The sequence below is a fragment of the Coffea eugenioides genome, chromosome 3 (genome assembly GCF_003713205.1).
Source record: "Coffea eugenioides isolate CCC68of chromosome 3, Ceug_1.0, whole genome shotgun sequence".
Taxonomy (NCBI): domain Eukaryota; kingdom Viridiplantae; phylum Streptophyta; class Magnoliopsida; order Gentianales; family Rubiaceae; genus Coffea; species Coffea eugenioides.
In genome coordinates, this window is record NC_040037.1 from 42,277,301 (window position 1) to 42,421,479 (window position 144,179).

Sequence of the window (144,179 nt, forward strand, 5' to 3'; positions counted from 1 at the left end):
TCTATGCAAAAAACAAACAGAAGTCGGTCATCTGCGGTTATCTACCACATCTTGATGGCAAATAAAAGTACCTAAATATCTCGGAACTCAAATACATACTTGGTTATCTGTAACTATCTAACATTAACTCTTCAAGGCAAGTAAAATTACTTAGCATATAGGAAATAGGATACACATAACCAATGTATGTTGACTACGACTTGTATGCAAGACATGCAGGCTGGATGTATAACATACTGAGAAATAGGAACTGAACTACAGGGACATTACTGGCATATTCAAAAGATTCTATGATAGAAACCTGCAGTTAACAAACATCCTACCAAAAAGAAATTTAGCGGGAGAAGTTCAGATTATCTTTTAGGGATCTATCATTCAGACGAGCCGAAGACACGTGTTTCCTATCCAGTAAAAATGGAGAATAATATTTGGAGGGCATGATATGTAGAGAAGGGGGGGGGGGGGTGACACATTGTTCCTTCATCAGCTGCACATGGATATTATCAATTGTAGCTCCTTCCTTTACTCTAATGCTAAGAGCTGAACAAGTACTCAAAATGCTAGGAAATACATTGAGCAACCCCATGCATGACTTAAATCAGGAACAGGACAACTCTATGCTTTCCACTACAAAATTGGATGTTTAAAATTTTGGTTGTCTTATATTGTTATCCGTAGATTCAGCAGACAATTAGTTATGACTGTGTGTGATAAACAACTAATGCATAATCATAGCATTAACTTGGCACTACCCATCCTACAAATCCAATTCTTATCAACCTGCATAAGTGAATTATTAATTTCAACCACCAGTATACTTAATGAACACCACAATGATTAAAGGCAGGAAAGGTAAGATTGAATTCATAATGTAACCAGAATACACCCAACAAAACTGTGTTGGCATACAAGTAGATTTTAGCATTTACTTTCAATCCTGATTCTCATATGAAGATACTCAAGATCAGTATGAAACCAGCTTAGAGAAAATCTCACTTACCATGCCTGCTAAATAACATCATCCAGCAGTATAATCCACTTACAAAAAAATGAAAGTGCAATGATACTTAAAAAGATTTCGAATACAAATGGATGATTACTCATATCCTGCCCGTGACAGATGCATAAACCACACACAGGCAAAGCTGATGCAACAAATTAGTCCACAGATTAAGAAAAGTAGAATGTTCAGATGAGTAATTGAAAAATAAGGTAAAGACCAACCTTAACTTGTTCTTGGAGAAATCTGATGTAATCCATTGCATCTAGAAGGACAGACGCTGTATCAGTCTGCAGGGTAAGAAAAATAGGCTATATAAATTTTGAGATCTTTTAACAGAACTTATGCAAGGTAAAATAAAATCCAATAATGTCTTCTCCAAGATAAAATATATGTTTGAACTTCTTTGACTTCAGTTCTATCCACTTTCAGTGTCCATTTTAAGATTTTATCAATGGCAAGAAATGAAAATTTAGCCACGGAAATTTTTCACCAAACATATGATACATAACATAAATGTTCTGATGGTAAATAATCATGTCCTATTAAATATACTGTTGTCAAAGCACACCTTCCCGTAAGGTGAGACCAGCTGTTGAAGTGCAGTAATCTTTTCACCCACCTTCTCTTTCTTTTCCTAGCCCATCAAAGAAAGCATAAATTAGAGTGGGCATCTGAGAACATTTTAAACAAGCAATTCAACTAGAACTTGAAATTTCCATTCAATGGGCAAGTTACCTACAAGGACAAGGTAAATGTATTCAGACTATAAGATCAACTCCAATCAACTTCAACAACCTAATAAGACCACATATTATCTAGAAGTGCTCAGTAATTTCTAGACTGACTACAAGTATGGTTCCTCACCTGTGCTAGTCATCTTCTCTATGAAACTAACTACTAGTTCAAAATAGAGAAACAAGTTAAACTATGCATGCTTTTCCCGTGTACGAGCACATGCACACATGTATGCAGTGTTTACAACTTATACATAGAAGAGGAAGGCAGATGAAAGATGAACCTTGGAAAGAACAGAAATATCAGCCTTATGTCGCTTTGGTGTCAAAGATGCAAGACTGCTTTGATCCAAGGAGACGGGGCATCTTTTGTGTTCCATCATCATTACTCCTTCAGATTTTGCTCCCTAATCACAAAAGGCAAAGAATATTAGCAGGGAAAGTTAAAATGAAAAGGAATACATACATGTATCTGACCAAAACAAGTCCCACTATGTAACTACAAAGGCAAATTCTAAGCCCATAAGAAACTTTCCCAACTCTAGACTGTTGAATAAAACTCAAAACCAAATTTAGTATCATTGAGACTGTCCTGTCCACAAGTTCCATTTCTTCCCATCCTATGTGAAACAAGTCCCAAGCAGAAACTACTAAAATACATATAAGGCACCTTGATAATCAATTATAGTGCTATTGCCTCCACAACTCAGGAAGCCAATACATTACTAAATTATGTACCTTCTGCAAGTTTTGGTCAGATAACCCCAAAGCAGAGTGAAATAACATAAGCAATACAATCAACTGATTCCCAGAGCAAATCAATAATTAGATCCCCCATAAATTCAAAGATAACTCAGAGCTTTCAAAGAGGCCTACATCAAAGTCTGAAAACACAAGGATTAAATCTAAGAACAACTTTCCTCATCCAAAGGTGCCTTATGCAGATTTTGCTTAAATAATAAAAAAGAAATGTCAAAATAACACGTTAAGTCCAATCTAATCATATGATTCTCATCTAATTATTCCCTCCCTGCTCATTTGCCATGTTTATGCTTTCGTCTTTACTTTCCTCATTTGATAGGCAAAGAGGAGAGAGTAGAGTGGGAACTGGAAAGAAAATGTGCAATTAGATTCCGCTGTGTGCTCAAAACTGTCAAGTATACAGGTTGCAAACATTAATTGATTGTAGAACTTATCTGCCATAAGAAAACGTGTTGACAAATTGACTTATGGCTCAATTATTTTAAGGAACATTCTAGGTAGATAGAGTCGTACAATATGGACAAGCAAAGAGTCACCATGCAACCTCATGACAATTCTACAATCATATTTTACTATATGCAAAACAGGAACCAGCAAGCATCATCACTATAAATAACCATTAGATTATTAAATCAAAGCAAGCATGTACTTAGTTTGGTCAAACAACCGTGCTGATCTACAGAAAACAAAAGTTGCACACCTAAAACGTATTTTATCAAGTAAATACAAGAAGATTACATACCAATGTAGGCTCGCAAGCAGACAAAACCTCCCTCAATTAATTACTACTACTAATATTTTACATGAGTAGACAATTAACTCCAAGAAAGCCCAATAAAATACTAATAATTTTCTTCAGTTCACATAATTCAAAAGATTGCTTCTGAACCATGAACAACTGAAAACACACCATATATTAGATTCTCCGGTAGGGATGCAGTATAAAATTCTTAATCAGAAAACGCCAAACCACCAAAATGGTTCCTATTCCTTTTCTCAATCAAGAACCTTTCTCTGCTTTTGGTCGATTAGAACCATAATTTGTTCAAATTTTTTGGCTAATCAACTAAACAAAAATATATTATCTAGATGATACTAGTAGTGTACTATACGATCTTCTTCTAGCCGAGTCTATAATGACTCCGTAATCTGTTTAGTTCCTTTATTTAATGTGATCAAGGACAACTGAACTAAAACAAACAAATAAACTTTTGTGGGCCCAAATTCAGTATTCTTTAACTCTTATGACTGCATAAATGCAACCATTTCCGTGTGCAATCTTCTTTATGCCTTTAATAAATACCCTCTCATAGTAATCACTTAATACCAACAGATAACTTCTTAATCTATGCATTCATACATACATTAAATAACAGCGCTGACTCAAAAACATCTTAAAGTTCACAAATAACCAAAAAACAATATAGCAAAACCATCAAATAAAAAATAAAAAACTCTTCCAAAACATAAAAGTAAATCAAAATCCCATCTAAAGAAAAAGGCTACCTCGATAGCAAACTCTGCATTACAAATTTACAATTGGTCTCAAAAACCTCAACTTTTCTGGAAATTCTTCAAAACCCACTTCAGAAATTCACTTAAATCAAAGCCTAAACACAGCATAAACTTTCCATCTCTCAGTATTTCAATCAAAATTTCATCCAACTTAAAAAATCAATAAAATCATCAAGCAAAAAGTCACCACAAACAGAAATTCTGGGATTTTAGTTTAAAGAAGTTACCTTGACATCAAACTCTGCATTACAGTGGCGATCAAAAGCCTCAGCTTTACTGGAATTTCTTCCGAACCCACTTCAGAACTTCACTAAAATCAAAGGCTAGAAACAGAGCAATCTTTATCCACCTCTTTTTCTTTCCCCTTTTTTCTAGAAAACGTATTTCACTGCTTTTCTTGGATTAAAGGGTCTTCGGGATTTGTGCTAGTAGTAACAAAAACAAGCTATCAAGCTGACACTGGCAGTAAAGAAACAACCAAAAAAGAGAGAGAGAAACAAAGAAAGAAAGGAAAAAGGGATCTTCTTTTTACTTTCTTGTCAAAGAAAACTCTTCTGTTTGCAGCAGTCAGCAGAACAAAAATAAGCTTAAAAGCATGGAAGAACACTAGAAAGGAATGAAGGGAGGAAGGAGGGAAGGAGAAGAAGTGGAGTTTGAAAGGGGGTTTTATAGAGGAGAAATTATGCAAGGTGATTTAATGGAAGAGAGGGGAAAAAAATGAAATTGATTGGGAAAAACATAGAAAAAGAAAAATACTATATATTATTTGACAGCTAATATACAACCACTCAAAATGGGAGTGGTTAGCTGAGGTCACCACCTAGTCTTTCTTTTAAACTGTGGTTGAAAATGACAAGAAGTGATGTAACTATGTAAGGGCCAAGGACTAAGGCTGGCTTGGCTTTACATTTTATTTCTTTTTTATTTGGATTCTTTTTGTCAAAAGTCTAATTTTTTATTAAGGTTTTTATGTATAATAGTTAGAATATGATTTTCAAGATTATTCATTGGCTTTTGAGGATGTTTTGGATGATTTCACTTTTTGCTTTTGACTAGAAAAGTTAATGGAAAAAAAAAAGTAACGTAACTTAAAGTTCTTACTATTTTGTTACTTAAAAAGAAGGTTCCACTAAATTCACAATTCAAGATGACTAATGATGTTTGTGAGATAAAAAATTAATTAAAAAGATAAAAATTAGTTGGAACAAATAATAAGAAAAAGTTTTCTGTAATCACATTTATAAATGCACGGTCATGGTGGAGAAATTTTAGAAAATAATCGGTTACCATAATTTGCAAAAAAAAATAATAATCAAATATTACTTAATTTGGATCATAAATATAATTTTCAACTAATTTTTAATCTCATTTACATTACATTACAAAAAGTGTTAGAGTATTTCTCTAAATAATTTTTTTTTCAAATAATCTCCTATCCAAATATATCCATTGCTCTCTTATAAAAATCGTACAACATAAAAAATGAATAAATAGATAGATAGATCAATGAATATTACCATATCAGTTAGTTAAAAGAACACCAGAAAACAGAAAGAAAGAACCAAAGAAGAATAAGAAGAAATAAACTTCACATCTCAAGCTGACTAAATAGGGTATTTAGTGGTAGATTCATGGTAGAAGCGTGGTGTTAATTAACATTTTTGGATGAGGAGCAATGGAAAATTCTAAAATTAGCGTAGCAAACAAATTTTCTTACACTTTTTTTTTTAAGGTAACAATATTTTTCTCTTACTGTCCAACCCAATCCTCCCCTTCCACACTAGGACTGCAAACGAGTCGAGTCGAGTCGAGTTTTGAGCTAATCGAGCCGAGTCTCGACTAAATTTTACCAAGCTCGAGCTCGAGCTCGAGTTCGACGAGTCGGCAATTTTCAAGCTCGAGCTCGACTCGAATCAAGTCGAGCCGAGCTCGAGCTCGAGCTCGAAAAAAGTAAAAAATAATTATTTTATTTTTTAAAAAATAAATAAAATAATATTTTTTTCTTAATAAATAATAAAATATTAAGGATATATACGTAATTTTACTATGAAAATAAAAAATAAAAAAATATATATAATATACGTAATTTTATTATTAAATAAAAAAATATATATAAAAAAAAAAATATATATATATATATATATATATATACTCAAGCTCACGAGCTAACGAGCTTAATATTCTGAACTCGTGTTCGAGCTCGAGTTTGACTCGAGCCGCTCGCGAGCGGCTCGATTCGTTTGCAGCCCTATTCCACACACGCATATAAAAAAAATCCGAAAAAATACTTCTTCAAATCTAAATGAACATAATTGGTAAGTAGAAACACACAAAGATTTAATTACATTGCTAACGCATTCCATCGCCACAAAAAAAAACATGTAATTCACCTCCTTGTGTTCAAAATTCAAATTACAAAATAATTAATTACATTGTTAATATTTTCTAGAGCGTATTTGCAAATTTCTAGCATTGTGTTTGGATATTTAAAAAAATACTGTAATATTTTTTTTTAATATGATGTATATAAGATAAAAAAGTGATTGAGAAAATGAAAAAAATCGTTAAAAAATATTTTTGTAATGTAAACAAATAAAATTTGAAAAATAAACGCTATCCAAACACATATACTCGTATCCACGAGTTTCAATTATATGCTACTTGTGCACCTAAATGGAAAACGATCTATTTGTTAAATTGAAGTCTATTAATGGTCTCAAGAGCTTCATTACATTTGTCACTTTTTTTTTTTAATATCTAGAAGTGATTGTTGTCTTAAAATTTTTTAGCACTTGCATCAAGTCAAATTCAACATGCTTTTCTGATCTATTGTTATATTCTAGGTACGGTGCCCTAATTAATATTAATCAAATTCGGGTAATGTCACAGTTCCTAGTCGCTTTGCTTTTGCCTAGTTTTATTCTCATTGAAACAGCTTGGAAGTGGTACCACTTACCCATTTCAAGACATTTCATCAAGTTTGAGCAAGCAGGGGATCAAATGCAAATCGATCAGGTTCACCCATTTTGGCAATGTATTTGCAGTTTTTGTCTATATATTTTCTTTCAATGCAAGAGGGTTTTCTGTTACAGAAAAAGAGATAATTATAGTTAACTATTCTGAAATGCTGTCGTTTGGATTGCGAATTTCACAGAAAAATTCTCTCGACATATTTTTCAATTATTTTTTTATTCCACATACATCACACATTATAGTACTATATTTTTCTATTAAAAAACCCTAAAAACTTGCAATTCAAACAAAAGTTATCATACAAAATTTTGAATATGGTGTAATGTAAATTTATGATAGTGCTACAAGGTCTAAACATAGTGTTAAAAATGTTACATGTTATTTAAACCTCATATTTTGCTCAAATTTAAATTTTGAGCCATTTTGAGACATGGAAAAGACATGCCCCATTAATATGACTTATTCTATAACCTAAGTTTCTATTTAAATATATGATTAATTTTTTATATACTGACAGTGTAATAATTTTTTATACTAGCAAGTTTGGATGTATGTCACATATGCATGATTTGAATTTCAAAATTGAATTCATGTTATGTAACATAATCTAAACCAACTAGTATAAAAAAAATATACACTGACAAGATATAAAAAAAAATTATCCTTAAATGTATTACCCCATTATTAAATGAAAGACTTTCTTTTGAAATAAGAGAAATAAAATTCTCTTTAAAAAAAAAAACCACCAAAGCTTGGAGCCTATCTATTTATCATTGTCTGTAGCTCCAATTTCTACTTCTAGGTAGTTAGTAACTAGTCTTTTTTTTCTTTCAAAACGATAAGTTGTATTGGTTATATCAAAAGTATATACAATCTAACTTCTTTTTTTTTTGTCAGGGATGTCCGGATCAATCCTTACGGAACCTGACTAATCCCCTGCAACCCGGGAGAGGAGGCCTTACTCCACACCGAGCACGTTAATAGCGGGACTCGAACACTGAACAAGCCAAAAAGATTGCCATACCCTAAGGAGGGGAAGCGGACCGCTCGAGTTATCTTGTGGGGGCAGAAGACCAGCCACGTAAAGTGACAAGTTTGTGGGAGGCAAGAGTTCAACCCTGCCTCTAGCATCACCAAAGAGGGTGATGACCACTGGACCAATGATCGGTGGCATATACAATCTAACCAATGGCTCAAAAACACTTTACAATTTGTGCATCGTAGCACAATGAAACCGGTAACCGGTAGACCTACTCATCTTAGTCATGGTCCATGATTGCGAGTTTTTGTAGTAGAATTTTCCGACACAGTTTTGAATTATTGTTTTTCCTCACATATATCATCCTGCTGTCACGTATTTCTCTACAAAAATTCCAAAAACTTGTTTGACGGTTCTAAATCACTTGTTTGAAATATGCTCTTCCTTTTTCCCCTTTTTCTTTATCAATCTCCTTTCGGAGAAAAGCTTTTGCAATTATCTACGTTGGTTTGTTCTTGGCGCCAAATCACTGTCAGAGTAGTTTCAGTATTCAGGTATGATGTGGGCCCCATTGGGTCCCACATCGGCCACCCCAACATCTTCTTCTTCATCCTCAGACTCTCTCTTCACTCACTAAGATGTATCCCGAACTCGATTTTTAACTCGCAGTTTTACACTCGCCAAATCAGAACCGTTGATGCAGCAAATATACCACCACCGAACACGTGTACGCTGGTTTCATCGGGGTAGGTTTGGAATTTCAGTGCAAAAAGAGATTTTATTAGATGTGGGACCAACAACAACTGCGGCCGTGCGTAAAAGTCCACCGGAGGGGATTTTAGTCCATGGCGTAGGACCCACGCGCTTTGATCTTGTCTGTTAGTTCTGAACTGTCCGTAGAGTACTGACACAGGATTGTACACGTAAACATTGTCCATTTTTGACATGACATAATAATGTTTTGGATTAATTTCACTTTAGTGCTGGAAAGTATTCCAAAGTCTCAATTTGGTTACTCAAACTGAAGTATTCCAAAGTATTTGGCCCTCTGAAAGTCCTAAAACGCAAACCTCTTTATTTTTTTTTCCCTTCTCAATTTTTGTTGATAATTTTTCCTTTTCAATGATAAGAAGCTTGGATCCAGTCCACGAAGATGGCTGATTTCTCTACTTGGTCCCTAAAAATGATAAAATCTCAAATTGGTACTTCAGATTAATAATCCAGTACAATTTGGTCCCTAGAACCAAATTGAGACTTTTTCAAATTTACGTGGAATTGTGATTTTAGAATTTTATCGATGATTACATATGATTAGCACCTTTTTTTTCATATCTTGTATTTTTTTTACAAGAAAGAAAAGGTGGAATCCTTCAAAAATTACACCACCAATGTTTAGTTTAATTTAGTAGGCTAAGCGGTTTTAATTGGAAAAGCATTGGACCAAAATTGAGTAACCTAGATAACCAATTGGTTCGATCATTTGCTACTTATTACAGTTTGAGGGACCAAATTGAAAAATCAGGCTACTAACTCAATGGAAGCAAGATCTTCTAGTCAAACTTTTTTTTTTCTTTTTGTCTAACGACAATAATCTACATTACTCCTATCCTACCTACAAGGGAGTGGGAGTCCAACTAGATTTGAACGAGAGTTAGGTGGTGAATCGCCAGACCAAAGGATAGTTTCAAAAACCTTCTTTGATGTTTCTCCTAATATCACTTAGCACCATTGAAATTTTTAAAATTTCACTCACCTCCCTTATCTGCTTGACAATGTTAGATATCCCTTTTAACGGTCACAAGTTGACGACATTACCATTGCATTCTTAATAATTATTTAACCAAAAATTCCAAAAAAAAAAAGAGAATTTGTAACCCAAAAAATAACCAAATGATCACCCAATATTAGTCCATATTTCTACGTATCTAGGTGGTGTTGAATTAGCAAAAGGGGTGATTAAGTTAAATTTAGTAACATCAATCACTTAAAAAGATTTTGGTAAATAATTTGCACCTTAAAAAATTTTGCAGGACGATTTTAAGTATTTGAAGCAATATTTTTTAGGACATATGTCTTAATACATGATGTAACTCAAGTTTACTTGAAATTAAAAATATTTTTTATACATATGGTTTGCATGTAAAGCCTATTTACAAAAAGAAATTTATAAATAAGCTAGTATTAATGGATTAATCAAAAATTGATCTCATGATAACATATCAAAAAATTGCCTATGCTTTTTTTTTTTCAATGAAAACACCATAGGTAATTTTTAGATATTTTCAACTTTGCTTTCTGGCTTTATTTTAATTTTTTACTATTGATGCAAGTTTTATAAATAAGATAACATAAGGGTGGTCTTTGAAGTAGAAATTTATCTCTCTTCCTTTTCTCCCAAAGGAGCTAAAATATTACAAAAATATCAATTCAAGAGAGGTAAATGACATTTTAGAAACTTTACAAGTACCAAATAATATTACAAGAAACCTCGAGGGAGGTTTATGAAATTATCCCCATGAATGATCGTCTTGTGCAATCTCCAAGAAGGTAACCATCAAGATGGTCAATTTTATTAGGTTCCCCGGATCTCTTTCGAAAGAAAAAGTGAAATATGAATAACAACATTTGGAACTTAACAGAAACAAATGGTCCCACGTGAGTCGGTTTCTGTCTACGGAAATCAAATATTAAATGCAAGAGAAGGGGAAAGGTTGCAGTTGGCAAGTCTTCTTCTTCTTTGAGTGTATACTTTGACCAGAGAGAGCAAATAACTTGCCTTAGATTCTGACAAGAAATAAGGCTAGCGGAAATCGTGCCACAATGCATGGATATTGGATTTTAATGTCTAATCAAAAATTGACTTATAAAGCTTGGACGATCAAGTCATTAGGCCTTAAGTAATATTTACAGCCTGATTACGTATTGGTTAATGATCAAGGTAAATATCTCAAAAAATTAGGGTAAAGGTAGACATCTCAAGAAACTTTGCACCATTTGGATTGAAGGAAAGGGGGAAAAAAAAGGGAGAAAGGGGAGGCTTCTAGTGGAGAAGAAAAGAAAAGAAAAGAGAGTAAAGGATATCAGAGTCCATCCATGTTATTTGGTTTACGAAAGTAAAGCAAAGACACTATCACGTGTTAATTACATTTTTTATCTATAATTTAAAGAGTAAATCTTATATACACTGACAGTGTATACATTATTACCGTCAGATTTATGATATATGTGCAAAAATTGAATTTCAAATTCAAATTTTACATAGTTGTTATTCATCCAATATTGACAGTGTATATACTATCAGTGTAGAAAAAATTAATCCTAATTTAAAAGTCCAATTTGTAAACATAAAATAGATTTTTTAGAAAAAATTAAAAATTTTCATTAATTTTGGTTTTCTTTCCCTCTGTTTCCACCTAATTCTTTTTTATGGAAAGCAGACTGAAAAAATTAAACCTCATTTATTTCTTCCCTTCCTATCATTTTCTATCCCTCTTCAAAAAATAATCCAAATATGAAAAGAAAAACTTATTCCTCCATTTCCTTTTCTTGCCTTTCCCTCTCATTCCCTCAAAACAATCAGTGCCTTAATCTACATCTTACCATACGTTAGTTTGTCCAGACTATATTTTAATATTCGTCCTATCACTATCTATCGATTAATTTACAGTATTATGAAGTTATAATTTGTTTGTATTACTTTCAATGCTATGATTTCTTTATAATCTAAGATAAACAAATTTATCATGTCACGACAAATAATATTCATGATTCGTTGGAAACTAATGAGTATAATAAGATATCTCTACACAAACTTTAAAAAGGTATTTTTCGATACACAGACTTGTCAATGTCAAGGTAGAGATGTAATCGAACCGAACTGCTCGCGAGCTACGGTCAAAAACTTGACTCGAACTCGGGTTGACCGAGTTCGAGTCGAGTTCGAGCGCCTCGATAAGCTAAACGAGTCGAGTTCGAGCATCCAGAAGCATTGCTCGAAGTCTCGTCGAGTCTTATCGAGTTTTTTAATTTTAATTATTTAATATATTATTATTATTATAAAATTACCCTTATAACCAAAAGAGTTGTTGAATTTACGAAATGTTTCAAGTCATATAAAAATTTTTAAAGGGCAATAATGTCTTTCGCACAAAAATTGTCAAGAAAATGAAAATTTATAACTCGAACTAGATAAGGCTCGTATTAACTCGAGCTCGAGTTCTGCGAGCAAACATCGAGCTCGAGCTCGAGCACTCTTCTTGCATGTCGAGTCGAGCTCGAGTATGGCGACTCGATTACATCCCTATGTCAAGGTCCTTCTAAAAATTGTTTAAGAACTTGATTTGTCCATTACGTGATAGATTAATACCACAAAGACTTTGCATTGAGTAGAGTATAAGAATGAGTTTCTGTTTTTGTTGTATAAAAATTAGATCAGTTGTCTTCTTGGTGAATTATTATTTGAGAGGGACAGAGGATACAAAGCCGAAATTTCCTTCTTTTACTAAAGAATATATATATATATATATATATTCCTATACAAATAATATTTGTTTCTAGAGAAGGAACAAATATTCCCCAAATAAATATATAATTAACAGTTGTAAAACACTACAGGATATTTTAATTCGTGCAAATAGATGAGTTAAAAACCTCTATGTTATATTTGTGTTTGCAGCTTTTTGGGTAGGGAAAAAAATTGTTTCTTAAGCAGAGAAAAATTAATGATGCCATATTAGTAAAAGTTAATTCAATATAGTTTGTCTTTATTTTATATTGTCTACAATCAGAATATTTATTTTACTTTTAGCTTTTGACTTTTTCATTTGTTGACTTGAAGTTCTTTCTGCTGTGAAGTTATTTGTTGAAATAGATATGAAAATCAAATATTTACAATATTTGAAAGTTTTTATTGAAAAATATTATTTCAATGTGATGTATATGAACTAAAAAATAAAAAAATAATAGCAAAAAAAGACCCATTATGTTTTTTAAAAAAATGCAATAAGTAACTTCTAAATTTTCGTTTTAATTCTCCATAAACAGGAGGGTTTGCACAATTTCCCTTTTGGAAAGCTTTTGCTGATTGTTGTAGTAAGAAATGAAATAAAAGAAGGAAATTATTTTTCCTCCAAAAACACCTTTTATTTGGATGTTTTCTCTTTTTTTTTTTCAAATAGATTATATTCGTTTTGTAATTTTCCCACCTAGTCTGACCAAAGGATTTATCACAAGCTTTGAAATTGTAAAATGCTACATTCATTTCACAAGAAGCTTAATTACAAAATACAAAGCATCAATCCAGTTTGACATAAAAGAATTAAATACTATATAAATTTGAAAATTAAGACACATTTCTCTCTCTCTCTCTTTTTTTTTTTTTTTGTCTGTTTCTTTTGGTCAATAACTTAATTCCATATTAGTTAACGTCTATGGCGGATGGAGTCATTGTCATGCTTCATCAGCCTAAGAGAAAGTTCACGTAGGTTTCCTGAGACACAATTATATCCCATTCGTAAATGTCAATTGTTCTAAAAGCTTTTAGGAAAGAAAACAAACCTACTTCCTTTCGTTCTTTTCTGCGTCTTTATGATATGATAACACCACTTCACCTATAATTTCTATTGTAGACAACGCCTTAATGACACAAAGGAAAAAAATACTTATCATGCTGCACTAAACTAGGATTAGCACAAGTAGCACGACAATTACTGATTTCTGAAACATGACAATCTCTTGTGACTATTGATCGACTGTGGATTAACGCGTTTTATGTTAGACAAAAGAACTTTTGGACAGAGGATTATTTGGAGAAAAAAATATTTTTTTTTTGGAGAAACATCATAACACTGTACCACTTTTGTAATGTGATGTCTCTGAAATAAACGAGTGGCCGGAAAGTTGAAAAAGCAGATTGAAAAGCGTTGCTTTGTTTGGATTGTGATTTTCTGCAAAAAAAATCTTTTATGTTTTTCATAAATATGTTTCTCAATTACATTTTTATCTCACATATATAAAATCGCTACGGTAATATAGTTTTACAAAAACTTCCAAAAATAGCATCCAAAGGGAATTTGTGTTATCGTTGCACTTAAAACAAAAATTGAATTTTAATGACTCTGAATTATAGTATATGCATAATAGAAGATTCCTAGGCAAACAACTTCTTCCAATCTAACCTTAGATCTCGGAAATTAAGTGGCGTATTTGACTAACATTTTCGTAGCTGGTTGGGGTCCAAACTCTGAAACCCTTCAAAAATTTCAACTTTCATTGTGTGTAATTTAAGGAACTAATTATACATCTTCACTTCATCATTGTCTATACATGGAATAGATTAAATATATATTTAGCTGAGATTGTAATCTGCTCATGGAAATTGTTTTTTTTTTTTTTGGTCAAAGTAGAATGAAAGGGGAATTATTTCCTTGTACAAGATTTGTACCTAGTGCCTCTACCATTATTAATTAAAAGGGGAGTGGGATTAGGGGCTCTAATAGTATTGGATGGATAAAATTTTTGCATATTGTTAGTTTAATATGTACATGTATTGTATTAGTATATACATTTATAGTTTCAGCGTTTACATTATATCGTACAATTGAGACAGGTGATTCTAGAAGTCCGGGTTCTTTCAGCTATGTTTTAACCAGAGGAATGTTTCGGCGTGTGCAGGAGGGAGTTTTGGAATTGAAGTTCTTGGATTCCCTTGTACCTCATATCAACTGTCTTTTTGTTAAATTGTCGATTTACCACAAAACATTTTAGGACAGAAAAAGACTGGAAAAATTGAAAGAAGACTGAGAGGCTAAAAGGCTTGTTTGATGGAGAGACTTATACTGCAGAGAAGAGAGAGCAATTCGCTGAACTAATGCGTTAATTCTTTTTTTTTTTTTTGGGGCATACCAAGATTGTTTTGAGTGCGTACAGCTATTGTCGCGCTCACTCTTGAACTTAGAAATAAGACTAAAATATAGAACAATTTTGATATTTTTTTAACAAAGAACAATAAAAATAGAGAGAGAGAGAGAGAGAGGCCAATGTTTTGAAACTGAATTGCATCCGATCAAACTGCAAATCGGCCATGCTTTTGATCTGATTCAATTGTTAACCTAAAATTCAATTGAACTGATAAATAACTGGTTGAACTAATAAAAATCAAAAGGTTCAATTGAATTTCACTAATTTTTTTATTTTCTAAAACAAATATTTTAATTTTATTCAAATGTTTTTAGTACTAAAATAAATAAAAAATTTATTAAACCTTTGAACTGAAGTTGAACCGATTAAACTGATTGAACCACAAATCAGAAGCTCTTCCAATTCACTTTTTGGTTGAACAGTTGTATGATTGTTCTATTTTCTTACATAATCTCTCATGTCATCATATAACTTTGTTATAGGCAAAAATTTTATTTGCTCATACTCATTCAATGTATAAATACAACTTGACATGTAAGTGTATTCAATATATTGAAAGAAGTACAATAATTATACACAACCATACCAAATCATAAAAGAACAATAAAAGAAAGGGACCAAAATGGGAATTTGGTAAAGAGGTGATGGATGATCGATGGGTCCACTGTTAGCATAGGAAAGTGTTTTACCAAAATTAGGAATCGTTACCTGACGTTGGATTCCAGGTCTTTCCAAAATAAGAGAACTACTTTCGAGAGTTCAGTTGTGAAAGAGAAAAGTTAAGGTGTGGGGTTCAAGCACTTCACTACACTGGTAAATTTTGGTCACAAGTTTAATGTTCATTTTGTTAGTGTACAAAATTTTTTACTACCAGGTTTAGATCACATCACATAATATGATTTTCAATTTGAAATTCAAATCATATACATATGACATATATTCATAACTATTAGTATAAAATCATTTAACTTTTAAGGCAAAAGATGAATTAGCTTTTTTTAGATAAGAAAAAGACGAGTTAGCTTAATTAAATAAGTAATATGCAATTAATTCACATAAAAATCGAAAATTAAGCGTACATAACACATCAAAAACCAAACAAATTCGAAACATATGGGGGAAAAGCTATTGAATAGCATTCTCAACCCACACGATTGCATTTCTTAAGAATTAAAGAAGAAGCAAATGAAGAAAAGAAATAAAATTAACAAAAAAAATCCTATCTCCCATGTAGGGCTCACTTGAACTTGAAAGGGAAAAGTTAATTAGCGCTTCATTAAACCAAAAAAAAAACTAAAGGCTAATTAAGCTAATAATTGAGTTTTCTACTATAGTATAGACATAATTTGAAACTTCTAAAATAAATTTATGGGGTCAATTTGAAAAATTTAGAAAACCAGGTGATACAATAAAATCAAGAGAAAGTGGAGGGACTAAGTTGAAATCTCTGAAAATCTATTTCTTCTTCATTTGACAGAACCTGCTTTGCTCGACAATGAAGAATGGTTGATCATTGTTGCTAAAGGGGGTCATGATGATAGGACTGTTCAAGAAAGTGATGAACCTGAAGTTGGAGGGATGATGAGGAAGCCTTGTGTGTTCATAATAGGGATGATGATAATTTTCAGCAGCAGGAAAAAGTTTCTTTATGATCCAAGAATCACAAGAGGAAAAACTGTAATCAAAGCAAATACCAAGAAAGATAGATAGCACAAGGACCTAATGAACTCAGCATTCACATTTACATTTGCTTCTGAGATCAAAAGATCAGAAAGCTTGAAGAGATGATTCAATGGTAGCTTTATAGCTACATTATTTACAAGAATTGCTAATTAAAAATAGCAACTTCTGATATAAATGCAACTCATAGGATCACAAAGAAGATGATACAGAAAAGATGGCTCGCTTGCTGGGAATATTAGCAGATAAATGAACTCTTCTTGGAAACTGCAGAAACTGATTGAGCTTCCATGATCTGATACCTAAACCTGATGAAAGTAGTGTATCAATGGCACAAGGCTGATGAAGAGTTTATAGTTGCAAATAACTTGTGCAATTATCTGAAGCCAACGTATATACAAATTAGACTCGTCCAAGATTTTCTACATTCAGGAAAATGAAGCACTCAATCTCAAGTTGCATAACCAACTAATTCAAGGGAGAATTCGATGCAAAGTATGCACCAGAGTTTGATTTGTCAAGGCCCTGAAGATTTCTAAGAAAGGAAAATGCATGTATGAAAATTATGTAAAAATGAAAAAAGACAAAGCATGTTATAAAACTTGATTTCCAAGCTGTTTCACTTCAAAGAGCTAAATCTTAACTCTTGGATAAAAATGGTAATGATACCACCATTTCATTTTCAAATCTTACACATCATCACATGAATAATCAAAATTCTCAGAATTTCGGTCATAACAATCAAAGTTAGAAGCTGCACCTCTCAAGCTAGATCAACTCAAACAGACAATTAACAAGAAGTAAGAGAATCGCCTACTCTAGAAAGCCATATCTATATGGAGGTTGTATTGCCGTCACCTTCATAACATCCGGTCTAGGCACCAAGATACACCCTTAAAAACAGAAATAAAACCCTTAAAATTGAAACACTAAGATTTTAAAGGGGATAAAGCATGCGAAGGTTAAGCTGGATTTAGTTGCATTTTTCCCCCTAAAATCTGAATAAATTTACTGGCACAAATATACACCTTGCACCAGCCACTAGACTGAACTCGTCACCCCAGACAAAGAAACTTTGTCATTCTTTGAAACCCACAGTCACGCACCCATGGTACTTTTCCTACTCTATTGCAAGAACCTGATCAGACTAGCTATACATAAGCAATGACACAAGTCCATCTTTGACAATAGTACCAATTATAGTTTTTTGTAATTACTTTGTCAATTTACCAAGCAAAAGAAAGAAACTAAGATATCATTGCACAGACAAAAGGTGAAATGCCGAAAAGTGTCAACAAACCTGCCTCCTCCTTCGACATTGTGCAATGTACCATGAGCAGGCCATCACGTAACAAGGAAGGAGAAAACCAGCAAGCTGAAGGAGTAAAATTTGGTACTGAAATTTAAAAAGCAAATGAGTCCATAGATCTAAACAATTAATTAGAGAAGAAAACCGGTTGCACTACACAAAGTATACACAGCAGATGTTCTATTACATGTGTTAAGGAATTATTTGTATGACAGATCTCCACTGATAGGTCTACATATCATTGACATGTACTAGAAGTGTAACTAGTTCTTTCCTACAATTTAATTTCTCTAGGGAAGCAAAAACATATGTATCCAAACACAGGTAAACACTGAAGCAAGTTTTTGATACCACAAACCCATTAAGAGAGAGGTGATAGGAACATTACAACCAAATTTGGCATCTCTTTACCAACTATATTTCTTTCCCAAACTTGTTTTTCCGTTTAACAGGCCAATGCACTCCAACAAACACAACCATATACAACTTGCACATACTCGATAGAAGGTAGAAGACTCTTGGACCATCCCAAAATCCCTTGTCACCAGCAATGTATGTCTTATCAGCAAGAGAAGCATAACCTGCAAGTTGGAAAACCCACTAGTCCAATGACAGATGCAGAGCAGATACTGAAATTCGAAATGTTAGATTTCATTCAGCTTACCACAATAACCACTGAGTGGAAACAGGCGAGGGTGCTACTATTTGTACTAGTGTAATACTCATAGTCAGACTGAAGGAATTGCTGTTCAGCTGCCGCAAAAGCCAGAAAATGAGGATCCTGAAGATTAAAGTTTGAACCCCATGCTTCCCTGAAGAAATGATAAGCAATAGATGTGATCATATCAAATCCATAATCCACCACAAGATAAGACTAAACAGATTCTATCTCCACAAAAGAAGTAGGAAGCAGAACCTCTATGAGAGTTATCTGACTATATCCACAAAGAAAGCAGGAAGCAGACTTTCGAGGCATAATCTACAACCACATTAATCTCACAGCGTTTAGAGAACCTGATAAAATAGGATTAGTGACCTAGTGACAGTTAGCTCTATGTGAGGCTCCTAAATTGCTGCTTCAACTTTGAGCCTTCAGGCACATTAGGAGATTTCATTTAACCACAAAACCAAAAGTAAAAAATTCAATCAACTGCCTAAATCCTGTAGTTTGACACAGTATTCTGCAAAAACACATCCTAAAGACGGAATTTCCAAATTCTGTGCTATAAATAAACACTGTTGTATCAAATTGACCATAACTGATGCTCTGTACACAAAAGAAGCATGTGCCAAGGTAGAATTAATCATCAACAAGTTCAAAACTTGCTTGATTCTTACCTTCCATGGCTTCCATCAAATAATAAATATCAACTCAGTATAATACCAGACTGATGAGGGATTTTTTTTTTTTTTACCTTCCCACCCCTCCCCACACCCTTCCCACCACCAACTGTTAGGCATAGGATTCGAACCCTGATTTGACAGCGGGGAAGACCCTAAGAATCTAGATTAATGCTACTCGATTAAAAAACATTTTTATTGTCTTCCACATCACAGATTAATGCTGAAAAACAAGTTTTGCATAAATGAAAATTGAAACTATTGCATTGTATGCAATTGAGCAGAGTATTGCGGCTCTAGCACCCAGATGTAACAAGTAGTGATCAAATTAGATATAACTCCTATATTGCTGTGCTTCAGTACCTCTATGGACTTCTCATATCTACAGATAAAAGACTATATGAACAATTTGAGCAAAGAAAATAAGATGGTCTCAAGAGCAATGCTAAGAGCAGCTGCTACTCATCTTTACAATCCACGGTCGCTTTTTTTCCTCCACTCCAAGCCATAACACAAGCTTTCTGATGCAAATTAAACCCTTTGGAACATCAAGAGGGCAAAGTGTATTTTCTCCATCATGCCATATTAGGAAAACTATTAAATAAATTACAGATCCAGAACCACTATAGAATTTATAACATTTCTCAAGGCCAAGGGTATAATTGAGACCTTTATTTCTAGCATGGTTTTGTAGAATAGCTATCCTAGAAGGATGTTTCAAAGCTGAAAAATTAAGATTTAAATCATATGTATCACAGTCACTCATTCAGTTTACATTTAGGAATTCCACCAATCAGTAGGCAAGATAGACTAGAAGTTACCTGATATCAATTGCCACAACATCAGCATGTTTTGGTGGACTGATATAATCTGGCGAAAACATCTGCACAAAGAGAATCAAGTAAGCACTTTAAATGAAGCATAAAAATATTTATGCATTCCAAACCAAGAGAAGGAAAGGAGCTGACCTGATTACAGATTTCACATCTGATATCACCTTTCTTGTTGCACCATCTCTGAATGCACTTCCTGTGAGCAAACTATGCTCCAGAAAAATATTGAGGCAATCTATTTCAGTTTATCTTTTACAGGGTCTTCAGAAAGTAATCATCTAAGGAAGAAAATGAAAAGAAAGTCCGTTTGAAATGACACAAACTTTCATTAGTAAGACTACATTTTTTATAAAGGTCCCTAATGCTTAAATAGCAAAAACCAGGACAAAAAGCACAAAAAATCTGCCACTTCAACAATGTACACTCAACTTTCAGCACCCATCCAGCAATTTGAATTGAATACATTTTTTATTTTATTTTATTTTGGTAATCAAATCCAATGCCAATATCAGTTATCCAGAATGAGCTTTATGTAATATTTTCAATGATTTCATGAAACAGGTTTCAGACACAACCATAAGCCCCTTTAGAATGAAAATTCTCTATCTCTAACCATAAACCAAGGAAAAGAGAAAAAGTAGGAGATATTGAAATCCAATGTGTTATCCGGACATAAAAATAAGCAACAGATGCAAAAGATCATAATTACTAAGCACATGTTAGCCCAAAGTCTACCAACATACAAAGAAATAATTCACGGATATCACATAGATACCTTTACAAGAGTATATAGTATAAATGCACTTTGTATGTGAATGGTTCAATCCAGCATCAATAAACGCATGAAATAAATAAATGAAGATAGATTTGCAGCAAAACCACTTAGTCATTGAGGAGTTCCAAGATATAACAGAACCAAAGATACCACATTCCAACCACTACCTACCCCTCCCTCCACCACTTAATCCTCCAAAAAAGGGAAAAAAAAACACCATAAAAATATAATCTTGACCTAAAACTACTTCCAAATTTAAAGTGAAATAATAATCCTTGACACAATGGTAGAACACAAGGAAAATGGGGCCAAGGAGACAAATTTTTGACACAAAAAATGTAATCTGTAACAAATGCTACAAGCATAGAACAAATTAAAGAGAGAAAAGTCCAGAAAAAAGTAAATCACCTTGAGGGTGCCAGTACAAGCACAAGGAGATTCCATATCTTGTTCTTCATCTTCTTCTTGACAAATTCTGCACTCCCTCAAGAAACCATCTTTTTCATTTCCAAATTCACCATTACTTTTTTCACTTTCTTGGGTCTTTAAACCCTCCATTACTCCATTAATATCTTGTACTCTTTCACTATTAGAAACCTCATTTACAGGGGAATCAAAGCAAGCTGCTGCAGCAGATGATGCTGATGATGAAGCTATTAATCTATCAACACAAATCATGAATTCTTCCACCATTTCTATCCCTCATTTTTCTTCTCTTTCCTTCTGCCCTTCCTCTAGTAATTAAAGAGGTTGACCTGAGGATACAATGCAAAATCCAAACAAGGCCATGGTTAGGATGGAGAAACCGGTACTAGTGGAGAGTATTGGATAGTATATTAGTTGGGGTAGTTCCCTTTGCATTCTCTTTTTCGTTTTTCCTTTTGGGCTTTTAGCGGGGATTAAGGGAGTAAAAGGCAGCTGTAGTCAAGTAGTGGACCAAGTGGGGCGGAAATTACGAAATGGTGAACTGGGGTGAGGTGAAAAGACCAAATTGACATTGGTTGGTGGATGAATTACTTGGAGAATCCAAGAATTATCTTCTGTCACTATGGTATAAGGACAGCTGATCAGGGCAGGGAGGGAAAAAATGGTGCTCCTATTCTATAATCAAGATATGTCATCTTGCAACTTGCAACGTGGTAAGGGAAGAGGCAAGACCACAAAAAAATTGAGTAAAATTGAGTTCATCCAACCAATAGGGATTTGTTTGATCAAAGATCGATTTTGAGATTGTGCTGATTGAGTTGAAAACTAGTTTTAGCATATCAAATAGTTTGATTGGTTCCAACTCGAATCTTTATACATGAGTGAGACGAAATTGTATTTCACTTATTATCTATATCTATATCTATACGATATTTGAAATGCTTATATCTATAGTATATATGAAGGGAGGGTAGAGGCTGACGAAATTGTATTTTACTTATTATCTATATCTATATCTATGCTATATATAAAGGGAGAAGAGAGGGTTTGGTATAAATATTTTATGTCACTTTATGTACTTCTCTTTTTGTCCTTATAAAAATTAATTTTACATTAATTTTCCAAACACATGTTGTCAAGATAATTACATATAAGCATTTCTTAATTTACTATTCAAAAATATATTTTTTTTCAATGTAACCACCCCTGAGTAGTAAGTACCTTTATAATAATCATTTTGTCAAAATAATTAGGAAGATTAAAATTTTCTTTAGCAATAAAATATATATGTCAAATTTATTCACTATAAATATTATGCATTTCTTTATCGCACACATATCGAGTATGTGTTTATCACTAGTATCAATTGTGTTTATCACAAATATATAAGTCATCTTTCAAATGCGCACGCACAAATTTATAAGTCCCAGAAACTTTCTCCATTTAATTTCACTGTTTAAAAACCAAAAATGCTAATTAGACGTTCAATACTTGTTTATTATTTTATTTATTTATTTTTGATGGCCAAATTGTGGTGGTGCTAAATCCTAAAAGTACTTGGGCACGCCATCCCTGTCACAAGAGTAGGGGCGGGAACGGTTGCAGGAAGCAACGGTTGTTGAAGGTTCATGGCCAAGATTTGATAAAAACAAATTATAAGGTCCAAATTATATTTTATACATCATTTTTTACACTATATGTTAGGTTATTATTAAGTAGGTTGATAATGAGTTTTAATTAAATGAGTTATAACACAATCTGCAACTAATATCTTAGAATATAGCCCCCAAAAAAAATGCACAAATACAGTTCTGATAGTGTTGGTTTCTATATCTATGCCTACCATGTTAACTATGGATGGCAGGCCAACAACATTTAAAAAAAAAAAATTAAAGTGTTGTTGTGCTGAGTTAGCATGACAGCAAGTGGAACCCCTTCTTCATTGATATCTGGATTTCTTTAATTTTGAACAATGGGCTGTTGATGATATGGGGGATAATGTGCTTGGCAATCATGTCCCCGCTCAACCCACTATGGTTATTGATGTTGCTCACATGGAGACATGTATGTTCATTGGCAAGTGTGACAAAAACTTTCACATTTTATGGAAACTGTGCATAATTGCTCAAAGCTGCTATTGCACAGAGGTATGTAGTTGTGGACCCTACATTAGACATACCAAACTATTGGAGTGTTCTCGTGGACTTAGAACTCCCTACCCTCCTTTTATGAAGCACAACTTCATTGCTCGCTTTACATGTTCTTTGGTCTCAAATAGCTACCCCAACTCCAACTCCGTCATGCATTCATTCCACAACTTAAGCTTTTCAATGTCTCCTGCATCTAGAGGGTTACACTATAACGCAGCATCAATACCAACTTCATAATGCAATCGTGGTGCTATATCAGTTGTTTAAATTGGACTAGGACCCATGTGTTGGCGGGTCGTAGTTGGAATGCTTGGGTAAGCTTCCTAGTTAGATGCATCAAAATAGTGGTCATCATCACTACAATCATCAACATCTGCTTCTGATTCAGAGTCCATATTAACATCTACAAACTCAACATCAGTAGATGGAAGGGGGTCAAACAATGTAGCAGCTTCCATATCTGAAGCATGAGCCTCAAGTGTTGACTTGTGCATTGCCGCCCAACTACTGCTACTTGGACAGTCCATATCCATTCGGTGGCCATTGCGTCTCGTCGTCCTCTCCAAACCAGTTGGACATCTCCAAGCCACTAGTGCCTTGATCAAAGATGCGGGCTTCCAATTTGCAGCATTTGAGTATCATTTTGTCTCAAACCTAAGAGCTCTTCCATCTCCACATAGATTTCGATGGCATGTCCACTACCAACTTTCAAGAAGTACATTCTAACAACTCCATTATTGTCCACCAAAGGCATCCACCAAACATACGATGTTGGAGGCAATGCTAGAATATCAAACTAATCTTGTGGCTATTCTGGTCTAAACCCATAATATTGTATATTCTGTCTACCAACTCATCAAACCATTTCTGTAAGCAACAAAACCTTTTTGGGCATAGGTGAGTCATATAACATTGACCCTCTAACATATATAATTGGGAAAATCGTCCAAAACGTTTCTCACATTTTGTAAAGTAACTTTTTTCGTCCCTCACTTTTAAAAGTGTAATTTTATGTCACTTACATATTCACATCGGTCAAATTTAGTCCCTAACTAGGTTTCCGATCATTTTTTGGCCGGAATCCATCACGTGCAAGCACGTGATCATTTTTGAAGGGTAAATTTGTCAAATTATATTTTACATAATCTAATCTATAGTTCTCCACATTTTATAAAACAAATTTTTTCGTCCCTCACATTTTATAAAATGATTTTTTCATCTCTCACATTTCACAAAATAAATTTCTCCATCTCTCACATTTCAAAAAATGAATATTTCCATCCCTCACTAATTATGTGTGTGAGGGAAACCCTAAAAAAAAAAAGTTTGTGAATACATTTTGTTTAAACACATGTATATGTCTATTTAATTTTGCTTAATAATACGAATAGCATAAATATATGTATGTGTCTATTTGATTTCACTTAATAATACGAATACCATATATTATACATGATCATTTGATTTCATCTGGTATTAGCTAGTAAAAAATCTTGCATTCATTGTCAAGTTGGCAAAAAAAGCTATTTTCGGTCAAAATACAATAAGAATATGCAAATTAAGGTTCTATTGGTAAATACTAGTCATAATCATACAAAAAGAGAAGATAGCCCACAAGTTGGGCCCAATTACATACATGTGCTTATACTATTATTATTAAACAAAATCAAATAGACATATACATGTGTTTAAAAAAAATGTATTCACACACATAATTAGTGAGAAATGAAAAATTCATTTTTTGAAATGTGAGGGATGGAGAAATTCATTTTGTGAAATGTGAGGGATGAAAAAATTTGTTTTATAAAATGTGGAGGACTATAGATCAGATTATGTAAAATATAATTTAACAAATTTACCCTTCAAAAATGATCACGTGCCTTGCACATGATGGATTCCGGCCAAAAAATGATCGGAAACCTAGTTAGGGACTAAATTTGACCGATGTGAATATGTAAGGTACATAAAATTACACTTTTAAAAGTGAGGGACGAAAAAAGTTATTTTACAAAATGTCAGGGACGTTTTGGACGATTTTCCCTATATAATTTTTCCTCTCTAATAAAGTTGAATCACCAGGGAATTATCACTCGACATTTTCCACCTAATATAAATGGACATTTTCCACCTAATATAAATGGTAGAGGTGACAATTTGTCCCAAATCCCAATGGGTTACCCATGCCCATACGGACTTTGGGTGGGATGAGTACTGAAATTTGATATTGGGTTTAAAATGGGACAAATCCCAATTGTACCCATTAATTGATGGGAAATCTTGGGAAATACTTGGGTACCCATTGGGCTCAAATAGCAAGGGCTCCGTTTGGATTAGTTATTTTTGGGGGGTGTTTTTGAAATATTTTATTGTAGTAGTGTATATGAAAAATTTTTACTATAAATTTTTTTTTTTGAAATATTTGATATACTAATATGGATGGGATATTTTTTGAATTATTGCATATTACTGTAATATTGTATTTGAAAAACTTATTTTTTGAAAAAATAGCCAATCCAAACGGAGTCTTAGATTCAAAAATTATCTTTAACAATTTTTATAGTCATACCAACGAATATAATCTAGTAGTCTTCCTAGTCATTATCCACAAGAATTTTCAGCATTTCAGTCAATTTAGACCTGTCATCCTTGGACAATGATGAAGATAAATATTCAACACCCTAAATACATTGACCATCTTGATATATGTTGGAATATGGTTGTATATCTATTTTTTCCTTTATTTGTTAATCCAATTTTTGGTGGGAATCTTGAGTATAAAGCACTTGCATGTTTATTTAATAAAACTAAAAGAAATTTAATAAATCAAAAATATTAAATTTATATAAAAAATAAAAAATGAATTAAAGGAAAAAAAATGTAGAAAATAGATTTGGGTATTGGGCGGGATCAATCTAAACCCATCCCAAAGTGATCCCGCCCAAGTTAGTCCCAAAACACATATGGGTAAGGTTGGGCTCAAACCCATATGACTCGGTTCCATCTCAAACCCAATCAAATCCCGCCCATCCCGCCCATTTTGCCACCTCTAATAAATGGGCATTAATGATATGTTAAAACTACATTAATTGCACATTCTTAAGTGGTTAATTACATTAATGACATGTATTTAAATTATTAGATACGTTAACTACACATAATTAAGTATTATTAACTAGATTAATTAGTTACAGATTCTTGAACTATTAACTACATTGATTACAACCATAAAATAAACCTAATTAATTAGTTTATTCATTTTAAAACTACATCTATTTACTCCTACATTAATTTGTTCTTACTCCTGTATTCCACATTCTACCAAGTCAATACCTATACTAATTACATGTATTTGAATTATTAACTACGTTAATTATTTCACTTATTAAAATTATTACACCTAATTACTTATCTTAATAACAAGTCAAGACTACATTAATTACACCTAAATTAATTTATTCATAATCCCGATTTAGCCCATTAAATTAGTGACTAAATAATCTAAGTAGTCTAACTAATCGAACTAATCACATAGCCCATTAATTTACATGATTGGACTAACTAAATTAGTGTAGTATAAATCAATATTAAATAAATAACATAATAATATAAACTAAATTTTTTGTCTACAACCAGTTTTACAATAGATAAATAAGACAATAATTTGATAATATAATATAACAACACAAAAAAATAAAATGGCTATTTCCTTCAAATAAACGATTAATAAATAAACAATAATTAAAGGAATAAGAAATAAATAAGTATTCAATAAAGTATCTATCTTAAATAAAGTTCATATAAACAACAATTAAAAGAATAAACATGATCATCGGATCAAACGGGTGCACTACACATTCACCTGAATGTTTTGAAGCAAATCCACATTTTAAAGTGGCAATTGGTGGGGGGCAAGGTTTGAACCCTTGTCTCCCGCCCCACCAAGCCAAACCTTGCCCGCCCCACCAAGCCTTAAAGGCTTGATGGTGGCCACTAGGCCGAAGGCTAGTGGTTAAGCATCTAGCTTTTCTCAGAGGAGAAGGATTTTAGAGAGAGAAAGTGTGTGTGAGAAAATGGAATGCTTAGAAAGAGAGAGACAGATGAAAAGGAAATGGTGCGGATGATTTTTGCTTTGGAAGTCTGCTTTAATAGAAGAGGATTTGACCTTGTTGATCCTGCCGTTGATCTCAATAGCTAGATCAACCATGGTCTTTTTTTTTCCCCCAAAAAATCCAAGTACGTTAGGGTTCAAACTTAAAAAAAAAAAAGAAAGAAAAGAATATGTTGTTTCACAAAAAGCCGCTAGGGTTGTACTTAAAAAAAAAAAAAAAAACACTCCTAGTGCTATGTGCTGATTCAGTATGACAGCTCTTTCATTTAAAAAAAAAATTACTTTTGGCCTACCGTGCATAGTTAGCATGGTATGTATAGATATAGAAACCATCTTTATCAAGCCCGTATTTGTGTGATTTTTTTGACCTATATTATAAGGAATTACTCTCAATCCACCCAATTGTTGAATGGATTAACTTTGGAGTTGAGTCTAGTTAGGTCAACTCAAACCTATAGATTAAACTATGACCCAAGATTTATACAATATATAAAGGTAGAACATCATTATGTCGTGTAAATTTATCACTTTTTAAATTTTATAATCTTCCCTTAATGACAAGGGTAAATTTGTCCCATTCTATTAGAAAAAAAAATTCCCCACAATAAGTAGAGAGCTATGCAAATGAGCAGTAGTTATTTGTTGAAATTATCCATTTTTTACATTAACTCCCAACTCCCGTTTAATCTGCTCAACTTCTATCATCTTTCTGTATAATTATCTAACATTATAAAAGAATTTGACCCATGCAAAAATATTATAAAGAGATAACTTTGATAAATATATATATTTTTATTAACTGCACACATGTTAGGGTGTGCTTTGAGCACTAGTATTTTATAATGTAGTTCTAAACATTTACTCTTTTGTATCTATTACACACATTTGCATACATTTTTACCTAGAAAAATACTAGTAAACTATTTTTTTTCCACATTTTCTCTCACACAGAAACAAGTAAACTATATATACATTTTTTTTTACATACTTTCACATGGAAATATACTTGCACTCGTACATTTTCACACTCACACACATACATTGATACACATTCCACACACACACACACACTCTCTCTCACATACACATTCCATTATCTCTCTCTCTCTCGCTCATGCATTTCATTAAACTTGGGTCAATGTGTTATTTTCATTAGAAGAATAATGAGGTATATTTGATTATTTGGCCACCATAGGACTGGTTTCCAATCAAGTAAGATTTGTGCCTTATTGGTCTACAATAACTGAGACTATTCTAAAATATCATATGGGAATATTATAACCTTTCTTTAAATTGTTTAAATGTAAATGCTTGCAAAGAATTTTTTTTTTTTTGAAAAAATTGGAGTGGAAATCCAATCAATTGAAAAAGTGTAGGAAATAACTCACTTAGAATAAATAAATAAATCCATGGAGTAGATAAGGTAGCTTGACAGTTGGGACAAGAAATCAGCGGAAACAAAGAGGCAAAAAAATGAAGTTGCAAGACAAGGGAGGCAGCAATCATTTTTGTTTCTGGTCAGTTTTGTTTCTTCAACTCTGACCAGAAACAAAACTACGGGTATTAATACTTGGGCTAGTGGATACCCAATTTAAAAATCTAAACCGTCTAAAAATGATTTAAAATATTTTTTTACTCAATCCAACAGAAATCCAACACCCTTCTAACTCAACTAACTCAACTGACCCAATCCAACCTGTCAAATTACTGGCTGGGTTTAATAAGTATTTGGGTCTCGGATATTTTTGCCGGCTGTACAATTGTGTGAAATGGATAATTTATCCCTCATTTAGAAAACATAATATATTACTTATATTGATTTAACTTGATTGCGCTTGTTTGAACTTGATTAAATTTGATTATAATTAAACTGGAGCTTGAGTGAGCTAATAAGCATGGAGCTCGAGTATTTTTGTTTTGTTTACATCTCCAAGGAAAAAATTACTTTGAAGGCACTGTTGTAACGGTTATCAAAGATAATTGTCCACTATTATCAATTAATTAGATATGACCATGTTTATCCATATTTTATGGTTTAAATCCACAGTCAACATGCACATACTGTTTCATTTGAACATTACATGAATTTGCCACAATGAAAAAATAGACAAGTTGTTTGTGATAATTTATAACTTTTTTTGATAATGTGATGCATCATTTGAAATAATTAAACTGATAGTTGTTCTAACTGTAGATCTGATGGTATGATGACAATTTGTTGTAGTAAAAGGCAAGTTCATGTTTGGTTTGGTGAACAGCTTAAAGTTGTTTGGTAGAATGGGGTCCAATTAAGTAATCTTTTCTACGATTTGTTATGTGCATTCACACAATGATTACATTTTATGGACATATAATTACATATTTGGTACACAAATTATTACAAATTATGAATAGCATGATGAGATTCTGTAGAAGTATAATGTGAGTAACATGTAATTGAGTTGATTATAACCAATGATTAATTGCAATTTGCACTTTCAAATAATAACTGATGTACATTTTGCCTCTTAAAATACTTTCTGCTATCAATCTATAGTACATTGTTCAAATAAAAAATTCAATAAATTTGTTTAACTATTTTTGCATTGAAAAATTAGTACCCATTGTTAAATACAAATATAGTTACTAACTAACTCATATTTCTAGAGTTTTCTATCTTGTATTTAATGTATTCTACCATCCACTAACCACATATATTTACAACATCTACCGACTATCACAATCACTATATTCATCATATCTTACCATACATATATAAGACACTTCATGTACTTGTAGACACACATAATTTTATCTAATATGACATTCTCTTCATTTCCTCCTCTCCATTCTATCACTTTCTATTCTACACTTTATCATGGTATCAGAGCTCCAACTTGGGACCTGATTTATAACTTTTCTTTGGCTTTCTTTTTGTCATAAATTTTGATCTAATACAACAATCATCTCAGTGCCTCTCACACCCAGTTAGCTCTAAGACATCATTCAATCAAGCGCTACGTCATTAATGGGTCAGCACTTTATCCTAATGGCATCTAATCCTGATTTCGATATCTCTCATCCTACTACCATTGTTTTAGATGGTGCTAATTATGGATCATGGATGCCCGCAAGGAGAAGCTTTCTTAAAGGTCACAAACTGTGACGAGTCATCACAGGAAAGCATGTCAAGCTTACTCAAGAAAAGGAAGAATCTTCTGATAAATATGTTGATGGATTGGAAGAATGAGATAGTATCAATCACAAAATCATCTCTTGGCTAATCAATACTTCTACTCCCTCTATTGGTGCCCTTTTGCATAGTTTGATACTGCAAAAGAAGCTTGGAATTTTTTGGCAAAAAGGTATACCACAGCCAATTTGGCTCATCAGTATCAACTTGCCACTAAAATACAACTATTTCGTCAAGAGCTAGGTCAGCCCATTGACTCTTTCCACCTTCAAATGAATGGTTTTTGGGAGTAGTTAGTTGTCTCTGAACCTGAATGGTGATGTCCTAAAGATGCGGAACTTTTTAACAAATATAGAGACAACATGAGATTAGTTCAATTTCTAATGGCTTTATGTTATGACTATGAGCCTACACGAGCAAATCTTTTACATTGTCATCCATTGCCTACATTTCGATCACCATTAGTTGAATTGATCTCAGAAGAAACTCGTCTTCAAAGCATGAATCCTACAACTACTGAAATTGTTATGGAATCTGCTTTAAAATCACAAGCCCAACAATTTAAAGGAGAAAAATCCCAAAAATCTAAGAGATAGAGTAACTACTGCAAATTATGGGGACACATAATAGATAAGTGCCATGCCAACCAATTTTACGTCGAGATGTGTACAAATCTATGATAGTTGTCCAATCAAATGAAACTTTTGATCCAAGTATTTCCGCATCCCATGAACTATTGACTACTGCAGACTTAGAGGCTGTCATCAACCAACTTCAATCTCGTCGAGCAGTTGCCTTTTCATCTATTCTTTTTGCCATACTAGGTAGTTCATCTTGATTCATAGATTTTAGTTGCTTTAATCATATAATACCTAACACTACATTTTTTATGTCCAAAATACCACTCTTTTATCCATCTCTTATTCATACTGGTAATAGTTCATCATTAGAAGTCAGTCATATAAGCACTGTTTCTACTCCTGACTTTACCATCGAAGATACTTACTTTATTTTTAATTTATCATTTAATTTATTATATGTTGGTTAATTATGTGACATTGATCTAAATTTAAAAATTTTAAAATATGGTTGTCTAATTCAGGATCTACAAACTGGCATGCAAGTTGGGATAGGCCTTAAAGTAGGTCAGTTGTTTGAATTAATTTCTTTGAATCTTTCAAGTAGCACAAGTGCTACTGTTCTAAATAGTCATCCTACATCTTTACAATTATAGCATTCTCATTTAGGTCATGCGTCTATCTCTCGATCTATGAATTAATGTCTCGTGGTCTTTTAAAGGGCATTTTGAGGTGGAACTTGAGCTTTTTTGACATGGATTTGATTGGAGGAATAAACTTTATCATAAAATCAGATGCAGGAGAATGTGTGAAAATTTCTAACTCTTTATCATCTCCTCCATTCTTGTTTTCCTTCACTTCTTCGGAATTTGAAAAAGATCGAGATGGAGTGACAGTTTCCTTTTGAGCACTGAACATTTGGTTAAGTTGAGTTGGTGATTCATATATATTTTCTCTAATTTCAAATTCTTCTCCTTCTAATCTTTCTTCTTCCTCTGATTCTTTCTTATGTTCTAATGTTGAATTTTCTTCTGCCTTTTCTTCTCCTTCTCCTGATTATTCGTCTTGCCTTTTTTCTGATTTTTCTTTTTCTGATTGTGTTGATGGAGGAGGATAATGGGTCACTGGCTTTTTTGATTCCATGTTCTGAAGAGAGAGAGAGAGAGAGAGAGAGAGAGAGAGAGAGAGAGGTAGAAGAAGGGTTTGTTGTTAATTATTTTTGAGAGAGAAGACAAGAAGATAATTAAAAAGAAAAGATCTGATGAGTGCCGCAAACGCCAAGTAGCTTTACATCGAGATGGGTACAAACCTGTGTCAACTGGCCAATCAAATGGAACTTCTGATCCAAGTACCACCACACCCATGTACTATTGACTACTGCAGATTTAGAGACTGTCTTCAACCAAATTCTATCTTGTCGAGAGGTTGTTTTTTCATCTGTTCTTTCTGCCACACTAGATAGTTCATCTTGACTAATAGATTCTGGTTGCTTTAATCATATGACACATAACACTACATTTTTTATGTCCAAAATATCATTTTCTTATCCACCACTTGTTCATACTACTAATAACTAGTAATTAGAAGCCAGTCATATAGGCACTGTTTCTATCCTTGACTTTACCATCAATAATACTTATTTTATTCCTAATTTATTATTTAATCTACTATCTATTGATCAATTATGTAATCTTGATCTAAATTTAAAAATTTCAAAATATGGCTAACTAATCTAGAATTTACAGACTGACAAGCAGAATGAGACACACTGTAACGTGAGTCGGTTGTTTGAATTAATTTCTTTGAATCTTTCAATTATCGCAAGTGCTACCATTCTAAGTAGCCATCCTACATCTTTATAATTATGGCATTCTCATTTAGGTCATGCGTCTCTCTCTAATATCCACGAATTAATATTTCGTGGTCTCTTGAATGGCATTTTAAGGTGAAACTTGAGCCTTTTGATGTGGATTTGATTGGAAGAATAAACTTTATCATAAAATCAGATACAGGAGAATGTGTAGAAATTTCTAACTCTTCATCATCTCCTCTTTTCTTATCTTCTTTCTATTCTCCGAAATTTGAGGAATATTGAAATGAAGTGACGATTTTCTTTTGAGTACTGAACATTTGGTTAAGTAGAGTTGGTGATTCATATATGTTTTCTCCAACTTTAAATTCTTCTCCTTCTAATCTTTTTTCTTCCTCTAATTTTTTCTTATGTTCTGATGTTGATTTTTCTTCTGACTCTTCTTCTTCTTCTCCTGATTCTTCATCTTGTTATTTTTCTGATTCTTTTTCTTCTGATTGTGTTGATGAGGAGGATAATGGGTTATTGGCCTTTTGAATTTCATGGTCTGGAAAAAGAGAGAGAGGAAGAAGAAGAGTTTGTTGTTGGTTATTTCTGAGGGAGAAGACAAAAAGACGATTAGTAAGAGAAGATCTGATGAGGATTGCAAATGCCAAACAACTCTACGTCGAGGTAGGTACAAACCTGTGACAGTTGGCCAATCAAATGAAATTTCTGATCCAAGTACCACTACACCCTATGCATTATTGATTGCTGCAGACTTAGAAACTGTCATCAATCAAGTTCTATCTCGTCAAGATATTGCCTTTTCATATGCTCTTTTTGTCAAACTAGGCAGTTCATTTTGGTTCATAAATTCTGGTTGCTTTAATCTTATGACGCCTAACACTACTTTTTTATGTTCAAAATATCACTTTCTTATTCACCTTTTGTTCATATTGCTAATGAATCATCATTAGAAGTTAGTCATACGGGCATTATTTCTACCTTGATGTCACCATCGAAAATACTTACTTTGTTTCTAATTTATCATTCAATTTATTATCTGTTGGTCAATTATGTGATCATGATCTAAATTTAAAATTTTCAAAATATAGCCGTCTAATTCAGGACCTACAGACTGGCAAGTAGGTTGGGACAAACCATAAAGTGGGTCGGTTGTTTGATTTAATTTTTTTGAATCTTTGTGCTACAGTAAGTGCTGCTATTCTAAGTAGTCATCCTACATTTTTAAAATTATGGTATTCTCATTTAGGTCATGTATCTATCTCTCGTATCCATGAATTAATGTCTCGTGGTATCTTGAATGGCGTTTTAAGGTGCAACTTGAGCTTTTTGACGTGAATTTGACTGGAAGAATAAGCTTTATCATAAAATCAGATATAGAAAAATATGTGAAAATTTCTAACTCTTCATCATCTCCTCCTTTCTTATCTTCCTTCTATTCTCCGAAATTTGAGAAATATTGAAATGGAGTGACAGTTTTTTTTAGGACTGAACATTTGTTTAAGTTGAGTTGGTGATTCATATATGTTTTCTCCAATTTCAAATTTCTCTCCTTCTGATCTTTCTTCTTCCTCTAATTCTTTCTTATGTTCTAATGTTGATTCTTCTTCTAACCCTTCTTCTCTTTCTCCTGATTTTTCATCTTGTCCTTTTCCAGATTGTTCTTCTTCTGATAGGATAATGGGTTATTGACTTTTTGGATTTCATGGTTTGAAAAGAGAGAGATAGAGATAGAGAGAGAGAGAGAGGAAGAAGAAAGGTTTGTTGTAGTTATTTCTGAGGAAAAAAATAAAAAGATGATTGAAAATAGAAAATCTGATGAGTGCCGCAAATGCCAAGCAACTTTACATCGAGATGGGTACAAACCTGTGGCAGTTGGCCAATCAAATAGAACTTCTGATCCAAACACCACCTCACCCCATTCACTATTGACTGCTGCAGACTTAAAAATTGTTTTCAACTAAATTCTATCTTGTCGAGAGGTTGCCTTTTCATCTGTTCTTTCTGCCGCACTAGACAGTTTATCTTGACTTATAGATTCTAGTTACTTTAATCATATGACACCGAACACTATATATTTTATGTAAAAAATATCACTTTCTTATCTGTATCTTGTTCATACTGCTAATGATTCGTTATTAGAAATTAGTTATATGGGCACTATTTCTATCTTGACGTTACTATCAAAGATACTTTTAATTTATTATCTGTTGGTCAATTATGTGATCTTGATCTGAATTTAAAATTTTTAAAATATGACTGTCTAATCCAGGATCTACAGACTGGCAAGTAAGTTGGGACAGGCCATAAAGTGGGTCGGTTGTTTGAGTTAATTTTCTTTGAATCATCCTGCTACATCAAGTGCTGCTGTTCTAAATGGTCATCCTACATCTTTACAATTATGGCATTTTCATTTAGGTCATGTGTCTATCTCTCCTACCTATGAATTAATGTCTCGTGGCCTTTTAAAGGGTGTTTTCAGGTGGAACTTGAGCCTTTTGACGTGAATTTGATTGAAGGAATAAACTTTATCATAAAATCAGATACAGGAAAATATGTGAAAATTTCTGACTCTTCATCATCTCCTCTTTGTCTTCCTTCTCTTCTCTGAAATCTGAGTAAGATTAAGATGGAGTAACGGTTCCTTTTGAGTACTGAACATTTGGTTAAGTTGAATTGGTGATTCATATATGTTTTTTCCAACTTCAAATTCTTCTACTTTTGATCTTTCTTTTTCGTCTAATTCTTTCTTATGTTCTGATGTTGATTCTTATTTTGACCCTTTTTCTCCTTCTCCTAATTTTTCATCTTATCATTTTTCTGGTTCTTTTTCTTCTAATTGTGTTGATAGAGGAGGATAATGAGTTATTGACTTTTTAGATTTCATGATCTAAAAGGAGATAGAGAGAGAGAGAGAGAGGAAGAAGAAGGGTTTGTTGTTGATTATTTATGAGGAAGAAGACAATAAAACAATTTGAAAGAGAAGATCTGATGAGCGTCGCAAACACCAAACAAATTTACGTGGAGATGGGTACAACCTATGGCAAGTGTCTAATCAAATGGAACCTCTGATCCAAATACCACTGCACCCCATGCACCATTGACTGCTACAGATTTAGTGGTTGTCTTCAATCAAGTTCTATCTCGTCAAGATGTTGTCTCTTCATCTATTCTTTTTGCCATATCAAGTAGTTTATCTTGGCTCATAGATTCTAGTTGTTTCAATCACATGACACTTAATACTATATTTTTTACGTCCAAAATACCATATTCTCATCCACCACTAATTCATACTGCTAATGGTTCGTTATTAGAAACCAGTCATATGGTGTTTCTATCCCTGATTTTATCATCGAAAATATTTACTTTGGTTCTAATTTATCATTTAATTTATTGTCTGTTGGCCAATTATGTGATCTTTATCTAAGTTTAAAATTTTGAAAATAATCTAATTCAAGATCTACAGACTGGCAAGCAGGTTAGGACAGGTCGTAAAGTAGATCGGTTGTTTAAGTTAATTTTTTTGAATATTTTTTGTACCACAAATGCTGCTGTTCTAAATAGTCATCCTAAATCTCTACAATTACGATATTCTCGTTTAGGTCATGTGTCTATCTCCCGTATCCATGAATTAATGTCTTGTGATCTTTTAAAGGGCGTTTTAAGGTGAAAGTTGAGCCTTTTGATGTGATTTTGATTGGAGGAATAAATTTTATCATAAATTCAGATACAAGAGAATGTGTGAAAATTTCTAACTCTTCATCATCTTCTCTTTCCTTGTTTTCGTTCTCTTGTCTGGAATCTGAGAATGATTGAGATGGAGTGACGGTTTCCTTTTGAGCACTGAACATTTGGTTAAGTTGAGTTGGTGATTCATATATATTTTCTCCAATTTCAAATTCTTCTCCTTCTGATCTTTCTTCTTCCTTTGATTCTTTCATATGTTCAGATGTTGATTCTTCTTCTGGCCCTTTTGCTCATTCTCCCGATTCTTCATCTTGTTCTTTTTCTGATTCTTTTTTTTTTTGATAGTGAGGATAATGAGTTATTAACTTTTTGAATTCCATAGTCTGAGAGAGAGAGAGAGAGAGAGAGAGAGAGAGAGAGAGAGAGAAGAAGGGTTTGTTGTGGTTATTTCTAAAGAAGAAAACAAAAAGACGAAGAAGAGATTTGATGAGTGTCGAAAATGCCAAGCAATTTTACGTCGAGATGGGTAGAAACCTGTGGCAACTGGCCAATCAAATGAAATTTCTGATCCAAATACCACTACACTCCATGTACTATTGACTACTGCAGATTTAGAGACTGCCTTCAACCAAATTCTTTCTCGTAGAGGTGTTGCTTTTTTATCTGTTCTTTCTGTCACACTAGATAGTTCATATTGACTAATAGATTCTGGTTGCTTTAATCATATGACACCTAACACTACATTTTTTATGTCCAAAATATTATTTTCTTATCCACCTCTTACTCATACTGCTAATGATTCGTTATTAGAAACTAGTCATAAGGGTACTATTTCTACTATTGACATTACCATCGATGATACTTGTTTTGTTCCTAATTTATCATTTAATTTATTATCTGTTAGTCAATTATGTAATCTTGATCTAAGTTTAAAATTTTTAAAATATGGCTGTCTAATCCAAGATCTACAGACTGACAAGTAGGTTGGGACAGATCATAAAGTGGATCGATTGTTTGAGTTAATTTCTTTGAATCATCTTGTTACAGCAAGTGCTGCTGTTCTAAGTAGTCATCCTAAATCTTTATAACTATGGCATTCTCGTTTAAATCATGCGTCTATCTCTTGTATCTATGAATTAATGTCTCATGGTCTTTTAAAGGGCGTTTTAAGGTAGAACTTGAGTCTTTTGACGTGGATTTGGTTGGATAAATAAATTTTATCAAAAAATCAGATGCAGGAAATGTGTGAAAATTTCTAACTCTTTATCATCTCTTTCTTCCTTGTCTTCCTTGTCTTCTTCAGAATCTGAGGAAGATTGAGATGGAGCGACGGTTTCCTTTTGAACACTGAACATTTGGTTAAGTTGAATTGGTGATTCATATATGTTTTTTTTAATTTCAAATTCTTCTCCTTTTGATCTTTCTTCTTTTTTTGATTCTCTCTTATGTTCTGATATTGATTCTTCTTCTGACCCTTCTTCTCCTTCTCCTGATTCTTCATCTTATCATTTTTCTGATTCTTTTTCTTCTGATTATATTGATAGAGGAGGATAATGAGTTATTGACTTTTTGGACTCCATGATCTAGAGAGAGAGAGAGAGAGAGAGAGGAAGAAGAAGAAGAGTCTGTTGTTGATTATTTTTAAAGAAGAATACGAGAAGACAATTAGAAAGAGAAGATCTGATGAGTGCCGTAAACACCAAACAGATTTACGTGGAGATGGTTACAACTTGTAGCAGGTGTCTAATCAAATGAAACCTCTGATCCAAGTACCACTGCACCCCATGCACCATTGACTGCTACAGATTTAGTGGTTGTCATCAACCAAGTTCTATCTCGTCGAGAGGTTGTCTTTTCATCTGTTCTTATTGCCATAATATGTAGTTTATCTTGACTCATAGATTCTAGTTGTTTCAATCATATGATACCTAACACTACATTTTTTACATCCAAAATACCACATTCTCATCCACCACTTGTTCATACTGCTAATGACTCGTTATTAGAAACCAGTCATATGGGCACTGTTTCTACCCTTGATTTTACCATCAAAAATACTTTCTTTGTTCCTAATTTATCATTTAATCTATTGTCTGTTGGTTAATTATGTGATCTTTATCTAAATTTAAAATTTTTAAACTATGGCTGTCTAATTCAGGATCTACAAATTGGCAAGTAGGTTGGGAGTTTTAGGACAAATCGTAAAGTGAGTCGGTTGTTTGAATTAATTTCTTTGAATCTTCTTGCTATCGCAAGTGCTGCTTTTCTAAGTAATCATCCTACATCTTTACAATTATGGCATTTTCATTTAGATCATGCATCTATCTCTTGTATCTGTGAACTAATGTCTCGTGGTCTTTTAGGTCCTATACAAGATGAGTGTTTTGATTGTATTTCGTGTCAATTAGGAAAACAACATGCATTGCCTTTTAATTTAAATGAATCCAATTCTTCTAAACCTTTTGATATTATTCATTTTAATATATGGGGACCGCTCCTACCCCTACTTTGGGGGAATTTCGATATTTTGTTATATTTGTTGACGACTATTCCTATTTTACCTAGATTTATTTAATGGAATGGAGGTCTTAGTTCTTGCGCATTTATCAAGAATTTTGAAAGATGATTCGCATTCATTTTTCACATACAATAAAAATTTTTCGTTCTAATAATGCTACAGAATACACAGACTTCTCATTTATTACCACTCTTAATGAGGTTGGTACTGTTTCTCAAAGGTCTTGTCCAGGTATATCTCAACAAAATAGTCTTGCTGAAAGAAAACATCATCATATCTTAGACACTATACAGACACTATTAATCTCTACTAATTTCCTTGAGCCCTTCTGGAGAGAAGCTGCCCTCACAACCGGCTATATCATAATTCGAGTCCCTTCTCTAACCGTTTAGAATCAGTCTCCTTATAGCATATATATGGCACACGTCCAGATTATCAAGCTCTTAAGTTTTTGGTTGTGCTTTTTTTATTTTACTTCAACCAGATGAATGAACAAAACTTGAACCTCGATTCCGACTCTATTGTGTTTTAGGTTATGGGATTCAACACAAAGGGTACAGATGTTATGATCCTATAGCTAAACGTCTTAGAGTCTCTCGTCATGTTCTATTTTGGAAACATAAATCTTTTTCAAGTATGTCTACATTTCATGTCTCATTTAATTCTCCACATTTTTTTACAAATAATCTTATAGATCTATTTCCAGAAGAAAAGTCATCTGATGCAGGTCTTGACAACTCATCTGCCGACCCTCCTAATGACCTTTCTAATCATGCTAATCGAGCTATAGATTCTGTAAAATCTTTATCATCACCACTTTTTCCTTCCTCTCCTTATTGGTCAACTAAAGTAAGAGTTGTTCTATCTTATTTAAAAGATTACTATTGTTATCCTACCCTTGCTGCCCCATATGAGCCTCAAATATATCGAGAGGCTTGTTCTAATCCTATTTGGCAGAAAGCAAGGGCTGAGGAATTGCAAACTCTCACTTAAACATATACATGGGAATTGGTTGATATACCTCTAAGAAAGTCTGTAGTTGGATACAAATGGGTGTACAAAATCAATACTCGTTTTCATGGCTTTGCCGAATGCTACAAAGCTCGTTTGGTTGTCAAAGGATTCACCCAAGAATATGGGATTGATTATGAAGAAACTTTTTCTCCAATGACCCGTATCACATCTATAAGATCCTTGCTTGCTGTTGTTGCTATTCGTTAATGGGATATTTTTCAAATAGATGTCAAAAGTGCTCTTCTAAATGGTGATCTTTCTTAAGAAGTATACATGTCTCCTCCTCCTAGTTATGATCATCCTCTAAACAAAGTTTGTTGTCTAAAGAAAGCACTGTATGGTCTTAAACAGGCTCCTCGAGCCTGGTATTCAAAATTTAGCGGCACCCTTGAAAAACTTGACTTTTCTAGCAGCTCATATGATTCAGCATTATTCATCAAAAAATCTTCATATGGGATTATTCTACTTCTTCTCTATGTGGATGATATGCTGATCACTAGTGATGACAAAGTAGAAATTGAAACCTTAAAGGAATTCCTTAGTACACAATTTGAGATGAAGAATTTGGGGATAGTCTTATACTTTTTTGGTCTTAAGATCTCCAAGTCCTTTACGTGCTACTATGTATCCTAAACCAAGTATGCATCAGATCTTTTCTTTCGTGCCTGTATAACAGATTCCAAAACTATTGACCCTCCACTTGAAACTAATATCAAGTTACGTCTAAATTATGGAGAACTTCTAAGTGACCCTACTTGGGATCGTCAGTTAGTCGGGAGTCTAGTCTACTTAACTATCACTCAACCAGATATGGCTTATGCTGTACACTTGGTGAGCCAATTCTTGTCAATTCCACGTTCCATTCACTATGCTGTAGTTCTTCAAACCTTGTGCTATGTGAAAGGAACCATCTATCATGTATTGCATTTTTCCTCATCTTCTACTCTAGAGTTATGAGCATATTCTGATGCTGATTCAGTTGGTGATCCTACTGGCTATCGTTCTACAACAAGTTACTATTTCTTTCTTAGAGATTCCCTTATATCTTGGCAAAGCAAGAAGCAATCAGTTGTTTCTCGATCTAGCTTAGAGTCATTGTATCGTGCTCTTGCTGATACTACTGCTGAGCTTCTATGATTGCACTGGCTCTTTCATGACATGGGTGTTCCATTCTCTATCAGTACTCCTATCTATTGTGATAATAAGAGTGCTGTCCAAATTGCTTATAATGACGTCTTCCATAAAAGGATGAAACACATAGAGATTGATTGTCATTTCGTTCGGCACCATCTCATGCAACAAACACTTTCTCTGGTACTTGTGGTGCCTGCAGACCAAATTGTGGATCTTTTCACAAAATCCCATTCACCAGGATAGTTTCATATTCTTGTTTCCAAACTCAAGTTGGTTTCCACTTTACCACTTTGAGTTTAAGGGGGGGATTTTAAATGTAAATATAGCTGCTAACTAACTCATATTTCTAGAGTTTTCTATCTTGTATTTAGTGTATTCTATCATCCACTAACCACATGTATTTACAACATCTACCAACTATCATATCCATTACATTTATCATATCTTACCATATCTATATGAGGCACCTTATATACTTGTAGACACACACAATTTTATCTAATACAACATTCTTTTCATTTCCTTTTTTCTCTACTCTATCACTCTCTACTCTCCTTTTTATCACTCATAATTTACACTTTTTAACCATAACACATACACTAGTTAAATTCATTAAAAATTCCTCTAATAATTCATTGAATGTCAATATTTTAAGTAATGTACTACATATTGAAAGTATAAGAAATTTAAATACTATTAACTGATAGTTGAGAGTGTAAACTAAAAAGAGTAGTAGTTGAGGAGTGCAAATTTCAATTAACCTTAGTTTTTAGTTGCATCAACCACTAAATTGGAATATCAAAGAAAGGTGACTATTGGCATTGGTAACAATTATAAAAGAAAAAATTGTTCAAAATGTCTTTCATATTTTGTTAAATGAATTTTTTTGTCATTCATTTTTAAAATATTAACTTTTCGTCCTTTACAAATTCAAGTTAGCAAAATTTGATTCCAACCTAAGTTTTCAACTGCTTTTTAGCTTAAATCACTACATGATCCACATATAGTCATTTTTTATGCCAAAATATCGAATCCCATTTTTTTTTGGTGCCAATAATGAATATTGATTAGATCCAATTCTACTTTTTAAGGGGAAAATGAATGTAATTGGGGTCAAATTCTACTTTTTTTAGGGACAAAAATAAATATAGATTTGGTTATTTGTTTAATTAAAAATAGAATCTAATTTTTTTGCCCATTAAAAAATGATCATGTGTAAAAAGTGGTCAAAAATCTATGTTGGGACCACATTTTACTGACCCGATTTTGTAAAGGATGTAAGGTTACTATTTAAAACTAAAAGATGAAAAAATCTATCTAATAAAATGTAAGAGATATTTTGAACGATGTTTTCATTATAAAAAAAAAGGATATACACATTCGGGCAAAGTATAGGTGGATGGAAGAAAGAATATAGTTAAATTAGGCCAGAGAAGATACAACATATCGTAGTTGACTGAAAAATCTCAGATTCTAGCTTTTATTTTATTTCAGTAGAAAATCCCAAATTTGGTTTCGTTATCCAAAATGAAAAATAAAGAGCAAAAATAAACTCTTGAAGTTTGCAAAAATAAATTTATGTAGCTCCAGGGATATCAATTTTCTTTAATATTATTTTGCTTGCATCATAAATACATATTTCAATTACTTTTTTTATCTTCTCAACCACCTTTTAATTTTATACATCACATCAAAAAAAAATATTATAGTAATTATTCTAAATAATATTTTAAAGAATCTCCTATCCAAATGTGACACTTGTATCCCTGAACACCTCAGTTCCAATTGATTATAGTTTATCGAGCTAGGTTGGAAGATTTATTTTTCGGTCAAGGTCTAACTCATTTCAAAATACGTGTTTGGAAAGGTAATTATTTGAAATATTATTTGGAATAATTTCTATAACACTTTTTATGATGTGATTTATGTGAGATAAAAAAAATGATTGGAAAGATAAAATGTGTGTTGAAAATTATGTTTGTGATGCAAGCAAATAGTTTGGAGGCAAATAATGGCTATCCAAACACATTTGGGCCCAGCTTTCTTGTGTGCAGGCTGTGTGATACTTCCATTTTCAAGGTTTGGCATATTATACTTGGATTGCCATTTATAGAAGTATCGTTTGGAAACTTATACATAAGAAAAGTATCCATATTCAGAAATATATTCAAAAAGTAGAGCAGTATAATTTGAAGAAATTGCAAGGAATGCTTTGCAGCATTGGCTGTCTGAGGAAAACAAACAAATGTGGCTGTTTAAGTTGTATCTTGATTTCTTTGAACTATATTAAATTAATTAAAGTAGAAAACAAGGAGTATGATTTTTAAATGGTACTCCAAATCTAGGTTTAGAATGTTTTTAGACATGCTTGGATTGAACAATATTTAGATGACTTTCTTGACAATTAAATTCATTTACTAAACACTAATTAATTTGTTGAATGAGTTATTAGATTTTTTTGTTAAAGAATAAGATTCAATTTTAAAAAAAGTGAGACTTGATAAAAACATTACTTGATCTGATAATTATGACTGAAAGATGAACCAAACTATTCGATACTCGAATCAAGCTCTGCTTGGTAAAAGGTCATTTGAATTTGGTTCGCCAATCAGTTAAATCAAATTTGAATAGCATTTTTTTATATTCAATAACATTTAAATTTGATAAAAAGCTTGTTCAAACTCTATTCCGCAAATAAATAAGTTAAGTTTGAACAAGATTTCAAACTCTTTAAAATAATCGAACAAATTTAAACACTAGAGTATTCGATTTGATTAGGTTCATTTATACCCCTGCTAACAATGTAGAGTTTATTCCTCTTGTTGTTTAAATTACATTCTTGTTCTTTTGTTGTCCTTCTAATTGATTTGTCTATTGCTTTGTTTCTATTTCTACCAAGATATACAATTAATTAGGTCCTGCCAATATCCTATAAAAAATGTTTTGTATGTTTATTGAACGAGATTGATAGCAATAAAACACTTCAAACAATTATTGAATCTCGAGAGGATCATTATTTAATGAATTAATAAAAAGATAATTTTACTTACGAAGTGTAACACACGTACTCTTGCACTAGTAATTTTAGGATATACAACTCATAAGTAAAATGGTGCATAATTTTCGAACAGTAAAAATTCCCTGTCTTTTTTTTAAACTGCTCCCACTTCTCACCATCTTCCGTTTGTTTAATATGTACATGTGTAGAAGTTGAAACTATCTGTTGTTTTACCATATTCTACTTGTAACTGGGCTTTAGCCTGCAGATTGTTATTCTATAAGTGTCCTACACATGATCTCTGTAGTTTTTTTTTGGATATCTATAGTTATTAGGCACGATGTGTAAATTGTTGACAAGAGTTAAAAAAATTGACCATTTGGTGTGATGTATAATTTGTTGACGAAAGTATCATTTCAGGAGTCAAAACATAAGATATTATGAAATTTAAAAAAAAAGAGGAACAGCCACGAGCCTATGTGTCCTTATGAAGACAATTATAAACCCTTTTTTGAGCATCAAACTCCTATAATTAATGTCTAAGCGTGGCATACTTTCTTAACACAAAGGTAAGAAAAGAATCTGAACCATTTACCAAGAAAATCTCCGGCTTTCCCCGTTGGATCCTTAGCAGTTTCGAGTAAATCTTATATATACTGATAATGTATATACTATTATGATTAAATATATGACACATATACAAAATTTGAGTTTTAAATTTAAATTCAAATTAGATGTCATGCATTCAATGGTAAAAATATATATACGGTTAGTATATAAAAAATTAATTCTGATAGTTTCTATATGGCTCTATTTCTTTGCTTATGTAAGTAAGTAAATCCTGTCATCCACTTTTCTTGGTAAGAGATCCATTAATGGGATTTTGTCTATCCTCTTCAAAAGGTGATGCGAAAACAACTTGTATGCAACGAAAAAGTAGAAAGGTGGCTATAAGAACGTGATTATGTGAACTTCTTCTTAATTTCTGATGAGGTTCAATATTTTTGTTTTTTCTCGAAAATTATATGCTTCCTTAAAAGAAAAATGAATTGAATCCAGTAGTTCTGTCTAGCATAGGCAAAAGGGTAACAAGAGACAAGTACTAGATTGAAGAAAGGCCAAACCATACATATAGTATGTGCATTTCTTCAAGCTCATTTTCCTAGCACCAAAGGCTGTAGGTTATTATCATATTTCTACAGGCCAAGGCATACATGCCAGACTCGTACACAACAATGTTCAAAATCATTTAGATAACTTAGATAAATCGGCCAAATCTGGTGACAATTTCAATCACCTTAGATAAGAATTCTGTGGACGAAAGTTTGCACTTTGAAACACCAGAAACAATATTTTCAACTGTCTAAAAATTACCTTAAACAGGAAATTAACAAATCAAAATTGTGAATCGTTCTATTTCATCTTTACTCAAACCCAGTGACGGAGCCAGGATTTTTTTGTTGGGGGGGCCAAAATTTTTTCCTAATAAAATTATTTTAATATATTATGTTCAAAATAATTTTCTTCTATTTAAATATATGACATCTAATAATATCAAATATTAAATTTAATTATAAAGATATATCTATTCATAAATATGTGGTACAATCATAACAAAAATTAACAAAAAAAAACCTTTGATTAAATATCTTATAACATTACAAACCATCCAATTTGCACATCATGAAAAAATGCTCTCCAATATGTCACCTATGCAATAGATATATATATAACCATGTAATATAAATGTAACTATTTTCAATTGAAAAAGATAAAAATTATATTAACATACTTTGAAATTTCAACATCTTTTCTTAGAAGTAAATTGAGCTCTACGTTCTTTCATAGAACTAAATTCATCTATGATTGAATCACTGCTAAATTTTTCAGCAACTTCCTTTTCTATATACACAGTTAAACAATCATTCAAGAAATTATCTTCCATCTTGTTTCGGAGCTTTGTCTTGATTATTTTCATAATTGAAAATGCCCGCTCTGTAGTTGCAGTTGATACAGGAAGAGTAAGAACAAGTCTAATCAATCTGTCAATAAGAGGATACATCACTGATTTTCTTGTCTTCACCAAGCCTTGACATAACTCATGAATACCAGATAATTCTTGCAATTCAGGATGATTTGGAATGTCAAGCTCAAAATGTTGAAGTTCTATTCTTAGACGTACTAGTTCTTGCTCCATAAAATCATTCGGATAGAACTTCTCTGCAAGTTTACAAATATCATCAATCTTGAACAGCATAAATCCATTTCTAGGATCTAAAGCAGTGCTCAAAACAAGCAATTCCACGGTATGATCATTAAACCTGCTATGTAACTCTTGCAATTGATAATCAATTGTTGCAATAAATATATCCACTCGATAATAATGCTCCACACTAATCTCATCATGATGACCACGAGATCTACCACGTCTTGCAATATATTGAGCATTCATATCCGGGATATCAATTTGATGTTGCTCACAAAATAATTTAACTTTCACCAAGAAATCATTCCATCCCGAATCTCGAAAATTCTTCAGTAGCTTTGTTGTGCTTGAGACAAGATGCATTCCATTCAAAATATCTTGAGATTTACGTTGCAATGCCATACAAAGATGATGAGTGATTTCCATAATGTCTTTCATAAGATGCAATGTGAAAACAAATCCAAAGGATAACAACTGATTCAAAGCAAAATTAGCATCTCCACGTTGAGAGTATGAACCTCCATCTGCTGCAATGTTACTTAAAACCACACAAGTAGCATTGAACATTTTCAGTAAACTAGAAATAGAATCCAAATGAGAACCCCAACGAGTATCTCCAGCTCGTTTTAAAGTGCCAATTTGATTAAGCCCCCTTCCAGTTTCAAGTTCACCATTAGCAATCTTAGTAGCAATTTCAATTGCTTGAGCCTCCTTTAATTAATCATTACGTTTGCTAGATGCAGTAACAATGTTGATAATGAAAACTAAATTGGAGAAGAATTGGTGAACAGAAGCTACTTCTCTAGAAGCTACAACTAAAGCAAGTTGAAGCCTATGGGCCAAACAATGAATGTAATAGGCATATGGACATTCATGGCAAATTAAAGCTTGCAAGCCATTCCATTCACCTCTCATATTACTAGCTCCATCATACCCTTGTCCACGGATGTTATGAATGGCCAAATTATGTTGAGAGAGAGTAGAAAAAATAGCTTCCTTCAAAGTTAAAGCCATAGTATCACGGACATGAATAACACCAAAAAACCGTTCACAAATGCATCCTTCCTTATCTACATATCTCAAAACAAGAGCCATTTGCTCTCTTTTGGACTCATCACGAGCTTCATCAACTATAATGCAAAATTTTGAATTTCCAATCTCTTGGCAAATTTCTTTTCTAACCTTATTGGAAAATATATAAAGAATCTCCTTTTGAATTTCAGGAGATGTATAGGAGGCATTGGATGGAGCATTTTCTTGAACAACACTTGCAACCTATCCATTAATAGAGCATAATTATAATTTTATAAAGATAATAACTAAATGGAAGCATATTATGAATTAAAAAGATTTCTTTCAAGCATGCATATTATATAAATTCAAGAAAGAATGCAAAGCTGGAAGAAAATCACTCTTACCTTATCATTATAAGAAGCCAACAACTTAATAAGTTGATGAAAGTTTCCACGATTAAGAGATTTTTCACTCTCATCTCGTCCTCGAAAGGCACAACCTTGAAATGCAAGCCATCGAACTACATCAATTGAAACTTGAAGCCTTAATCGATTAATCTCAACTTGCTCAAAACTTTGTTTCTCAATGAAAGTTCCAATGTGTTGAGAAGCATTCATCAAATCATTGCAGGCTTTTACAGCAATTCTGTGAAATGAGTTAGGATTTTTCCCCACATGTCGTAAGAAAGCACAATTATCTCCATTATTGACCTTCTTCCAATTCTTAAAGCCACCAAGAACAAATGCACTTAATTCAACTCGTCCATTCGGCTTACTAAATAGATAGCATGAAAGACAAAAAGTAGCATCAATTGATGGAGAATATTCAAGCCAAGATGGAAACAATTCAAACCAAGAGCTACAAAAATGACGAGCATGTTTCTTTGAACCACTTGAAGGGTAATTTTCATGCTTAACTTGATATGGCCCCCAATTGATATAAGCTCGACGAATTTCATCTTGTTGATTAAGAGGATAGCTCCATATAGGTGGACGTTTTCCGGGATCACGCTCCAAAGAAGCAATATCAATCTTTTCAAGTTCAACTCTTTGAATTTTTTTGGGAGGTTCAACAACCAAACTCTCACTAAGAATAAATGATGGAGTAGCATCACTCTCCTTGTGCTTTTGATCTTCAATAATTTTTCTTTTAAAAAATGCATCAATTGTTGTTGACTTAACCATGGAGAATAAATTTCAAACCTGAATTTAATTCACACTTCATAAGTTATATACAACTCTAGCAAATTATCATAATAAATTATACGTATGCCAAATTAATATTATATATGCATTATATTAGTATTTCTTTGAACCACAAATAGAGTATGGAACCACAATTTTAAATGATACACACTTATTAAACAATAAAATACTTTATACATGTCAAATTATATTTCTTGAGAAAAATATACTACCAATATAGTATAATATCACAATTTTGATACTAGAAATGTATTTTACAGGAGCATAAGATAATTGGAAAGAGGAAAAGATTAAATTTCATAATAAATTAATTATAAAAGGAAAAGGTTTAGTACAGGCACCAGAGAATGGAGCCAGCCACTTCACTTCAAGTTATTGGATTCTACTTTCTAGCACCAAGTGACCAAGCCACGGAAGCCACCAATGACCAAACGGTCCAAACCAATCATGGTGTGAATCACCCTTGAATTTTGATGAATCTTCTTTGAATCTTTGTTGTATTCTTCTCCAGACTCCAGTTCTCCTGTCTTCTTGCTCTTTTCACTTTACTTTTGTGTCTACCCACAATCAAGTGCCACCGTGAAAGAAAGAAAGAAATGAAAAGTCACCCTCTGACCCACACTTCCTTTTTGATCCGCATATCAGAAAAGTGGGCAAATAGCTTCCTTTGTAAGCTTTTCTTAGAATACTAAAGATAAAATAATTTTTTTTAAATCTTTTATCCATTGGGCTAAGTTATATATAGTTGTATATGGGCCAATAAAATAATTATTTTTGTTTTAGCCCATTAACAATTATGAATTGGGTCATGATATAAACTCTCATAATATAAACTAAAATTGTAAAAATTTAGGGGGGGCCAATTTTATTTTACACACAAATTTACATATTATGAATTAAAATTTTCAAAACTTAGGGGGGGCCATGGCCCCCCTCTGCCCCCCCTTGGCTCCGTCATTGCGTCAAACCATCTATCATCTAGTATTAAGGTGCTACCATAGCACCTTCCATGCTGACGTTCCCTCCTAGTTTGGCCTGGCACTACGTATTGCTCATAGTCGGCTTTATCATTTTGGGTAAGCCTGTCAATCGGGCCTAATGAGCCGGGCTTTGATGAGCTCAAGCTCAACTCAATTAATTTGAAACATTTTCGGGCTTTGGGCTATGAGTTTCGGGTTCATAAATGTGAAATTCATATTCAACTCACATAATATTCGGATTGTGAGCCTTAATCGGGTTTAGCCCAAGCTCACTTATTACTCCTTAATTTTCTTCATATAATTACTATAACTATTAAGTTGTAAAACTAATTTAACATTTACAAAACTATAATATTAAAACTAAACATGAACAAATAATAGTTCTTAAAAAGTATATAAACCAAAATTTTTTCAACAATATTTATATTTAATTCGTTCAAAATGCATGAAAAATAGTAATAAAACATGCGATCATAAGCCAATACATCTTTAAAAGTTGAAACTTTTTTTATAATCTTGTGATTTAAATCCAAATTTGCTTGATGATTTTTGTGTTTGTAGACCAAAAAGAAATTAACCAATATTATGCCAATACAAAAATTTACTCAACTAATAAGAAAAGTTAGAGATTTAGTTATGCATTACTAATATTGGCTCTCAAGAAAGCTCATGAAAGAGTCTTTAGATATATTTTTGTGTTTTGTAATTTATATTTATGTTTAGTATTTAGTAATAATATATTTGGATATATAATTATACATAATATCAAAATATAAATATTATATATATAGGTAATTAAAGGGCCGAGCCTATATCGGGTTTGAGCCTAATAAGGCCCAAGCTTGGCTCATATTTAATTTGGGCCTAATTTTTAGGCTCAAGCTCAGATCGGCTCACTAAATGATCGGGCTCATCGGGCTTTCTGTCGGGTCGAACGAGCCGAGCTCGGGCTGGCCCAGCCCCATTGACAGTCCTAATTTTGGGTTACTTAATTGGGTTTTGACAAGCCCAATCCTGAATAAGGGAAAAGACCGATTTGACGGGTAAAAATCTATCACATATGTGACTCATTTCAGCCATTTTTAAAATATATTTCGAATCGAGATTAGGTTACTTGAAAAATCATACACATATAGACTATATAAATGTTCACATATATATAATATATAAGTAACACATAAAAATTTTAACTGTTATTCTATAGACTTCATTTTTTTGGGGTTTGTAGACCAATGTTTTACTTATTTACTCTAAATTATTAAGATAATTAAAAGATTAGTGGTTTAAGATAAATCTAATTATTAACAAACCACAATTATTTCATACAATTTTATTAATTTCGACAATAGTCGTCATAAACATCTGAACTATTTAGTTCAGGTCAGCAAACTTGGCTAGTAAAATTGGCGAAATTGTACCAAGTGATAAATACCATATACAAACAAGAAACGCCACACTATAGGTGTAGTATACATATTTTCTCCTTTTCAGTAAGAAATTTATATTTTCTTCGAACTCAGCCTTTGGTGTTAGGAACTTGAGTTTCCCACATGTTCTCCAAACTCATATTCCTAGCACCAAAGGCTCCAGGTTACTATCATATTTCTGTAGGCCAGGACACGCATGCCAGAGTTCATACATTTGAATGACATGAACCACAATAATGTTCAAAATCAATGAGAAACTCAACGGTATGATGTATAATCTGTTGATAAAAGAATCATTTTTGGATTTAAAACTTAAGATTATTCTATGAAATTAAATAATCAGCCACGAGTCTAGGTGTCCTTAGCAAGACATTTTAAATACCTGTTTTGAGCATCACACTCCTATAATTAATGTCTAAGCGTAACATACTTTATTAGCACAAAAGGAAGAGAAGAATCTCAACCATTTACCAAGAAAATTTCAGGTTTTCCAATTGGATGCTTCCTAGTTTCTATATGGGTCTATTTCTTGCTTATGTAAGTACAAATCTCCGATTTTCTTAGTATGAATTCCATTCATGAGATTTTGTCTATTTCTCTTCTCAAAGTAAATGATTTGAAAACAACATATGTGCAACGAAAAAATAAAAAGGTTTTCATCTTCCATATCTTAGATGCTGTAAGAATGCCATCATGTGAACTTTTCTTAATTCCGAATGAGGTCCAATATTTGGGTCTTTTCCAAATTAATCAAGTTCCATGTTTCACTCTAGTGGACTGGTTTTCTTAGATAATCATTTGAATCGTATCTTTGGAAAATTATATGCTTCCGTAAAAGAAACATTAAATTAATGAATCTAGCAGTTTTGGTCAGTATGGCCAAAAGGGTATGAAGAGACAAATATCTATTAAAGAAAGTGTTAGTTGTGGTATCCGAAAATTGACCAAAAAGATTCTTGACAATCTCGAAAGGCAAATAACAAAGCACAAATAAATGAAACAAGAATACAAGAATTTATGTAGTTCGATCAAATTGATTTACGTCTACAAGGAGAGGAGTAGAATTTCACTATGAAAAAGAGAGTACAAAAGCCTTTAAAAAGTGTTTCCAAGCCCAAGAACACCTAAAGCTAAAATATAAGAGAGTCAAAAATAATTTTACTAACAAAAAGGTTTAATTACCCAAAGGTCCAAATAGCTCACTAATACTCTCTTAGTTTGGTGCCCTTAATCTCATGAAAGGTCCATTCTATTTATAGCTAACTAAGGGAAATGTTTTTTTTTTGTACAAAAACAATGTGGAACAAAGTCATACTTAACAAATCTCCATCTTAGCATGTCCCCAATATTGACAATTTCAAATCTATTCCACCTTCTCCAAATAAACTTCAATGGACCCTAAATCACGAACAATGAACACCAACGAAATCCAAACATTGCTTGAACTTGTAAATTGGAAGAGTTTTCGTGAACATTGCTTGAGCTCTGTTTGGATTGTAAATTATTTGAGATATTTTTACTGTAGCACTTTTTATGATGTGATGTATGTGAGATAAAAAGGTAATTGGGAAGATAAAAAGGTGTGTTGGAAATTGTAATGGTGATGTAAGCAAATAAATTTTGGCAAATAATCCTCTATCCAAATAAACCATAGATTTTCTTTGGTATTGAGTTTTTGAGCGGGGACTTTTTTCTGAGCAATAGTATCTCGAATGAAGTGAAATTTTGTATCAATGTGTTTCATCCTCTCATGATACATGACGGGATTTTAATACAAGTACAAGTTTAAATCCAATTTATACCCGTTTTGACTGCAAGTATACAGGTCAACTAGTAGTTTAGGGCATATATCGGGTCGATCCCACGAGAAAGATTGGGCAATTACCGGTACTACTAAAGTTTCTTTATTATTTAGACGATCAATGAATTAAAAGAGATAAAATTATGCTAAACTTATGCAAGATAATAACAAATGAAAGATCCTTAAGTTATGGTATTCCTAACTACTCATGCAAGTGCTACTTTTGGATCATTGAATACTACTATCTCTGCTAGTTATGGCGTAATTTCTTTATGCATGTGAAACCTACTCTCATAGTAAATCAACTATACTTGTAACTAATCTATATCTACTGTCGTGGTTATGAAATTAGTTACAAGTTTATTTCTTCTATGAAATTACATGAAATGAATCACTAAACCCACAAAGGTGCACCTCTACTCTCGTGAGTGTACTCCCTAGGTTTAGCACTTCTTGAACTAGTATTAAATCTCAATGTTCATTGAAGAAACAACACCTTTAGATAATCACAATTAATGGTACCAACTTAATCATGATTTAAAGAGCTAAAGTGCTAAATAACTTGCTCAAAATAATAGCATCAAATAGCCAAATAATAGACACTAACAATCATAGAAAGTTCAACCAAATCCAAGGCATAAACTTTAGAAACACATAATAAAATACAAATCCATTACTTGGATATTAACTAAACTTAAAAATCAATTACAAAAGATAAAGAATTCGAAGGTAGAGTAACCCTTGTCACATGAGCTCTCTCCTTGCCTTCTTCATTCTCCAACTTCATCTTCACCTAGCTAATATACAAGAAAGGATAAACTAGCTAGAAACTAACTATCCTACACTACCTAAACTAAAGAGCTAAGAAACAAGTTAAGAACTACTTTTGTGGTGTTTCTTGCACTCTCTAATCTCTTTTGATCCTTGCAAGTCCATGGCTATTTATAGATGAATATAGTCAAGAAATGAGGCTTCAAACATCCCTTTTATAGCTGTTAAGTGGTTGTCACACGTCCATCAATACTGGTGAATTATTGGAGGAGGAAACAAGTTGTGCAAGTGAAGAGCAGCCATTTCTAATCAGAATCCGGCCATAATCCGGCCGGATTGTCGGCCGGATTGTTTCCCTGCCTTTCTTTACAATTTCTGTCCAGTCTTCAATATTGCTCCAATTTTGCCTCAACTTCAACTTAACTTTTCTCGATAATAGAAGCTGAATTAACTATTGACCAAAACATAAAACTTGTAGCCTTTGAGTTAGATTTCCAATGCATCAAGAATCACCTCATTTGGATTTGTGTAGGCTGAGAAATGACTGAAATACCCTTCACTGCTCAATGCCTCATTTCAGCTTCGACCATAGAAATTGACTACTGTAATTCAGCTTTTTGACCTGGAAAACCTTCAAACTAGATTTCAATATCTTCACAAGATTTATAGATCTATCTCTTATCTTCAAAATGGTTCAAGAATCATCTCAATCCGATCATTGTAGCTCAAGGTATAGCCAAAATACGAAAATGTGTTAAAGCTGTCAACTTTCCTTTTCATCCAAATGAAGTATATTTCCAACTCCTATACAAATTATGGACAAAATGCAAGTAAAAAGTGACATAAATCTCATTTAATCACTTAAGAGCATTTTACACTAATTATAGTCAAAATGATCCATTTTCTTCTTATAATATTGTAAAAGTGACTAAAAATAACATAAACTATCATTCAAAAGTAGCTTAAATTAGTCACTTATCAATACATCTGGTCTTTAGTCAAGTGAATAGCACTTTGGCTATTACAGTAAATAGTAGCAATACCTTGATGTAGATTGAACTCGCCAAACAAACTTTCAACTACAAGGTTTCTTTGATTGTCTCGATCACAGCCATATCCTCTGCCTTCGTAGTAGATAAAGTTACACTAGATTGTAAGTAACTTTCCAACTAACTGCACAACCATCAATACAAAATACATAAATTGAAAGTGATTTTCTCTTATCAAAATTTTTGGCATAGTCAGAGTCCAAAAATCCAACCAAAGTGTCAGCCTACGGAGTGCTGTTAGATGATATCTTTATTAGTTTACAGAATTTCGTCACTTGGGAGGCTAATTGGGTTCTTAGGAATCTAAATGTGCCTGCTTAGTTATTAGCTAAGAATGCTAGTTCTGCTTTGTACTTCGAGATTTTCTCCACCATCTTTTCTTTCTTCCACAATTACTACAGATCTATCTTCACCCTGATAAAATTTTCCAGTTTTTCTATCAAAAAAAAAAAAAAAATCCACATCCAATTGAACGATCAAAGATTGATTAGTTCGCTTGTCTAGTAAAGGTGATCTTTCAATTATTCACCTATCAATTGACGAAGTAATTCAATAGTAATATTGTCATAAACAGAAAATTAATCGTTAAATATTGAATGATAAATCAATAACTTTGTGTACTATAAGAATAAAACATACATCTGAATAAAAATTTTAAATTAAAGGAGATTTTTTTATAAAATACTATAATATCATTAAAATTTGCACTAATAGTAGAAGTTATAACATCAAACATACATAGATATTAAAAAAACAAATTTGAAGAATGGATACTATGAATCTAAAGAATAGAAAAAATTACACTTTAAAATTTTAAAAAATATTTTAAAAAATGAGATAAAATAATTATAACCTCACAAACATTTGTGTATCATTGCTAGATCTACTGATTAACTCTTCAAGTTCAGATATTATGGTAATATTTGCCAACTAGATCTTAGAAATTTCAGGTCTTTTAATCAAAACATGAAAAAACTAAAATCTAATAAAAGAAACATGAAAAAACTACTTAAAACTCTCACTAGAAATCTTAGGAGAGAAGAAAACTCTCACTAGGTTACCCTAGGGTCATGGAAAGAAGAAACTCTCACCAGAAAATTTTAAGAAAGATTTTATTCACACAAATGGAAAAAAACTAAAGAGAGAGAAATCCTCCAATGGGGAAATATTAGACAAATTTGATCTCTCTTCCATGGGATATTGGAGGAAGTTTTGGTTAGGAAGTTTTTCTAAAGAGGAGAAAGAGGGAATTAGTTTTTTTCTAATCGGATAGCTAATAAAAGGTGATTAAAACCTGTTAGGAAATTGGCTTAATTTTCTTTTAGGTAGAATTCTTGTTTTGTGTGAAAGTAACTAATTTTCTAATTGATTTTAGTTACTTGAAGTAGTAGCCAAAAAATATTCTATTTAGTTTAGAATTAGAAATTATTTCCTATTCCGTACAAGTTTAAGAATTAGAATTGGTTTCCTATTGTTATTTGGGTTTTGGCCAAATAATGTTCCCTATAAATAGATGGGTTGACATACTACACAAGAGACATACAAGGAGACACAAGGGCAAGATGTAGCCTTATACCTAGGGTGTGAGAGAGGGTTCTTGGGAGAGGAGAGATGGTATACAAGGGTTGGGTTTAGATTCAAATTGTATTCTTGTATAAGGTTTTCCTCTCATAATAAAAAACGTGTTTCTCTCCGTGGACGTAGGCTCAATGGTGGAATCGAACCACGTTAAATATTGTGTGTCGTCTATCTTTCATGCTTGTGACTTGTTTCTCATTAAATTATTGTGTACTTGATATTTCAATAGTTATGTGTTCCGCGCTTGGATCCTAACAAAACCCAAGGCAAGTCAAAGGTGTAAGAGGTAGACTTATATTAGTCTAATATTTAGTTTTTTTACATCTCAATTCATAAACGATCAATTTGAGTTACAGTTGTTCACTCTCTTTTTCTGTATTAAGACTATCAAGCATATTCTTTCAACAAACAAACCATAGTGAGTCTTAATTCTTTTTGGCTGTTTAGAAAAGGATGGCAATCATTTTTTTTAAAACTTTTCCTTGGTAAGGATTAAGAAGCTAAAAGGCAGTTCGCATTTTTTCAGTTTCCTTTTTCCGTTTTTCTTTTTCTAAGCTTTCCGTTTTTCCGTTTGACTGACTGAAAGAGGGGTTAGAGACTTGAGGAATATGAAGGAGATACACTGGTAAGAGATTAGTTCCCACTTTCCTTTTCTGTTATGACATGCTTGTAAGTGTCATGTTTTTAATTTTGAAATGTTTCAAAATGAAAATTACTTTTGATCTCTTTTTCCTTATACCTACTTTTAGCTATGTTTTATGCTTGATTCAAATTTGAATCTCGAATTTTAGAAGACAAAGTTAGAAACAAATGCACTAACATCACAATCAGTACACTATTTTTAAAAATTTAAAATCACGACAAACAATTTGGAGCAGAAGAAGTATTAGTTATCAAACTAAAGACTTGAACTAAAGACTAAGCTGCATACGATATATAATTGACATACAGTAATAATTTTGAAGGTGCTTGATATTTGGATAGTATAAAAAATTCCCCCCGCTGAAAAAAAAGTCCCTTTACTTCGGAGTTGAGATTACAAAAATTAGAGGTTTTGAATTAAATACCTTGCTCCCTCCCTGTATGGAAATGTTAAATAGAATCTATATGTATTAAAACAAGTACCAATATGATTGTTGTTCAAAGTTATCTTGGTTAAGTATTTGTGCCTTAAAATATTCTTAACTTCCTTGGGACTCATCCAATTATTCAAACATGATTAGGTAAAACGAAATAAACAATACGGGTACAACTTATTATTGTAGCTCAGTGTAGAGTGTAGACCCAAGCATGTCTCATTGTAGGGATTAGGAACTCACAAGCCGAGTTCTATCAAATTTTAAGCGGTTCGTATAATTTATACTATATTTGGTGTAAATCTATACAATTTTAGTATAAATGTAAAATTTATACAAGTTGTGTGAGTTAACAACTTCAAATTTACACTTATAATAATTCAATAAATTATTTAACTGAGATAAATACTATATAGTCATAAACATACCATGGCAATCACTTAACCTTTCTTAAATTAATATACATAAATATCCCCACCGGGTAGGTAATTATGATAATAATTTTAGGAGACAAACATCTCAAAATCCTTATCGAATAATTTTATGAATTAAAATAATAGCCACCTAGATGGTAATAATTGTAATAATTATTACAATTATTCAACTGAGACAAAATTTTTTATGTCAATATATAATAAATCCAATTATGACACTGGCAAACTAAAACTTTGTTTGCTTAAAATAAATCCCAAACCATTTGTCCAATTTGCTCTAAAAATTTTATTTGTGCCTTTAAAATCATGGCCAAACGAATATATGTGACATATTCTTATAAATACATGAACCAAGAAGGCTATCCCAAATATCATGCCAAAATTCATATCTCAAGTAACAATTTCAACTTTGATGCAAATCCAAGTTGAAAATCAACATAGAACTTCAAAACATGGACATCTCAGGATCCTTATTAAATAATTCTATAAATATAACAAAAGTTATTTGGCGATACGATTTATTATAATTCAAGAATTATTTAACTGAGACAAAAAACTTTTTGCACATAAACTCTTTCATATCATCTATAGAAGAGCAAAACAAATAAATTGCACTTATATTCATGAAGTTCCGAGAACGTATCATATAGAATATGTCAAGCTTAAGCACAAAGAGAGTCCAAACCTTAATTTATCCCTCAATGCATTGAATCAAATAAATCTTGGATTCAATAACACAATGCCAATAAAAGCAAGTAAATAAACTTAAGCTTTTTCCGATAATTTCCCTTATACCATGTATAAACAAACATGCAACTGAAGGATATTTTGTAAGCCATAGGAACAAAGGAGGGATAACGTGCTTCAAAAGTTGCAGCATAATCATTTGGTCATTAGCCAAGACCACTGTATAATTTGTTCTTTAATTGTGCGAACATGCATATTTAGATATAAGCTAACCTGAGCCTTTACTTCCCCAAGCATCACATTAGGATTGTTTTGTGGCAAACCTGCTACTTATCCTTCTTTTAGCTTTTCTCCGGCATCACTTGCTCACCAACCTTATATATGCATCAAACTTAATCACTGACCATTAGATACAAACATAATGACTGAAATATATGATCAAACATATTTTGTAACATAGCCAGATTTACTCGCCAAACTTATTTCCATGAACAAATTAAATTGATTTTCAAGAATTCTCCAGCATGCACGAAAACAGATTCTCAGTAAACAGTGCATAAGTACGGGAACTCGAAGATCAGAACCTTTCAACGTAAGTGGAAGTGCAAATTCATGTCCAGAATTGGGCAAAAGTTGATGACTAGATCAACTTCAATACTTGACAACCATGCATTCTTTCTTTAAAGAGAGGAAGGTCGCAAAGCCAAGCATGAATCACCACATCAATAGGGATAAATAGCCGTAACTTAAAGTCGTGATTCAAGCAAGAAAGACTGACCATGAATCTAAGTTTCTTAAAACTTAAAAGAACAGCAGCCAAACCGGTTTTAGACACCTGTGGTGCCCATGATATGTCAAACGTTATGCCTTAACAAATCAAGAGGTCGTGTAGGAACTCGCAGTGCATGGTCGTTTAAAGCTTTTGCGCTTGCTAATATGGAGCTTTGGTCAACCGGAGACAACTAATAAACAACCAATTATCACAAGAAACTTATTTATTGATCATTGTATTGTACCATTGTATTGGTACAGTTGACCATAAACAACGTTTGAAAACTTCATAAACCCACAATCCATATTTTATATTAACCTCTTCTTCACAAACGCCATATGAATTTAATCTGTTCATACGGCGAAGGCAAAATCAAATTAAAAATAAAAACAGTAGACCTAGTAGATCTAATACAAACGGCATGGTAGTAAACCACTCATAATTGTAATCTTTAAAGAAACTTTCAAAACTACAAATTATGGACTTGAAAACTTAACGATTCAAAATCTAATATTGGTGCTCTAATACCACTAGTAGGATTTTTCAAAATCTCAATACTAGATATTTGAATACCACTATAATAAAATTACTTACCGTTCTCCAAAAATAGATCAAGAGATTAAAAGATGTATGAAGACCTTGATCAGCACGTTGTGGTTCACGTGCTTGGCATAGGTGGGTCTCTCTCCCTCTCCAAGTTCTGTATGGGAGGGCATGTGTGAAAGTCTTGATCAGCACGTGGTGGTTCGCATGCTTGGCATGGGTGGCTCGCTTATCCTCTCCAAATTTTGTATGGTGGCTATCAATGGGACAAGTCCCCTAACAATACGATGCTAATGTTATCAATGATAGAGATGTGTGAGAACCTTGATCATCACATTGTGGTTGCCTGGCATAGGCAGCTCCCTCTTTCTCTCCAAGTTCCGTATGGTGACTATCAATGGGACAAGGCACCATAGCAGTATGCTATTGAGAAATGTGTGAGAACCTTGTGGTTCACGTGCTTGGCATAGATGGCTCGGTCTTCCTCTTCAAATTCTGTATGATGGTTATCAATGGGATAAGCCATCCTAACAATATGATGCTAGTTTTATCGATCCGAGAGGGATCTAGTCTTTTATAACTATAGTGAGACCTTCCATTAAGATAATCCTAATCGCAATAACAGGCCTTACATTGAAACAGATCTAGTGAATTATACTGTAGTGGGCTTTAGTAATCTTCATTTAAGCCGTCTTTGGGACAAAATTAGTCAGTGGAAGCCCGAATTAGAAAATAATTCTAAGAATAACTTCATGAAATTTCAGGACCATGACAGTCATTTTCCTCTGGAGTACATTATCTACACATTAGTGTAAATAATCTTTATTACATCCACAGAATTGCTCATCATAAACATTAAGATACATAAAATGGGATTCCTTGGATTCACTATTCTTGCCACTTGTTCTTGCTGCATAAACTCCTGAGCTTCTCTACTGCTTCATGCAACTCTTCTTCTCCTCCTTCTCTGAACTTGTGACTCAATTCTTTAGCATTCTGTATCAATAATTCTCCTAGCTCTTTCTTCTCTACAACTACCTGTTTTATGACTTTAGCAACCTCTTCCCTCTTGATCTGCCCATTTTCATCCTTCAGAATCTCAGTGCCAACACCAATCTCTACTGCAAGTCTAGCATTCCATGGCTGATCATAAAGCATGGGCAAGGCTAACAATGGTACCCCATAATATATGCTTTCGATAACAGAACTCCATCCACAATGACTCACAAATCCACCCGTACTTGGATGCTCAAGAATTTTAGCCTGTGGTGCCCATCCATCCAGCACCACCCCTCTTTCTTTCACCCTCTCCAGAAACCCTTGTGGTAGAGCATCCTCAAGGGCAATGGCATGTCCCACGGGAAATCTAACTACCCATATAAAGTTAGCATTACTCAGCTCCAGCCCGTATGCCATTTCTTCCCTTTCTTCCCTGGACAAAAAGGTTTCGCTCCCAAAAGAAACATAAACCACTGATGATTCATCTCTGCCATTCAGAAATTCGATGAGATGGGAATCGGGCCACTCCAACTCCCCCTCCTTGGCATCATCATGTTTTAGCTCAGCAAGAGGACCTACAACTATCATCTTCCTCTTACAGCAGGAAGACAAATGATCAATGTATTTTCCCTAAATCTCTCTCCAGCTTTTCATCAAAACAATGTCTGAAGATACTTCAAAGGACTTAGTTGGAGATAAGTCAAGTAGTGCTTCTTCGGGGATATTTTTCTTGAATTCTTCGACAACTGCAGCCATCTTCTTTATTTCATAATCCCGCAGAAATAGTGCCGGAAAAGGGTAAGAAGTCTCATTGACACCGGGGAATCCTTTACTGAAGGCCAGATGATGAAAGTGCACCCAAGACCAAGAAGCTGCTCCAGTGACTAAGAAAAGAACAGATGGAACATGAATCAGTGAAGCTAGTTCTGAGGCCCACGGTTGGAAAATATCGTAGATTAGCAAATCAGGTTTCAAAGTGTTAAGGATGTTTTGGAAGTTGGTCTTTCCCAAATTAAAAGCATGATGGAGCGTCTGGTTGAGATGGGATGGGAGGTTTTTTGTCGTGTGATAGTGCGGTGGAAGTTCAGGGAAGTGTGGCAAATCAAGTTGTACTAATTTCATTGATTGATTAGAGAAGTACTCCTCCAAGTTTCTATCTTTCTTGATGAAAGTCAGATTGATCTCAGTGGAACAAAAGTAAATCTGGAAGTTATTTTTGGCGAGTCTCTTGGATAGTTCCAAGAAGGGAGATATGTGGCCATGAGCTAGCCATGGGAACATCAAAACTCTGAATCTACTGTTAGATTCTTTTGATGTCTTCTCCATAGCTGATTGATTGAATCTTTGAAATAATCCGGTGGTTTTCTTTGCTCTGAGAAACGGGAGAGCTGCTGAATAAATATATAGTAGCTTGCATAGGCATATCACATGATTCACCGTTAGATGTGCCCAATCCCTTTTATATTTGAACATTTTGCAAGTGGCAGACATTTTGAGTCTTTGACCTTGTCAAGATTCTCACATCTCAGTTGTTTTTTTTAAATTTATTTTCCTGAAATTAATTTCAATTTAATGGGGAAACAATCCTTTATTATTATTATTATTATTATTATTGAACTGGTTCGTATGATTTTTGAGTTTGGTGGAAGAAAAATGCTTAGTAAATGCAGATAGAATTTACCGCATTGACTTATAATATGTTAAACCACCTACATTTGTCAAAAAAAAATTCAAAATAATTGCTCCAAACAATGCTCTAACATGATAAAACTTGGAAGAAAGAATAGTTAAAATGACCCTTTAATTATTGTTAACCCCAAGAAGGTCGTCAAGGCGGATGAACTAAGATGAACAGTTATGCCCAATTGTGTCCGACTACCAACAAATTAAGAATTGCTCATCAATGACATAAGATTAACGTTTAAAAAAGGTCTATCTTACATATATAAAGCATGAATCGCTTGTGAACAGTACAGAATGAACCGGTTATGCCGTTATTTTTATGAGTTTGAGGGTTGTTTTGGTCTTTTGATGATTGGTGACAGTGGTTTTGCTGGAAATTCGCTTCTGTCCGCGTGGCCCTCTTGTATATTTCACTTCAGACGCGTGGGCCTCTTGTTTCATGTATCATTGTAGTTGCTTTGGCTCCACTGCTGAGTGGGCGGTGGCTGCTGTCCGCATGGCGTCCTTTACCAGGTGGTGAGTGGCTTTCTTTACCAGGGGTAAAAATAGGCGTGAGTTGGTTTAGCTACAGTAGACATGGACCGGTTATAGAGTACATTTTAGCAACTCCAGTTGCTTTTACAATGTGACATTCGAAGAAGAGGTTCAGGGCAATATCGTCGCTCCATTGATATACAAGGCCAGAAGTAGGCAGTGGGGCGTAAATTTTGCCCGTTCCATAGGCCACCCATTCCCCTCCCCTTCTGATTATTCGATTATCCATCAAACCGAATAGCTCGTATTCACAGCTTTCTATCTCACTGGTTTTTTGGAGGAAACTACTTATTGACCTTATTTCTGAAAAGATTTGGAATTCAGAGACCTTATTCACTGCCTGAGGTATTCTTTTAAACCTTTGCCACCTTTTCGTATGTTTTTTTCCTCAAAGTTTTTGTGGTACTTGCAGATTATGTCTATACTTGGATGAAAAATACATGAGGCTTCGACCTACAGTATGTCAAAATAGCAAGCAATTGATAGATGGTATTCAATTTTTGGTTTCTTTATATATTTGGCTTCCAGATTTTTCTGGCTTAGCAGACCAAGAATTCTTGTACTTGTGCTTCAAACTTTACTGTTGTTGCAGTTAATTAATGGTGATTTATGTGAACAATCACCTTAATTTTTTAGAGGACTGCTTGGGACTCTGGCTTTTTGTTGTGGTCCTATAGTTCGACATATTAGATTTCAGAGAGAGACAACAATTCTCAAAAGGTTTGTATTTAATTGTAATTTTAATGGATAGCTGGATAATCCTTCTTCTTATCTTTAAACTCATTAAACAAAAAAAGAAGAAGAAGAAGAAGAAGAAAATGCAAATGATTGCCAGTTATTCTCATAGTAGTTAAATACAAAATAGAGAATTTTCCTCACGTTCTTTCTTCGCCTTCTTTACCAGATGTGTTTTTCCCGTTCCTCATTCTTCTTCTTAGCTTTCTCTGGCCAGTGTTTTTTCCTTCCCTTGTTTTCCTATTGAATTTTCTACTAGATTGCAGATAATTGAGTCTAGGAAGAAGCGGATGAATTGCGCATAAGTTTGTGCATCGGTGCATAGGTGTAACAGAAATGGTTTTCCTAATTCCCATATGTAAAATGATAAAATTGCAATGTCTTGAACCTTGTCCAGTTCAGAATCTATTCTTAACCCACATCTTCTGAGCGCCACATTGTTCAGTACATGACATGTATTATTTACATCTGCAAGATGCGACTTATTTTTCATTAAGTGCATTGAGTTCAACTTGTTTGCAGGCTTTATGTCGCCCCTGCACCTGGGAGAATGGGTTATGTTGCAGCTGCTGAGAGGTGGCATCTGTCTCTCCCTAACTGTTTCTTCTGAGGTTTACTGAACATGTAATAATGGTCCTTGGAAAGCAATTATTGAATACTATGGTGGACTTGAGAGTATTGCTATTTTAATTGAATTATGTGTTTGTTTACTTTTAACCATGTAGTTCAGGACGTTACTCACATCCTGAGTTTTAAGTAGTTCAGGACGTTATGTTTGTTTAGGTTATAAAGCTGGTTAGGCTACATTATCATGAGATGATTCCCCTCTGATGCTGTACTGAAGCAAGTGAAAAGCTTTTCTAGCTGTGATGGTAATTGAAAAGTATATTGTGTCATTTTACCGTTTTTTTTGGTGAAAATAGGGATTAAATATTAATAAACAACAGAGTTTAGCCCTATCTATTACAAAGCAAAAGAGATAGTGCGGGGAAAACAGATCCCTTTCAAGTCCTCATCATAGACAAAAGCGAGTTCTTGAGGACAATTAGCAAAAGTTACAAAGTTGGATTGTAATCTGCCTCCCATTCTTGCGAGTGCGTCCGCGCATCTATTTGCCTCCCGGTATATGTGGGATATTTTAACAAGCCGCAGCTGCGAAAGGAGGGATCTGCAATCCGAAATGATAGAGTTCAAAAGGTGATTAGGATTGGCAACAAAGTAATAATAGCTTCGCAGTCAACTTCAACTTCAAGTTGAGAAATTTTTAAGGAAAGGGCTATTTCTAGTCCATCTCGGATACCCCAACATTCCGCCAGCATGCTGTTTGTAGAACCTAAGTTTCTGCAGTATCCTTTAATCCAACATCCGGAGGCGTCTCTGATAACACCTCCAGCTCCCGCTGGACCTGGGTTTCCTAAGGCTGAGCCGTCTGAATTGAGCTTGAACCAATGGAGGATTGGAGGAATCCTCCAATCCTGGATGGATGTCAAAACTGATCTCCAGGATTTCATGGCCATAGCTGGGTTTTGTTTTGGACTGGCTTTCATGGTCTTCCTTGTGCTGACATTGCTCTGGGCATAGAGTTTCTCACAACTTTTGCATCCAGTTTCCCGCTGAAAGCACTCTTCTGGTGATTCCAATATCATTTAAGTAGCCAACAAACGTGGCGTGAGTGTACTTATCAAGCATTGCCTTTCTTGTGCGAAAAAAGTCTGGAACTTCCGGGGTTTTATGATTGACTGGGTCAAGGACAAAAAAGGAATGAGGACAAAAAGGGCTGTTTGGTCTCATGGAAGCAGGTCCAGTTATCAGAGATTGCGATCCAGCAGTTTTGTGTCTATGATCAACAAATCTTTTTATCACAGCCTAAACTTTCTCCAACCTCCGACCCCAAATATAGTTTTTTTTTCTAATTATTATCATAAAAGGAATCAACGACGAGAGTAAATTAATGACTTTGAGTTTAATTCTTGAGGTGTAATAGGAAGGTTGGCCTTTCCAATTGGTTGAGGACCCAATTGACGGGCAATGCATGTTTCGTATGAATATTGGAAAAAAAAAAATTTAAGTCGGAAGGTTATGAATTTAAAACGTTGTACTTATAATTCCTTTTATTTTGTCATTCAATTCAATTCTTTTCCAACATTGTATTATTATTATTATTATAGTGTAAGTGGGAGGTCTCGATTATAGGATCTCTCACTTAGGTATCCGCAGTTATTTTTACTTTCTAAAGTGTAATTCACATATCATATCAGCATTTCACTATTTTCTTGTTTGTTATACTTTCACTCACAATAAATTACATTCAACACAATATAATAACATGATCCTACAATTAAATCAAACATTTATTTTTATAATGGCAAAAGTATCAATATGTCGTTGTGAAAATGCTTGAGGCAACGGGCAATAGTAGTATTGTGGAAGCCAATTCTATAAGCATACTCATTATAATAAAATATCATAGTATTGTGGAAGCCAAATCCTATAAGCATACTCATTATAATAAAATATCAGATTCTACCTACCTACCTGACGCATAGCGTCAGGGCAGAAAACCTAGTAATTGCTATAAGCCATTTGAATAAACAAGTTAGGACTACTCACATATCATTTTGAGATATTTTTACTGTAACACTTTTTGTGATGTGATGTATGTGAGATAAAAAGGTAATTGGAAAAATAAAAAGGTGTATTGGAAATTGTAATGATGATGTAAACAAATATTTTTGGAAAAATAATCAGCTGTCCAAACAAATTGTCTTTGGTAGGTAATAAGTTTTTTTATTTTTCTATTTTTTTGGGTAAGGACTGCTCACATATCATTGTCTTTGGTAGGCAATAAGTTTTTCTTTTTCTTTTTCTTTTGGGTAAGAAAGACACAGAGTGCATAAAATCAAATAGCACTGAATTATATAATTAATTCACCTCCGATCAAACCTCTAGCACAGAAAGTAAAGGACTCGGAGCTTCAGATGATCACGTCTTCGCTAAGTGGTCGTAACCGTCAGCTTCGGTATTTGTTGTGTAAATTTTTTTTCTCTGACATTTACTCTATTCTTATGCTATGAGAAATTAGGTGCTACTCCACCTTCTGGATTTTTTTGACGAAAAGAAACATATATACTTTACCTAAATGCATTGGGCAAAGATAGCCGTAAGAAGTTGTCTCTGATCATTGGACCAAATTCAATAGTTATTGGGGAATAAACAAGTGAGACAGCAATATTCGAGTGGCCAATTCCACCACCGGGAATGTAAATGAGTGGCCGACCTTTTGTCCAAGAAAGGTCTCCACCTCCCAGGCTCCCACCGCATCCAGACTGCACAATTCTGACTTTTTTTTTTTATTAGCAACGATACATTTGTATAATCTATTCTATCCTAATCTAGGGGAGGGGGAACCTAAAGAGGCTGTGGCAGGGGGCTAGTGGGTATACAAATCCAATTAAGTGTTTCTAGAGCGAGTCTGGGGCTGAGCCCTAGGGCGAGACAAGTTTCAAATGCTCTGGGGCATTTGAATGGGGGCGTAAGTGTTGTTGGACGTTCATCCTGAGCATTTGGGATGTTGGGCATTTGGGGCGTTTTTGTGTTTTTTTTTTTAATTTTGAACTTTAATTTAACTATCTTATCTTCCTTATCTTTGTTTCATGTCCTTATTATTGTTTAATAGAATGATTCCATTTATTTTTCTTTGAAAATAGTTTGGAAGAAATACAAAATAAAAGCATACATGACTTGTTTCCTAATTTTTTTCTTTTCTCTGATCCCAAAATATAGCTATTTTTTATTAACATGATTGTAGATGGTTAATGTATGAATTAGAGTTATGTTGTAATTTCATTTATTAAACAATAATAATATTTTTAAATTAAAATTTGTGGAACTTACACTCCATACCTTAGGACTTTTGTCCCGTTTGGATAAATATAAAACACCCCATCCAACGCCCTCGCCTTTTAAAATATTGTATATGTTTGGTGTTTTGTTTAATGTTCTGTTCCAGTATGTGGTCCGTAGTATTTCTATCTCAATGATGTAAGATCTATTTGCCCTTTTATTATAATCCTTTAACTTTACTTCAAGAAACAAAAAACTTCCAAAAAAGAAAGGGGGGGCCGCTCTTATTGGTCCCGGGTTACCTAATGCTAAACCGTGGCTGCAAATTAATGTAAAGTGCAGAGCAAGTTTCTTTTAGTTTTAGAGCTCAGGCCACTGAGGCCAAGGAGAAAGTATTCAGTAGCTTTAGCAATGCAATCACGAGGCAAGTTTAGTGAGGCGTCATTTGGCTGGACTACCACAAACGATTGACTTGGTGTCTGGGGCGTGTTTACCAAATTTACTTCAATACCGGATGAATCCTAAAGGAGAGCGAGATTTTACAGTAGATTGTTGATGAATTGCAAGAGAAGGGGTCCATTCGCGTGAGCATGAGTCCATGTGCTGTTCCAACTCTTTTGACTCCCAAGAAGAATGGTTTGTGGCGGATGTGAGCTATCAACAAAATGATTGTGCGCTACAACTTTCTCATTCCCAGATTGGAAGACATGTTGGAGGGTTTGTCAGGAGCACGTGTGTACACTAAAATTGATCTGACGAATGGATACCATCAGATACGCATCCAGTCTAGGGATGGGTGAAAGACTGCATTCAAGACCAATGAGGGCTAATATGTTAGTGGTTGGTGATGCCTTTTGGATTTGTGATGAATTTCAAAAAAATTCTGTAAATGGGGTGAATTTGGTTCGAATCAGGGCTCTTCCCATTCAGTAAATGCAAAATTAGATAAGCTCACATTTGCTCATGTGGAAAATTTTTTCTATTATTGATGCGAGCTCTCAAAAAAATTATTTTTTTTTATGTTAGAGCTCGCATTTAGCAAATGCAAGGTCAACAAAAAGTAAATTTGAAAAATATTTGTTCTGTCAGAACTCGCATTTACTAAATGCAAGCTCATAGAAAATTAAATTTAAGAAATATTTAGTTTCTAAGAGCTCGCATTTACTAATGCGAGCTTCTAGAAAATTAAATTTTAAATATTTGTTTTGAAGGGCTCGTATTTAGTAAATGCGAGCTCTTAAAAAAATTAAATTTAAAAAATATTTGTTTTCTTAGAGCTCCCATTTAGTAGTAAATTTGTTTTCTTGGAGATCTCATTTAGTAAATGCGAGCTCCTACAAAATTAAATTTAAATAATATTTGTTTTCTCAAAGTACTAAATGCGAGCTCCTTGAAATTTTAATTTAAAAAATATTTGTTTTGCAGATCTCTCATTTACTAAATGCAATCTCTAGTAAAATCTTTTTTTTTTAAAAAAAATAATTGTTTATGCATTCATTAAATGCGAGGAGTAAATATTTTGGACCTCACATTCGATAAATGCGAATTCCTAGAAAATTTTATTCAAAAATAGCTTTTTTTTTATTTAGGAGCTCACAATCATTTTTGTTTTTGCATTGACATTTATCATAGAGGAATAAATCTTTTTTATTTTTAAAACTCGCACGAGTTAGAAATTAGCAAATGTGAGCTCTCAACAAAATTATATTCAAAATAATCCTTTGTATATAAATAACTACACATGTATATTTCTTCTATATTAAAAGATTTGATAATTATACGGTTGGAAACACCTAATTTTATTATTAAATAATTTTGTAAAGAAATAACTATACATGTATAGTTCTTTATTTTCACAGGTCATTATAAAATAAAATGAAATTGTTAATATGTTAGGTCTTAACTTTTGATGAATAAAATTCTCTTTTTTTTATACTTTCTCACAGGACCACTATATAGCATATTGGACATCTTATTAGCTAGGATAGATAGGTTGATCTACTCTTAATCATCTTAGAGTTTTGTTCTTAATTTTCACTTTAGTTGTGGTTTGTATATCCTTGCTTTCTAGTACCATCATTTCAATTACTAAAATATGAGCTATAGAGCACAACCACGAAATCAGGCTTTGCAACAAAAGTTCATACCTTTTATGCTGTTTGTGAGCTATAGAGCACAACCACGAATTTGAAAGCCATTTGCGAAGGGAAAAGAAAATGTGCAGCGCAAATGGGTCACAAGATTGGTTGGGGATGACTGCTGAGGTAGTAAAAGTGGCAAATGGGGGTGCGGCTGGCTGGCATCTGGCAGAAATGGGTTCCTATCTAGTGTCTCAGAAATCTGGTGGAAGCTCAACAATGGCGGACAACAACCGACGAGAAAGAGAGAGAGTGAGGGATTTCGTCTTGCTCCTCTTGGAAGCTTGGACTGGCGTCTAGCTGAGCAAAAGAGAAGAGAGAGTGAGCTGGATGTGCAGAGTGTCCCTCCAATTTCTGCCCCTCTGCTTACGGATTTGAATGCCGAAAGTAGGATGTAAAGAACAGAGCTCTGTTTTTTGGTTTAGCTGAAAGAGATTAAGTAACTCGCATTTCTCAAATGCGAGGTACTTTTTAATTTTTTGAAAAAAAGGTATTCTAGCTCGCATTTGCCGAATGTTAAGTAAGTTTGCATTTGACAAATGCAAACAACCTCATTTTAGAAATGCCTCCACCAATAGCCTTGCTCGGAGAAATTCTTTTTTTATTCATAATAATTCAAAAAATTACTCTTTTGGACTATCCAATACACCCAACACATTCATGAGATTGATGAATGATGTTTTATATCATTTATTGGTAAATTTATTGTTGTGTATTTTGATGATATATTAATTTATAATGCTAACGAGAAGGAGCATCTTTAGCATTTGCGCCAAATGCTTCAAGTTTTGCAGGAAAATAAATTATATATCAATTTGAAAAAGTGTAGTTTCATGACAATAAGCCTCGCTTTCTTAGGCTTTGTTGTAAGTGCAGATAGAATTCATGTGGATGAAGGAAAGGTGAAGGCTATTTAAGAGTGGTCTACTCCTCGTATTGTGTCAAATGTTCGTACTTTCCACGGCCTAGCAACCTTCTACAGGTGCTTTATCCGAAATTTTAGCTCTATCGTGGCCCTATTGACTGATTGATGAAGAAAAGGAATTTCCAACGAGATCCTGAATAGAAGCAGAGTTTCAAGCTAATCAAGGAGAAGTTGATCACTGCACTGCGCTTTGACAAACTATTTGTTGTGGAGTGTGATGCATGTGGTGTGGGGATTGGAGATGTATTATCTCAAAAAGGAAGGCCGGTGGATTTCTCTAGCGAGAAACTAAGTGAATCATGCCAGAAGTGGTCTACTTATGAACAGAAATTCTATGCGATTGTTCATGTTTTGAGGTATTAGGAGCATTATTTGATTCTGAACTAGTTCATGTTATATACAAACCATCAAGGCTTGAAGCATACCAATGGCTAGAAGCAAATTAGCGAGATGCATGCTGGTTGAATGCATATTTATAGTAGTTTCCCTTTATTTTGAAGCGCAAAACTGGCAACAAAATAAAGTAGCAGACGCTTTGAGTAGGCGAGCAACTTTGTTGGTGATTATGAACCATGAGCTCGTTGGGTTTGAAGTTCTTCGGGAGCTTTGTGCTGATGATGATGACTTCAAGGAGGTGTGGCTCGCGTGTAGAACCAAAGCAACCTAGGATGATGTTCACATCTTTGATGGTTATGTCTTCAAAGGCAATTGTCTTTACATTCCTCATGTTTCTTTGCATGAAAAGCTTATTTGTGATTTGCAGGGAGAAGGCTTAAGTGTACATTTGGGTATTTGCCATGACTACTCTTAGTCTTGAGTCTTGTTATTATGTCTCAGTTGAAGAATGAAGTACGTGAGTTTGTGCAAAAGTGCTATACTTATAAGATAGCAAAGGGCAGTCACAAAAAACTGGCTTATGATCCCCTTTGCCAGCGCCTCAAGGTATTTGGGAGGACCTATTCAAAGATTTTGTGCTTGGTCTGACCCAAAGAGAGGTGGACCCCATGTTTGTGGTGGTGATAAGTTTCCTAAGATGGTGTGCTTAATTCCATGTTGCAAGGCTTCCGATGCTTCACATATTGCTTGTTTGTTCTTTCATGAAGTCGTTCGCTTGCATGGGGTGCCTAAATCTATTACATTTGATCTCGATCCCAAGTTCTTGAGCCACTTTTGATTGACTTCGTGAAAGATGTTTGATACTTTGTTAAATTTTAGCTACACTTTGCATCCTCAAATGGATATGTCAAATGGAAGCTATCAATCTTTCGTTGGGGAATTTGATGCACGTTATTTATGAGAAACATCCTAGATGATGGGATCATGCTCTTCCTCAGGCCAAGTTTGCCTTCAATAATGCAGTTCATAGCTCTGCTAGTAGATCTCCATTTTCTATTGTGTATGTGTAGCCTCCTAAGCGTGCATTAGACTTTGTGAAACTTTCCAACATTTCGGGTTACAGTGTTGCAGCGGAAAACAGGATTAAGGATATGCAAGCTACTTATGCAATGGAGGCAACTAATGCTAACTTTAAAGCAGCTATAGATAAGCATCGTCATGCTACAGTGTCTGAAGTAGGTGATGAGGTGATAGTTTTCTAGTGAAAGGAGAGGTTTCCAGTCGAGAAATATCATAAAGTCGCAACCGAGGAAGTATGAGCCTTACAAGATTCTTCAAAGGATAAATCCTAATACCTATGTGGTTGATTTACCAAGTTCTACGGGCATTTCAAGAACTTGCAATGTTGCAAATTTATCTTTATATCATCCTTCTTCTGATGTTCCTTTGTATTTTGATATTCAAGACAACTCGAGCGCGAGTTCTTCTCAAGTGGAAAAGACTGATATGGAACGAATTACTAGTAAGTTCTCAGATAAAATGAGTCATGCAAAGAAGGACAAGAAGCAACTTGCGCATGGCTGACTTCCGAGCATGTCCGGTGTGACAACCGGACTTAACACTAGAGCCGGACATTGTGAAGGCTCAACTTCAGACGACGACCGGACTTATGACTAGCACCAAGTCCAGTGCCAATTTTCATCGGGGTTTTTTTTTTTTTTTTTGTTTCTTTTCTATTTCAGTGGTAATTTTGTCTCCTTTTTAGTTCAGAACTTCTATCCTATATATAAGGTCGCACTAGCAATATGTTTAGTAGACTTTTATCAACCCTAATCAAATTATCTTGATTTTTACTAATTTTTCTAATGTTCCTTCAAGTTTTAAAGTTCTTGTGAATTTTCGGATTTTATTGTGAATCACTCCCTTTGTTTTACTGGGGAATTATTCGTGAAACAATTTTTACTACATGTTTCCACGCTAAATACTATATTGCACACTTAATATGCTGACAAGTATCCCTCTAAACTATCATAATAGCAGTCCTAGCTAGTTTCTTTCCCACGCATTTGCACAGGCACTTTTTTATATTCTATAATTTTTATTTGTTGAACAAAAATTGTTATAAAAGAACTTAAAATGCCATTTTATAAAATTTAATATACTAATTGTTAGACAAACATTAAAATTAAACATATTAAAAATGGATAATTATAACAGCTTCATAATTAGTTTCAATAGAATCTTATCCCGTAATTTAATTATGTTTACTCTAATTAATGGTGGCAAGTCAACATATGAGTAAAGAAGATATATTATGAAATAAGTGCAATTAAATATTTGACTCTTTCACTATTAAAAAGAATTTAAAAAGCAAACTAATAGATGATGAATTTATTATTTGATCCAATTTCTAAAAACTAAGAAAAGTAACGTGGGAGAACTTTTACAACCATGTGTAAAAGAACGTGATTGAAGAACATGAACCACTATTAGGAATAAAGATTTTTGAAAAAAAATGTTTACAATCCCATGCAAAAGAATGTGATAAGAGAATGTAAACCAATATTAGGAATAAAGAATGTGATTGAAGATGATTAGAAAAGGAAAGAAATAAGTTGATTGACTAAAAAATAAAGAAGGTATAATTAATATAAATTTATATAAGGTAAGTCATTAATAAATTTGTTGAAATTGACTATAAATAAGAAGCCATAACATAAATAATGAAGTAAAAAGGAAGGGAATTAATAATTACTAAAAAAGAAAAAGAATAAAAAATTAAAAAATACAAACATTAAAGACGTCCATGTGGCGACAAGATAGGACGTCCACTTGGCAGAAAGTTAAGATAACCAACTCAACAATCTATCAAAATTGCAACTGGACATCGTTATATATATATGTATGTATATGATTAGGTTTTAACTCTTATGTTAACATAAACAATCATCACTAAAAGGAAACATCTCCTGCTAAGTTGTAGAATATCTCAATCTTGCTACCAAGCACAAAATCACAAAAGAAAAAAAAACAAAAGCACAAGGAAAAAAGAAAACGAAAAGGACAATATTTATTTTCTAATTGGGATTAGCTATATTCATTCATCAAATGGACGTAAAGTTCTTGTAGTTTTTTGCTGATACGAATTTTCGAAGGGAAGGAGGAGGAAAAAACGTCATGAAATAGTTTTCTTTTTATTTTTATTAATTGAATGTGAGAAGGAACTGATTGGTCTTTTTCCCCCCTTATAAATCTGCTGTCTTTTGGTGATCGGTTGTTATGAAATTGGAGTTAAATTTAATTAGGTGTGTCATCTTGATGAGTTAGAGAGGCCAGGTGTCAACACATTAATTCGTGCAACACTGAGTGCATGTTACACTTTTGGGTGTAATAGGAGGCCTGTAGCCAGACGCATCTCTGAGATTTTGTCCATTTTTCTTCAAAGTAAATGATTTGAAAACGAAAAAGTGTTCCTTCAAAAAAAAAAAAACACGAAAAAGTGGAAAGGTTTTTGTCTTCCATATCTTAAATGCTGTAAGAATGTGCACTCTAGTTCGACAGGTTCTTAGTCGGTGGTCATTTGAACAATATCTCTGGAGAATGATATGCTTCCATAAAAGAAAAGTGAATTGAATCCAGTAGTTTTGGCGAGTATAGGCAAAAGGGTAACGAGAGATAAACACCATATTGAAGAATGGCCACATCAAAAAGATAGTATATATATTTCTTCAAGTTCATCTTCCTAGCACCAAAGTTTCTAGGTTATTGTCATATTTCTACGGGCCAAGACATACATTTATGCCAGACTCGTACTAGTTAATGATATGAACCACAACATCATTTATATAACTTAGATAAATCATTCATATAACGTAGGAATGTTCAAAATCATTCATATAACTTAGATAAATCGGCCAAATCTGATGACAATTTCAAGGGAAAATCATTCAAAACGTTCTTAATATTTTGTAAAATAATTTTTTCGTCCCTCACTTTTAAAAGTATAATTTTATATTCCTTACAAATTTACAATGGTCAAATTTGACTCTGCTTTTAAACTCAGACCGGACGGTTTGACTGGTTGAATCGGAAATCGGCTAGTTCTCCGGTCCAAGTTAGTATACAAAACTGGATGAAAGAAAACTCGGTCAAAACCGGTCAAAAAGACCGGTTTGACCGTGAACCGGTAAAACCCAAAAAACTCGGGTTTTTTGCAATTCTCTATTTTTGTTGAATTTCAATTTTTTTCTTGGACCTTTTTATATTTTCCTAAATGACTAACAGGAACACAACAACTCTAAAAGCTTAAAATTTGGTCAAATTTTTAACAAATCCAAAATAAAAAAAAATAAAAGAAAACATGTATGAAAGGATTAGAAGAAAAGAAGAAGAGATCTAGAAATCTCACATGAGAAATGGTGAAAAGATCTAAAATAAAAAATGGTAAAAAGGAATATAAGAGAAAGAGAAGAGGAAGAGAGTTTAAAAGAAATAAAAAGAAACCATTAGAAAAAGGAAAAAAAAAAAAGCACAAAGAAAACCCATGACCTGGACACTATGATGCGGGACTGGAACGTAGAAAGCTTTGACGGCGGACTGGCAAAGAAGAAGCAACGAGAGGAAGAAACAAGAAGAATCCTTTATAAGTTAAAAAACTTTTCTCATATTATACTTTGACCCCTCAATATTTTAAATAATCATAATTACACACATATAATTCTTTTATTACTCATTTGCAACCTTACTTTTTGCATTTTACAATGATTCAGATTTTCACTCTGGATTCATCATCTTATGGAGTTAGAGACTCATTAATGTTATTATATCTTACTTAAAAAAGTTTCATCAAAGTATTTGTATCCTTTTTCATTAATTTGGCCCCTTAATATATAGAACATATGGGGAAAGATTGAAATCACTATGAGTACATATTTATTCTATTTATTTATTTTATATAATTAAAATATATATTTATGACGTCATCCGGTTCGACCCTCGAGCTTAACCGGTCGAACCCATTGACCCCTGACCCCTAAACTCTGCCGAGTCGTTGCCCGGTCCGAGTTTCAAAACACAGAAATTTGGTCATTATATATCTAGGTTTCTGACTAATTTTTGGCCGGAATCCACCACGTGTCTTGCACGTGATCATTTTTTAGGGACAAAATTATCAAATCACGTTTCACATAATCCGATTTATAGTCTCTCATATTTCACAAAATGAATTTTTTTGTCCCTCACATTTCACAAAATAATTTTTTTCGTCTCTTACATTTCACAAAATAATTTTTTCATTCCTTATTGATCATGTGTACAAATAATTTTTTCTTATTTTTGAAAATTAATGTTTATGTCTATTTGATTTCACTTGAATAATATGAATAGTATGCAATATATCTATATCTGGTTTCACCTGAACAAGTTAATTATAATTGTAAGTGAAATCAAATAGTGATATATTACATGCTACTTGTACTGTTCAAGTGAAATCAAATAGACATATACATGGGTTTAAAAAATAAGCTATTAGTACACATGACCAATAAGAGATTAAAAAATTTATTTTGTGAAATATGAGGAATGAAAAAATTCATTTTGTGAAATGTGGGGAATGAAAAAAATTCATTTCGTGAAATATAAGGGACTATAAATTGGGGTTCTTTGAAATACGATTTGATAATTTTGCCCCTAAAAAATAATTACGTACAATGTGCACGGTGGATTTCGACCAGACACTAGTTGAAACCTTAGATATGGACCAAAATTTGACCATTGTGAATTTGTAAGGGACGTAAAATTACACTTTCAAAAGTGAGGGTAGAAAAAATCATTTTGTAAATTGTGAGAAATGTTTTCAACAATTTTTTCCCAATTTCAATCACCTTAGATAAGAATCCTGGACAAAACCGTGCACTTGGTGCTTTGAAACACTAGAAGCAATATTTTCAACTGCCTGAAAAATCCTTTAAATAGAAAATTAATAAAACGAGCCTGTGAATCATTCTATTTCATCTTTACTCAAACCGTCTATTATCTCTCCTACCGCAGTATGTTCCACACTGACATTCCGTCCTAGTGGCCCAACCTATTTCTCATGGTTAGTTTTATTATTTTGGCTTAGTTAATTGGGTTTTGACCATCCCAATTCTGGTATAGGGAGAAAGCTCGATGTTCGCTTAAATTTGATGGGTTTAAATATTAATTTTGGGGAGGGATGGATTTGATGATATGAGAGGGGGGAATATAAATGAAAAATCTTAGATTCAAAACCTCTCACTTGTATTAAAAAGAAAACAAAAGTTCTTAATTTCTAATGAGGTTCAATGTTTGTGTCTTATATGAGCTTGAAGAAATATATATATATATATATATGTATATGTGTTTGGTATGGCCTTTCTTTAAAATGATATTTGTCTTTTGATACCCTTCTGTTGATACTTAACCAGTCCAACTAGAGTGAAACATGGAAGGTTATTAGCCTATTTCGATTGGCAAAGACACGCCTACCAGACTCATACTAGCGAGTGACATACTTGAAAATAATGAATGAGGGGAATAATTATTTCATTGATCCAAAGGAATATATACAACAGGTTTCAGCCTATATTAGGAAACTATACACAATTATATCCTTAATCTTAGGAATAAGATTTTACACCAAATTAGCTCATCTATAGCTAATACACAGTTATAGTTATATAGAATTTCTCTCCACTAATCTCTCCTAATTTATACGGTTTTATTACTCAATATTCTACTTCCCAAAAATACAGATTTTCCCACACTCCCCCTCAAGCTGGTTTGAAGATATCTTTCATCACCAGCTTGCTCACTAACAAATCAAACTGTTTTTTGGGAAGACTCTTTGTAAGCAGATCTGCCACTTGGTCTCTAGTTGGCACATAGGTCATGCAGACTACACCTCCTTCTATTTTTTCTTTGATGAAGTGCTTATCTACTTCAACATGTTTCGTTCGGTCATGAAGAATTGGATTGTGAGCAATAGAAATAGCCGCTTTATTGTCACAATACAATTTCATAGGAAGTACTTCTGAAACCTTCAACTCCTGTAATATTCTTCTAATCCATATCACTTCACAAATACCTTGAGCAACAGCCCGGAACTCTGCCTCTGCACTGCTCCTTGCCACAACATTCTGCTTCTTACTTCTCCAAGTCACCAAATTACCTCCCACATACGTACAATATCCAGAAGTTGATCTTCTATCTGTTATACATCCAGCCCAATCCGCATCGGTATAGGCTTCAACTTGAAGATGTCCTCGTGCCTTAAAGAAAATACCTTTGCCAGGTGTTCCCTTTAGGTACCTTAGGATTCTATGAATTGCTTCAAAGTGCTCTGGGCCTGGTGAATGCATGAACTGACTAACAATACTTACTGGAAATGCTATGTCAGGCCGAGTGTGTGATAAATAAATAAGTCTTCCAACTAGTCTTTGAAACTTTTCTCTGTCTCTTACTTTCTCTACACTAGCTGGTTGAAGTTTCAAATTTGGCTCCATGGGAGTTTCAGCTGGCCTGCATCCCATCATACCTGTCTCTTTGAGCAAATCAAGCACATACTTCTTTTGACTTACAACAATTCCCTCCTTGGATCGTGCAAACTCCATCCCGAGAAAATACTTTAAGTTTCCCAAGTCCTTGATTTCGAATTCCTTGGCCAGAAACTTCTTCGAATTCTCTAATCCTCCACAATCATCCCCTGTTAAAATAATGTCATCGACGTATACAATTAAAATTGCAACTTTACCTTCTTTTGAATGCCTATAAAACAAAGTATGGTCAGCCTGACTTTGTAAGAAACCAAATTTTTTAACAGCTTTGCTGAAGCGTTCAAACCAAGCTCTTGGTGATTGTTTAAGTCCATAAAGAGATTTCTTCAGTTTGCAAACTTTTCCAACACCATATTTGTCTACAAAACCTGGAGGAAGACTCATAAACACCTCCTCTTCTAGGTCTCCATTAAGAAAGGCATTTTTCACATCAAGTTGGTACAATGGCCAATTTGCATTAATAGCAAGAGATAAAAGGACCCGAATAGAATTTATCTTGGCAACAGGGGCAAATGTTTCTTGATAATCTATTCCATGGGTTTGTGTAAAACCCTTCGCAACTAATCTGGCCTTGTACCTTTCTACAGTACCATCTGCTTTGCTTTTAACTGTAAACACCCATTTGCACCCAACAATCTTTTTCTCCCTAGGCAACTCCACCACATCCCACGTATCATTCTTCCTCAATGCTTCCATCTCTTCAAACACTGCAGATTTCCAGTTCTGATCAACCAACGCTTCTTTAATGTTTCTAGGAATCACAAGTTTTGAAATTTCAGTGGTAAAGGCTCTATATTTAGGGGAAAGGTTATCATAGGACACATATTTGGAAATTGGATGTCTAGTACAAGTACGGGTTCCTTTCCTAATGGCAATGGGAAGATCAAGATCAGATTCTTGAGTAGGAAGATTTAAAACTGGGTCAGATTCTGGAACAGCAGAAGAAAAGAAAGGTGAAGTATTACCTGATGTATTTGGACAGACTTCCCTCGAGGACTTCTCATGAACAGGAGCTGGACTCATCAATGGACCTTCACCCTTTTTAAAAATATTTCTCCTAGTGTATACCACAGGCTCAAGATTGGAACAATTTTTTTCTCGTCGCAATATTTCCATATCTGATAAACCAATATCAGTTTCTGCATTATCAAATTGAGGGATCTTCGTTTCCTTATCTGTTTCAAAAATTATAGTTGGTAAAGCTTCAGTTTCCCAAAAATTTGATTCACTAGAATTCTCCCCCTGAATCAAAGGTTTGTTAAAGAAAGGAAGACCTTCCAAAAAAATTGCATCCATAGTGACAAAGACTTTCCGTGTGAGAGGATTAAAGAATTTGTACCCTTTTTGATTTGGAGCATAACCAACAAAGACACATTTTTCGGCCCTAGGATCCAACTTGGACCGAGATTTCTTTGGAATATGCACATAAGCAGTGCATCCAAATATTTTTAAAGGCAAATCTGAATTAACTCTTGATTCAGGGAAAATTTTTTTAAAACACTCTAAAGGAGTACTATATTGTAAGACCTTGGAAGGCATCCTATTAATTAGGTATGATGCTGTTAAAACAGCATCCCCCCAAAAATATTTTGGTAAGTTCATATAAAACATCATGGCACGAGCGACTTCCAACAGATGTTTGTTTTTACGCTCGGCAATTCCATTTTGTTCGGGGGTATCAGTGCAAGAAGACTGATGTAAAATCCCTTTTTCTTCAAAAAATGTTCCAAGGATACTATTATAATACTCTGTTCCATTATCAGACCGCAAAATACTTGCTTTTGTTTGAAATTGATTTTCTATCATGTTATAGAAATTTTGAAAAATGGTTGCTACTTCTGACTTCTTATGCATTAAGTATACCCAACATAGACGAGTATGGTCGTCTATGAACGTTACAAACCACCTTTTTCCCGAAATAGTAGTAACCCTTGAGGGTCCCCAAACATCACTGTGAAACAAATAAAATGGTTTTGATGGTAAATAAGGCCTTGGGACATAAGATTTTCGTTGACTTTTAGCAAGCAAACAACTTTCACATTTTAGTTTCAGGGGGGTCACATTCTTAAAAAGCAAAGGAAACAAATGTTTTAGATAAATAAAACTAGGATGGCCCAATCTGTAATGCCAAACCATTATTTGTTCATAAGCAGATACAGAAATATTACTACTAGACTCTTGAGCAATTTGAGCACTAGGTGAATTATCCTCAAGACAGTAAAGGCCATTGATCATTCTAGCCCTGCCAATCGTCATCCTCGAATTCTTGTCCTGAAAAACACAATGAGATTCATTGAAAATAGCCAAACAATTAGAATCTTTTGTTAGTTTACTAACTGATAAAAGATTGCAGCCAATTTTGGAACATGAAGAACAGATTTCAGGTTAATATTTTTTGAGGTCTGTATTGAACCTTTTCCAGCAACAGGAGAGAAACCTCCATCTGCAACCTTGATCTTTTTATTTCCAGAACATGGTGTATATGATTGGAAGAGTTTAAAGTGAATTTGTCATATGGTCTGAGGCTCCAGAATCTATGATCCATGGAGCAGAAAAGGTTGAGGAATTAGACAAAAAAGAATTGAATAGAGCCTTAGATCCAATACCTGTATGAGCCATAGAAGCATTAGGAAAGTCAGATGAGGTAGAACTGGATTTCAGTAGCATAAGAAGATGCTCCATTTGTTCTTTGGTGAAAGGGCCAGCATCAGCTTCATTAGCAGTAGGAACTCCTCGTCCAGACTTCTCTCCTCCTTTGTTTTTCCAATTTGGAGGTTTTCCGTGCAGTTTCCAACATGTGTCACGAGTGTGACGAGGCTTATTACAATAGTCACACCAGACCTGTGGTTTTTCACTGGATTTTTCTCCTGTTCTACGCTGATAAGTTGATGTTTTAAAGGATGAGGCAACCTCTAAAGCCGATCCTTCAACAGCAACTCCAGGACCCTTCTTTCCCAGCATTACATTTCTTCTGCTTTCCTCCCTTCTAACCTCTGAGAACACCTCACCAATTGAAGGAAAGAGGCTGTCTCCCAATAATTCTCCCTCTAACTTCATCAAATTCAACGTTGTTTAGCCCTGCCAGAAATTTAAAGATTCGGCTGTCTTCAACAGTTTTCTTATGATGCTGAAAATCCTCTGTTGATTTCCACTCATAGCTGTTGAAGAGATCCAAATCCTGCCATATTCGCTTAAGCGAATTGAAATATTTTGTGACAGTGTCTTCCCCTTGACGTAGATCTCCAATTTTGAGAGTCAACTCGAAAATTCGGGACTGATTTCCCAAATCAGAGTACATCTGATTGATATTTTCCCATAACTCTTGTGCCGTTGAATAGCACATGTAGTTAGAACTGATATCTTCCTCCATTGAGTTTACAAGCCATGTCATAACCATGGAGTTTTCCGCGTCCCATGTTGCGTAAGCAGGATCCGTGCATATTGGAGCCTTTGTTTCACCAGTTAAATACCCCATCTTGCCACGACCTCTGATATACATCCGGACTGCTTGTGACCATCGGAGAAAATTATCTCCATTCAGCCGAATGGTAGTAATCTGAATTGAGTGAGAATCAACCCCAGTTTTCAAGGATTCGATTCTGTTTTTGGATGAAGAGGCAGTAGTTTGAGGATTAATGGTAGAGTCTGATGATGTTTCAGACATGATGAAGGGATAGGGGACAATGTAAAAAAATAAGGAGGAAAAATGAAACAGAAAAAAAAACCAGGAAAAGATGCTCTGATACCAACTTGAAAATAATGAATGAGGGGAATAATTATTTCATTGATCCAAAAGAATATATACAACAGGTTTCAGCCTATATTAGGAAACTATACACAATTATATCCTTAATTCTAGGAATAAGATTTTACACCAAATTAGCTCCTCTACAGCTAATACACAGTTATAGGTATATAGAATTTCTCTCCACTAATCTCTCCTAATTTACACGATTTTATTACTCAATATTCTACTTTCCAAAAATACAGATTTTCCCACAGACATCAACCACAAGAAAGTTCAAAATCATTCAGATAACATAGCATAAAAAAACTAAATCTAGGGACAATTCCATCTAGGATGTGCAAAATCAAAAAATTTCGATTTATCGACCGAATTCCAATTGAATTCGGAATTTTCGAATTCAGTAATTCAGAATTCGAAACTGAAATATGGTTTTTCGATTTCAAATTATGCGAATTTGGTTCGAATTCGGTAATGGAATTTTTCAAATCGAAAATTTCGATTTCGAATTCACAATTCAAAATCGGAATTCGGAATTCCTATTTCGATTTTAAATTCATTTTTCATATATATATACACATAATTTATATATATATGTAATAAAACATTTATATTATAATAACAATTTTTATATTCTTGAATTTGGTGATTAGGAATTACTATTTCGATTTCAAATTATTTTTCATATATATATATATAATATTTTATATATATATGTAATATAACATTTATATAATAATAATAATTTTATATTCCTGAATTCGGTGAAATCAGAATTTACCGAAATCCGAATTGAATTCGAAACGAATTCGAATTCGGAGTTGGTGAATTTGAAATCAAATTCGATAGGAAATTCTGATGCCAAAATTTCAAAAAATTTCGATTTCAAAGTTTCGAATTACCGATTTCGATTCCGATCACATCCCTAATTCCATCGACTTATAAAAGAATCTTGTGGATGAAATTCATCGCTTTGCATTTTGCCTCTAGTGGCTCAGCTTTAGGCATGCTAAGCCCTTCTCCTTCAGTCAAATCAATCTCCTTAGGACCAACCTTTTGCCATTCAAAACATTGTATCAATTATCCTAAGGTCAGACCTACCACATGATGTGCCAGGCCAGTACCAGGGCATGACCATCTTCCTATTCCAAACTATTAGGTCTGGTCCCAGGTAATTGACCAACTAGAATAATAGGGTTCTTGACAATTCAATAATAACAATAACAAAATAAATAAATCAAACATAGAACACACGAAATTTATGCGGTTTGGTCAAACTGACTTACGTCCACGGGCGAATGGATAGCAGATTTACTATAATAGAAAAAAGCACAAAAAAAGAGTACAAAATCCTAAGAAATAATTTCTAGGTTCAAAAGGCACCTAAAACTGAAAATATAAAAGAGTCTAAATAACACTAAATGCTTATTGACCAAAAGGCCCATGACTTGCTCTTTTGATTTGATGCCAAACCAAAATTCCTCTTAGACTGGGGTGTGGACCCCTCAAAAACTCTCTTGGGTTGGTGCATATGACACTTGGGCTAATGCTCTTAGCACACTTAAACTCACTTAACCCTACTATATTTATAACCACCAAGAGGAGATACATTTTTATAAAAGTTTCGATGTGGGATACAAAGACACACTCAACAGATCCCCACTTTGACGTGTATCCAACATCGGTAAATAGTAGACAAATAGCAAACAAACTCTACCTTCTCCATAAAAGTCCTAACGGATCTCAACGAACCACAAAAGTCCCAACGAACCACAACAAACCACCAACGAACCAAGATGCAAAAGGCTCAATAGGTCCCAACGGGCCAAATCTCACCAATGGTTCAACAGATCTCAATGGGCTAAAAACCACGGACATAGTAATTTTGCTCCACCTTCTTCTCAAAACCCTCAACCAGTTCCAACGGGCCAAATAACTCTTCTCCAAAACCCAACTGAACTCCAGCGAAAATTTTTTTTTCTTCGCTTTCTATAGTACCATATACTTGTTATTGTCATCAAGAACCCAAATCTAGCTAACCATGACCCAAAATCTGAAGCTCTAATACCAATTAGTTAGGTCCGGTCCCAAGAAATTGACTAACGAGAATAATAGGGTTCTTGACAATTCAATAATGACAATAACAAAATAAATAAATCAAACAGAAAACACACGAAATTTACATGGTTCTGTCAAACTGATCTACATCCACGGGCGAAGGGGTGGCAAATTTACTATAACAGAAAGAGAGTACAAAACCCTAGGAAATAATTTTCAGATCCAAAAGGCACCTAAAACTTAAAACACAAAAAGAGTCTAAATAGCACTAAATGTTTAATGGTCCAAAGGCCCATGACTTACTCTTTTGGTTTGATGCCAAACCAAAACTCCTCTCAGACTGGGGTGTGGACCCCCAAAAACTCTCTTGGGTTGGTGCATATGACACTTGGGTTGATGCCTTTAGCATACTTAAACTCACTTAACCCTATTATATTTATAATCACCAAGAGGAGATATTTTTTTTATTTTTTATAAAAGTCCCGATGTAGGATACAAAGACACACTATTAAACCAAAAGAACAAGTCATGGACCTTTGGACCATTAAGTATTTAGTGCTATTTAGATTTTTTTGTGTTTTCAGTTTTAGGTGCCTTTTGGATCTGGAATTATTTTCTTGGGTTTTGTACTTTCTTTCTGTTATAGTAAATCTGCAACCCTTCGCCCATGAATGTATGTTAATTTGACCGAATCACATAAATTTCGTGTATTCTTTGTTTGATTTATTTATTTTGTTATTATCATTATTGAATTGTCAAGAATCCTATTATTCTCGTTGGCTAATTTCTCGGGACCAAACCTAACAAATTGGTATCAGAGTATCAAGTTTTGGGTCATGGTCAAATATTGGGTTCTTGATGACAATAACAAGTATTTGGTACTACAGAGAGTGAAGAAAAAAAAATTTCGCTGGAGTTTAGTTGGGTTTTGAAAAAGAGTTATTTGGTTCATTGGAACTCATTGAGGGTTTTGAGAAGAAGGTGGAGCAAAATTACTATGTTCATGATTTTTTAGTCCGTTGGGATTTGTTGAACCATTTGTGAGATTTGGCCTGTTGGGACCTGTTGAGTCTTTTGCATCTTGGTTCGTTGGTGGTTTGTTGGGGCTTTAGTGATTCGTTGAGATCCATTGGGACTTTTATGGAGAAGGTAGAGCTTGTTTGCTATTGGTCTACTATTTACCGATGTTGGATACACGCCAATGTGGAGATTTATTGAGTGTGTCTTTGTATCCTACATTGGGACTTTTATAAAAAAAAAAGTATCTCCTCTTGGTGGTTATAAATATAGTAGGGTTAAGTGAGTTTAAATGTGCTAAGGGCATTAGTCCAAATGCCATATGCACCAATCCAAGAGAGTTTTTGGGGGTCCACACCCTAGTTTGAGAGGAGTTTTGGTTTGACATCAAGCCAAAATAGCAAATCATGGGTCTTTGGATCATTAAGCACTTAGTGCTATTTAGACTTTTTTGTATTTTTAGTTTTAGGTGCCTTTTGGACCTGAGAATAATTTTCTAGGGTTTTGTACTCTCTTTCTGTTATAGTAAATTTGCTACCCCTTCGCCCGTGAACGTAAGTCAGTTTGACCGAACCACGTAAATTTCGTGTGTTCTCTGTTTGATTTATTTATTTTGTTATTGTCATTATTGAATTGTCAAGAACTCTATTATTCTTGTTGGTCAATTTCCTGGCACCAGACCTAACAAATTGGTATCAGAGTTTCAGATTTTGGATCAAGTCAGATTTTGGGTTCTTAATGACAATAACAGGTTTTGGGCTCTACAGAAAGTGAAGAAAAAAAATTGTTGGAGTTAAGTTGGGTTTTGGAGAAGAATTATTTGGCTCGTTGGAACTCGTTGAGGGTTTTGAGAAGAAGGTGAAGCAAGATTACCATGCTCGTGATTTTTAGCCCGTTGGGATCAGTTGAACCTTTTTGAGATTTGGCCAGTTGGAACCTGTTGAGCCTTTCGTATTTTGGTTCGTTGGTGGCTCGTTGTGGTTCGTTGGGACTTTTGTGGTTCGTTGAGATCCGTTAGGACTTTTATGGAGAAGGTGGAACTTGTTTGCTATTTGTTTACTATGTACCTATGTTGGATACACGCCAAGGTGAAAATTTGTTAAGTGTGTCTTTGTATCTCATATCGGAACTTATCTAAAGAAGTATCTCTTCTTGTTGGTTATAAATGTAGCGGGTTTAAGTGAGTTTAATTGTGCAAAGGGCATTAGTCCAAGTGCCATAAATACCAGTCCAAGAGAGTTTTTGGGAGGCCCACGTCTGAGTCTAAGAGAGGTTTTGGCTTAGTATCAAACCAAAAGAGCAAATCATGGGCTTTTGGGCCATTAAGCATTTAGAACTATTTAAACTCTTTTGTGTTTTCAGTTTTAGGTGTCTTTTGAATTTGGGAATTATTTCCTAGAATTTTGTACTCTTTCTTTTATACTCTCTTTCTGTTATAGTAAATTTGCTACTCCTTCGCTCGTGGACGTTGGTCAGTTTGAACGAACCATGTAAATTTCATGTGTTCTCTGTTTGATTTTTTTGTTTTGTTATTGTCATTATTGAATTGTCAAGAATCCTATTATTCTCGTTGGTCCATTTCTTGAGACTAAACCTAACACAAATGGCATCAGCTTGCTTGTTTCCACTTGTAGTCCTTCAAATCTCTCAGGCTTGAAGCTTGTAGGATCATCCCAAACCTTGGGATCCCTATGGATGCTCCATGTATTTACTAGCAATATTTTCCCGCCTTGAAAATCATATCCCCCAACTTTGCAACTGGCAGAAGACTTATGTGGTACTGCTAGGAATAAACGCAAGGTCTCCAAAATGATGTTGTGAACGTAAGGCAGTTTGGATAAATCATCTTCCTGAATCAGGCGATAAATTCCTACATGAGTTTCAAGTTCTGCTTTTGCCTTCTCCGACACTTTGGGATGATTGAGTAAAAGAGACCCTGCCCATTCTATGGTGGCAGATGATGTATCCGTTCCAGCAAGCAGTAGGACCTGCATTTACGAAATAACTTGTGCTGAGAACTTGAGATTTGCATAAAATTTTCTAAAAAGTTTAATGGAATAAAATTTTTGTTTTATGAAGGACATCTGAAACAAATCATTCTTATTTTGGAAATGAAATCTAAGGAAGACTGACTGATTAATCTTTACCATAATCATTGCTTTAATGGCTTCGTCCTTGTAGTATTTCGGCTGTGATTCTTGCAGTGTCTGCAAATGGTCAATCATGGTATTCTTGGTCTTGTCACTACGGCGTTCTTCAACTAGACCTTGGAAAAATACGTCCATATCCATACTTATCCTTGCCAAACTCTTTTCAAAACTTTTGTAGTCTAGCCATCTCAATACTCGCAAGAAATCTCCAGGATTTGATGCACTAGCATGTTCAAACGTTTGACGAATAAGGCCCTGAAATTTTTTAGCCTCATCGCTTTCTTCATCTTCACCAAAATATTTCTTTCCATTAATCATTCTCATGATAACATTAAAGGAAAGCTCTAAAAACTTGGATTTCAGCTCAACTTTTGCAAAACCATCATGTGAAATTTCATACAATTTTTGAAGTAAACGCATGATTTCATCTCGTCAAATGGATAAAAACATGTTTAGATGAGTAGGAGAGAATATTTCATTAGCAGAAAGCTTACGAGGATTGCGTCATTGGTCACCATATGGGGAATCAACTAGGTTATTGTAGTTGTATCCTATGTACTTGCCTATGAGAAACTGCGGCAGGTTGGCCAGCATGATATCATTCTTGGACAAACATTCCTCCGCCATAGAGGATGAAGATACTACAACCACAAGGCGGTTGCCGAACTTAAGAGAAAAGATTGGGCCACATTTTTGAGACAGTTTGTGTAGGATGCGTTGGAGAGGTTTTTTTATGAGTTGAAGATGGCCTATCATAGGGAGAGCTAGAGCTAGACTTGGAAAGATATTTTGGCTTTTCCTTTTTAATGACTTGAAAGCTAAAGCAAAGATGAAAAGGGAGAGTAATGTGTATAACAAAGTAGTTTCCTCCATCGTTGCATAACCTTAGAACTCGTATGGAAATTATAAAGAATCTATATGAATGAAAACAAGTACCAATATGGTTGCTCTTCAAAGCTATCTTAGTTAATTATTTGTGTTTTGAAATGGAGCAATCTTACTCATCAAACCATGTAAATCACAAGAAGTGGGGACTATTCTTTGTTAGGATTCAAGTGCAGAACAAACAACTATTGAGATCAAATATACAACAATTTAATGGCAAACAAGCCACAAGTATGAAAGATAAACGACACATAATATTTAACATGGTTCGACCCCACCATTGAACCTACGTCCACGGAGAGAAGCCCGTTCTTTATTATAAGAGGAAAACCCTATACAAGAATATAACTTGAACCCAAACCCAACCCTTGTATACCATTTCTCATCTCCTAAAAACCTTCTCTTACTCCCATGTATAAGACTACATGTTGCCCTTTTGTGCTCCTTGTGTGTTCTTGTGTAGTATGCCAACCCACCTATTTATAGGGAACATTATTTGGCTAAAAATCCAAATAACAACAGGAAACCAATTCTAATTCCTAAACTTGTACAGAATAAAAAATAACTTCTAATTTTAAACAAAATAGGAAATTCCTTGACTACTATTTCAAGTAACTAAAACCAATTAGGAAATTAGTTACTTCCACACAAAACAAGAAACCTACCTAAAAGAAATTAAGCCAATTTCTTAACAAATCTCCACCTTGGCGAAAATTTCTTTTAGCAACCATTTACTTTCAACTACCAAATAATATGGTACCGAACTACACATCCGAATCAATACAGTCCTGACACCAAATTGATTCAATCGGCAAATGAACATATATAGTTACCTCGAATCCAACATTCAGTTGACTCGTGAGAAGATGCCTCAATTCACCATCTCCCTTTGCAGGATTTTTTCTCACCATCACTTGCAATTTGGGATTCCCTTCTGTGAGCTCTAACCCTAATCATTAAGGTAACCAAGTGATAAAATCACCATACATGTTCCCATCCTCAGGACTATCTCGCCACGTGTGATTTCCAAGACTCCACCTAAATGAAAAACTCTTAACTGTTAGAGTCTTCTGGTGCATGAAAATTAGATCTCTTTGTTTCTTTGGGACACGTGCCACACCACTCAAAGAACATAACCAACATCTAAAATCCACCGGGATGAAATATCAATCGTTGGAGGTGTGAAAAAGTTTTCACCGATTCACGTCCAAAATCAACATTGGGTTCCACCTTTTTCTTGACTCTTGAATCACCTGCCTAGATTCATCGTCAAGTATCTCCATGCTTTTCGACTTTCCATCCTTTACCATCAATACTTCTTGCTAAGTGATTGAAACAAGAATATCATCCATTAAATTGTTCAATTGGTAACAACAGCTAATCCACTTGATCTCAATAGTTTACTAGGACCTAACCTTGAACAACCAAACTTTTAATCCAACCATTCCATTTGTTGGGATCCAAGTGCTTGTGAACAGCCCAGTTTCGCAACCAAGCTCTGATACCACTTGTTAGGATCCAAATGCGGAACAAACAACTATTGAGATATCAAGTATATAATAATTTAATGACAAACAAGCCACAAACATGAAAGATAAGCGACACACAATATTTAACATGGTTCGACTCCACCATTGAGTCTACGTCCACGGAGAGAAATCCGTTATTTATTATGAGAGGAAAACCCTATACAAGAATACAACATGAACCCAAATCCAACTCTTGTTTACCATCTCTCATCTTTCAAGAACCCTCTCTCGCCCCCATGTATAAGGCTATATGTTGCCCTTTTGTACTCCTTGTGTGTCCTTGTATAGTATGCCAACCCACCTATTTATAGGGAATGTTATTTGGTCAAAAAGTCCAAATAACAACAGGAAACCAATTCTAATTCCTAAACTTGTACAGAATAGGAAATAACTTCTAATTCTAAACAAAATAGGAAATTCCTTGACTACCATTTCAAGTAACAAAACCAATTAAGAAACTAGTTACTTCCACACAAAACAAGAAACCTACCTAAAAGAAATTAAATCAATTCCTAACATTCTTATAGCTGAGTGTAGACCTGGACACACGTAAGGATCCTACATTTAACAACACAAATACGTTGACGTAATAACATTTTTCTTGAATTTATGCAAGTGGATTATTATCCAAACGTTTTCTTCATTCTTTGTCTTTTTGGCTAATTCCAATTTGTACCCCTAAATTTATATTTTTGCCTGACTTTATATTTTAGACTTCAATTCTAGACATTTTGCACTTGAATATCTTAGATTGTCTGACTTAAATCCCATGAATAATAACATTACGAAGGCTGTGCACGGAATGTATAACTTAGCTAGTGCTATTAATGGTCCAAGACACTCGTAAGGAAATTCGCGTTTGACTCGTTAAAAGTTAAATCTATCCATTCTATTAGGTGGCAGTGTGTAATTACCATCACATCACAATCCCTACCAGTCAATTTGTGTAGGCTTCGATGGAGGGGTTTCTTTATAAGGTGAAGATGGCCTATAATTGGGAGAGCTGGAGCTAGGGCTAGAGCTGGAGCTGGAGTTGGAGGGATATTTTGTTTTTCCATTACAAAAACTTGAAAGCTAAAGCAAAGAGGAAAAGCAAAACAAATGTGTATAGCAAAGTCATTTCTTCGGTGGTGTGCTTAACCATAGAAATTGCGTGAAAATTTATAGAGAACCCAATGTATGAAATCAAGTACCAATCTCGTTCCTGGTCAAAGTTATTTTAGTTAATTATTTGTGTTTTTGAGATATTGTTAACTTCCTAGGGAAAGTAGAGGACATTATCATCTTAGTCATCGAATAATTTTTAAAATGCGTAGGTAAACTATACACATTAGGGTTACAACTTGATATTGTAGGTGAGTGTAGACCTGGACATGTATGGACACCACAATTAACAAAATTACAACAACATTGACGTACGTGGCCAGTGCTGCCAGTGTTTAATTCAAATTAATATCTTTTCCTGAATTTGTACGAGAAGTCACCATCAAATATTTATTTCGTTTTATTTTTACGCACTCTTTCAAGTTTGCAACCTTGAATTTATACCTCTTATTTTGTACTCTAAACATCAACTTTAGACATTTTGCGCTCTAACCTTAGCAAGTCCTTTTAATGGTCTGGGACGTTTGCGATTAGGAACACCCTGTTAGGAAATTGGTTTAATTTCTTTTAAGTAGAATTCTTATTTGGTGTGGAAAGTAACTAGTTTCCTACTTAGATTTTAGTTACTTGAAGTAGTAGTCAAGTAAAGTCCTATTTGGTTTAGAATTAGATGTTATTTCCTACTCTATATGAGTTTAGGAATTAGTATTGGTTTCAAATTGTTATTTGATTTTTTGGCCAAGTAATGTTCTCTATAAATAGGTAGATTGGCATACTACAAACATACAAGAAAGGAGTGAGAGAGTTCTTAGTGGGTGAGAGGGTTATACAAGAGTTGGGGCTTGGGAATCAAGTTGTAATCTTGTGGTGTTTTTCTCTCATAGTAAGAACAAGTTTTTCTCTCCGTGGACGTAGGCTTGGTGATTAAGCCGAACCACGTTAATTCTTGTGTGTTGTTCATTATTCGTGTTAAATATTGTTTTCTATTAAATTGTTGGTCTTTTCCTTTTTTCAAATAATTGGCCTGATACCCTAACACACCCTGGGAACCACCAAGGAAGCTGAGAGGAACTACAAAGGAAAATTTTAGTCTTGTTTGGTATGTGAAGAGTCCAGAGGTGCTTCCAAGATTTCCATCCGGCACCATCACTCCCGATGCTAAATGCGATTGATCTAAAGATTGTTGTCTGATAAGATGATAAGCACATTTTACTGAAAAAATGCTATTCTTAGTAAGGTGCCAAACTAACTTTTCTGATCACAACAGATTTGTTCCCACTTTTCTGGTCTGAAATGCTTAATTCAATCTGCTGTTGAGCAACAGCCCTCCCGGTTTGCATTTGACATAACTTTTTCTAGTCAAGATTGATGGCCACCCCTTACTGTAATTGGGAATTCAAAATCCCATTTTTGTTTGAACATTTGAAAATACTACTTGATTCTTCAATTTGAATTTTTGTGGCACCAAGCCAGCCGTGCAATGACAAACATTTCACTGCATGTTATATGGATGGTTGTCCATCCCCTTTGGAACTGAAAATTACATTTACTTGAGTGCTTCAATTTGATTATTTTTCTTCTTTTTGTTTGAAGCAGTTTCAATTTAACTTTCAGTTGCCCAAAGGTAAACTTTAATGGTGTTGTGCTAGAGTCAAGAAATAATAATGTGTCAAATTCCAGCAAGGTTACGATTGTTGATTTCGTACACAACATAGATAAATGGTTCAGGAAATCCCCGTCAATGAAATTGTCCTAAAAATAATACCTGTTGGAGGCATGTCAAATAAATATGTATAAATGATTTGATTCGTTGGAAAAAAGATTGCCCCAGGCTTTTTTATATTCTACATAATTAGAAAGGTTAGTATCACAAGTTGACAAATTAGTTTTACCCTTTACAAAATACACACTTTGATTAATGCAGTTATACACTTACAAATGATGTTATTCTACGAGTGTCCCAACGCAAGAGCTTAAATGGTGCAGAGTAGGAATGAGATACAAGTTTAAGGGCATGAAATGGCATTAGACCCTTCTTTTACTCAAGTCATGATCACTTGAGCCAAAGTTACATGGTAATGGTTACATTTTGCAAATTGTAAGTATTATTGTTGCAGCAAAATTTTACATCCAGCTGATTTTATTCTTTTCTACCTTTTTCTTGTTTTTAGGAACTCTAGATGGGCCTGCAAAGAAACATTCACCCATCGTTTGTAGGAATGGCCAGAATGGAAAGGTATTTCCACCACAATGCCTTTTCACCGAAAATGCTAGGAAGAAAAACTTATCATTCTAGTGACTAGTATACAAGTCAGAATGGAATATTAATTTTTTTTCAATGTTTGGTATAATCCACATTTAGATGTCAGAATGAAATATAATTAATACAAAATTGACTTAATTGCCTTGGATTAATTTATAGAGCATAAAATGTTTTATTTGTTATACTATGTTATTTGTTTGCTTATATGGAATTTTGACATTATTTTGCTTTCAAAATAATTAATGATCGATATTAAAATTTTCAATTGCAATATTTAAGTCATTCTAGCATATAGATTTTTACATTAAAATTTTGCATCTACAGACAATATAATTAATTAATTATCAATGTAAAATATAAATTACATGAAGCCAAAAATATATATATTAAATTTTATTAAGTTTTCAATTTTTATATAAAATACAAAAAATTCACACAATTGTTTAAATGTCAAAGAATAAAGTATCTTAAAATATTTGTTTGCTAATAAAAAATAAAAACTATTTTATACCCAGGAAAAGTTATTTATTTAGAAAAATTACATTTAACTATTAATTGAGCTCACAGATATTCTAAGATATGGTGATAGAGAAAAGATTTATAAGGATAAAATTGACATCCTGGAAATTTAGACGTTTTAGGATGAAGTTGGAAAGAGCTTTCCTTAGATTATTTTTTTGAGGAATGCGATTTCAGGAAAAAGTTGGAATGAATATTTCAAGGGGAAAGGGGTTTCCCACTTGAATAATCCATGCCAAATTTAGAATAGAATAAGCAAGTTGGAAAGATCTTTTTATTTTTTTTTGTTTCAGGTCATTTTTACGTACCAAATATGGTTCATAGGTGAATTGCCAAGGAAGAAAAGATGATTATAGCTGGACATAGATTTTTTTTTTAAAAAAATTTTCTGCCACTCTGGATGACATGGAGAGTTGCTTGGTTTTCTAGCTTTTGTTATTCCCTTTTGAACCAAAATCTAATGTTTTTAAATTTGAATCAGATTGGTTGATCTGACCAATTGAACTGAGAATCGGTCAGAAGCAACCCTCTGGTCCAAGTCTCCACAAAAATCTATCTGTAAAAAACTAGGTCAAACTCAGTCAAAAATCGGATTTGGCCAAGAATAAGTAAAATCAGTCAGAACTGGGTTTTTCAGTTTTCTTTTTTCAGCGCCTTTTTTCCTTCTATTTTTTTTTTTGAATTTTTTTTATTTTTCTTCATTCTTTTGAGGAGAAAAATAAAACGAAATCATACTCAAGCAAGATCAATTACAATCTAACATCGAAATGGACAAATCAAAAGAAAAAAAGCAAAGCAAGAAAGAGAGGAAAAATTGTTGATCTAAACTTTGAATTAGAAACTTGAAAAACAGAAGAACAAGCAAAGAATGTAAAGAATAGATGAATTGATGTTTTGTTTTGATGAAGAAAGAAAACAAGATAAAGCTTTGAAAGTAAAAAAAAAAAAAGAAAAGGAAAAAAAAAACTCAGAACCACAGAGATACAGAAGCTTAAGAAGCTGAGCACGGCGACCCTTTCTGTGCTCTAAGGAAGCAAAGAAAGTCAATAATTTGCACGTTTGTCTGTAGCTTTTTCATCTTTTTGTTTTGACCCCTAAAAATTTCAAACAACCAAATTGCTCCCATGAACTTTTTTAAAATATCATATGTAGCTTTAATTTCTTTACATTCTCAAATAGTGTTACAAATTTAGTTCTAAGTCGATCAATTTGTGCTTAAAGCTTTAAAATATCAAATTTGAGCTAGATTCAAAAGGTATTGAATTATAGGATGTTGGGAAATAAAACTTGAGAGATAAAATGAACACTTTTATTCATATTAATAATATATTTTATATGTACTATTGCATATAATAAAATAAAATTTTAATAATATTTTTATGATATCATGCTGACATCATATGATGTTTAATACATGTCCGATCCGATCAAATTCATTTATCCTTGACCCCTGATCTCGGCTGAATCACTCTCCAGTCCGAGTTTAAAAAACATAAATCAAAATAGAATTGTGAAACAACAGAAAGATATCTCTCTCTTTTCTCCAACTTTTATACTTTTTCTTCTCTTTTCATAATGCCATTCTCTTCGGGAGGGTGATAGATTTCATTTTATTTTTTTTATAAAGTCTCTTATAAATTTTTTTAGTAAGAGTTCTCTGTTTCTCCTAGGGATTTCTAGTGAGAATTTTCTATTTTTGGTATGGGTTTCTAGTGAGAATTTGTTTTCTTCTTTTGGTATTATATCCGAATTTATTTCAGATCTAGTTGTCAAAAATTAATTTTTTTTGGGTCTTGGATCTCTCTTGATAGATCTCATCATCATTACTAGAACTTAATTTGTTGATTAGCATATCTGGCAATTGCAACATGTACAGAAGAGAGATGCAATAATCTATTTTGTTGGAAGACAATTTCAAAATTTCTTATATTTTTCAGATCTGTTTAAAATTTTTTAGATCTTTTATATTTGTTAAATTGTAGATTTGAATTGTTATTTCTAGTACATGTTTAACCTGCTATTGGGGTAGCGTCGTGAATCAAATGATACATAACTATTTCTAGCAATTCATTCATGAAATTTGCTTTTTATTAGAAAAAAAAAGAGAAAGGTATCTATACTTCTTGAGTTGTAGAGATTATATTTACCTTCATGATAATCCTTTGCTTTGATTTATCCATTCAAAATATAAATTCCATGTTCAATTTAATCATCAAAGACTAGTTAGTTCGTTTGTCTAGTAAAGGTGATTTTTCAATTATTGACCTATGAATTAATGAAGTAATTCAATAGTAATCTTGTCATACACAAAAAATTAATCGTTGATTATTGAATGATAAATCAATAACTATGTGTCCTGTAAGAATGAAACGCACATCTCCAATAAAAGTTAAAAAAAGGCGATTAAAACTCAAGGTAAGTCCAAGGTGTAAGAGGTAGACTTATATTAGATTCTAAAATTTGATATATGTTTTTTTTAACTCAATTCATGGATGACCAATTTCAATTACATTTGTTCACTCTCTTTTTCTTTATTAAGATTAAAGAGCAAATTCTTTCAAGAAAAAAACCTTAGTGAGTCTTATTTTTGTACCTTTTTCTTCGTTAGGATTAAGAAGCTAAAGAGTCATTAGAGACTCGTGGAATTTGAAGGAAATATACTTCTTGGAATTCTTTGTTTGCTGCATGATGCTGTATGGCAGCTAACCGAAACTGAAGGTCAACAAACATTAGTATTTGTAGGTTATGAAAGAAGGTGATGATGATCATCATTTGTAGGCTATTCCCAACATCATTTTAGTCAAATTTTTTTGCAAAAATTTTATGGATTAATCTTACATACACTGATAGTGTATGTATTATCAGGTTTCGATGCATGACTATTAATGCAAATTTAAATTTAAAATCTAAATTTTATACATATGTCATATATCAAACTATGATAATACATATAATATCAATGTATACAAAATTTACTAAAATTTTATGTCACATTTATCTATTAGACTAATTTTGCCTACACCTCATATACTATAACACTAGTATCGTGTCTTAGTTACAATTTTTGAGTGGTTTCTCAACCGCAATGTATAGGTCATGACCCTCATGGGAATTTATTTAGTTAGTTGTGGAATTTGGAAATGCTAAATGCATTTCTGCATTATCGGGCAAGAGATTTGAGTTAACTTGAAAGAGCCAATAGCACCTGGTCACATGATTCTTGCCCTTCCAGCTGAGACGTTCACGAAACATGGCCACCAAACTATACACCATATGTTTAATGGAAAGTCATCCCTATAAATTCAGAAGCCAAAGTCTGAAGAAAACACACAAGATTTTAGTTTGTTGAAATCGAAGCACAAACAATAAACATGGAGAAGGGTGCAACTAAATCAGTGTTCGTGGTGCTTCTACTCGCCTTTACAATAGGTATTATCACTCTCAATCTCTTGCCATTCTTCAATTTAATTAAAATCACCCTTGCAATAAATGTTTATAATATGCAGCTTCATCGTTGCCCAACTTGGAAGCAACAGTACCGCCCGTGGGAATGCTGAAGCCAAGATTTTCAAGAAAACTTGGGGTAGTAGAGCTGACCACAGATACCGACGACGGATATCTGAAATTTGATATTTGCATGCATATAGGTCTCTGAACTGTGTGGGTAATCCGGCAGCTGAAGTTGAGACAAGAAGGTGTGCAAATTTGTGGGTAGAAAAGTTTTTTTTTTTTTTAACAGCTGAAGTTTCATGTGTACGTGGTTATTTCACTATTTGGTGCTTTAAATTTTTTTCTATGTTTGTAGTTTTGATGACAATAAGTTATCTAAATAACCATGTACTTTAGATGAGCAAACCATCAAAATTTAATGTCATACCTTTGTAGTAAACCGGATGTGGTTTATGCAAACCATCCGGTTAATATATAGTATTGCTGTGTTCACCATGCATACATAGATTGGCTTTGAGAATACTGCAAATGGATGGAAAAATGCGAATGGAAAAACTGTTTTCAGTTCAAGGTAGACTTAAACTTTACAAATGAAGGGTGGCGTGCGGGATGGGAGGTAAAAAATAAATAAAATAAAATAAAACTTTATAAATGAAGAAATGTTAAGTTGCAAGGTGCTCCATCAATATAACATCACCAAAAATCCTCTACAAAGATTATTTAGGTTTAATCGGGGAGTTATCCTCTCTTAATTCATCCTTATTTGTCCCTCTCTATTTTCTTTCCTTTATTTTTTTAATGAAATTTTGCAACTAATAGTTTCTATTGATGCTCATCCATGATTTCATCTTATTATGCTGAAAAGAGCACGTGATATTTAAAGATCCTGGGAATATAATTGGCCCCGGTATACACCACCGAACTGATTAATGAAGCAAGAAAGTTGAGTTTAAAATTCAACTAAATGCTACTATTTGAGAATAATAAAAATTGAACTAATACCAACAATCTACAGCTCTGATTCCATTGAGGGATTAATAGTCGTTGGATATTCTTAGGAAACTTTTAGTGGTAGGATTTCATCAGTTATAACTTCCAGTTGAATATGGAGTTTGAACCAGATTTATATCTAGGAAGCTGTAGCTCCGGCTTGCTTCTCTTTATCACCTTTGCTTTCTAATTTCCCTTTTTGAAATAGTCCCAAGACGCTGTAAAAGGATATGTAACCATATTTAAATCAAGGGTAAACGACTCCAATAGTCTCTTAGCTTTTATCAATGAACCTATTTAGTCTCTTAACATTTAAAATTAAAAGTGCTTATCAGGCATTTCAACTTATGAATTTGGCATTAAATCATACTTCCAAGCCAAATCTAAGCATGTCAATTATCACCTTGCCCTAAAATTTGATCTAGTGGCTATTTTCCTCCTCTAAATTTCAAAATGCGGCATTTAGACCTTTGTACCTTTTTTTTTTGTTAAGCATTTAATACATGGTTCACTTATTTAACTAATTTAATAGTGTCTAATATGGACTTAAACTTTTGAATTTTGTTTTAATTGGACCTAATTGGACCCCAAAGTCAAAAATCCAATTACAAAAAGTTTACACTAATTTTCCCCATCAAAATTTTCTTTAATGTTAGTGCGGCCCTCCCAAGTTTATAAATTAGTGAAATTTCTCCACTTTAGTGGCCTTTATAAAGTAATTTAAAAACTCCCCATGAGGATCTTGACCTATGCATATTTGTGCTCAAGAAATTACTCAGAAATTGTATCCTGATGTCCCAAGATTGTGTCCCTGTGTCATTCTTAATGTTAGTCTCTAAGATGTGCTTCATAATTTATATCAGGAGGCAAAATTCGATTAAAATGAAAATTGGGAATGATAAAAATGGTAATACTTGTATCAGTAATGATCATGATCACCTCCTACAAATGTTAGACCTTAAAAGAAAAACTAATAATGTTGGTTGACCATCAGTCTCTGGTACCTGCCACCAAGTATCATACTTTGCAAAATGAATTCCAAGAAGAACGTTATAGAAAGCGAAATACTGTACCTACCAATGTTCATGCACACCCTTTCCTGAGTTTGGTTTATGGACAAAACCAATGCAGCTGTAGAATCTGAATTACGCAGCAAAATTGTTGCATTGACTTTGTAAATATACTTGAGGGGATATTAGCATAAGTTGAACAAATCTAAGGGAGCCTCAGGGTGATTTAGCAAAAAATGATGATCAAATAAATAAAATCTCTCTGATAGTGCTGTATATGTTCAGAACTTGGCCCTAAGGTTAATAATAACAAACTAAACTCTTGTAAGTTTTCTTTGGCACTTGGGCTTCTGAATCTATACGGGATGATTTATTGTAAGTGACTTTCTACTAAACAAATGCTGTTTCATGAACTCAACTGGAACGGCAATTATGTGATCATAATTGTCATATAACGTGGAACTATGCTAGCATTTGGAAATTCCAGAAGTTACTAGACAAATCACAGTGAGGGTCATGGAAAATGATATTCAATATTACATATGACTCTATGCAATAGATATAAAGTAAAAGATGACTCATCTCCTTCCTTTTTGTAGTTGAACCCCTTATTCATTATGCATAGAAAGGACTCAAAAATTTGTCCTTCACATCCAAAAATTGTGTGGTAAATGTCGTTGACCTTGCTTATTGGGGCGGGTGGCTTAATTTTACTTTCCACCCTCGTTGTTTGAAGTTTTCTTTGACCAATATGTTATTGTATAAAAGCCATAAAAGTTTTCAAGATTTTCAATTTTTGAACTTATTACCCCTCCTCAACTATGTTGAAGCCCCTAATTTTCCCCCGACCTACTCTTAAATTTGTAAACCTTTTTTTTGGGGGGTAAAGCTCCCCTTGATTCCTGAAAGTTGCAAATTGTTCTCACCTTTATCTGCATTTCCTTCCTAAAATTATAAAATTCTCTCTTCTATGTGTAAATTTCGTTACAATTATTTTTAAAAAAATAAACATAGATGTTACACAATATGAAAAAAGGGTTTCAACCTCTTCTAAACACAAGAATAATCTTCATGGTAGACATCCAAAACAAGGGACAGTATGTAATTGACCTTTACAGGTATATTTCTCAAAAGTTCGATATGAATGTTGTACTAGCCCTAAATTAAGCCTATCTATAGGCACTAAACGAGTATAAACTTCGAAGAAATAGAAAATAATAAGACATGGAAACTACTTATTTTATATGTTACATTTATTTGGTAGGATAATTTGCATACACCTAGTATACCAAATCTAGTATCATGCCTCAGTTATAATTTGCGAGTCATTTGTCGAGCACAATATATAGATTATGACTCTCATGGGAGTTTATTTAATTAGTTGTGGAATTTGAAAATGCCAAATTTATATCCCCATTGTCTGGGAAGAGATTTGAGTTGACTTGAAAGAGCCAATTAGCTCATGGTCACATGATTCTTGCCCTTCCGGCTGAGAAGTTCACCATCATGGCCACCAAACTATATACCATTTGTTTAGTGGAAAGTCCCTATGAATTCAAAAAGCCAATGTCTGAAAAAAAACACACACACACAAGAGTTTAGTTTGTTGAAATCAAGCACCAATAAAAAACATGGTGAAGGGTGCAACTAAATCAGTGTTTTTGGTGCTTCTACTCGACCTTGCAATAGGTATTAACGCTCTCGATCTCTTGCCATTATTCAATTTAATTAAAATCACCCTTTTGCAACAGCTGCTTCAACTTTTCTTGCTTGTCAATTACTAATAAATGTGTATAATATGCAGCTTTATCGTTGCCCAGCATGCAAGCAACAGCTATACTGCCCCTGGGAATGCTGAAGCCAAGACATTCAAGAAAACTTGGGATATATGGGGACATAGATGCCGGCGTAGATGCCGGCATAGATGGGAACGTAGATGTACGTGGCTAAATTGTGTGGGTAATCTGGCAGTTGAAGGGTGATTACTTCGGATCCGGCAGTTAGTGTTTTTCCCTTTTTTCTTCTCTCTTTTTCTTTCTTTCTATGTTTGTAGTTTTGATGACAATAAGTCATCCAATGTGAACCGAATCGTGGTTTATGTAAACTGTCCGATTAATATGTAGTATTGCTGTCTTCACCGTACATACATAGATTGGCTTTTAGGAATCTTTTGTCAAAGGGGATGAAAAATGCGAATGGAAGAACTCTTATCGGTTCAGGGTAGATTTAAGCCTTCCGAACGAAGGTTGTGGTGAGGAATGGAAGATAAAATAGATTAATAAATAAATAAAATGAAAAGAAGAAAGCCCTTACAAATGAAGAAATATTAAGTTGCAAGGCGCACCATCAATATAACATTGCCAAAAATCTTCTAAAAAGATTGTTTAGGTTTAATCGGGGAGTTATCCTCTGTTAATTCATCTTTGTTTTATTGTCCCTTTCTCTTTTCTTTTCCTTTATTTGTTTTAATGAAATTTTGATCTTTATAGTTTCTATTGATACGTATCCATGATTTCAGCTTATTATGTTGAAAAGAGTACGTTATATTTAAAGATTCTGACAATAAAATTTTCAATGCAATGACAAATTGTTGAAACTTTATTAGTAGAAAAAAATTAAAGATGTCACATTTGACAATAGTTTATGCAGGTAAAAATGTCTTAAAATGAAAATTATGCACAATGTTATCAACTACTTTAGCATATATTGACAGTTATATCAATTATGTCATAAAAAGTTTCTTTAAAGTTAAATTGCATGCCATTCAACTAATTATTTCTTTTTTTGGCTTTGATTTTAATTGGCCAAACTCAAATTTTGGTTCTACATAACTATGATCTTTTAATTTTAATGTACTACCAAATTTCAAAATAAGTACTTGATTCTACATAAATATGATCGTTAATAACTTTAAAGCATCTAATAAAAGGATAGACTGGTAGGAAAAGTGGGAGATGAATTGACTGCTGTCTTTATTTTATATTTCAAAACTTCCCTCCCTAATTACATAAAACCAACGTTTACATCTAATTATGCACTGTTTTTTTTTTCTTTTTTGGCAAGCAAACTATCATTTTACGAATGTGCAAATTCAGTTTTGCAAAGGAGAAGAGCTCCTACGACATCTGTAATACTCCAGTGTTTAACACTATACATCAAGAAACTTTCTATCTACTGCTACTGCAACTATTACATCAACCATTCCATTGACAACCCCCATTCAAGCACCAGCAGCCAATTCTCCTTTGTTCGTGGTGCTTTAGGCCATGACACAACCACCATCTGGATTACTCTACCAATATCTGTCAAGACGCGCCCTGCATTAGTAGCGACATGTTGGAAGATCCTTCTATTCCTTTCCTGCCAAATATGCCGAACAGTTACTACAAAAAGTCAGTCTTCTAATATTGTCAGTGAAAGAAGCTGAGCTACAATGGTAACACCACCAATCTGTCTCTCGCTCCCATGAGAGACATCCCCTATACAGCAAGCACATTCTCTGCACTTTATTCAACACATTCCTTGAGAAAGGACATTCAAAAAATAGATGAGCAACAGATTCCTCCACCTGATCACATAACATACATCGGGGTGATATGTTGCCCACACCCCATTTTATGATCCTGTCCAATTATGCACTGTTATATGTGTACTTCCTATTAGCACTCTGAAATATTATTGCTCTTATAAGTTTGATACTAGAGAACGGTCAAGTTATATCTTTTTCCCTCATAGTTGTAAGAATGAGACATAAAGAAAATATAGTAGTTATATCAACACATATATTAATGCGTATTTTGATTTATTATTGAATATAAAGCTTCCATATTGTGTTTAACACACTTAAGTTTACTGTTGTTTTATTTATTTATTTTTTTTACGTGGTTCGATCAAATTGACCTATATCCACGGGCGAAGGGATAGCAGATTTACTTAACAGAAAAAGAGTACAAAAGAGAGAATACAAAACCTAGGAAATAATTCCTAAGGTCAAAAAGCACCTAAAACTGAAAATACAAAAGAGTTTAAATAGCACTAAATATTTAATGGTCCAAAGACTTGTGACTTGCTCTTTTGGTTTGATGCCTAACCAAAACTCTTAATAAAATATCTTTTTTATTTTTTATAAAAATTTTGGCAGAATTTCCCCTTATAAATGGACGAAACTCCCTGCCAACAAACCCAAATTCAAGAAAAATATCCACATGGCAGTTATTTAATACAATTTTTGAGCTAAGCTAAAGCATTTTTCTACGAAAATTAGGGAGACATTTCATCCACTTCCTGTAGCAGCTGCAGTATGCCTTATTTTCCTAATCGAAGGCATTCCTATTCTATCCAGTCGGATTTCCCCACGAGCTAGCCTGGGAAACATATTAAAGCAGTCATAGACCTTGATATGTTGCTCAAGGTGAATTATGCCCGCATTAGACAGTGCATTAGTAGCTTTGTTTGCCTCCCTATAGCAATGTGAGAAACAAGTAGGATCGTCAACTAAATGCCAAATTTGCAGGACCTCTTTTCGGATATGCCACGGACACTGAAAGCGCCGCTGAAGAATCCCAACTAAGACCAATGAATCCGATTGCACACATAGGTTATCAAAACCCCTTTGTACACATATTTGAAGACCAATTAGAAGAGCCAGAACCTTTGCACGAAGAGATGTAGTCTCTCCAAAGAAAGCCGAAAAAGCAAACAAAGGTAAGCCGGTTGAATCCCGAAGGACCCCACCACCTCCACCCACTCCTAGATTACCCTTAAAACAACCATCGGTATTGAGTATAAACTTCTCAATATCTTCCGCCTCCCACCGAACCAATTTGAATTTAAAAACACTAACAGACGAAATCAACCAATCAAACAACTGACAAAATGTTTGCACTTCAATCATTTGTTTGAAGTGGATCTCCACAATGGATTTAATTTCAGAGAAGATGGCTTTACATATGACAACATATCACATCTGGACGCCCTCAAATATAGCTTTATTTCTCGCCTTCCAAATGTGCCAACAGGTAATACTTGGAAGAACGAGACAGATAAAATGCCGTATCGCAAAATCTTGTGACCTTAACCACCATTCAACTATGCGAGCCCGCAAGGACACCCCTGTGAAGTTCAATCCACATAAACCCCCAAAATAATTCCAAACCTCCAAAGCTATGTGACCACTGGAAAATACATGTTCAATAGATTCCTCAGACGCCTCTTGACAGCAAAAACGCTTTGAGGGCAAATGGAAACCAAGTTTACATAACGTATCCAATAGCGGCAGTCTTCCCATCAACAATCACAACATAAAAAATGACACTTTCAAAGGGATCGTAGGGTGCCAAACCTTAGAGAACACCATCGGCGTGTTACAGACTTGTCAAACCTCCCGAAAAGCTAATGTCAATTTGAAGTTTCCAGATGGTGTGTGCATCCAAATGACTTCATCTTCACCTTCTGGGATCGGGAACTTTAAGATTGAGGAAACAATATCTCTTGGCAAGGTTTGAGATAAAAGATTGACATCCCAATGCCCGTTGATAATGAAATTGCAAAATGAGAAGTTTGGGACAACTGGTGCTCTAAGAAATAATGCACCAGTGGCCAACCAATGGTCGTACCAAAAGTGACACGACCCGTCATGGACTAACCAAACCATAGATAGCTCTACTTGGCGGCTCACGTTTAACATTCTTCACCAGACTGCCGAGTTTGTTAACCTTAATGATGCCTGGCAAGGGTGGATCATTCTGCAGTACTTTGCTTGCATGAAAATCACCCACAACGACGATCGAGTTCGGAAGCTCCGCCATAGTTTACAAGAGAAAGCTGTATAAACGTCCGTAAGTTTCCTGAATCCCACGCCCCCTTCATAACCAGATAACAAAGTTGAGACTACCGTATCCAATGAAACTTCGACTCTTCAGATGTAGACCCCCAGAGGAATGCCGAGCAGGCCTTTTCTATAATGTTAAAAATCGCAGCAGGTATCACAGTAGCTGACAACAATTGCACTGGCATTGACGCCAGCACATGCTTGATTAAAATTATCTTGCCTCCAGATGACAGTAGCTTTGATTTCCATGACAAAATCCTCCCTAGAATAGACTGACAAACTTCCCCAAAATAAGCCGATTTACACCTTCCAAAATATTGCGGAAACCCTAAATAACGTATAGGGAAAGACTGCCAAGCAAATCTGGTGACACGTTCAATCACCCTTCTTCTAGTCGGTGACAATGCTGGGTGAACCAAATAACAACTTTTTTGAACATTTATCAGTTGCCCGAGCATCTTTGATACATTTCTAATATCTGCATAATGTCCTTCAAAGAGGAGGAGGAGCCATTCGTAAATATAAGCACATTATCCGCGAACGCCAAATGAGTTATAGAAGGGCACCCATGTGAGACTTTGAATCCCAAGAAATCCGATTTGACCATGAGGCTATTCAAACCTCTTGACATAACCTCAGCACCTATAATAAATAGCGCTGGCGATAATGGATCACCTTGCCGTAAACCTCTTGTAGATTTAAAGAAACCATGTGAAGACCCATTAATAATGACCGAGAATCAGACGTTAGACAATAACCGCCATACCAGATCCATGAATCACTCCCCAAAGCCAAACTTCCGCAGAACACCAATAATATGACACCAAGAAACTCTATCATAAGCTTTAGACATATTTAACTTCAGGATAATATTGCCACCTCTAGATTTTTTGCCTATACCTGACACGATCTCTTGAGCTAGCAAATAATTTTCTGTTATATTCTGACCCTTCACAAAACCTGTATGCTGGGGGGAAATAATCCTTAGCATGACACCAGCCACTCTATCAGCCAAGATTCTGGATAACAACTTGTTAATAAAGTTGCATAGGCTAATTGGCCTAAATTGGGAAAAATCTTGGGGGTTTGAAACTTTAGGAATCAACACAATCGAGGTAGAAGTGATGAACCGAGGCAACTCTGCTCCACAAAAGAAACTGACTACAGCATTGTAGACATCCTGAGCAATAACTTCCCACGCAAAGGTATAAAATGTACCCGTGAATCCATCTGGACCAGCTGCACTGTCTCCATCCATTGATCTCACCACTTGATGAACCTCCTCTATAGTAGGAATCACTTCCAACATCCTATTATGCTCCCCCGAAATCATGGGTGGAGTGAGATGCAACATATCGGAAGCAGCCACCGAAGGTCTCGAGAAAAGATTAGAGAAATATGTTATTGCCTCACCTGCTATATCAGCATCTTTATCCACCCAAACACCATTGGAATTTTTTATTCTATGTATCATTCCTTGAACCCGTCGCTGTTTCACCACCGCATGAAAATACCTTGAGTTACGATCTCCATGACGAAGCCATTCGACTCGAGCCTTTTGGCTCCAAAACTGCTCTTCAATGGATAAAGCATAGCGTAATTCCACCTAAGCCTTCCTGAGCGCAACTTGGCTCTCCTCGGTATCATCTTGATCTGCCACCTCCTCTACTAGTTGTACCGCAACTTCAGCCTTTTGAACAGCTTTGAAAATATTTCCAAAACTGTGCTTGTTCCAAGCCTGAATAGCCCTCCTCGTTGCCAATAATTTAGAGCATAAAACCCGGAAGGGAGACCCATTAACTTCTTGAACCCAGGCATTTCTAATCACCTCCAAAAGTTCTGGTTTAGTCATCCAGACATTCAAGAAACGGAAAGGCCGTGGTTTATTATCTAACCGAGATACAAACGAAATCTTCAATGGTGCGTGATCCGAAGGATGTCTCGCCAAATGAGTAACAGAAATGGCTGCGGAAAGTTCCAAACATGCCCCATTGATTAGAAGTCTGTCTAACCTCTTCTGGTGATACATAATGACTTGATCATATAGAGGTTGATTAAACATATATTACTTTGAGTTGCACTTAGACATTAACATTTGACAATTAAGTGTTAGAAACACAGAAGACAAATTCCACCCATAAAATTGAATTACACTCGTAAAATGATAATTTTTGTACATGTATGTCCACCCTTCTAACTAAAAATCCCATCCCTACTGTTGGAAAGAATAGAAGATAAATTCAAGTCAAAATATTATTAATATCTAAAACAAGCAAGAAATTCTTATGACTATGGGGACTCAATAAATTTTCTATAAAGACTCTTAAGAGAAATACTGCACATAACACCATATATACACCCCTACTGAAGTTGATAAACAAGAAACCACTAACGAAGAAAACTATCAAATAGAACACCAGTGTCTGAATAACTAAACTACTGAAACTTAACTCCAATAAAACTACTAAGTAATTTTAAAAAAACTTTGAGTTCGGTTTACTTTGCCAACAAATTCGCTTTCTTCGTTCGAAGTGTGATATTGGATAATGGATAATATTAGTATTTTTTTTAATTAAGTCCAACATTAGTAGGTCACGAAACAAGGTGATCATGGTCATCATTGATACAAGTATCCATTTTCTATTATTTTCAAATGTCATTTTATTGGAATTTTTGTTTGAAATTTTTATATGATAGATTTATCTATTAGGTGGTATCCAGGCAAACTTTGCCAACCTCTCATTCCATTTTGGGACAAGTCACCTTCCGATTTTAATTATGAAGCACGACATAGAGACAGCATCAAGAATTACAGCGGGATTGTTGGTCCTTTCCCGTGCATAATATTTAGGTCATGGCTCTCATGGGCATTTATTTAGTTACTTTAGGAATTTCGAAATGCTAGAAAATTTCCACATTATCTAGAAATAGGAGATTTGAGTTGACTTGCAAGATCCACACACATGGTCATATGATTGGCCTTCCACTTACTAATTTAGCCTGAAGCGAGACTCTCTTTCACCTTTTGGTAGTAAAAAGTTTAAGAGAAAGAGATTGTTATCCCTTTTTAGAGTAAGGCATAAGGTCACCAGCGTATTTTTAAGTGATTTTAGTGGTTTTTATAGATCGTCTATCAATTAGAAATTGAGATTGTGCCTACCAATGGGAGACTATTGACCGTATATGATATAACTAGTGATGGAGTTAGGATACTTGGATGGGAGAAATTGTTAACTTTATTTATTTATTTATGGTAAGTGAGAGGTCTTGAATCAAGGACATTTTGTTTATGATTTCTCCCATTTTACCATTCAATCCAACCTTTCCTCAAGTTTTTTATAATGCTAAAGATTCATGTCCAATGTGGCTCATCGTTATTATTCCTCATGTTTACCATGAAGATAATTTTTTTCTCGTAGATTTAACAATTTATTTTGAAAGGAAATGTTACAAAATTCAGACATAGAGGAGAGAATTTTATAATCTTCAAGAAGGAATTATGTAGATAAAGGTGAGAACTATGCAAATTTTCAGGGGATCAATGTGGGGAGCTTTACAAAATTATGAGTAGGTGGTTGGGGGAGGGGTGGGGGATGGCAAATAAGGTGATTCGATAAAATTGAGGGGAAAAGTTGAAAATTGAAAATGTTGCATGCATTTATCCCTATAAATTCAGATACCCAAGTGCCAAAGGAAACATTCAAGAGTTTATACGTTTGGATTGCCAGTATTTCAGAAAAAAATTTTACAATATTTCCTTGACACGCTTTTCAAATAAAATTTTTTTACCTTATATATATATACACACACATCACATTACTATAATATACTTTTCTACCCAAAAAAAAACTCCCAACAGCTTCAATCTGAACATAATGAAGGTGCAAGTAAATCAGCTTTTGTGGTGCTGCTCCTCGGACTGGCAATCGGTAACTAAGCCCCCCTCCCTTCCGTCTCCCCTCTCTTCTCATTCTTCACTTCAATTTATACCACACAATAGACGAATATTTAATTGCCCAAGATGAATATGATATTTAATTTCTTTATGAGTTACTGATGAATTTTGTATAATGTTCAGCTTTATCATTGCCCGATGTGAAAGCAACAGTGCTGGCCACGGAAACGTTGAAGACAAGGCCTCTAAGAAAACTGGTGGAAGTACAATTAAATGGCAATACGGCCATAGATACCTCTGCACTCGTAAATAACAACATTGGTCGGTTAGATGCGAGCGCAGAGATCAAAGCCATTTATACTTTAATCCCTGTAAACGAATTACTGATTGCTTAACTGGCTTTCGCGAGGCTAATAAATTTGTGTGATTTCGGTTGTTGATTTTTTTTTTTTTTTTTGTATGCAAATGCGAAAAAAGAAGTTGTTTACATTTGAAAGTTCATGTTATACATGATTATTGTACTCTATTTGGAGTTTTACCAATGTTTTGTTATCAAGCTCGTTACTATAAAATAATCTAATAAAAGCAAAATTTTTTATTTTCTAAATCATCCATTGATTCTTTTGTAAACATATTAGGTGGTGCATATGGAAATACACAGAATGTGTGTGATTAATGTTAAGAAATTGGCTTAATTTCTTTTAAATAGATTTCTTGTTTTGTGTGGAAATAACTAGTTTTCTAATTGGTTTTAGTTACTTGAAGTAGTAGCCAAGGAATATTCTATTTAGTCAAGAATTAGAAGTTATTTCCTATTTTATACAAGTCTAGGAATTAGAATTGGTTTCCTATTGTTATTTGAATTTTAGCCAAATATGTTCTTTGGCATACTACTACACAAGAGACACACAAGGGCACACAAGAGATGACATGTAGCCTTATACATGGGGTGAAAGAGGGTTTTTGAGAGATGATAGATGGTATACAAGGGTTGGGCTTGGGTTCTAATTGTATTCTTGTATAGAGTTTTCTTCTGATAATAAAGAACAGGTTTCTCTCCATAGATGTAAGCACAATGGTGAAGTCGAACCACTTTAAATATTGTATGTCGTTTATCTTTTATGCTTGTGGTTTGTTTCTCATTAAATTGTTGTGCACTTAATATCTTAATAGTTGTTTATTCCGCGTTTGGATCCTAATAATTAATCTCATGATTTAATATATTATGTTCATCCTAGATTTCAGATTATAACGTCGGAAGATTACACAATATTTTAGGAGTTTGACAAAATAAAATTATCAGTTACAACGGAAAACCATTGCGGATTATTCACATTAATTAATTTGAAAGTGATTATATAAGTAAAATATTGTTGAAATAACCATTTTACTAATTCACCTTTAGGCTTTTTTTTTGGCTGGATAGTTCACCTCCCGACTTTAATTATCATGCACATCTTTGTGACAGTATCAAGGATGAAAGCGGGACGAGAAATCTCTCACTTACCCATTCTTTCCACCACCTTGGCCCCTCCCCCTTCGCACATACATTGCTTTTTGAAATTCTAAGGAGAGATTACCCTCTCTAGATCATAACAATACCCCCGAGGGGGGGGGATAGAAAATTTTCACATTATTTGGCAATGAGAGATTCAATTGACTTAAAAGATCCATGTGCACACGGTCACATAAATTGCCCTTCCAGACAGACTTCTAGTTGGTTTCTAGGAAAAGATTAATAGGTTGCATTTTTATCATTTAATTTATGATTATTTTCCCATTGATTTTAGTCAAATGTTATTTTAATTGGTAGATTCTACTTATATTTGGTATTTGATACTGATTATAGGGAAGTGGAGTGAAAAGTGACAAAAGATGTGATTTTTCAAGGGTTGCTGTCAAGTCTGAAGATGTGTGATTTATTCGTGCGTGACAACTTCCCAATTTAAATTGAAGTCTTTTTCCAACATAAGTAGATTTCCATTTTGTATTAGGAAACAAGTATTTATCTTTCGTTAATTTAGGAAGTATTCCTTTCGTGGGAAAGTAAAAGTATTAGTAGGAGTAGTTTAGGAAAGAAACGTGCGGAGAAAGGATTTGGCTTTTGCTAACTTTTAGGAGTCCGTCTTTGTGTTTTGGGGAGAATCTATCTATCTAGTCCGGGACTAGAGGCGGAAACGAGGGAGGCAGTTGGCCCTTGAGGTGATTAGTCTCAGAGAAACAGAAACGAGAAGCGCCGTCCCCTGCCTTTTGTTTTCTTTTCATTGTTTTCTATTGTTGAATGCTCGCGCAACTTTTGTCAATGAAATTGCTTGGGTTTTTTCAATGGAGAGTCACTGATTCTCTTTACTAGTCGAGAAACAAAGGATTTGGTTCATCTACATTTATGAGATTTAATTTTTTTATTAATTTCTTTTATTCGTTAGTATTCGTATGTTTTTTGATTTAATTTCTCATGGGTGTTTTGTTGTTTGAATATCAGGGCCCAATATTTAATTCAACTTGAGAAACTAATGTTAGTTATAGCAGTTAAATCCATAATTTGTTTAATTGTCTTAAATTAGTGGCAACTAATGTGATTGGTTTCATATTAGGAAAACAGATGATTTAATTTAAATAGATCCTGGTAATGTGTTTATTGATTAGAACAGGCCTTTTCTAATTCCTAATGCAATCAAGGACAGTGCTACAATGCCTATAGTTATGGTAACGATATTAGGGAAACCTGCTATTATAGGTTTCTATTACCTTTAGTGACAGATCAAATCTTTTAGTGACTTTTTAAATATTATATTAAAATAATTAAAATTAACTTTAGTAAGTTTTTAATTAAAACTAGTAAGTATATGTCTGAAAGATAAGATTTAGTCAGAAATAGAAATTTACACTTTGAGTAATTTAATTTACTTATTATTTGACAAAATTTACTTATGTTTAAATTAAACTTACCAATACTGAAAGTAAAAAATGTACATATTTAAGTAAAAAAACGGTTTTGGGTTCCTGAAAACGGTTTTGGGTATCACCTTTCTCTTTAAAGTTATCTACCTTCTTCTTATTCAGTTCCCAGTTCCAATGATACGATTGAATTCCCAGGCAAAGGTTTCCACTTTGATCCACACTTTCTCTTTGTTACAATTGAATAAATCTTCTCACTTCAAAATTTTCATCTTTAGTTCACACTTTGCTTCTATCCTTTCTCATCGTTCAGTTGGGTTTGAGTGCTGCCATATGCAAACACAACAAAAGGGTTAGCGACGGTGGTAGCCAGCCAAAGAGCATATGAAAAATAGCAGTGACGAGGTTAGATCATCATGTTCTCTTGAAATCGTTTGATTATATTGCTGTAATTTATTTATATTTCATTTGTTTTATTTGTCAAGATTTTCTTGGGAAATCAAGGCTGAGAATTTGAAGATTTTATTGCAATTTTGGGGCCGAAAATGTCCGTTGAAACATCTAGGAAATGGTTGTAGTTTTGATTGTCTACGGGTAAAATATGTTTAATAGCCATGTGAAACATCTAGGAAAGGACTTGAGACTAGGCGTTTAAGTTAAATGTGATTAATTTGTGAATGCATATAAGATGTTTGGTGAAATGTCAAAGAGAAATTTGTATGTTGTGATTGCTACTCTGTGCGGGTGAGAATTACTAATATATTAGTAACTCAACATGAGCTTTATAACTTGAATTCTTCAGGCAAGAGAGGTTTCTCCCGTTTTGGAATTCTAAGTTGATACGCTTGATGGAGCATATGTTATTGAACTGAACTGATCTAGAATCATTGTTGCGAATCTGTTGTTTCTATGGAAATTTATTATCAGCCTCTTTAATTTTTTACTCCATTGTAACGTCTGCAATGCCACGGAAATTTGGCCATTATTACTCTTGTAAATCTGTGTTGCAGAAGCAATTCTTATTACCATCCTATGATACATGTAGATTTTGTAGAATCACATCTTCCCTCTTCTTCAGTCAGGAAAGGAGAGAAAATTCATAGAACAGTTTCCGACCATCAATCAATTATGGTGTTATACATACTTCATATTTTTGCATTTTTTTGTTTATTTTTCTTTTGAATGGTGTTGCATGGGGCAAACCTGCGGAATCCAGTGGTCTTTGAGCAAAGGATTGTCAAATGCTGGTTGTTGATACATATAGACACAATCAATTATATCACCGTCTTTGCTCTGTCATGAGAAAAAATTTTGAATTTCATTGTAAAGAGCCAAAGGCATTCAACATAATCAAATCTACCTACCCGCAAATTTGTGACTTTCATTGAACTAAGGATTAGATTATGCTGGTTGTTTCGATATTTTGGACATGGGAATAACTCATCTTCCTCCTAAAAAATTACTAATACGTAAACCCTTACCGGGAGAGTCAAAATAGCTTGTTAATGCCATTGCTATATCATAACGATTAGACTGGAACATAAATCTGTTGAATGGGTTGATTGGAACAAAATTCAGATGAATGGTTTATATGAGAATTGAGGTTTTCAATTAGTTTGATGATGGTTTGTAATATAGAGAGAATGGAGTTCTAATCATAAAATACCTAGAAAAGAAACGGGTTGCCAAGTCGAGAAGATAAGTAAGTTTTTAATTCAAACTAGTAAGTATATGCCTGAAAGATAAGTTTTAGTCAGAAATAGAAATTTACACTTTGAGTAATTTAATTTACTTATTATTTGACAAAATTTACTTATGTTTAAACTAAACTTACTAATACTAAAAGTAAAAAATTTACATATTTAAGTGAAAAAATCACCGGGTTTCTGAAAATGATTTTGGGTTGCTGAAAACGGTTTTGGGTTCCTGAAACACTTTCGGGTATCACCTATCTCTTTAAAGTCATCTGTCTTCTTCTTATTTAGTTCTCAATTCCAACGATACGATTGAATTCCCAGGCAAAGGTTTCCACTTTGGTCCATACTTTCTCTTGGTCCAATTGTTGTTGCTACAAAGGGACAAAAGGCAAAACAGTCCACTCACAAGCGAAAGCGAAGACGATGCAAAAATTGCAAGTAATCACCTACTCTTAAAATTGACTTATTCTACGGTTAGAATAGCTTTGCAAAACCAGATATGAATGAGCAATGCTAAATTTCATCCACTCATTGGCTTTATGTTAGAAGGCCAAAAATGTTAGTTATATATGTACACTTCATATACGCCTTTATAAATTCAATCTTATTGTTTATGGATTGTGCTTGGCAATTTTTTTCCCGCAGGTCATTTGGACATGATAGACGAAAATGTACTAAAGTGTGCACAGATGCATATGAAACTCACAATTATGATCATGTTGGGGCACCCAATAATGTTGAGAATGTAAATTTGAATCTGATAGGATCATCCGATGGCCTATTGCAATCAGATTCACAGCATGGATGCAATAAGGAATTAATGGATAGTAATTGGTTTCAGATCATTCCTCCTGGTCAGGTAATGTATAGCTTGCTTTTATTTATTTTTGTGTGAAGGCATGAAATATAATGGTGCTCTATTTGCATTTGTATAGGCATTAATGTGGGCATGCAATCCTTCATTAATCCAAAGTCATGTACAAAACACTAGCTTGTTAGGAGATGAAAAGTATTCAGGTACATTTTTCCTTCTTCACGCCTAAGTTTTATGTTATTTATTTGCTATGATTATGTGTTGTTGTGGCCTTTTTTTAATACAAATCTTGTGATGGTTTTGTAGTGAATGAACCAGATTTCAGCCAAGACCATTAAGGAATTTTATTCTTGAGAGAGTACAAATGTTTTTGCACGTCTTTGCTCAAAGCTTTTAGGATGATTTAAGTTTCTTCGAAGGTAGTTTAATGCGTTTTGATTGTAAATCTGAACATAATCTCCTTAGTTTGCAATTTCTGGTGTTTACTTGTTTTAATGTGAATAATTTCAGCTTGCTTGGAAAAAAGTTTGGTGATCAAATTTCAGATATTGTTAGCATCCAAGTGCTCTTGGGTTTGTAAACCAGAAATGTCAATCCAAACTGAAGCTTTTGATAGTGATATCAGAGCCCTTGATGCTGGTGATCAAATTCTCAAATCAAGTTACTAGCCTTTTGATTGCTTCAGATTTCTGAAGCCAAAGTCTTTGTGCTCTAAATTCAGTTCTTGGCCATGTAATCTTGTCATGTTTAGATAGCTATATCTAGTGTCCTGCCAGCTTAATTTTGATGCGTAAGTATCAATTATTAAAAGTTAGATTCATTCTGATGCTCAAAATGAGCCGTTTTCTCCTATTTTGAAATACCAATTTCATATCAAATGTCTTGTGCATGTAGATTTTGCTGTTTACTTCAAATTGGACTGGCTTACTTGATGAGCAGAACTCGAAAAGCAACTCAAATACTCATGTTATACAATACTCAGCACACGGTTTTTTAGGCTTTAAAACGTCATTAATGAAAGTTACCCATTCGGTTGTTTAGGAATGTTAGGAGATTCGTCAAATTCAAATGACGATGCCTGAAACTTGTACTTATCCCCAAATTTGTGTTGTAGTACAGTATCAAGATCTTGCACCTATTCCATTCACCTATAAAAATTATGATTATCATAAAATGACATTTTATAATAATTTACATACTATTTGCCAATTAAAAGCAAGTTTCATAAAAAATGTGCATGTAAATCCATATTGTGAATGATACGAAATATATTTGAAACTCACGAAACTTAATATATGGGTAAATTTACTATAATTTTAAAAGATTACGCTACATTAGATACGATCACTTTACCTTTTATACTTGTGACCTAGAAAATAAATTTATTAAAACACATAACATTTATAAATGATGCATACATTTATTAAAATGCTTAAAACGCAAAACATTTATGAATGAAACATACAATCATTATTATACATTTATGTTACCAACAACTACTAACTATAATATTAAGTTTCAACCATTAATAAAAAAATCTTAGCACTAGTTTAAATAAACTTCTTAATACTTGTTTCATATAAGTTTCTTTAAGTAATATAGTAAATTTATGCCACAAACTAGTAAGTTTTGATGATTAACCAAATTATTATTCTTTCAACAAGATTTACTATTAATCTATAAAAACTTACTATTACTTGAACTAAACTTACTCCCCACAAAACTAAGTTTCGAATGTAGAGTAGTAATTTAATTTTTAAAAAAAGTAACTTTCATTTTTATTTCGATTTACTTTTTGAAACATAAATAGGATAACACTTATATGACCATTTTCGATTTATTTTTTATTTACTTTTAGCGGCCATTTGATTATTTGATAGGCCTATCCACCTAAATAGGATAACACTTAAAAATAAGAAAGTAAGTTTTCCATCTAAAATAGTAAGTTAACAGTAATAAATTAGTAACTTTTATACTTCAAAATGTAAATTGGAATAAATATTAAACTTACTTTTTAAATAAATAAATTACTACTTTATATCCCAAACTTACTTTTTATAGTGTAAGTTTAATTCATGTAATAGTAAGTTTTAATACATAAATAGTAATTCTTACTGATAACATGGTAAAATTGATTAATAATCAAAATTTACTGATTTATGAGACACATGTACTATTTTACTTTAAAACATATTTCAAACTAGTGTTAGGGAATTTATTTGAAATAACGATAAGATGTTTTATTAATGATTAATTTTTAGTACCTTAGTTAGTAAGTACTCATAATATACCTGTATAATACAAGATTATAGTTAACATTTAAAAAAATTTATTTACATATTTTAAAATACTATGGAAAAAAGTTTGACTTTTCACATAATCTCGTAAAATATGTAATAAAATTTTGTCGTATTATAAGTTTTTAATTATTTTCAATTTTTGAAAAGTTTGAAAGTTTGGATAATAATAACAACAAATCTTCCTAGTTATATATAGAATATTACTTGTTTATATATCAAAATTTTTATAAATTAACACCTATGAATATAATAAGATGATAAAGTTTTAATAAATTTACATCTGAGACACAAGAAATAATAAGAGTAAAAGCCTAAACAAAATGAGAAATAATATAATAACAAAAATTATAAATTTAGTATAACAATTAATATAAGAAAATTAAATTAAATTTAGAAGGTAAATTAAATAACAATGTCAAGGTTAGAGGTCATGGTAAATGTTACAAATTTTAGGAGAAATTATGTACTGTAAAAATGGTTTAATAATTTTCTATTAAGCATAACTATTGCATACAAAAGGAAAAGATATTTGATTTTATTTTGCTTTGATTAGAAGAACTTGTACTAGTAATAAAAGAAATTTCAATTCAACAATCAACGTGTACATGATTACAGTAATTTTTTAGTCATTTAGACTAATATGTGTCATAAAGTAGTCAGATTTAGTCGTTTGTGAATTCATAATTTTAACAGTTTACATAAAATTCATCTATTAAAAATTATGATTATTATAAAATGCCCTTTTATAATAATTTACTTACCATTTGCCAATAAAAAAAGAGTTTGATAGAAAACATATGGATACAAATCCATAATGTAAATGATACAAAGTATGTTTGAAAGTCACAAAACTTAACATATGGGTAATTTTACTATAATTTTCAAAGATTATTCTATGTTAATACAACTTTAATTTTTATACTTGTGACCCAGAAAATAAATTTATTAAGATTTTACCATTTTATTAAATTCATAGGCATTAATATATGAAAATTGCGTACCATTTTATTATATTCATCGGTGTCCATATATGGAAATTGTGATGTATAGATAAGTGCAATTCTATATATAACTCAAAAGATTTTTTTTTACTGTCATCCAAACTTTTTAACCTTTTACAAATTCAAAAATAATTCAAAATTTATAATATGACAAATTATTCTTACATATTTTATAAGGTCATATGCAAAAAAAAAGTTTTCATAGTTTATTTAAAATGCTTAAAACATATAACATTTATAAATGATACGTACAATTGTGTATCATATATTTACATTACGTGTAATTACTAACTATAATACTAAGTTTCAATTATTAATAAAAAATCTTAGCATTATTTCAAATAAACTTCCTAATACTTGTTCCATATAAGTTTCTTTAAGTAAAATAGTAAATTTATGCCATAAACTAGTAAGTTTTGATGATTAACCCAAATTTACTATTCTATCAACAATATTTACTATTAGTCTATAAAAACTTACTATTATTTGAACTAAACTTACTCTCCAAAAAGTAAGTTTTAGATATAGAGTAGTTATCTACTTCCAAAAAAAAAGTAAGTTCCATATTTCTTCAAATTTACTGTTTGAGACATAAAAGTTACTAATTTCTTGAGTTAACTTACTATTTTTAATGTAAAACTTACTAACCATATTTTTAGGTACTATTTTATTTAGATGACCAGTATAACAGGTTATCAAATGGTCGCTAAAAGTGTTTTTACCTGTTATATCAGGTAAAAACAGTTTCGTTATCATAACGCTCGTTACTTCAGACTTTTCCTGCAATCAAGGGATTATATTTTATTGGCGTACCTAGGGTTGTTTCTTAGTTAATGGATGTACCTTAACTATCAAGACAATAAAGAAAAGTGAGTTTTTTTTTTTTGGTGAAACCCGCTCAACGGGTGGGGATGCCAGCCCCTTCCTTTATTCATAACCAGCAATTACAATAAGTTCGAGTACACAAACTGCTTACCCCCATCACTGCACGACTACCCTTTGTCCACCTGCATACGAACATAGCAAAACTCTCGACAATCCAGATTCAGAGCCGCCTGAATCCTCCTTGGAAGTTGATCTTGCGAGCTACAAAATAACTCTGATGGAAGCCTCAACTTAGATAGCATATCAGCAGAGGAATTCTCCTCCCTAAATATATGTTGGACCGAAGCCGAAAAATGGAGAAGCAATGCTCGTATGCTTCTGATCGTGTTGCAAAGTGGCCACTTGGCTATAGTTGTTAACTTGAGCAATCGAATTAGACTTTCCGAGTCCACTTGCACCAGCAGTCGCCCTTGAATCCTTTTGAGCACCGCTGGAGTCCATACAATAGTATGGAGCTCTCTGCCGCTAGTACATCCAACTCCCCAAACTCCTTGTAGAAAGTGAAGATTAGCCTGCCATTAGAGCCACGCACCAAACCTCCCCAGTAAGCCCAACCGTGGACAGTCGAACTGGCGAATGCGTGGGTAATGTATGTGCAGTTGAAGGCTGATAAATTCAGATCGAGGCCACGTACGGAGTTGTGACGAGTTGATCCATGTACCAGTATGGGCATTTAGCATACAAAAATGAAGTTGTAGTGTGCATTCATGTACAACAGTTATGTTCATGTTCGGTGATTTACTTTTGTTTTATTGTTGTGTACTTCTATTTGTCGATGATATACTTGTAAGCAGCGCTATTGAATTTGTAAATAGTTAAAATAACTGGTGGTACAAATAATTAGTATACTGCCCCTGATCTGACAAATTCAGGATCGATGTCTTCACTATGCATACATAGTGTGGTTTTAACAAAAGAATTAATTTTTCATGTATTGATAGTATATACATTTTCATCATTAAGTGTATGACAACTAATTTGAATTTGAATTTGAGAACATTTAGAGAAAAAATAGTGAAAATTTAAAAGGGGGTGATAGCAATTCTATTTAATGAACAGGGTATAATTTTGTTAAAGGTAGTATTTTTTGGGATGGGAGTCGCACTAGAGATGTTATGTTGCTCTAGTGGCTCTGGACTCTTAATGTTATAGTTATGCAGTTGTTGTTAGATTGTCATAGACTGGATAAAATAGTGATTGGATTAGTATTGTATGAATCATAAGTAACCAAATTGAACCATTATCTAAATATTATAAGGATTCACTTTGGTTTGTGGCAAACAAATTGAAGAGCCTCAAACTTTTGCGGACCAAAATTATCTGTTTATCTCCCTATCAAATAATTCTGGCTGCTATGTGAGTTCATAATAGACCCCTGTCAGGCTTGGATGAATTGCAAAGAAAAACAGTGTAGTTTGGTAATGAGCATTAAGTCGGTTAGGATTAACTACCAAATCTGGTTGTTATAAAGGTAGGGACCACCATTAATTGTAATAACGACATTTTGAAGAAATAACAATTCCCATTCTTTCTCTCTCTTCTCAGTTTCTCTCTTCCCTCTTCTGCCTTCTCTTCTCTTCTCTATTTCCCTCTCTAATTTCACAATTCCAATACTAGATTAGCCAAATTATCTGGTGACCCTGTCAATTGGTATCAGAGCTATCGATCCTTGGAGCTTGCGTTGCAATTCAATGGCGGAAGGCACTCGATTTCGAACATTGGAGGAACAAGTGAAAAAACAGGAGTTCAAGCTTCAGGAGCTTCTAGAATCGCTGCATTCAGCTCAATCGGAGAAACAACAAATTAGGAACGAATTGAAAATGGAGCTCGGAGAAAGCAACAAGAGGATAGAAGATTTGGTCACGGGAATGGAACAGAATCTTAATAAAATTCTGGAACAAAGGTTTAACAATCTATTGATGAAAATGACACTGGGAAGAGATAAAGTGCCAGACAAGTGGTTCCAAGGGGTAAAAATTGAAAAACCTAAATTGGACTGGGAAGAATTTGGTGAATTACTGTGTAGGCGATTTATATAAAAAAATTTGTAGAGATGCGATAGACGAGTTCAATAAGCTGCAGCAAGAAGGGAGTGTGAGAGAATATCAGGAAAAGTTCGAAGAACTGAAACCCCTTATGATGACTAAGAATCGAAATCTGGAAGAAAACTATTTTGTTTCCAGTTTCATAAGTGGATTAAAAGAGGAAATCAAGCCTATGGTCAGAATGCTTAAACCTGCTACCTTGGCAGAAGCATTTGAGATTTCACAGTGGCAGGAACAGTCAATCAGGATCCAACATAGGAATACTAAGGACAGTACCAAAACTTTGGGAGAGCATAAGTTTGGAATGACAAGGAGTAATACACCAACTGCTACAGGGAGTCACTCATACAAGGTGCTTGCCAGTAGCAATTTCAAGCATTCTAAGTTCGGGAACTCTCAAGAGGAATTCAAGGACTCAAGGAAACTTTCAACACAGGAAATGCAGTATAGGAGAGCTAATGGTCTATGTTTTAAGTGTGGGGAAAAGTATGGAATAGGCCACCAGTGCAAGGTAGGCTATGCAAACTACATGCTCCTAGAGGAGGAGGAGGAATCTGCCTTTGAAGATGCAATTGGTGAACAAGATGAACAGACAAGGAACCCTGGGCAGACAATGGAGATGCCCTTACATGCATTATCTGAAGCACTAAAAAGGAAAACTATTACATTAGTAGGGATCTTGGATGGGGGGAAGTGTTAATTTTGGTGGATACTGGGAGTTCAAACAGCTGCACCAGCAGTGAATTGGTCATTGGCATGGACATTAAGTATCAATGGGTGGATCAACCATTTTCTGTTATCATGGGCAAAATGGGACTTGTGTAAATAGCAATGCTATTTGTCCTAATGTGAACTGGAGTATTAACCAACACAATTTCAGATTCAACCTTAAAGTAATGGAACTTGGGGGCTGGGACATAATATTGGGAGTGGATTGGATGACACACTTTAGCCCCATTACATTTGATTTCCATCAGCTCAGAATATCCTTACGCCATGAGAGAGATGAGATTCAACTGCATGGAAGAGCAGAAGATTGTGATCTGGATCTAATCAAGGGAAAGGATTTGAGGAGATTCATAGAGTACAAGAAATAGATGTGCATGGCAATGAGCTCAGCACATGAGAAAGGAGAAGAAGCAGAAACTATTTCCTCAGAAATAGCTGAGCTACTACAGCAGTATAAAGATGTGTTTCAGATCCCAGATGCCTTACCTCCCAGTAGGAGTGTGGACCATGAAATACCCCTCAAACCAGGAACTCAGCCATTCAAATTGAAGCCTTATAGATACACCCATTGTCATAAGGAGGAAATTGAGAAGCAGGTTACTGGAATGTTGCAGAAAGGGATAGTTAAGCACAACAATAGTCCTTTTGCTTCCCCTGTGTTGCTAGTCAAGAAAAAAGAAGGTACTTGGAGATTTTGTGTGAATTACAAAAAGCTAAACGAATTAACTGTCAAGGACAAGTTTCCAATCCCCAATGTGGATGAGCTACTGGATGACCTAACAGGTGCTGTTATCCAGCTTGATATCCAATTCGATTTTCACTATACAACCTCGGATACTACTGAACACTCTTACTCTTGCAAAACCTTCTCATAAGTATCCGATTTGATATCTGATTCAAAATTCACTATCCAACCCCCAAATGCTATCACCCAATTTGGAGATAACTTTTGTGAACGGAGCAAGATTATCCTTACTCCATCCCAACCAAAAATGATAAATTGTACCAAGTAAAATGGGACGAATTCACAAGTCCTGTCAAATTTACTGAAAAGTATTAACTATTGTCAAAATAGTCACTCAAATTTTTGTGGGAGCTCAAAATTAATTATAAATGAACTAAATAATATACAAACTATTAAGTAAAATAGACACTTGTCACGAAGCACATGGCCATATAATTAATTCCACGTCCAGTTGAGCTCATGAAACATGGTTTCGATTAATGATGAGGATTCCATTTCCAAACCATAGACATAATTTGATTGGCCACCAACCATATACCATTTGTTTAATGGAAAGTCACTCTGAACCCATCCTTGGCAGGAAATTTTGAGATTTCATGACTAAGTTTGCGAGTCCTTTCCCATGCATAACATACACAGTCTCGGCCCTCATGCGTTTTGGTTTAGTAACTTGAGGAAAATAGAAATGCTAAAGTATTTCCATATTATCTGGCAATAGGAGATTCAGTTGACTTGGAAGATCCGAGCAGATGGTCATGTAATTGCACGTCCAGTTGAGTTCATGAAACATTTTGATTAATAATACGACTGGCCACCAACTGTATACCATTTGTTTAATGGAAAATCACTCTGAACTCATCCTATAAATTCAGAAGCTAAAGTGCGAAAGAAAACATTCAAGGGTTTAGTTTGTTTGAAATCAAGCACAAAGAGCGAGCAAACATGGACGTGAAGGCTTCAAGCAGGTTCCTTTTTATGGTGCTTCTGGTCGCCCTTGCAATTGGTAATTAAGCATCTCTCACCCTTCTGATTCTTCACTTCAATTTAATTGAACCACCCACTAGACAAATAACATATAGTATGATATTCTGTTGTTGAGTTACTGATAAATTTCATACAATGCTCAACTTTATGGTTTCCTGTGATGGAAGCTACACAGGCCACTGAAACGCTGAATCCAAGAGTTGCAAGAAAACTTGGCGTCCCCTTGGTCGGGGAACTCGCTGGCCACGGGTACATCACTGGCCCCATGGTCGGGGAACTCGCTGGCTATGGGGACCTATCTGGCTAGGCCCACCTCCCTGAGGTCGGGGAACTCGCTGGCTAGGACCCCGTGGCCAGGCACCCGTGAGCGTCCTCAACAATCTCCCAGTATTGGACGGCTAACACGGATTACAACAGCGGCCACTCGGGTACCTGTGGAAAGGCCACGCAAGAAGTTGTGGCAAGTTGATGTGCAAGTCTCTGTTCTTTTTTCTCTTTTCTTTTTCTTTGTGTGCAAGAATAAAAAATTTTCTTTTACAGTTGAAGTTTCATGTATTTGTAACTATTTATCATTCATATTTCATGTTTATAATTTGGTTGACAATAAATTGTGCAGTGTAAAACTATGTTGCTGATTTTGTAAACTGTCGGTTGATGTCTGTAAACACTAGTAGTGAAGCATCTCCTGGTGATTGCAAACGCTAATAATGGCGCAAAACAAACTTGTACTATGCTCTTGATCTGATTAGTTCAGTTTTTTTTTTCAAAGTGGAAGGTTTTGAATTCAATATCTCTAATTTACAATTCTCCCTACTTTACTAACTAATCCAACCCTTCCCAATCCGATTAATTCAGTATTTTTAGCTTTCACCATGCACATATATGCTGGCTGTTATGAGATCTCTTATTAAGGAAAAAAAAATTAGTAAAATGGGTACTGTAGTAAGCTGTAGTGGTTCTATCTAATTGAAAGGGTGTTAAAGCAAAAAAGCTTCCGGTTGAAGGTAAAATCTAAACATTACAAGGGGTCAAAAATAAGTTGCAACATGCTCCTTCAATATAATAACACCATCAGAAATCTTCCACAATGGCTCCTTTTTGCCTTGCTGAACTTTGTTATTTAGTCAAACTTGATGGAGTGATTGGTATTTTCACTAAGGGTTCCAAAATCCCACACAACCTACCATATATATATATATGCACACACTAATAATAAATACCCTTCCTTACATTTATATGCTTTTCTAAATTAGTAAAGCATGTGATTATAATATCATCAAATATAATTTTTCTTATACATTAAAATTTATTTGTGAAAATTATTTTAACAAATTTCATATTTGTATATTTTCTATTTTCTATTTAATTTTATCTTCTTTAATTAATTATCCTAGAAACCATTATTTTAAAAGGAAAAAAAGTTCACAAAATGTTATATCTACAAATGAGGATTTTTAACAAATGAGGATACATTCAGTCTCTTTCAATTTAAAAAAACGGCTTTAAGGGCAATTAATTAAAGAAGATGAAAAATTAACATTTAAATAAATATTTGATCAAATATGAAATGATTTGACAAAAGTATCAATATTTTTGAATGGTATGTATAGTATTGATACTTCTAATTACTTTGCTGTTTTTTCCATGCCAAACAAATTATGATAATACCATGAAAATGGCATGATTTGTAATTATATATATGAACAATATTTAATTTTTTTAGAGTTGGATGACCTAAATTTGCACGTTAATCAAAAGTCAATTGTTTGACAATCACTGGGGTTGGCTCAGTAGCCAGGTTAGAGTTTTTAGAGTTCTTTTTAGTTCAAAATTCGAATCCTGTGTGTGACAATTGAGAATGGAAATAGTGTTGGGAGAGGTAGAAGGGCAAAATTTAAAATAAAATAAACTAAAAAATGATTGTTTGCATAAATATTGGTTGCATGCTTTACCATTATTAGTTTTCATATTACGTAAGTTGAATTTGTAATTCTTCAATATCAAATTATATGCACTGTTTCTTAAAAGTGAAGATATGTATATTCTTTGAAATTGAACTCTTTGTATTATTTTTTATGTTATTTATGTTAACAATAGAGTATAAATGATTCACCACATACAAATTTTTTTCATCTAATCGTTCTATTTTTGAAAATTGAAATTTCATTGGTGGAGATAATTGAGTTTTTCTTTTTTCTTTCCTTTGTTTCCTTTTTTTTATTTTTTTGGGAGAATCTAACTTAAAGCACAAATGATAAAGATTCTATTGTCCTAAGAGCACCTTATTTTGGTATCAATAGTAATATATTTGAAGATTTAAAAATTTAATTACGCTATGACAAATTAGTAGTTTTTAATTGAAATAAAAAAATTGAAAATAGAATGCAAAAAGACACATTGGTTTGGACTATTATATTTTTCTATTGTCTTCGTAATTCAAATTTAATTAAAGTTACAATTTTTTACTAACTGCTACAATTATTGCTATTATTAAAATACAATAAATCTAATTATTAGGGAGAATGGTGTTTTGGACAAATAAAAAACTAAGATCAAATCATGCTTATTCTGTAATGCTTAACATTTTGTCTTGTCATCAACTTTTTTTTTCTAATTCAATAGATATGATACTTCAATCATTAATTAATAAAAGAGCTAATGTGATACTTCAATCATTAATTAATAAAAGCATAATTGGAATAACAAAAAAAATCACAAGAATACTTACACGTATACTCCAAAGTACCATGACTCATGGTACTTTTTGTATAGTAATGATAATGATTGACTTTACATTACTAAAAATCTATACATCTTAATGAGGGTGTTCATTGGGCATTCATTAGACAAATGCTTTCACTATATCTCAAGCGATAGGTAAATGTAACTACCTTGGTTTCTATTGTACTCACCCTAAATTCTGATTTATTATGTTAAACGGATTACAAAACATTTGAGGTGTTTCTTAATAAACTTCATATTTGACAATATTTGGTTTACAAAAACATTTTCTTAAAATAAAAAATATATATATGCGAGATGTTATTTTTACATCTATTTGAACAATATAGAACATAAGGACATGGAAATGCCAAAAGACAAATTTGACGTGCAGCCACCTTGAAATTTACGAGCTAGAAGCTATTACTACTTTTCAATCTCACCAAAATCATCCGGGACTCATCAAGCCATTACTACTTTCCCTTCCTTTGTGCAGAAACTATCTCCAATCTTCAAAAACCGGCCCCAAAACTGCCTTTCTTCCCCTTCCTCGACCAATCAACTTCTCTAACACAGCAGTATACTAGGAAATAGGGCATTTGCAATTTAGTTTTAAGGAAACCAAAAGTTTTACAAATACTCATAGGTAGTTTGGATATATATATATATATATTTTATAGATTTGAGACATAGTCAAGGTAAGACTTCATTCGCTATGGCTGAATGATATATTGGTTGGAAAATTATCTTATTCTGTTTATTGCTATGAAAGTGAATTTCATTACGGATAGATTTTAGATTCTTTTCTGCAACGGTTGAATTGTCTTCTTATAATTCACAATTATATCATTCGAATTCTGTGTTGGTTTGACAATGACTGCAGTTGAATAAGAGGTATCAGAGTTCTTATGAATTTATGTCTCTTTAAGGCTTGGCATTTGGGGTGGGGGGGCGGGCGGTGGTGGCAGCTGGAGAGGAAGGAAGGATTCCATCTGACGGAATGTATCAGCCACACACGTTCCCTCTCAAAAATCCTTTATTGAAATAAAAAAAAGAAATTTGTTAAATTATACACAAAAATTAAATGTACAATTTTTTGCTTTTGCGGAGGGTTGGTTGGGATAGAAAGTGAAAAATGAGTTTTGGATCGATGAGTTGGGTACTTCGACTTGTTTTCAACCTTGCTGTTTAACATTTGTTTCCCTTCATCCTAACTAATTGATTACTCAGATGCTAGTAAGTGAGTTGTTAGTCCTTAATATTCTTATTTAAAATTAGTCACTACTTTGCTTTTTTATTTTTAAATTTGAATTAACGAACATGTGATTGCAAGTGACTAAATTCTGTTAATAATTAGGAAAAATCATTCAATTGTCCTTATCCTGTTATTGTCTTGTTGTTCCATTTTTTCCCCATTACTGTCTCATGACAAGTGACTAATTTATGCTATATTTGAATGATATTTTATATTATTTTTAGTCACTTTGGCAATATTGTAGGAAGAAAATGGATCATTTTAGCTATAATTGGTGTAAAATGATCTTAAGTGATTAAATGAGGTTTTTGTCACTTTTTACTCACACTTTGTCCATAATTTGTATAGGAGTTAGAAATATACTTCATTTGGATAAAATGGAAGTTGACAGCTTTGACACATCTTCGTATTTCAGCTATAACTTGAGCTACAATGATCGGATTGAGATAATTCTTGAATCATTTTGAAGATAAGAGATAGATCTACAATTCTTGTGAAGACATCAAGATCCAGTTTGAAGGTTTTCTAGGTCAAAAAGCCGAAGCTGAGACAAGGCAGTGAGCAGTCAAGGGTATTTCTATCATTTCTCCGCCTACACAAATCCAAATGAGGTGATTCTTGATGCATTGGAAAGCTAACTCAAAGGGTTACAATTTGTGTGTTTTGGTCAAGAGTTAATTCAACTTCTATTATCAAGAAAAGTTTAGTTGAAATTAATACAAAATTGGAATGCCTTGAAGATTGGATAGAAATTACTAAGAATGGCAGGGGAGCAATCCGGCCGCATTATGGCCGGATTCTGGTCAGAAATGGCTGCTCTCCACTTGCACAACTTGTTTTCTCCTCCAATAATTCACAGCTATTAATGGACGTGTGACAACAACTTTGCAGCTGTAAAAGTGATGTTTGAAGCCTCATTTCTTGACTAAATCATCTATAAATAGCCATGGACTTGCAAGATTAAAGAAAGGTAGGAGAGTGCGAGAAACACCAGAAAAATGTAGTTTCTTGGTTCTTTAGTGTAGAGTAGTGTAGGATGGTTTAGTTTTAGATAGTTTATCCTTTCTTGTATGTTAGCTACATGAAGATGAAGATGGTGATGAAGAAGGCAAGGAAAGAACTCAAGTGACAAGGGTTACTTTACCTTTTCAACTCTTCATCTTTTGTATTGAATTCTAAGTTTAGTTAATATACAAGTTTTGGATTTATATGTTTATTATGTGTCTTTAAAAGTTTATACCTTGGGTTTAGTTGAACTTTCTATGATTGTTAGTGTTTATTATTTGGCTATTTGATGCTATTATTTTGAACAAGTTATTTAGCACTTTAGCTCTTTAAATCATGATTAATTTGGTACCATTAATTGTGATTATCTAAAGATGTTGCTTCTTCAATGAAAATTGAGATTTAACACTAGTTCAAGAAGTGCTAAACCTAGGGAGTACACTCACGAGAGTAGAGGTGCACCTATGTGGTTTTAGTGATTCATTTCATGTAATTTCATAGAAGAAATGAACTTGTAGCTGATTCATAACCACGAAAGTAGGTATGGATTAGTTATAAGTATAGTTGATTTACTACGAGAGTAGGTTTCACATGTATAAGGAAATTACGCCATAACTAACCAAGATAGTAGTAATCAATGATTCAAAAATAGCATTTGTATGAGTAGTTAGGAATACCATAATTTAAAGAGTTTTCATTTGTTATTATCTTGCATAAGTTTAGCATAAGTTTAGCATTGTTTTATTTCTTTTAATTCATTGATCGTCTAAATAATAGAGAAGTTTTAGTAGTGCCGGTAGTTGTCCAATCTTTCTCGTAGGATCGACTCGATATTTGCTATAAACTACTAATTTGACCTGTATACTTGCAGTCAAAACGGGTGTAAATTGGATTTAAACTTGCACATATATATAAAAACCCCCGTCATCTCATGATCTCCTTTATCCTATTAAAGTGTAATCTTTAAATACGTACAAGAACACAAAGAAATACTAAAATTTTGAAAAAATAAAACAAAAATATAATATTTGAATTGTTTGTGAACACATTATGCATAACCATTATGCATTATTCCCATTTGATAGTAATTAATATTGTTAAAGTGGTTTTGTCCCACAGTGGCTTTTGTATAAGGAAACCTTTCCTTTAGTTGTCTATAAATATAGTGGACTTGTGATGGGATTAAGTGCACCAAACCAAAAGAGATTTAGTGGGCTATTTAGGCTTTTGGGTCATTAAGTCTTTTTTGTTTAGTCAAATATTTTGGGCTCTCGTGTTTTAAATATTAGGTGTTTTGGGTTTAGAAATACTTTCTTAAGGCATTTTTGTAATCTCTTCTTCATAGTAAAATATTGTTCCTCCTCCGCTCATGAACGTAGGTCAATTTGACCGAATCACGTAAATTCCTATGTTCCTATTTTATTTATTTTTGCTTTGCTATTTGTCTTTTGAGGTTGTCAAAAAAATCTTTTCATCAATTTCTTGGGACCAAATCTAACAAACTGGTATCAGAGCTTCTTCGGAGGCTTTGGATTTTGTGACAACAATGACAATAACAAAGATTGCTGTCAAGAAATTTGATAGAAATGTCAACTTCGGGATATGACAGCTTAATAGGGAGGCCATTTTGGTTCAAGACGGAGTTGATTTAGCAATACAGGGAATTGAGAAAAAATCAGAGGGTGTGACAGATGCAAATTTTGCTGAGATGGATAAGAAGACAAGATCCAGTATTATTTTAAATCTATCTGACGAGATTTTGTAGGAGGTAGCCACTGAGACTTCGGCAAAGGCCATGTGGAATAAGTTTAAGACCTTGTATATGAAGAAGATAGTTGAGAATCAGTTTTTGATACGAATCTCGTTGGTGAGGAGATTCGCGACCCAAGATCACTTGTTGGATTTGACTTCGAACGCAAGAACGGTAGCAGCGGAAACCCTACGACCCCTCTAATCCCCGTGACTACGAACTTGTTGATATTATCTCAACCCGTAACCAAACGAATTAGTGAACCTCAGGCAAGTGTAGAAGGCGCCACAATTCAAGTGCGATTCTTGAATTGATAAGCCGAACAAGAACACTAGAGTATAACTCTAAGTTGTTCAAGGTTTGCTCGAAAGCTATGGAGAAAACTCTCTCAATATTTTTATCATAAAAGTGTCTCCCTTTTAATGACATAATGTGGTGCCTTATATAGGCTACAAGTAAAACCCTAATCTAGTAAGGAAAAGGAACTAACTAATGACTCTCCAATCACAATCACAATTAAGGCTAACTAATGGTCAGCTTATAAAGCTGGCCCAACATAACCCAATAAAAGCTAATTCACCAACTTAAGTAATAGTGAGTCTAGACTCTATAAATCGGATCCAACTCAACATGAGGTCTTGGACCGAACTTATTCCTACCAAATAAAATAGAAATCTGAAAAATAAACTACTAAACTATTACTAAAAGATTCATTCTCTTGCAGCCCGAAACATTAAATATGAAATATGGGCCGCTTATGGGCCATGTTTCGGGCTGCAAGAGAATGAATCTTTTAGTAATAGTTTAGTAGTTTATTTTTCAGATTTCTATTTTATTTGGTAGGAATAAGTTCGGTCCAAGACCTCATGTTGAGTTGGATCCGATTTATAGAGTCTAGACTCACTATTACTTAAGTTGGTGAATTAGCTTTTATTGGGTTATGTTGGGCCAGCTTTATAAGCTGACCATTAGTTAGCCTTAATTGTGATTGTGATTGGAGAGTCATTAGTTAGTTCCTTTTCCTTACTAGATTAGGGTTTTACTTGTAGCCTATATAAGGCACCACATTATGTCATTAAAAGGGAGACACTTTTATGATAAAAATATTGAGAGAGTTTTCTCCATAGCTTTCGAGCAAACCTTGAACAACTTAGAGTTATACTCTAGTGTTCTTGTTCGGCTTATCAATTCAAGAATCGCACTTGAATTGTGGCGCCTTCTACACTTGCCTGAGGTTCACTAATTCGTTTGGTTACGGGTTGAGATAATATCAACAAGTTCGTAGTCACGGGGATTAGAGGGGTCGTAGGGTTTCCGCTGCTACCGTTCTTGCGTTCGAAGTCAAATCCAACAAGTGATCTTGAGTCGCGAATCTCCTCACCAACGAGATTCGTATCAGTTTTACTTAAAGCAAAGTCTTGTATATGCTTTGCATGACTGAAGTTACATCTATACTCTTACATTTTGATAAATTTGATTCAATTATTATGGATTTGGAGAATATATATTCAAAAATTGATGATGAGAATCAGGCCTTGTTACTTTTGTGTTCCCTTCCCCAGTCTTTTAAATATTTTTGCAATACTATGATTTATGGAAAAAAATAATTTCGTATCAAAAAATTAAATCTGCATTAAAATCTAAGGAACAGATAGACAGGGATATTACTAGAAAATTTAGTGAAAGTCAAGCGAAAAGTCTGGTTGTTAGCGGCAGAACCGAGAAAAGAGAATTTGACGGTAGTAAATCTAAATCTAGATCTAAATCCAGACATAGAAATTTGGAGTGCAATTATTATCATAAAATCGGGCACATTAAAGAAAATTATTTTAAATTGAAAAATAAATTGAAATAAAAGAGGAAACCTGGTGAGAAAAATATTGAGACTGTCGAAATTGGTGTTGCAGGTGATGAGAATGAAGGAAATATTTTTTTGTGACTAATGACAGGACAATGTGTAAAAATGAATGAATTTTAGATTCGGGGTGCTCTTATCACATATGTCCCAATAGGAATTTATTTTTTACTTATGAATCTTGTAATTATGGAATTGTTTTGATGGGCAATAATGTCATTTGTGATGTTGTTGGTAAGGGTACAATTCGAATTAAAATGCATGATGGTATTGTGAGAACGCTCACTAATGTTAGACATGTTCCTGATTTAAAAAAAAATCTCATCTCTTTGAGCACCCTAGAGGCTATTGTGGTGCAAATACATAGCTGAAAATGGCGTTATGAAGGTTTCTAAAGATGCTCTCATTGTAATGAAAGCTTGTAGGGTTGGTAATTTATATGTTTTGTAGGGATCTATTATCATAGGCTCGGTTGCAGTTTCATCATCATCATTATCTTTATCTAATTCTGACACCACCAAATTATGATATATGTGTTTGGAACATATGAGCGAGAAAGGTTTGGGCATACTAAGCAAAAGGAACTTCTTTGCGGTCAAAGTATTGGGTCATTGAAATTCTGTAAGCACTGTGTCTTTGGAAAGTAAAAAACGAGTTAGTTTCAGTTCTCCAATAATCCATAAGATGAAAGGTACTCTTGAGTATATTTTTTCAGATTTATGGGGTCCATCTAGTGTTCCGTCTAAGGGTGGTGCCAGGTATATGTTGACTTTCATTGATGATTATTTAAGAAAAGTTTGGGTTTATTTTCTTAAACATAAGAATGATGTTTACCTTACTTTCAAGTAATGAAAAGTTTTGATTGAGAAACAGACAGGTAAACAAATCAAGCAGCTTAGAACAGATAATGGCATAGAATTTTATGAAAGAGAATTTGATGAATTTTGCAAGAACGAAGGAATTGGTCGATGTGACGCCCCGAAAAAAAAAAAAGAGTTTGAGAACTCGGAAATTTTCTAATTTTCTAGGGTTTATTTTTTAAACGCCCGCCTTTTCTACATTTTCTTGATTAGAAAAATTCCCCAGATAAAGTTATGAGCAAAGATAGTTTTAAAATGATTTTTCTAGTATCGGTTAGTTTTTGAGTAATTAAAAACGTATTTTGGACGTGGGACCCACTAGTGCGAAAAGTTCGGAAAAATTCGACCAATTAGGTTAAATTCCGGATACTGGTGGAAATTTATCGGGTGTTAAGAGATAAGTAGAGAATGTGAAGTGATTGATGTGAGAGGGGGAAAGAAGGATAGGATTGCATTTAAAGTGGTGACATGTGTCACTATGAGGTTGGTGGTGACTTATGACTTACTATTCTTTTTTTTTTGACCTTTTGACCAATTGGTTAAATATCTTAAAATGACCACAAAATTCACCATTTCTTACTCCTTGGTGGCCGGATCTCTCTTGAGCAAAGAAGGAAGAAACTCTTCACCATTTTAGCTTCCATTTAGCTCAATCTTCCAAAAAACAATTGCCTAAACTAGTTTCTACTCCATAAAATCCCTCCATTAGGTGCTAGTAAGTTGTTTGGTGAAGTTTTTAAGGAAGCTAAGGTGTTCTACTACTTCCTCTCTCTTGTTTACTTGGTGAGTGGTGATTGAACTTCCTCCTACACTTAATGAAGCTTAAGTTGTGCTTAGGGGTAGCTAAAGTGCTGAAATTTGTGGTTTATTTCTTGGTTTGAGATGAATTGGTGAAGTTTTAAATTTATTGATGATTTTGCTGGTTTAATTTGATCATGATGTTGTGGTTATCTATGATGGTTGGTAATGATGTTTAATGACTCTAGGAGGTGGAAAAAGTGATTAATTGCAACCAATTTCTGTTTTGGACCAAAAATTGAAAAGTGAGGGTTTTGTGATGAACATTCTGTCCGAATTTTTAGGTCATAGATAGAGGCCGAATTGGCCTTGTCTCAAAACATGAAAGTTGTAGGTATTGATGTTTTAAGGATACCTGTAAAATTTCAGGTCAATTGGAGTAGTGTAGAATGAGATAAACCGAAATTACTATTGCTGTTCTGGGTTCATCAGGATGTTAGAACTGTGTCTGAAATGGGTTGTTTTGACTGGAATTATTTTGGATTTGGGTGTTGAGGTCTTCTGATAAAATGTATCTTGATGTCCTAGCTACCATATGCCTTTGGAATTTCTGCATTTGGACCTGTTTAGACTGAGTTGTACTGATTACAGCATAGTGTAATTTGTAAACCTGCAATTACGGTTCTGGTTTGTTATTTGGCATATTTGACTTAGTTGTGCTGGGATTTGGACTGAGTGACCTTCTACATTGTTGTAGCCCTGGTTCTTAGCTTCGAAACGGTGGGTCTTGGACCTCCATCCGATACTCGTAGTACCTTTGGTGCCATTACCGCAAAAGGACGTCAAAACTATTTTTCTGGTTTTGAGCTTAACTTTCATTTCCGGACTTTTCCCTAGTTTGACTTGTACTAGTACTACTTGGAACTTGTTGCATGACTATTAGATGAACTTGTTGTTGTGTGTGTACCTTTGGGACTGGCTGAGGAAATAATGAAGCCTTGATGGCTGGAAAAGTAAAGAAATTTAGGGGAAGTGCTGTCCGAACTTTGAAGGGACTTGTTTGCATTGAGTTTGTGATCTAAGATTTGGATTTGAGCAAGGCAATGTTATATGATGGATGATTTCTGAGCCATTGAGGTGAGTGACCCCAAACTATTGTTAAAGCTTCTTATGAAATGTTTCTTGCATTATTTACTTTTGAACTGTTTCCAAATTTACTTTTGAACCGCTTTCCCGCATTATTTACTTTTGAACTATTTTCAAGGTTAATTTTGAAACTGTTTTCTTACATATCATGAGTGCTTGCATATTAGTGTCTTGTTATTATTGATTTTGCTTTCAATGATTGTTAAAACGAGTTTTCTAGGCGAGTGTGTGCTTTATCGCACTCGACCTTAATAAATATGAAATTTTCAATGATTAGTGATTAAATGCTACTTGCGCATGAATGTAAGCCTCTTGGGCTGAACTGGCCATTGCCCCTTGTTACCGGTCGTCTCGAGCCAGAAGCGGACTCGGTCGGGCGACTAGGAACTTGGGTGAACGTTTCGGTATACTCGAGTATTACCTTGTAGGTTGGTAGAGCCTGGCCAAAAGCCAGGGACGGGGTGAATGAATGCACGAATGAAACCAAATGCAATGAAATGACAGAAGAACGAACGTATCCTTTTCATGAATGTTACTATCGCTTTCCATTGTAAATGTTTCGTGAATTATTGATACTCCATATTGAAATGACATCATTGAAATGAACTATTGTTAAACATATTTGATTACTGATTTTACTGGTTACTCGCTGAGCTTCTAGCTCACCCCAAAATGTTTTATTCCCCTCCACAGGGCTCAAGGCGAAGGAAGGGCTTGTAGTGTTTATTCATGGATTATCTCATGTGTGGCTTGAATTTGGATTTCCTTTTTGCGTAATGGTTCATATTGGGATTGTATTGAACGTTTAGAATTGATTGGTTGTGTAATAGTCTAGTTTTGGACTTCCTCCTGTATACGAATTGTGATCAAGGATCAGAGTGGCAGTGGAAGCGTGGACGCTTCGCTTTTGATATGTAAATGTTGGAATATTTGATTTATATTTGAGATTTTATCTTGTATTTAATTGAGGACTGTAGTGAACGACTGAGTCCCGGCGAGAGCCGGGCAGGCGGTCCGCCGAACCCTCTGGTTCGCCTTAGGGGGAGGTGGGGCCGTGACAGTCGATATCGTACTGTCAGGATGACACCTCAACAAAATGGTATTGCCAAACATATAAACAGAACACTTTTGGAAAAAGTGAGGTGCATGATCTCTAATGCAAGGTCGGTAAAGAATTTTTGGGTAGAGGTGATTTTTATGGCCTGTTATATTGTCAACCGTGCTTCTTCTGCTGCTCTTAATTTTAAAACTCCTGAGAAAGTTTGGTGAAGTATTCCTGTTGATTATTCTGATTTAAAAATTTTTAGTTGTCCAACATACATGCATGTAAATGATGAAAAATTAGAGTCGCAAGCTAAAAAGTGTATTTTCCTTGGATATGCTTTTGGGGTGAAAGGGTACAAATTATGATATTTTGATCCTAAATTCTAAAAATGTATAATTAGTAGAGATTTACTTTTGATGAATTTTCTATGTTATCTTTCAAAAAGGAGTCTTCTAGTTCTTGTCAAGCAGATGATAATATGCAGTAGCAGGTGGAGCTTGAGATTGGAAGTTCTGGTCCTTCTATTCAACAAGTGCCAGTAGATGCATTTGAATCTACTGATGAAAATAATTCAAAAGAGGAAGAATATTCTATTGCCAAAGATAGACCAAGGAGGGATATTCGACCACCACAAAAATATGTAAATTTGGTTGCATATGCTTTGTCTGTTGCAGAAGAAACTAATGTAGTTGGTGAACCTACTACCTATTCAGATACGATTTCTTGTGATGATTCTGCTAAGTGGTTGGTTGCAATGAATGAAAAAATTGAGTCTCTCCATTGAAATGAAACTTGAATTCTTGTGAAGTCGCCTCCAAATAAGAAAATTGTTGGATGCAAATGGATCTTCACAAAGAAAGAAGATATTCCAGGGGTCGAAGATGCAAGGCATAAAGTACAGTTGGTTGCAAAGGGCTATAATCAGGTACAATGTGTTGATTTTAATAAAGTATTTTCACCTGTTGTTAAGTATAGCACTATTTATGTTTTATTTGCTTTAGTTGCCATGTATGATTTGGAGTTGGAGTAGTTTGATGTTAAGACAACTTTCTTGCACAGTGAATTTGAAGAGAAAATTTATATGAAGCAATCTCAATGATTTGAAGTTGAAGGAAGGAAGATCATGTTTGTTTGTTAAAGAAATCCTTATATGGATTGAAACAGCCTCCAAGACAGTGGTATAAGAGATTTGACACTTTTATATTGGATCATGGTTATTGAAGGTGCATGTATGATAGTTGTGTTTACTTCCGAAAGTTAAATGATGGTTCTTTCATTTATTTGCTACTTTATATTGATGACATACTCATTGCTATTAAGAATTTGTCAGAAATTCATACTTTGAAATTGCAGTTAAGTAGTGAATTTGAAATGAAATATTTGGGAACAGCAAAGAAAATTCTTGGCATGGAGATCAAAAGAAACAGAGAAGCTGGAAAGTTATTTTTGACCCAAGAAAATTATTTTGAGAAAGTTTTGATGAAGTTTGGCAAGAAAGATGCTAAACCTGTGACTACTCCTTTTGCTAGTCATATTTGGCTATCTGCTGCTCAGTCACCACAGTTAGTTGAAAAGGAAGAGTTGGGTTCCTTATTTCAATGCAGTCGGCAGCATTATGTATGCAATGGTTTGTACTCGTCCAAATAATACAAAAGCAGTCAGTGTGATTAACAGATATATGTCTTGTCTGAAAAAGCACAATAGCAGGCTGTGAAGTGGATTCTCAAATACTTGAAAGGGACTTCAAACTGTTGTTTGGAATTTGGAAGAAATAATGACATTTTGGTTGGTTTTGTAGACTTTGACTATGTCGGGGATCTTGACAGGAGAATATTACTTTCAGGTTATGTATTCTGTATTGGCAGTTGTATAATTAGTTGAAAAATTACTTTACAACCTGTTGTAATTTTATCTACTACGAAGGCAAAATATATGGTCATAACCGAGGCAATCAAAGAAGTCTAAGAGTTTGTTTGGCAAACCCAATCTACATTAAGATGTTACTACTATTTACTGTGACAGTTAAAGTGTCATTCAATTGACTAAAGACCAGATGTATCATGAGAGGACGAATCACATTGATGTAAAATTTCATTTCATTCGAGATACTATTGCTGAAAGAAAAGTTCTTATTCAGAAAGTTAGCACCAAGGAGAATCTTGCTAACGTGTTCACGAAACCTTTTCCAATTTACAAGTTCAAGCAATATAGGCTCATTGACGCTTATGTGGAGAAGGTGGAGCAGATTTGCTATTGTCGATGTTGGGGACACGTCAAGGTGGAGATTTGTTAAAGTGGTTTCATCTCACATCGCCTTTTGTATAAGTAAACATTTCCCTTAGTTGCCTATAAATATAGTAGGCCTGTGATGGAATTAAGTGCACCAAACCAAGAGAGTTTTAGTTGGCTATTTGGGCCTTTGAGTCATTAAGCCTTTTTTGTTTAGTCAAATATTTTTGGGTTCTCTTGTGTTTTAAGTACTAGGTATTTTAGGCCTAGGAATACTTTCTTAAGATATTTTTGTATTCTTTTCTTCATAGTAAAATATTGCACCTCCTTCGCCCGTGAACGTATGTCAATTTGACTGAACCAAATAAATTTCTGTGTTCCTATTTTATTTATTTTTGCTTTATTATTTTTCTTTTGGGGTTGTCAAAAATCCTTTCGTCAATTTCTTAGGACCAAATCTAACAAATACCTTGTGAAAAATCGCTTTTATATATGTGAAAAGGAATACATGGAGTATCAATTACAAAATCAAAAGTGAGGGCAGGTTCTCTTCCATGGCTTTGATCAGTGAAGTTCTGATGCAATAGTCTTTGTTGGTATCTGCATCTCCTCCATTCTCGACTGGTGCAGACCCAGCGACAAAAAGTTTCCCGTTTTGATCCTTAGTTGCAAGGCCTAAGCCAAAAATTCTTTTGATTTGATTTCAAGCAGCACCATTTGAATGAGATCGGAGTGTTCCACTTGGAGATCTCTCAAATCAACCATCCTGTTTGCTGAGTAGGATTCTGCTTCATTGTCTTTGATATCCACTGTCCCAGCTTCTTTGAATTCTATACAATCTTCCACAACTTTCTTGGGGACTGGCACGCCCTCTTGCTTTTCTAGACTTCCGGATTTGCCAAACAAAATTAGCAATGATTTCAATCTGATCACTACCTTCTAGCATGGATCTTACTTGTTGCAATGCCTCCCACGAATTGTAAAATTGGTCTGCTAAAAATCTGTTCACATTTGAATTTCAATGTAATACTGATAAATTTACTATCTGGTGTAATCAATAACTATTCAATATTTGTCTCATTTAGTGCTCGATATGATATCCATTTCGACAGATATTTTTAAGATTCAATAAATTTTTTCAAGAACTAGTGGATAGTGGAGAATTATATGTAAAAAACTTTGTTCCGTCGGGAAGAAATATAGCTGAGAGTTTTGAAATACCAAAAAGTCCTACATTACACACGAGCCAATGCTTAAGAAATTTTTGTTCCATCTCTTAGATGGAAAATTAAAATCTCATTTATCTTGTCACTGTCTTGTAACTGAGTTGTCCCGTTACCATCGTTATTTCCGTTGTTCGATTAAAGAAGTGTAATCTTCAAAGACATACAAGCAAATAAGGAAATGCTGAAAATTTGAAAAGAAAAAAAATAAAGAAAAAAGAAGCTGGGAAAGAAGAAAATTACCTTTTTATCCAGTAGTTACGTAGTTAATGCATCAAATTCTATTTCTAAAGCATGACAGTGGATGGCAGGGTAACTGCAAAAAGAGGTCAAGCTATGTAAATTAGCAAGTTGTAAAAGAAGGTGATCATTTTTGTGGACATAACCCTTACCGTTTTATTATTCACAGATATCATTTATGTGAATTTTTTGGTTGAATTTTTCATGCTTGATTTATCGATGAGGTGGTAACCGGTCTAATCTGCATACACCTAAAAATATTCATCTTTTGACCTTAATTATGGAGAACATCCTATAGACACAAGGAAGCATGACAGAAAGCCTCGATTTTGGGACTTTCCCATGCATAATATAAAATATACAGATCATGACTCTCATGGGGATTTATTTAGTCACTTAAGGAATTACAAATTGCTAGAACATATCCACGTTATCTAGCAATACTTGATTCACTTGACTTTCAAGCACATTGTGATGCAATTTCCTTTTAGTTGAGTACAGGAAACAAGGTTTCAACCATTGGCATTCCATTTCCAATCCGAGAACAGTATGCAATTGGCCACCTACCATACACCTTTAGTTTAATGGAACGTCATGCACTATATATGGATTCAACCCTGTAATATTCAGAAGCTAAAGTGTGAAAGAAAACATTCAAGAGCTTAGTTTGTCTCAAGCCAAGCACAAGCACAAACAACCAATGATGAAGACTTCAAGCAAATCTGTTTTTGTCGTGCTTCTCTTTGCCCTTGCTATTGGTAAGCCTTTCTCTCTTATCATTCTTCAATTTAATCAAGCTCTCCTGAGAGATCTAGTACGCATGCATATATCTATATATATATTGCTTATTAATTACTGATCGATATATATATGTTATGTGTAGCTATATAGTTACCGAAGTTGGAAGTGATACGGGCCTTCGAAATGCTAAAGACGAGTTCCAAGAAAACTGGAAGAAGCTAAAATGCTAGATTTCTCAGCTATTCTTAAAAAGTTCAAAGAATCAGCAGACAAGAAAGAGGGAGCATCCACAAGACCCATGGATAGTAAAGGGTGATAAATTCATATCGAGGCAGTGCGAGTTGTGACAAGTTGATGCACAATTATGTGTTTTTAGCATACAAAAATAAAGTCGTTGTTTACATTCGAAGTTTCATGTGGACATGATTATGTTAGTGTTTGGTGGTTTACTGTTGTTTTGTTGCTGTGTAGTTCTGTTGACAATGGAATACCTGTTACTGTAAATAGAACTTTTGATTTTACAAACAATTGATGTTTTTTTTGTACTATTGATGTTTTTAAAGTTAATTCGTGGTGCGACCATAGATCCAATGTGTCACGCCCCTAGCCCGTATACGCCAGTCACGTGACATTCGTTGTATCCTCAAGTCTCGTTCAAGAATACAAGACAACATTAAACTAGACTAAAAAAGTACTAAATAGTATAACTAAATAAAATGCGATACAATTCTCAAATGAAAGGTAACCAATGAAAATCCCATAAGTTTGTACATTTATTCTCTGATGGAAACAACAGGAAGAGAAATTAAATAAAACTAACAGTTAAAAGTAGCTAGACTGCTAATTCTTATCCACTTAGAGCTAATAAAAATCATACTCAGGATCTTCTATATAAATCAACTCATACTCTTCAAAATCTGTAAAAGTAATAAAAATTGGGTCGAGCGACAAATCGCTCAATAGGTAGTATCTACTCCTCTGTTGGACCATGCAACCATAGCTTTACATATATATACATATATATATCAAATTATTTGCACATCATTCACATCCATATTTATTGAAAATGAGGTTTCTGATGGTCTTACTCACCTCCCATGAACTTTGCAAAATATCAGATACCTCCCCTATCAAGTTATTGGGCCCTATTTGTGATACCATTGATGATGAATTGACAGATATACCCTCATAACTTATGATACATTTTGAAACTATTTTTGACAGAATTAGTTTTTTGACAGAATTAGTTAAATGAGTAATGCGAATGATTAACCAACTTAACTACAATTTGGATGCAAAACTAATAGAAAATGATTAACCAACTTAACTACCATTTGCTCTTTACCGTTGGTTTAGCTGTGCACAAAGAGCTATTGGCGCGAATGATTAACCAACTTAACTACAATTTGGATGCAAAACTAATAGCGAATGATTAACCAACTTAGCTACTATTTGCTCTTTACCGTTGGTTTAGCCGTGCACAAAGAGCTATTGGCTTCTACCTTCCAAAATGCAATAGCCACCTTACCTTTTCCATCAATTCCAGATACACCCCCTGAAATTTCATTGTTGTTAGATGGTTTATACTGTTCAACAAAAATTAAGTCACTAATGATAATCTTGAGGGCAAATTGTTTGTGCATTTGAATTGGGTGAGATTTGATACACTCTACTTAGTTTTAGGGGAGGTATCTGATATTTTACAAATTTCAGAGGAGGTGAGTGAGACTGTCAAAAACCTCAGGGGAGGTTTCTGAAATTATCCCTTTATAAAACAATCAGTAATAATGAGTGACATAGCAATTGAGAAACATCTTATTCATAACTGTACATAAAAGTCATAAAGTCATAAGTCATTTCATATTAATTCATAACAAGTACATGCAATGACTGGCTACTGAATACTCAACTTAGAGATTTAACTCCTTCTAGGTAGGTGACCAATAGGTTTCATGACTACCAATAGGTCTCATTATATATATGGGTTAATCGGCCAGACTCTATACCGAACTACCATGAGTTTGTCAATCGTTCGAATTCTATACTAGGGTACTATAACCATTAGACGGGACTATAGCCCTTACCATCTATTGCATGACTGTTTTGAGTTTTACTTCATATAAATTCATTTCACACGTCACATGCATAGTTCTTTGATTTCACAAAAGACTCATTTGGCATATAATAACATATTAAAATGCTTCAAATAAGACACATGGTCGATCTTTGTATACCAAAAATAGAACTTGCATAAATACTTAAGTAAATCATTTAATCAAGTTAACACATCAAAACATGATTAACAATCAAAATTTTACTTTGAACATTTGAAATCTTAGAAGAGTAAGTATCACTTACCTTTATCTGACTACTCGAGTGGAACTACCTTAGATCTTTTAAACTTGTATCATACCTATCCAATGTATCGATTTCCTAATTAGTTGATATTCCTTATAGATATATAAATATACAAACTCTGAGCAAGTTTAAAATTCAGCTCTAGACCATTATATGAACCCTAGCAGGGTTTTCCTAAATTGGAAGGTTTCTATTTTTGGAAAGTTTTTATTTTTGGAAAGTTTCCTCATTTTGGTAAAGGTTTCTAATTTAAAAAAATAATTATTCAAAATCATATTTATTCTCTTGACTATATCTTACTATACATATATATATATTTATTATTATTATTTCTTTATTTTATTCAATATTATTATTGTCCTTATTGATACTATTTCATTTTACTTTCATTCATATATATATAAATTGGTTAATTAGCTATTATTATCTTTTGTTCTATTTCTATTTGTGCACCTATGTATGTATTATTATTATTCATGTATATACATATGTATAGTTATTTATCATTACAAATATTATCTTAACTTAATCTACTTTTATTTATATTTTTTATCTTATTTTCATTTATATCCTTAATTTGTTTCATCCATATTTATATTATTATCACTATTATTATTATTACTATTATTTTAAGCATTTCATTTAACAATCTAGGACTTATCTTACATTGTGTAAATTAATCTAATAAGGCTAGATTAAGATGTTTTAGATTTCTATTTAAGTATCTTAGACTTAATTAATCAAGCATAAGCTTGAATGACTAAATCTTTAAAACCCAAAAATTAGTTTTAGGTTGGGTTTTGAAATTTAATACCCATGATAGTCTATAAAAGATGAGCTAGTTATACCTAAAATTTATCTATTAAACATTTACTAAGCCTATACTATATTTTGACCCAAGTATACTTGCCTTTTTTTTTCTCCCGGACTTGAATAATAATGGTCCAAATTCCTCAGGTCCAAGCATTTCCTTATTTCTTTCTGTCCTAGCCTCCTTTACCCTTGGCCCAAATTCCAATTAACAAGTTTAGACATACCTAACTATATCCTGATCCAAATTTACTCCTTCCAAATTTGACCTACAAGGCCGACCCACTTCATTAACCCATTAATTTGCAGGTCATCTTCTTCCTCATTTTTTTTAACAGAATCTTTTTTTGCCTAAACTTTAACTCTAATTTTCCTTACAACTTCGCATTGGCACAACAACAGCTGCGGCGACCAGCTGCTGCTCCTTCCCTTTTTTTTTCTTTCTTTATAGCCGACTCTTTGCCTAGCCATTCTTGTTTGCCTCCTCCTGGTGTTGCTAAAGCTTTTTGGTCAAGTTTAGTAATGCCGCACTTCTTGACTATTCTCTTTTTTGTTTCTTTCCATTTGCTCCTCTTTTTTTTTATGTAACGTTGCCGAAGTTTCAAACTTTAGCATTTCAACTTTCCAACAGATTTGGGATAGACTCTATTCCATCCCATAACCAAAATTTAACACACTATTTTCACAAATCATAACATGAATCTTCCTAAAATTTTCATGCAGGGATAAATATATCGTAATATGCATATACATAAAATCTTTAAAATAGTTCATGAATTAATAAGACTTAAGGGAAAAACTTTAACATGCGTTCAGGACTTACAGGTCGAGACGCTTAATTACCTACTTGTTCGACGGCGATGTCTTCTTCTTCTCCTCTATTCGTAATTGGTTCTTACTCTAAGGAGAAGCAGACAAACGAAAAGT

At 33.8% G+C, this 144,179-nt stretch overlaps 5 protein-coding genes, 1 long non-coding RNA gene and 2 pseudogenes across 11 annotated transcripts in view; 2 read left to right on the forward strand and 6 right to left on the reverse strand.

Moving 5' to 3' along the window:
- The window catches only part of LOC113765223 (transcription factor bHLH153-like), a 5,802-nt gene extending 1,077 nt beyond the window's left edge, over positions 1 to 4,725 (reverse strand). The window contains exons 1-4 of the mRNA XM_027309319.1: positions 4,242 to 4,725; positions 2,022 to 2,144; positions 1,572 to 1,637; positions 1,225 to 1,290 (exon numbers count right to left, since the gene is read on the reverse strand). Of these exons, the coding sequence (XP_027165120.1) occupies positions 1,225 to 1,290; positions 1,572 to 1,637; positions 2,022 to 2,123 (234 nt within the window). The 5' untranslated portion in view covers positions 2,124 to 2,144; positions 4,242 to 4,725. The remainder of the gene's footprint in view (positions 1 to 1,224; positions 1,291 to 1,571; positions 1,638 to 2,021; positions 2,145 to 4,241) is intronic.
- An 11,840-nt stretch (positions 4,726 to 16,565) lies between these two features.
- On the reverse strand, positions 16,566 to 21,682 carry LOC113765602. 2 transcript variants are annotated; one of them, XM_027309833.1, is made up of 7 exons: positions 21,231 to 21,682; positions 20,183 to 20,254; positions 20,036 to 20,097; positions 18,538 to 18,685; positions 18,371 to 18,454; positions 17,865 to 17,960; positions 16,566 to 16,872 (listed from the first exon to the last, which is right to left on the reverse strand). In XM_027309833.1, exons 1-7 carry the CDS (start codon positions 21,513 to 21,515, stop codon positions 16,867 to 16,869), a joined length of 753 nt encoding a protein of 250 aa, XP_027165634.1. In that variant the 5' UTR covers positions 21,516 to 21,682; the 3' UTR covers positions 16,566 to 16,866. The 2 variants fall into 2 exon arrangements, with proteins under 2 accessions (XP_027165634.1, XP_027165633.1); XM_027309832.1 differs by lacking the exon at positions 16,566 to 16,872 and adding an exon at positions 17,398 to 17,457.
- A 2,039-nt stretch (positions 21,683 to 23,721) lies between these two features.
- LOC113766668 (zinc finger MYM-type protein 1-like) lies at positions 23,722 to 48,827 on the reverse strand. Its single transcript, XM_027310833.1, has 4 exons — positions 48,048 to 48,827; positions 47,428 to 47,904; positions 46,414 to 47,340; positions 23,722 to 24,012 (listed from the first exon to the last, which is right to left on the reverse strand). Exons 1-4 carry the CDS (start codon positions 48,825 to 48,827, stop codon positions 23,722 to 23,724), a joined length of 2,475 nt encoding a protein of 824 aa, XP_027166634.1.
- An 11,892-nt stretch (positions 48,828 to 60,719) lies between these two features.
- On the reverse strand, positions 60,720 to 62,488 carry LOC113765324 (annotated as a pseudogene).
- A 721-nt stretch (positions 62,489 to 63,209) lies between these two features.
- Positions 63,210 to 64,823, forward strand: LOC113765530. The gene is made up of 2 exons (XR_003467731.1): positions 63,210 to 63,527; positions 64,440 to 64,823. It is a non-coding gene; the product is annotated as an uncharacterized LOC113765530 (long non-coding RNA).
- An 18,594-nt stretch (positions 64,824 to 83,417) lies between these two features.
- LOC113766669 lies at positions 83,418 to 88,123 on the reverse strand (annotated as a pseudogene).
- An 18,766-nt stretch (positions 88,124 to 106,889) lies between these two features.
- Positions 106,890 to 107,312, reverse strand: LOC113766670. The gene has a single exon (XM_027310834.1). It carries the CDS (start codon positions 107,310 to 107,312, stop codon positions 106,890 to 106,892), a length of 423 nt encoding a protein of 140 aa, XP_027166635.1.
- Positions 107,313 to 112,393: 5,081 nt separating this feature from the next.
- LOC113766931 lies at positions 112,394 to 115,325 on the forward strand. 5 transcript variants are annotated; one of them, XR_003467822.1, is made up of 6 exons: positions 112,394 to 112,481; positions 114,095 to 114,211; positions 114,419 to 114,632; positions 114,709 to 114,790; positions 114,894 to 115,006; positions 115,098 to 115,325. XR_003467822.1 is itself a non-coding variant. In XM_027311089.1 (5 exons), exons 1-5 carry the CDS (start codon positions 112,461 to 112,463, stop codon positions 114,923 to 114,925), a joined length of 462 nt encoding a protein of 153 aa, XP_027166890.1. In that variant the 5' UTR covers positions 112,394 to 112,460; the 3' UTR covers positions 114,926 to 115,325. The 5 variants fall into 5 exon arrangements, 2 of the variants coding, with proteins under 2 accessions (XP_027166890.1, XP_027166891.1); XR_003467821.1 differs by having other exon boundaries at positions 114,095 to 114,207; XR_003467823.1 differs by lacking the exon at positions 114,709 to 114,790.
- The last annotated feature ends 28,854 nt before the right edge of the window (positions 115,326 to 144,179 follow it).

Excerpts from the sequence above, each read along its gene's own strand:
- LOC113765602 (XM_027309832.1), bottom strand. The coding sequence starts at position 21,515 with ATGGTGGAAGAATTCATGATTTGTGTTGATAGATTAATAGCTTCATCA. Across the intron at positions 20,098-20,182 it reads GATGTGAAATCTGTAATCAG|ATGTTTTCGCCAGATTATAT; the intron begins GTCAGCTCCTTT and ends CTCTTTGTGCAG. Across the intron at positions 18,455-18,537 it reads TCCACTCAGTGGTTATTGTG|GTTATGCTTCTCTTGCTGAT; the intron begins GTAAGCTGAATG and ends TCCAACTTGCAG.
- LOC113766931 (XM_027311089.1), top strand. The coding sequence starts at position 112,461 with ATGAAAAATAGCAGTGACGAG. Across the intron at positions 112,482-114,094 it reads TGAAAAATAGCAGTGACGAG|GCAAAGGTTTCCACTTTGGT; the intron begins GTTAGATCATCA and ends TTGAATTCCCAG. Across the intron at positions 114,791-114,893 it reads AGGAGATGAAAAGTATTCAG|TGAATGAACCAGATTTCAGC; the intron begins GTACATTTTTCC and ends ATGGTTTTGTAG.
- LOC113766670 (XM_027310834.1), bottom strand. The coding sequence starts at position 107,312 with ATGTATCACCAGAAGAGGTTAGACAGACTTCTAATCAATGGGGCATGT.
- LOC113766668 (XM_027310833.1), bottom strand. The coding sequence starts at position 48,827 with ATGGTTAAGTCAACAACAATTGATGCATTTTTTAAAAGAAAAATTATT. Across the intron at positions 47,905-48,047 it reads TGGCTTCTTATAATGATAAG|GTTGCAAGTGTTGTTCAAGA; the intron begins GTAAGAGTGATT and ends ATTAATGGATAG. Across the intron at positions 47,341-47,427 it reads TAGTTGTAGCTTCTAGAGAA|GAGGCTCAAGCAATTGAAAT; the intron begins GTAGCTTCTGTT and ends GATTAATTAAAG.